The sequence below is a fragment of the Acipenser ruthenus genome, chromosome 1 (assembly GCF_902713425.1).
Source record: "Acipenser ruthenus chromosome 1, fAciRut3.2 maternal haplotype, whole genome shotgun sequence".
Taxonomy (NCBI): Eukaryota; Metazoa; Chordata; class Actinopteri; order Acipenseriformes; family Acipenseridae; genus Acipenser; species Acipenser ruthenus.
This window is the reverse complement of record NC_081189.1, coordinates 44,708,659-44,817,396: the sequence shown is the minus strand read 5'-3', so window position 1 is coordinate 44,817,396 and position 108,738 is coordinate 44,708,659. Positions and strand designations below refer to the sequence as shown.

Below are 108,738 nucleotides of genomic sequence, written 5' to 3'. Positions count from 1 at the left end.
TCAGTAATTAAACTCACCCTGTAGTCTCTGTTATTCCCTCTTAAACAGTATATCTATTTTGTTATTTGCAAATGAGGATATGTGCATGTTTGAATCTTCCTCCAAGTTTTTGTTAAGCCTGCCTTTGAAGGTCTGAGATATTGTAGTTACAAAAGTTTTCAGCACACCCAGGCAACTGCCAAACAATAACATTTAAATATCTAGTCAAAAGAAAAGTCAAACAAATTCCTTCACAAACAAAATGTATTTAGTTGTACATGATTAAACGGCATGTAAAATAAAATAACAATTATTCAGTTAGAGATGTAGTTTCATTATTGAACCTTAACCTTAATTACCAGCCCAAAATGTGTGAAATGCATCAACGTTTGTGTTAAATTGAAACATTTTCTTGGCCCTGTGCTCTAGCAGGAAAGCAAATAAATATTACAGATTGCTATGACAGGCTAGCTGCAGGGATGACTTCAGGCCAGAGAGAATCACACAGACAGACAGTTGTTGCAATGAATCTGAGATGTTGCGGTGCTCAGCGTTTTATTAACACACAGAAAATAAAAAGGTTGAACAAAACAGAAGACAGGACATGGCACTTAAGGCCAAATAAAACAGACAAACAAAACGGACTAACACTTAACAAACGGTGGACGGACAGACACACAAACACGGTGAGTAAAAATAAACAAAAAAGTATCGTGCTGGTCCTACCAGCACGCGATAGCAATTGTTTTTTACTTTACTTTACTTTACTTTCTCTCCATACCCGTTCTCCACTCACCGAACACACAACCCCGAGTGAGTAAAACGTGCATCTATATATACTGTTGTGCCGGGATTCAATTATCAATTAATTATTCACTTGAATCCCAGCACGTGAATTAATTATGTGCAACCTCGTGCTCACATATACTTTAAATGCACGTGAAGTGAAGTGCAATCCCCGTGTCTAAATACAATTAACATTTTAAATAACTTGTGCTGCACACACCCATTTATATCCTGTGCAGCCATATCTATACACCAACATTAACACACCACACGCAACATACAACACAGAAATGCACACAGGGGCGGGGCACATTGCCACAATTGCACATTTAGGTCTCAACCAGTGCTTTCAATCTTGCCCCCTCTCCCCTAAATGTTTTCCCTGCAGATGACCTGCACAACTCCCTTTTTTTTTGTATGACCATTAGATAAAAATTGCCAGTGTTTAAGACCACAAACATTACAGAAATGCAGTACAGTCCTAAAACCCCATTGGTATTGTTTTAAAGTATTTCTGCTGTTCTATATGGGGTTTCTTCAGCAGAAGGGCCTCAAATAAAAATTCACATTTATTGTACTACTGAAATGACCAAAAAAAGCCACTGGTGTGATATATTTGCATGCTTTATTGTCTTCTTGGAAAAGTCTGTAACTTAGGAATTCTTCTGAGGGATTTTGATTGTAACAGTCTTTATCTCTGTGTATTCTTGCAGGCCATATTCACCCCTGAGGAAAAAAAGCTTTAGTAATTAATAATCTTGGAGGTATAAATAAGTATCAGCTATCTCCTGTAATGGTGATATCATATGTCAACACAAAATATATTAACATGCTTATACAGTGTCTGCAGGGCAACTGCAATAGGGCTAATTAAGAATTGTGATTGAAATAATTAAAATACTTTTTTTTAACTTTACCTATCAGGTTGGAGCAATTATAATACCCTATTCACTCACCTAAATAATGCATTGAAAATACCAGAATCCTATAGACTTCATTCACAATCACGTTTTCAACTGGGTGAAGTAAAAAAAACAAAAAAAAAATTCTGTCTTTGCCTTTCTCCACACAAGCAAGTATATTAATTAGGTTACTCACATTTCCCTTCCATTCCCAGACATTTTAAACCCTCCAAAAGGACACTGGGAACTCATTGCATTGTAGCAGTTAACCCTATGGACAGAAAAAAAGTATCTATTACTGTTACAAAAAAAAGCATGGTATTAAAAGGTCAAGTCAAGGTATGTCTACTCATTGTAGCTGGTTAATACATTATAGTAAGCCATATAATACTTAATAATAAGATGCTCTGTAAAACCCATTAAAGAGCAACTCATTATGGGTGTGAAATAACTAATGACACAATTATTGTAGTTTAGATTAACTTTTTTATTATTTTCTATTTAAGTCGTCATATTTTTTGGTTCGTTGCATCACATCAGAATCATGCTCTCAGTGCTCTCAGCATCGTCTTACCCCCAAGTACATATGGTACCCAGAGTGTAATCATTAACCTAATTAATGTAAGAAATACATTAATAAGAATGCTGCATACTGTAGAACAAATGTAGTATTCCTTACATCTTGTAGGGGCAGAGTGAAATGCTAATGGTTACACCTTGGTGTACTTTTGAGGTTAGACATGAGTATGAGAGTTAGAATGATGCTAGATGGTTTTAAAATGCTACCAGGGTTTGATGACTGAAACAGAAATTTATACAAAGTGAATCTAAACAAGAGGGATACATTAGCTAAGATTACTCTGGTGTTGGTTAACTCTCAGGGCTCCACACTAACTTTTTTTCTTAGGTGCACATGTGTGTCCAAGCTAAGAAATGTAGCCACACATTTAACAACAACAACATATATATATATATATATATATATATATATATATATATATATATATATATATATTGTAACACAGCAGGGAGGGGGTTAATAAAACATGCATAAAACAAGTGCGTATGCACATTTTGCTCAATTGTTTAATTATTTTGTTAATTGTTTTATTGGTAATTATCCCCTGCACCTGGTGATCATTATAAATTAGAGCCAGGTGCAGGGTATATAAAGGAAGCAGCCAGTCTGTTCAGGGCTGCTGGGGTGTATAGAAGCGTAAAAAGAAAAGGTAGTGTAAAAACCTTTTTGTTTTTGTGTTAAACCTGTGTGGTTTGGTGTGTTTGTTTGGCAGTTAAACGGCTTAGCCGTCCTGCGAGCTAGTCAGGGACCTGCCTGTATAGTCAGTGCTCCAACAAGGAGTTAGGTGTTTATTTCTGTTTGTGTTTTATTTGTTTATTAAAAATAGCGCAACCGCGCTTAAAACTCCATTTCCTGTGTCCTGGGTCTGCTTTCAAAGGGGCAAACGAATGACTGTGAGTGCCGGCCGGTTACATATGGTGGCAGCATGTTTGGGTGCCCCTAAAGACCCAGAAATTGAAATGGAAAGCCAGGATCAACAAAAACACAGCGGAGCAAGAAGAAAACAACCGCCAACTACAGGAGGAGATTGAGAGGCAAAGAGGGGAGGTGTGGTTGGCCCTGTTAGAAATAAAAGAACGGGAGCCAACAGAGCTGGAGCTGCTGCTCCAAAAGTGGAAGCCGGCGAGAGAAGTCCAGCAGTCTCCTGCACCATAGGAGCCGCCGCTTCGAGAGCCCAGAGGGGAGGAGCTGCCGCTTCCAGAGCCCAGAGGGGAGGAGCTGTCGCTTCCAGAGCCCAGAGGGGAGGAGCCGGAGCCCACAGAGCTGGACCTGCTGCTCCAGAAGTGGGAGGTGGAGCTGCCGTCCCGAGAGCCAGAGAGGGTGGAGCTGCCATCCCGAGAGCCAGAGGAGGTGAAGAGCACACCTCCACCACAGCTCCAGCCCCCAACCCTGCAAACTTGTCCGGCGCTGGTCAGTGCAGTCCCTTGCCCCTTGCTCCTGGACACACTGCCGGTCTGCCTAGACCTCCCTGCGTTTGACCTGGAGCCCAGGAGTCTGCACCATCGGCCACAGCTCTGCCCCCGGTTCCCTACTCCGCTCTCCCCGAGCACCCAGACGTCGCTGGGCTGCTGCCAGACGTCGCTGGTGCTCCCCCTATTCGCTGCTTCGCTTCCCCTGGGTAATCGCACATCGCTGTGCCGGTCCCCAGGTGAAGATCTCTGCCCGCTGCTGCATCCTCCTGTTCCCCGGCCGTTGCTTCAGTCGCCCCTGTCATCCCGGTGGGGTCCCGTGTTGCCAGTTCATGGTCCCTAACTGGAAGCGCCGGAGGGACCGACCCACTCTCAAGCCCGCCCGTGGAAGAGGGCGAAGATTAAAGATATCGGACTTGAGGGTGGGTGGTCTTTTAAGGGTGGAGGGAAGTGGCCTTGGAATGGCCGATCAGTGTTGCACACTTGAGGGGGAGGATGTGTAATATCCTCCCTGCATAAAACATGTGCATAAGCACATTTTGGTCAATTGTTTAATTATTTTGTTAATTGTTTTATTGGTAATTATCCACTGCACCTGGTGATCATTATAAATTAGAGCCAGGGCTTCTATACACACCAGCAGCCAGTCTGTTCAGGGCTGCTGGTGTGTATAGAAGCCCGTTTGACTGTGTGCTCAAGCGTATAAAGAAAAGGTAGTGTAAAAACCTTTTTGTTTTTGTTTTAAACCTGTGTGGTTTGGTGTGCTTGTTTGGTAAACGGCTTAGCCATCCTGCGAGCTAGTCAGGGACCTGCCTGTATAGTCAGTGCTCCAACAAGGAGTTAGGTGTTTATTTCTGCTTGTGTTTTATTTGTTTATTAAAAATAGCGCAACCACGCTGAAAACTCAATTTCCTGTGTCCTGGGTCTGCTTTCAAAGGGGCAAACGAACGACCGTGAGTGCCGGCCGGTTACAATATATATATATATACATACACACATACACAGTAGTCTCTGGTTAAGAGAACACCCCTCGGGAAACAAGCAAAGTGTTCTCTGTTCTCTAAGACAGAGTTGACCACCAAACACAATATGCCAAGGTGTGGCAAAGGGGTTTGCAGTGCGCAGGTGTATAGGTGATGTGATTACGATATAGAAGACAACAAAGTTCACGATCCAAGCACATTTTATTTTTCTAATCCCGATCTGGCGACCGCAAAGAATAATCCCAGGCAATACACAGCACTGTGTATTGCACTGTTCCAAACGAAGGGTTTATAATAAACACAGTATAACACACACAAAGACACACACGATCACAAGTCTAGAGTGAGTGCTAACATGCAAGTGGTGAAATACAATTTATTAGTCTACAGTTGTGAAGTGTTGTCCTGGTCTTAAGCGACAGCTCCCAGTACCTGTTAGCCGTCTAATAAACAAACACGCCTAAACACAAATTAAACTATATAGTGATTACAATTTAAATACGCAGAAGTATTGAAAAGCTTTGTGTGAATAGGTGAAGAAAAACTAATCGTGTATTATATATAAACCTGTGACGTGTTTAATCAAGTTTACACAATATAGCCACTTTTTGTGCTCTATAATACAATATACAGGCTTTCTAGCTATAAATATATTCTCAAAAAGGAAGGAAATTCTTTGCAAAAAACTTTGTTAATACATCAGTTAGGGTTGATATTAAACCAACAAAAGTAGGGAAATGCAATGCTAGGGTTTTTAACCCTAACTCTGAATTCCCTCCCACCCCTTACAAGCAGTGGAAGGGGCAAGGCAACACTGGCAACAACATACAACTCTCTTCAGATAACACAAGAGACATCCATCATCAAGGTCAACTAAGTGTATGAGGTCTACTGCCATGCCAGTGTGTTGGGGGGTTGTGCATATCTGGGCACTACTTATGCAGGTTTAGTAGTAGACAGATGCATAATAGTGGCACCAGCATCACATTGTACCTCTATGAATTCCACTGCCATGACCAATGTCTAGTGTAGTGAGGGGTGGGCAACTGCATACAGGGCAACACGAGGGGAAGTGTATAGGCATGGTCAATCGTGAGACACAGGTACATGACAGGACTATCAATACTGCTGTAATATGAATCTATGTCCTAGAATAACTTCCTGTTGTATGGAATTTCAGATGTTCAATGGCATAATACAGTCTTTTGCAAGGGAGGAAGGAGTGATGGGCTGACATTAGCATTCATACTAACATGGATAGGGGGAATGGGAGCACTTTAAGAACAGGACACCCATGCGACAGATGTATGACACAATGATATTGTCACCTGCAAAAATTGAAGTGTATGAGGTACACTGTTATGAAACTGTGTTTACATGGGTGAGTGCAATGTGCTGTGTCATGTCAGTTTGAGAGGGCAGCACCAACAACACGGATCAACCAAGAGTTTTTCAGTGTCATACTAGATGATTAACAGAATACAGTTTAATGGGAGGGATGGCCTCACTGTCACAAATGGGCTGTATACGTTGTGCTGTAATACCAGTATGTTCTGTATTTTTCAGTGTTTTAGGACTATGTTGGCAGATAGCATACACATGCGTTCTGTAAATATACACCCTTATGCAGTGTACCTCCCCAACAACCATGGCAGCCTCCCAGTAGGTCTCTATGGTACATTTAGAGGCCATACACCTAGTGGACCATGATGATGGATGTCTCTTGTGTTATCTGCAGAGAGTTGTATATATATGTTCATCTTAACAAAAAAATGCGGGCTGTGATGTATAAACAAGTACATTGTAACATTGAAGAGATGGGCTTTGTATCAGAAAACTGGTGACAAAGTCGGAAATCGCGTGGGATGGGTAAGTGCATTAATTTGTTACATATACATAATGGGGATTGATTTTATTCTTAATACAAGATTGGTAAAACGCGACTGACGTGTATCTGGATAACGGACATCCGAGTGCTGACTGCAATATATATAGTAATTCACAGGGTGGAAACCAGGGCCGTGAGAGGAGTGTTTTGCAACTTAGGATTCGAAGCTTGGCCTCTAGAGCAGGGGAGAGAGAAAAAAAGGACGGGCCAGACTCAAACCAAGAGAGCCTGGAAAGTCCAGTAAAATAGCTGTGTGAAGCCTGTTTCCAAAAATTTAACTTGACAGAAACAACAAATCTTAGTACTTGCCATTTCTTACTACTTGCAAACAGTCTAAATTAGAACTGTACTTGAAAATGTTCCCTTCCAGAAAAATAAAATTAAATGAGCTTGGAAAACAGCTCTGAGAATCTAACTGTAAATGTTGCCCAAATATCAAAAGTAGAAACCATATGTGGTGGCTGGACTTGATTTCTGACTACAGGCGCTTGCTGTGGACCACTGAGGGCAGCTGATACCCAATTGTAGGTCGGAACATCACCTGTGGGAACCGGAAGTGCTGAACCCGAAGAGACGGCAACCATGATTCGAGTGGCGAATACTGGGCTTGAAGTAATGGAGAAGCAACCCGTTTGTCCATATCGTTGAGCCGTGTATTAATTGAGGCAATTGAGACAGCGATGGGTTGAATGAAGGACTTCATGTCCTCGAAAATTACATGAAGGATGAGTTTGGGTGCATCTCCTGGTTGCTGTGCTGAGATGAGGCGATGACCATGACTGGAGAGGAGGGGCTGCTGCAGCCTGTCCTGGGACTCTGTTTGAGCGAGTTTGCAGAAGCACGCTTGTGAGAAGGAGGCAATGTGGATGTAGCAGTTATAAAGGTAAAATTATTACTGAGCAATGCCATACGCTCGCTTCCAGCCGGGATATTGTTGTCGTACAGGGTTTTTAAGAGTTTGGCGAGTGGCCGATCCTGCTGGCTGAGGCTGAGCCTGCCGGGGCAGCAGGTCTGGTTGTTGGGTAGAGGTCTGCATTAGAAGTAGACGGTACTGAAGGTTTCCTGCAACGTATGCAAATAAGAGCTGAGCTGTGACTGGGTTTAAATAGGGAGTCAATGATGATTAGACAGGTGAAATTAGGAAATAGCAAAGTCCTGGTTCACGCCCCCTGAATTTCACCAAAGTTAACATTAATAATAATAATGCAAGAAGGGATGCAGTGAAATTTAGAAAGATTATTCAAATAATACCAAAAAAAGCATAATCAACAAGTACAGAGAAACATCATCTGTAATTGACAAACCCAGGAGTGGAAGATGCAAAAAGCTGTCTAACAAGGATGAGCAATATTTGAAGATAATAACAGAGGTATTCTTACTGCAACACATCCTTTAAGTCCTGATTTCAAGAGTGACCTTCGTACTGCTGCAACTGTCCATATCAATATACTAACATTAAAAGTTCACATATATATATATATATATATATATATATATATATATATATATATATATATATATATATACTTTAAGTAACATAAGAACATAAGAAAGGTTACAAACGAGAGGAAGCCATTCGGCCCATCTTGTTCGTTTGGTTGTTAGTAGCTTATTTATCCCATAATCTCATCAAGCAGCTTCTTAAAGGATCCCAGGGTGTCAGCTTCAACAACATTACTGGGGAGTTGGTTCCAGACTCCCACTATTCTCTTCTTTGCACTCTTTCTAGAGCAGCAATATCCTTTTTGTAGCAAGGTGACCAGAACTGAACACAATATTCTAGATAAGGTCTTACTAATGCATTGTACAGTTTCAACATTACGTCCCTTGATTTAAATTCAACACTTTTCACTGAGTATTTTATCAGAGTATTTTGTTGGCCTTTTTTATAGCTTCCCCACATTGTCTAGATGAAGACATTTCTGAGTCAATATAAACTCCTAGGTCTTTTTCATAGATTCCTTCTTCAATTTCAGTATCTCCCATATGGTATTTATATTGCACATTTTTATTGCCTGCATGCAGTACCTTACACTTTTCTTTATTAAATGCCATTTGCCATGTGTCTGCCCAGTTCTGAATGCTGTCTAGATCATTTTGAATGACCTTTGCTGCTGCAACGGTGTTTGCCATGCCTCCTATTTTTGTGTCGTCTGCAAATTTAACAAATTTGCTTACTATACCAGAATCTAAGTCATTAATGTAGATTAGGAATAGCAGAGGACCTAATATTGATCCCTGTAGTACTCTACTGGTTGCCTCGCTCCATTTTGAGGTTTTTCCTCTAATCAGTACTTTCTTTTTTCTACATGTTAACCACTCCCTAATCCATGTGCATGCATTTCCTTGAATCCCTACTGCATTCAGCTTGAGAATTAATCTTTTATGCGGGACTTTGTCAAAAGCTTTCTGGAAATCTAAATAAACCATGTTGTATGCTTTGCAATTATCCATTGTCGATGTTGCATCCTCAAAAAAATCAAGCAGGTTAGTTAGACACAATCTCCTTTTCCTAAAACCATGCTGACTGTCTCCCAGGATACTGTTACCATATAGGTAATTTTCCATTTATTATAGTTTCCATAAGTTTCCATATAATAGAAGTCAGGCTTATTGGTCTGTAGTTACCTGGTTCGGTTTTGTTTCCCTTTTTGTGGATCGGTGTTACGTTTGCAATTCTCCAGTCTGCCAGTACAACCCCTGTCTCACGAGAATGTTGCATGATCTTGGTTAGTGGTTTGTAAATAACTTCTTTCATTTCTTTGAGTACTATTGGGAGGATCTCATTCGTCCTAGGGGGTTTGTTTATTTTAAGAGCTCCTAGTCCCTTTAACACTTCTGCCTCAGTTATGCTAAAATTATTTAAAACTGGATAGGAAAAGGTCGACATGTAGGGCATGTTGTCCGTATCTTCCTTTGTAAAAACTTGTGATAAGTAATCATTTAATATATTTGCAATTTGTTTTTTCTTCATCTATGATTTTGCCATTTGTATCTCTTGGACATTTTACTTCCTCCTTGAATGTTCTTTTGCTGTTATAATATTGGAAAACTTTGTTGTCGAAGAATATCATTAATTGGAAAAGCCACAGATCTGTGGATCAAAATATTTTTAGTTTAATGTATTTGGGATGGTGTTAAGTTTTCCAGATATGAATGAAACAGCTAATCATGGTACCAGTAATAAGAAAGCTATACTTCAAAGAAGGTAACTGAAGCGGGGATCAACAGTGTCAAATGCTGTGGATGAATCATGCTGCAGTCTAATATTACAGCACGCCTGTATTCAATTGCATGTAAAATATAATTATGAAGTGTCAGTAGGGCAGTCTCAGTACTATGATGTGTATTACATTGGTAGCAAGAAGTAATGTCTTTAGGATCCCTGAGGGATGAACCGAGCTGTGAGACAAGTGTTTCCTTCCAGCACTGCTAATACATTACAAATCAATTATCCATGGTGGTTAGCTGAGGATGTTTTTAACAGCATAGCAATGGTTGATCAGATCCCCCACTAACACTCTGTTACTTTCATTTTAATATCTACTATGTTTCTATTAGACGTACATATAAAAACTGTACAATAAGGAATTGTATTACAAATGAAAAAAAAAAATATGATTTTGAAATATGCAAGAGAACATGCAAGCTGTCAGCTACTTTCTCTCGAGCCATTTTCTTTTTTCAGACAAGTTTCAACTAATCAATAAGGTGCTTACAGTGAACTCACATTTAGTATTGCTTGGTTGGTTCACTAAATTAAACTGCAGCTGATAAGAAGTAGTAACCACATTATTGCAGTTCTTAGGTCCTGTAATTTACTACAGGTTAGGTTTTGACTGATTTTAAATTTACTCCTCATGTCGCTGGTCGCAGCAAAAGCTAATCTTTGTGGTTCCCAGGTTTTTAGCTGCTATGCTCCACGTATTTGGAGTTTTCTTCCCAGCATAATTAGGAGAACAGTCAATTGATACTGAAGGCTGAAGAGTTATGTTTTTGATAAGGCTTTTGTTTAAATGTAGTTCTGTAAAAGATATCTGGATTTGTAAAGCATGAGTCATGTTATATGGTATTGTTTACTCTTTCTTCGATCTCCTTTTAGTAGTTCTTTTACTGTGAAGAAGTTCACTTACCACACTGTACCAGCTTGGAGGGATGATGCAATGGTGAGTGCTTTATTGATGTTCTGAGTGAAAACTCCTGCTACCAAACCATAGTGTGTGCTGTTGGCTCTCTTAATGACTTCATCAAGAGTTTTAAACTTCATAATCTGTTGGACTGGTCCAAATATCTAAAAAAAGAAAAAAGATAAAGTTGGCGTAACACAAATAACCACACCAAAACTTGAAGAGCTTTTCACAATCTTTTTTTCATTTACATGAAATAACTTGATGGAAGACCTAATCTTCTTCTTCATTTGATGCACCCTCTAGTTATCAGAAAGCTCTAGGTTAGGCTTCCTGGCCCATAGGGCTGGGAAGCCTATTGTTATTGCTGGGATGATTCTTCTTCTTCTTCTTCTTCTTCTTCTTCTTCTTCTCCTTCTTCTTCTTCTTCTTTCCACCAAAATTTGCTCGTAAACTGACAAAATCTGGTACGATGGTAGATGCTTATGGGAAGTTGGTAAATGTTAATTGAACAGATGAGGCTGTGTGGTCCAGTGGTTAAATTAAAGGGCTTGTAACCAGGAGGTCCCCGGTTCAAATCCCACCTCAGCCACTGACTCATTGTGTGACCCTGAGCAAGTCACTTAACCTCCTTGTGCTCCGTCTTTCGGGTGAGACGTAATTGTAAGTGACTCTGCAGCTGATGCATAGTTCACACACCCTAGTCTCTGTAAGTCGCCTTGGATAAAGTCGTCTGCTAAATAAACAAATAATAATGTCGTAGGTCACATGGTTTGGCCGCCATACTGGATTGAAAAATTGTCTAAATGTAAAAATGTGTCTTTTGAAAACTACTTATTGCAGAGTGCTGAAAGCTGGTAAACTTGTTGAGGGATAGTCCAAGATTAACTGGTGTTCGTAAGACAGGTTGTGTGGTATGGCGGCCATGCTGCATGACGTCCAAATCGCACGGTACAGACGTCATAATCATAAACTACAAAGATCTTCTCCCAAACCGCTAGTCCGATTGAACCACAAATTGGCACACATGATCCGAGTATGGCTGTCTTTAAGATTTGGTCAAGGGAAGTTGCTACAATAAAAAACATGGCGGCCACGTTGGATGACATCATCAACATACAGAACTGGCTAATAACTCCTTATAGAGTTCAGATAGGGCCATGGTTACTATGGAACACATATAGTAACCCATGTAACCTCTATCAAAAAATGTCATTGCCTGTGACCTTTGACCTCTCCTAAAGGTAAAATGTAAAACTGGCTTATAACTCCTGAGAGAGTGCAGATAGGGTCATGGTTACTATGGAACACATATAGTAACCCATGTATGCATTATGCACAATGTGCTAAAGTGTTTGGTACTGGTACTGGTACTGTTACTGGTACTGGAAGCCATAACGTTGCCAGCAACTCCTAGTTATTTTTATTATTTGAACAAAGTGAAAGCCAGAAAATCTAGTTTATGAAATATTCACAAATAATAATAAAAATAAAAAAAACACTGAGAAATCTCAAACAACTCATTAGAATGCATACATTTTTAGTGAATTTACCTTTTTTGGATTTACAGGCTGAAAAATTCCAGCTTTGTAATGCTCCATTTATTTGCTTGATAAACTTGTGTTACAAATTTGGCACATCTTACCTCTTCTTTGGCAATACGCATTTCATCTGTAACATCTGAGAATACTGTAGGTTGAATGAAGAGGCCTTTGTCTCCCCATGGTGATCCTCCACATTCCAGCTTGGCTCCCTCCTTCCTCCCACTCTCAATCAATTCCAGGATTTTATCAAACTGCTTTTTGTCAATCTGTTAGCACAACAGTGAGATGATTACAATGTTATACTAAAATGTAGCTTGTTAGCACTTCACACACACACCACAAACTTATGTTTTCATTATACTTTTAACAGTCTTTGCAGCCCACGGCTTTTTTAAAACAACTACAGCACATTTCCATGCATACAACAGCACAAGAAAATGTTCTTATTATAAACTACGACTGTGCAAGGGCTATGGATAAAGTTACCTCTAAAAAAACCAAAGGCAGAATTGTTTATAGTGTGCTGCAGGGCACATACTGTTTTAATACATTTTCTTCTAGTTATTTTCCATTTTCAAATACTTCAATACAAAAATAAAAATAAGCTGCCCCTCTCTTACCATATACAGTACTACAATAGTACGAATAAACATCACGGTAATAATGCAATGATTCAGCTTGATTGAGATGTGTTTCAGATTATTGTTCAGGTCACTGGCAACAGTAACTGTTAGTGGTAATGTTCTGAAAATATGCACATTATTTCTTAGGGTACTAGGATGGAGACTTTTAACAGTAGACTGGACTGATGAGATTTTATGAGACACTTCTATATACATAACACAATTTTGTTTTTCCCAGCCCCTTTAGAGAAGGCATATCAAAATAAAACAATCCAGCAATACAGTACCTGTGGACCCTGATCCACTCCAGGGATGAAAGGGTTTCCTAAAACACGCCGCTTGGCTCGCTCCACACTCTTGCGTACAAACTCATCATAAATGGTCTCCTCCACAAATATCCTGGATCCTGCCAGGCAGCACTGGCCTTGATTGAAAAACAGACCGTGGTGTGCCTGTTCCACTGCATGGTCCACTGCATCAATGCAAAATAAAAAAATAAAAACCTACACATTGTAACTTAATTCGTAAATACCCTATCCTTTCATTGAAATTTGATTTAGGAATTCTAACCTGGCAAATATCGTTTTACTGTATATGAAATGACACATATATTAGTTTATTTACTTTATTATGTATTTCTTTATTTACGTATTTATTTTCTAGAAAAACAACAGGATAGTAACATTTAGATTTAGATTTTCATTCTTTCAAGATATAATATGCTGAAGAATAGCACCTTTCTTTGAGCATTTATGTTGTTGAGAACTTCAGGATTTTAGACCTAAGGATCTTGAAAACAGGTTGGGTTTGTACTGGGCCTTTTACATTTTCTTTTCTATGCAGATTCGAACCAGGGAGGGACACATGGGAAGATTCTAGTATGCTTGGGTTGTTTCTCTGTGGCTGGAGTTAATGGTATGCAAGGTTCATGGGTTGATACCGTTTGGGTCTTTTAGGTCCAGTGCTCAAAGAAATGCCAGTATTCAATGAAATTGCAGATCCACAGAATTATTGTCAACTCTTTAAAGCAAGCTGCTTATTAACTAAAATTGTATTGTCTGCTTTTGTTGCACAAGGCAGGAACCAAAAAAAATCCATGTAAGCTATTTCCATTATACTATAGTATATAAAAAAAAATAAAGTTTCTAAAATATCCTCGCAGCTTTATACCTTTTTTTTAAAAAGAGAATTAACCTACTTGTGGCAGAGCAGGGCTCTGCCCTTGGAAATACTGGCAGGGATGGAGTTAAATTCTCCTCCCTGCCCAGGTTGATTGTGTCAGGTGGGAGCGATCAATCAATTAATTATTCAATTTTCACTCAGCCACCTGGCATAAAAGGAGGCCTCAGCCTCCCAGTAGGGGGGAGAGTTCTAGAAGGAGAGGAAGCGTTGGAGTGTTTTTCTATGTGTGCTGTTTCGGTTCGTTTTTCCAAACCAGTGAAGGCAATGCCCAGCCTGGTAGCCGTATTTTTGTAAGTTTTGTTTTGTGTTTACTGTCTGTGTTTTGAAACCTTTTTATTTGGCCCTGTGCCGGTTTATTTTGTATTTTTGTATTAAAAGCTTTATTTTGAACTTCACACTGTCTCTGAGTCTCTACCTCTGTCACACTACTATTCAACCAAGAAATTGGTAACTAAAAATAAATATCTGCAGTCTACTTCCCCATGCACTGAGCAAACAGCTGTGCCAGCTATATCAAAGTAAATGTGCACGTTTGCTTATATTTTTCACTTTATTGTTTATTGAGTTTTGTAGTTGTACACAGTCACTTTGTAGGATTCTTTGATTAATTTGTTTGATTTATGGTTATATAAATTATTGCTGATCATGTTTTATTTGAGAATTAAATATTTGTTTACCTCTTTACATTGCCCTGGTAGCTGGGCTGTGAGGTATGACACAGGCCCGGTTTTTGGGATGGAACCGCATAAGTCTCGAATTTTAATTGGTCCTTGTCTGTCACACGAGTGAGAAAGCTTGCAGGCATTTTTAACATTGCGATCAGAGAGAGAGTGAGAGATCTGCTTTCCACACACTTTCTATTAAAATATAATGTGGTTGTAACAGGGTGAGGAGCCCTGTACATGATCATTTGTTTATTTTTAGAATGGGGTACCCCTCTGCCCCTGGGCAATTTATTATTTTGTATTTGTTTTGTATTATTCTTACTAATTTATTTATGTATGTATTTATTTATATGTATTTTTAAATGAAGGCGTAGCTGTGTTTTGTTTTGTTATTTTTTTTTAAATGTGCTCTGGCAGAGGCGAGGTTGGCAGCTCGTCCTCTGCCAATTGTAATTAAAAACCTTGTGCTTGTTTTTCCTGCATCTGGCCTGAGTCTAGGAGGCGCTGGTGATCCCACCTCTGACACCACGTGTGACAGGGATGGCTGAGTGGTGACGTCAGGCCAGTTGCAGGAAAAACAGGCACTGCAAGGATTTGGTGCAATGGCACTTGCGTTGTTTATTTAAACAAATAGCACAAATAAAATAAAAGGTTTTAACAAAAAAATCACTTTGCTCACAGAACGAAATGAAAGAGATAAACAAAAACAAATCTCGTACACTAAAACAAAAGGTCAGGCTTGGCAGATTGCTTTCACTGATGTTTTTACTTTTGAATTCTTACACTCCTCTCTCGTTCACTCCTCCGAACACCCACACAGATTGCAGAGAGCTGCAGGCTTTTATGCAGGTGACCAATTCAGGAGATGGCCACCTGCTACACAATGGTTTTAATTACTACTGGCAGAGGATGAGCTTCCGACCTCGCCTCTGCCAGAACACATTTAAATGAAATAACAAAACAAACGCACGGCTACGCCGTCATTTAAAAATACATATAAATAAATAATACAATAAAGCAAATACAAAATAATAAATTGCACAGGGGCGGCGGGGTACCCCGTTCTAAAAAATAAACAAATAATCATGTGCAGGGCTCCTCGCCCTTTTACAGTGGTATTTTGCTGTACTAATATAGGGGGGTTATTACTTTATATGAATTATCATGTTTTGCATGAATGTAAGAATTGGCTTTCTGTGGTGGTGTGCTTTTTTTCTTTCAAATAGTATATATCTATAATTGTTTGCACGAAATATTTTAATAGCAAATATATATTTTCCACACTATTACAGTTTTGTTACAGGACACATTCGTTTATTGCTAATGTAATCACGGTTTTACATATAGACTGCCCGTGTTTTCATTTATATCCCAAATTCTGGGCCGCTTTGGTTTTTAGATAACGTCCCAATTTCTGAGCCGCTCTGATTTTTATATAACGTCACAAATTCTGGGCTGCTTTGCATTTTCAAATTCAGACCAGTTTTTGGGATATTCTGCTCATCTGACAGCCGAGTTTCTAAGTCATGCATGCACAGTTTACCATAAACTGGTGTTTTTTACTCTCCCCAGAAAATATTATTTTTTATGAAGAAACAGAAATAAAATGTAAATGTTAAAACAATGTATTTCTTATTACAATGAAGAATCTACATTGTACTGAAATAGATACATGAAAATTAATTAAAGCAGTCGTTTTCCTTTATTAAAGGCTAATATTAAAACACATTTTTGAGAAGGAACATGGTATTCCAAAAAAAGGACATCTCATTTGCTTCCAGATTTTGTTTTGCTTTAAAATTGTGCAGAGGATACATTGCAATACTATAGAGATTTATTTGAAACGACTGAGAAGCTGACTGAGAAAAGGGAAGTATCGTACCGTAGTAATATAGCTACTGTTTGTTTTAACCTATTGTTTATCGGGTTGCAGTTTTAGAATCTAGCTGCAGGTGTGGTACAATTAAATGTTGAGTGAACAACCCAGTTATGTAGAGTGGATTTTCGCTGCTGTTTTCTTTGTTTTTTTTCTGTTCTTTAGAATTCCTGCCCTGGAACTGCGGTGCGACCAGGCCTCTATCATTGACCATCATTTCTTCCTCCCTCAGAAGAGGTCGTTGGTGCTGGTAGTACTGCAGTGGAATTTTATTATTATTATTATTATTATTATTTTTCTACTTTACACCCTAGTCATTCAGTGGGTGTTTTTCTGTTTTATTTGGATACTTTTGCACCCTAGTCATTCAGTGGGTGTTTTTCTGTTTTATTTTGATACTTTTGCACCCTAGTCATTCAGTGGGTGTTTGGGTTATTATTTTTTTTGGCATTTTTTTTCCATTGTCAAATTCCTACCAAACTTTTTAAAAATAAATATTTTATAACTAAAAATTTGTTTTAATTGTACCCAGTTTTGTCTGTCTCTCCTTGGTGTTGCTTCTGGTCCAAATCCCAACTATTACTAATGAACCTGAGTTTTTTTTATTGTAAGGTATTGTGTTTTAGTTGCATTTAGGAACTTAACTACAATTAATTCTAGTCCTGGTGCTTATCACCATGTGGTGTAGTTGATGACTATTTATTTATAGGGACCCTGAGTGTCATAGGCCTGCAGTGTGACACCTTTGTCTTCTTTGGTACATACTGGTTATTTTTTTGGTTTTAGATCACAACAAAAACTATAAACTCTTGACAGGGGTACAATTACTATGGACTAAGATTGCAACTAATAAACTGAGGAGATCAAATTAGTTTTTGTCTTTGCTCAAAATGGGATCCCAAAGATTTAGATAATAATAATGACTAAAACAGACAGTACAGTATATTCAAAAAATGTTATAAAATATAGCAGCAGCCATCTATTGAGCGCTTTGGGTCCATCAGTTTACAATACCATAGGAGATTAAAATAAATTTCTATTTGTTTTTAATAATTTACAGTGCTCAGTATTTTGCCAGCTACATTCTGATAGAACTGCAACATATATGGGCTTGCAAGCAGTCATTATGCCATAGAATACATTTGTTTAAACATTATTATACTTGATTATATTAATCAGCATGAAGTTTTAACATCTACTCTCATATAATGGAAATCATGAAGATCTAGACATGTCCAGTGACTGCTGTGAATAGTGCAGCTGGCAACAAGGGGAAGAGCTTGTGACAGCCTGGAGAGACAGCTGACAGTAGGAAAGATACCCCATTGGGCTGGCTGGGGTTAGCTACCCTTGTCGGCAGTATCCAGCTCTGTGTTTTCAAGGGGAACAGGATGCTGGAGACACCCGCCCAAGGCTTCGAAGAAATTAAAGAGAAAAATACCCCTAGAGTCTGCAAGAGCAAGGGCGGAAGATGGCTCAATGTTAGACAACACGGTTAACAACTTAGGAAAGGAAATGGATATGAGAATGGAGAGTACTTCACAAAGGACTAGCTCAAGATCTGCAGTTAGCAAATACATGGAACTCCAGGTTTGTGTCTGCGGCTGGAGTAAGGAGACAGTGGTCAGGGGTTTGAAGATTCATCAAGTGAGAATGAAATGCTTGAGGAAGCAGGGACAAGGGCCTCGCATTGATCAGTACTTCTTAGTCAGTGAAGTCAGTCGAATGAAATCCAGTGACAGGAAGCAAACCATAGTTTGCAGAATATCAGTACCCCTGCCATAGATGTGAGAAGGACTTGCATGGATACAACTGGTGATGAATCTAACGATCCTGGTGAACCCGGTCAGATGAACCAGCGTAAGAGAGAAAAGGACCTCAACGGGCACAAGCCTGGAGTTAAATGGCCAAGAGCTTGTGAGAAAACTGCATGGGACACAGTAAACATGGATCTCTGTTTTGCGTTGGAAAGGTTAAGAGGAACTGTTGAAAAGATGCTGGATAAATTTGAGGACATCATTTACGCATATGGAAGCGAGAGGTTTGGAGTTGAAAAAAATAAGGAAAAAGTACAAACTATTCCTGGAAAGTCTAGACAGCAGCAGGAGATTTAACTCTTAGTTAGAGAAAGGAGGCAGCTGATGAAGCAGTGGAGAAGAGCAGAACAAAGGTCAGAAGGAGGGACTCAAACTCGGAAACGCTGCAAAAAGGAGGAGCATGCGAGAATCAACTTTTATAAAGACCCATTCAAATTTGTAAAGAAGTTATTCACCAGTGAGAAAAATGGCACACTAAAAGCATCTAAGTTTGAGCTGGAGAGATATTTTCAAAAAAGCAGGAGCCTATGTTGATTCCTTCAAACATCCCACCTATCAATCCACCAGAATACAAAATGGAGGACTGTGCACCTAAGTGGAAAGAAGTAGAGCATGGCTTAATGGAGTTCTGTACAGAGTATACAAGAGTGCTTCAGGAGTTCTATGAATCCTGTGGAAATTGATGAAAGTGGCATGGGAAAAACAGGTTGTACCAAGAGCATGGCACTGAGCAGGTGGAGTCTTTATACCTAAAGAAAAAGATTCAACAAACATCAGTCAGTTTTGCCCTATTTCCCTGTTAAACGTGGAAGGCAAAATTTTCTTGAGCATTATTGCTCAGAGATTGTCAAATTACCTAATAAAGAACTTTTTCATTGACACTACAGTACAAAAGGCCAGCATTCCAGGTTTCCCGGGATGGTTAAAACACATCAGTGTGATCTGGCAACAAATTCAATCAGCTAATGCATATGAGTCAGTGCCACATGAACTTCTTTGGGCAGGATTTGATTTTTTCAGTGTTCCGATGACAATAACAGATTCAGTGAAAGCTTACTTTGGAGATTTGCAGTTTTGTTTTTGAAGCAGTGTCTGAGAAGCCAGTGAAAAGTCTTGGGAGATGGTATGACACAGCTTGTGTGGGAGAAGTGAGACAACAAGCAGTAGAAGGGTTGAAAAGCATATATAGTAGCGTTTTACCAGGTAAACTGAAACTCTGGTTCTTTCAGTTTGGTCTACTGCCAAGGCTGCTGTGGCCACTGACTGTGTACGAGGTTTCATTGACAACAGTAGAGAAGCTGGAAGCTTTAATCAGTTCATATGTCAGGAAATGGTCGACTTTATGGCAAAGGAATACTGCAGCTGCCAGTCTCCGCTCTAACAGAGGAGTTTAAGTGTACCAAGGTCCGACTGGAAATTACATTAGTAATGTGATAAATGCATAAGGGAGGCAGCACCTGTGTTGAAAACTGGAAGGAAATGGGCGGCAAAGGAAGCTGTGGAAGATGCAAAGGCTGCCCTTCGTATCAGTGATATCATGGGGCAAGTTCAGCATGGAAGAGGAGGTCTTGGTCTGAGTTCAGCTGCTCCTGCATGGCACAAGGCAGCCCCAGCTCGATGGAGGAAGCTGAGGTGCAAAAGCAGGAGGAAAGGATAAGGTGCATAAAGGCAGTTTCCCAGGCCAAGTGTGGAACAAAGCAAGATTGACTGGCAAGACCTATAGACAATGGAACACAGCAGGATCAGTTTCCTCATCAGGTCAACATATGAGGTTCTCCCATCACCACAGAACCTAAACCTCTGGGTAGGAGAGGGTCCCTCATGTCCTTTGTGTTCATCACCTGCAACATTAAGGCACATTTTGACAGGATGTAAGGTGTGTCTTAGCCAAGGACGGTTTACTTGGCGCAATGACCAGGTGCTGCAATGTTTGGCCAAGAAAAAGTGTTAAAACCAAGCTTCGCCCAGGACAACTGGAAGCTGCTAGAGACTGGAAAATGCTGGCAGATGTTGGTCAACGGCTTATTTTTCCACCTGAGATTGCCACCACTAACCTTCGACCAGATATTGTCTTGTGGTCAGCACGCCTTGTTCACCTGGTAGAGATAACAGTGCCATGGGAGGATACTGTGGATGAGGCGTATGAGAGAAAGAAACTTCGGTATGCTCAACTAGCTGCTGAAGCGGAACAGAGAGGATGGAGAGCGATGCACAGGTAAGTAAGCTGGGCTGAGCTGAGTGGTGGAGGGAGGGGGGTGATTCTGGGATGCCAGAGTCACCGTTGAGCCCTATTGAGGTGTCGTAGGCTAGTCGACGAAACACCAAGGATGGAGGGTGCCCGCTTGAAGACCCCAGAGATGTACCCTACTCAGCTCAATCCAGACGGTTGTCATGCTGAGGCACTGGGGAGACCGCACTGTGGTTGATCCCTGGAGCCAGCATTGCAGGCGTTGTGTGTGCTGATGCGCCAGGGAGGCAAAATAAGCTGATCCCTGGAGCCAGCATTACACTTTAGCCATCAACACCAGGCAGAAGGATATCTACATAATCGGTGGAAGGAAACGCAAATGGATGGAAACGCAGATGGATCACATTAGTTTACTGTAAGTGTACGTCTTAGTTGGTGCTTATCTTGGCGAGAGCCGAGTCTAAAATCAACATGAAGTTTTAACATCTAGTCTCATGTAATGGAAATCATGACAATGTTAACATTATATTTACATTTTTTACATTTTTCCAAAACGCATGTTGACAATATATTAATTGTCAGTTTTTTAACATTATGCTTATATACATAGTTAAATTATATATATTAAAAAATTGTTATGACAAACAGCACAGCTGCAATTTTAAATGAGCATGTGTTGCTCTTAATCGTAGCTAGTGTACAAGGTGTGAGTCACGCCCTCAGTTCTGAAGTCTGCTTCACCACCAATATTATCAGACCACAGGACTCATTATAGACAAGTTGTTCTCCAATTTTACGTCTCTTTCAGTAAATTCTTATTTGATAATTCTGCCTTCTTTTAAGTACTGAAAGACTGCTTTATCTGGGAGCACTACTTGTGTCATGTGTCTGCAGTAGTTTTATACACACATTTGCATGTGTTAATTAAAAGCGAAGGTGCTGGTTGGCTGCAGCATGCACAAGCTGAAAAGGCTTAAAATATAACAAAATTACCCTTTAAATGTTAATATTTATCTTCCCCTTTTTTTTGCTCCCTGTCCTAAAGATTGGGAAAGCTGAACAATGTATGAGTGTTTGTGACAGGACCAACAGAAGAACATATGTTAATTAAAAAGGGCCTTAGTTTTCAGATTGTTTGAGTGATAAATTGTTCCACTAGTTATTTATTTATTTATTTCTTAGCAGACGCCCTTATCCAGTGCAACTTACAATTGTTACAAGATATCACATTATTTTTACATACAATTACCCATTTATACAGTTGGGTTTTTACTGGAGCAATCTAGGTAAAGTAACTTGCTCAAGGGTACAGCAGCAGTGTCCCCACCTGGGATTGTACCCACGACCCTCCGGTCAAGAGTCCAGTGCCCTAACCACTACTCCACACTGCTGCCCTAGTTTATTATGTGAACTCATTATTCTCCTCCTAGCTAAGAAAAAGTGACTGCAATGTATTTCTGGACAAGACCAGGAATACACTAAACCAGGGGTAGGCAACCTTGGCAGTCCATTCCATTGCACTAAAAACAAACAAAGATAAGCAACAACTACATAGTGAATAACTTACAATCAGCATCAGCAAATATGATGTTGGGGTTCTTGCCTCCCAGCTCCAGTGTTACTCTTTTTAGGTTGCTTTTTCCTGCAGCTTCTTTTATCAGTTTGCCAACCTATAAGACAAGCATTCTATTTAGTCAAGATCTAACTTGCACATTGAGGTCTGCAATATGCATTTTGCTCAGCTTTAGAATGACTGCTGTTTTTCAAAATCTGAATTTAGTAGTGTAGATGCTGCATAAAGTAGGTTTGTATATGTTTTTGTTACATTGTCAGTTTAGAAATCTCTACTATTTGCAGTTAAATAACATTGGGTTTCAGTATAACTTGCTATGCTCTATTCATGACAAAGGTAGATTTGTTCAAAATCGGTGCTTAAGTAATGCTTTGCATCATTAATTAAATGATAATATTACTGGCTCAGTTTTGAATTCACTGCTCTTGTTTTAAAGTATTTATAAACTGTATTGCCTTTAGACCATAATACATCTAAATATGTCCTGAATTTAGAGACCATACATTTACTAAGTTCTTACAGTAAGTACAATGAAAGTGTCTGGTAAACTTGTAATATGCATGGTGAAAGATTGAATTTACAATACCTCAGTTGAGCCAGTGAAGGCCACTTTGTCTATGTACATGTGACTGGCAATCGCTGCCCCTGCTGTGGAACCATACCCTGGAACAACGTTGACCACACCAGGAGGAAAACCAGCCTGCATTAAAATGAGTAAAACACCAATGAAGAAATCAGGATGTCACTAATGTTACCCCCCCACCCCACTAACGAATTACAAAAAGGGACATGTTATATCATCCACATTTTACTAATGTTTCTTTTGTTTATTTTAGTATCCTGCATTGGGTATTCTGCATTGTTCCTGTTTTGTTGTTTCTGATTGGATCATTATTTTCCATGTTCACTGTTTCATCAAAATGGTTCTCAAAAGACTGATTGTGAGGAAGTAAAGTCTGGTCATATATATTTTTTTATGTTCTTGTATTTTGTGTATTTGTTGGAGAAGCCAGTACAACTTAACACTTTATATGCTTGTGAATAACTAGAGTCACCATTGAAACATGACTTCAGTAAAGAATTCTACTAAACATTTAGAAACTTCATAATGTCACCTGCTACTAAACCAATGCATTTATGGTATCATATCCTAATTATTTAATTTATTCCTAACAGGCATTTAAAAACTGGGACCTCTGTACTTGCTATGGTAATGAAAGTTGGCCTCTTAATAATTGCTTTGGTACATTCTTCAGATAATAAAGGCACCTTGATCCTTCCCCCTTACCTCTTTCATTAAAGCTGCCATGTGGAGTGCAGTGAGTGGAGTTTGCTCAGCAGGTTTGATAACCACTGTATTACCACAGCAGAGTGCAGGAGCAATTTTCCAGATAAACATCAACAATGGGAAGTTCCACTGCAACAAAGAACATACTTTTCAGGTGAAACTAATTTTACAGCCTTGTGAATAATAATAATAATAATAATAATAATAATAATAATAATAATAATATTATATTATAACTACAATTTCTATTTCTACACATTATACTGATACTGAGATTTTGGGAGCCAAATGCCAAATCACAATACGCACAAAGGGCAGTATGTATACAAGTTTTCAGCATGTGTGTTTCATGTAGGTTACGTAAATTTATCCATGAAATTTATAATTTCATATTGCCATTACAGTTGTGTTGCTCAATCAACATAATTTACAGTTTTGTGACCGTCAGCTCTTCATTTAATATTTATGGTTTGTAAATGTAATTTGAATACTAATTTACTTATGTTATGTACAAACTTTCATCTATTTATATCTTTGTCATGTGTAGCCTACTAATTTACGCTTGCTCCATTGTGGAGTAACTCCAGCGAGTTTTTTTTTTTTTGTATTAGTGGTGCTTTGCAGATAATTAAAAATAGCTGACATGATGTATGCTTTATTTAATTGTACATGTGCTCCTACAGGCACATACATGCAGGCGTATGCTACTGTAAGAGAAGGCTATTGTCTTCCAGCAACTACTGTAATAATGAGGGTGTTTTGGCCACAGAAATTGCTATAATTAATGGTTTTGTGGCCATGATTCCTGAGAGACAAAAGACAACTGAGACTATTTAAACCCTGAAATATGTTTGGAGAGTTATTATTATTTTATTAGCAGATACCCTTATCCAGGGCGACTTACAATTGTTACAACATATCACGTTATTTTTACATACAATTACAGTATTTTTTACACATTATTTTTACATATAATTACCCATTTATACAGTTGTGTTTTTCTGGAGCAATCTAGGTAAAGTACCTTGCTCAAGGGTACAGCAGCAGTGTCCCCCACCTGGAGCCCTAACCACTATTCCACACTGCTGCCACAAAAATACATTTCAGGTGTTTGGACAGATCTGGAGGTGTACTGCAATATTCAGCTGAAAATGTGTGCAAAATATTTGCGGCTTGCTGCATTTTGCACAATAAGCAATTCAACAGAGGACTACATCTATGGCTTAAGATGACTTCCAAGCTCCTATTGATGAAGTAGCACCCAATCCCTTACACCCCGACATTCCAACTTATGAAAATGGCAACCAACTTATTGTAATTACTGTATTATATAAACGTTCTAGACTAAAAAACATTTAGAAATATATGGCACTTAAAAAAAAAAAAGAAGCAAGAATACAAGAAGCTTGTACCTGAATACGAAAATAGTCATGTGTTGATCAAATACCTCAATTTTAACTCACATAATATATGCTAATAAAGGTGTTCGCTAGCAAAACAAGACAGCATACATCGCAGGCAAGTTAAAAACTAAATAACAGTATTGAGATTTCGTCCCCAAACCCCATGATCGAATGGCCTTTATACATACAGCCCAAAAACGGTAACAAAAAGACTTGATTTGTAATTGCTGCCAACATTTAAATATTAAAATATTAATATTATTAAATATTACCATTTTACTTTTAATGATAGAATATACAATAAATAATTTCCCTTATTTTAATCTTTTAAACAATGGTTGTAATTAGCTATCATTTAGATCAATTGAGTAGACCCTTTTTTGGGCAAATTTTTGTCACAGTTCCTTTCACTATTTGATACCTTTTATGCTACTTTGAAGATAGTGAAGGGGCCATAATTAACAATGGATCCTACTTTCTCATCAAGGAATAGAAGAATATCTTAACTCAATTAACTTGACACTTACTGGTATGATTTGTCCACATACACCAACTGGTTCATGTCTTGTGAATGTAAAATACTCTCCATCTATAAACAAACAAATCAAAGTGTGCTTGAAACTGTAGTTGAATAACATGTTCCAGAGTAAAAACTAAAAATATGTTTAATTATTTTCATGATTAAACAAAGGACTTGCTACTTATAAAATGCTAATATAAAAATGTATTCGTGCCGTTTAACAAACAAAACAAAAGGGATTAATAATACTCACCTACAGGGATTGTCCGGCCTTGGATTTTGTCAGACCAGCCACCGTAGTATCGCAAGGTTTTTATTGCAGCCATCAAATCGACAAAGTATGCAATGAGGAACAGTTTCCCAGAGTCAATAGTTTCCATAGTCTATGGACAAAAAAATACTGTTTCAATATTACCATCAGCACATTAACATTATGGTACCATATATGTTTCTGCACCTACTCCAGTCAATCTGACAATTTCCAGTGGTGCTGATGAAATAAGTCGCAAGTTACACTTCTGCAAGAAACAGATGTCACATGTTCTCCAACTAACAACCTAAATCCAGTATAGCGTTGTAACTATAAGAGACAAGTTACACATAATTCTAAAACTAAGAATGTAATGTTAGCATCGCCATACTTAATGTAAGTAGCGGGGTTCCGAAAAATATAGCGTTATACGTCCCCACGTGTTGTTACAACTTTACAACTTTAAACTCTGTTTCACAACTACTGCACTGGGGTTTAAGATCTGTCCTCTGTCTCTAAATCACTGCAGGAAGAGCTATTTAAAAAAAAAAAATTAACAAGTGATCTGGCTTTTCTGTTCCGTACCACATCATGGAATGTTATTGCTGTGTTACCTGTTTGACAATGTGAGCAATAATCCTTACACTATTAGTGCACTAGAGCAGATATTTTGAAAAGGGCTTTGAAACAGACTCTAAAGTTGTCAGGATGTTAACAATGAAAAGAAAATTACAGGTACATTATTTAAACAGTTGTAGCAACACATGGGGATGTTTTTCAGGACCCCACTGCTTACTCTTTAAATCCCAGCCTGTGGAATGGTGAGGAATTCACTGACATAGGAGACAGAAAATTGGAGTTTCTAAACACCACTCGGGTGCACGATTTATTGCGGCCACAATGTGGCACGGTTGCACTGTTGTTACCAGCAATGGTATAAGCGACTAACAGATCACCTTCAGTGCACACGCAGGTGCATAAAATAGTAATCGAAAACAGAAGGTACAAAGAAAAAGAGAAAATAAAACACTAGTAATCAAAACTACAAAATAAAGGTGCTGCATTTTGCAGCGTTACCCCCAACCGTCGCTATCCGCACGGCTCAGGTCTCCATCCTATGCTCACACGTTCCCTCAACCTGTTATACTTTCCAGGGGTCTGCCCAAGTTTTGCCCCGCTACTAAAAAAAATCCCTTTTCTTTCTTTTTATTTTGTTTTGTTCTCATTCCTCTCCGGCTGTGCTTTGTCCGACCGCAGCGTTTCCGCTGGCTCTTTTTATATCTTAAAGGGGCAGGGATGAGGGAATAACAGAGCATTATTTTATAGGCCCAGCAATCCTCCAAGGCCCGCCTCTCAGCCACTCAGAGAGAGGGAAAGCCAACACACCCTCTTCCCCACCTCTCTGTGTCATTGCCATGACTGACAGGCGAATCTTACGAGACTGCTGCCCTCTTCCTGCAGCACTATGCATACGTCAGACAGTCAGCACAGATATCCCCTGTTACACAGTCATTCTCAAATTTTCTAGTTAAGTGTAGCTTATTTTGGAATAGTATTTTCCTTAAAAAATACTCTTTGCTTACAGCTAGAATCAGTTGATCCCTTTCAACCAAGTCAGCCAGCTTGTTCAAGAGCCTTCCTCTGTCTGAAGCATCCATTCTGCGCCAAACTGACCCTAGCTGAAATGCCTCTTTAGCAGCTTTGACGGCCTTGTCAACATCTTCCTAGAATAGAAAAAAAATAGTATTTACACGTTTTTTTTCTGCTGTATTTACTCATATTTACTTGAAATCATTTCCTATACAAAATGCCAAAAAAAACCACTTTGAAAACAAACAGTTTTGAAAAGTAACATTTTTTTTTTTACTGAAGTACAGTAAGCATACAATTGTTCCTTGGTTCACAATATACTGTCTAAAACTCATTACTCATCACAGATTAGAGTGCTTCAATTGTTACCTAATATTAGAAAATGGAGCAGAGATTTCCTTTAACCTGATTGGTCTATATGAGGTCCCTAATCTCTAATAAAGGACCCGGAATGTTATTGCTTAACACTAGAACCACCCCGGTTATACTCATACCTAAAACCGCCACCGGCAGTCATTAAGACGGTTACATTTTAAACAACATTGTGGAAGGGTGGTGGGCAATTCACTGACAGAAGACAAAACTTTATTTGTAACGCCGCTCAGGCGCACTGATTTACTTTTACCCGCAGAGGTCGCTGTTGTCCGTGGCCTGAATACTGCCAACAGTAATCAGGTCCGCAGGGTTACCAGTACTGGTATACAGTCCAGTACACATACAAGTGCTCAAAAATAATAATGAAAACAAAAGGCACAAAGAAAAAGGGAAAATAAAACACTACTGACAAAGCTACAAAATAAAGGTGCTGCACTCTCTGTCCTACACTCCACCGTTCCCTCAGACTACGGTCTATACTTTTGGGTCTGCCCAAGGTTTCTCCGCTACCCCTATATTTTATTTTATTTTATTTTATTTTGTTTTCGTTCTCTGGTCGTTCTCGATCCGGCAATACAGCTTCCGCTCGTTCGTTTGTCCCCCAAGGCCAGCCTCCCAACCATTCAGAGAGAGGGAGAGACCACACACCCTCATCCCACCTCTCTGTGTCATTGCCATGACTGACAGGCGGATCTCACGGATTGCTGCCCTCTTCCTGTAGAACCATGCATGTGCCAAGCAGTCAACACAGATCTCCCCTGTTACAAACATCAATATTAAAATGAAAGACAAACTATGGGATACAACTCAAAAGTTTTATTCAAGCACATCATATCAAACATCTGCACAGCCGAAACGCCGTATTTAAATGAACAATTAAACATAAAAGGGTTTATTTTATTGCCACATATAAAGCACTACTTCAAAACATGAACAACTATAATAAAATAAACAGTTCAAAAGAAATTGGTGTGTAAACAGGTGTAAACAGGTATATGTACATACAAAACAGTAAAAACCAAAGTCGTTTTTAATTTAAAACAAAAGTAACATATGTTTTCTCTTGTGGGTATGTTACTCGGTGCAGCACAGAATCTAGGTTGAGCTGCTGCAGCCTGCTCGGATGCAGTTTTCTGATAGAAATGTTTCTGCTGAAGCGCTGTGGCTAGCTGTGTGCATTCCTTGTACAAAATGAAGGAATTGATGGCTTCCAGGTCCAGTAGAGATAACAACAAGCTTGTATATAAAAATAAAATAAATATTTTGGGTTATATTCAAAATAAAAACATGTATTGTAAAAGGCAGTCAAAATGATGGCTTTGGCGGTTCTAGGAGGGTGGGATTATAATTTCCTTATTTTTGTGATCCTGCCTTTCAGATGCCGCCAGGGTATTTAATATATGTATTTAGTAAAAGTCATAAACGGACAACTGCATATATTTTGTATGTGATTATTGTAATTTACTTGATATACCCTGTAATTGTTGAACCCTTCCTTTGTTGTATGAATGTCACCATGAGATAGCAGGTCTGTCTTGCCGCTCCAACCTCCCTAGAGCAGGCTTTGTCCCACATCGAAAGGATTGAGGCCGCGCTTGAGGAGGGCGAGCGAGACTGGACCCCAAAGTCCGCGTGGCCAGAGAAGAGAAGGATAGTGACAGAGACGCAGACGCTGCTGCTGTCAGGCAGACTATACCTGCAAGATGCTGCTGGAACTGAGGAAGCCCTGGGAACTGCACAATGCCGCCACCGCCGGCCAGTAGCGTCGGAACCAGACAATGCACAGCTGGCAGGAAACCAAAGTGGAGCAGCATAGGCGGGGGACTGCTGCTCTGCCACCTTCCTTCCCTCATCCTCGGAGACAATAAGAGTGATGCAGTGGTGATGGTGGGCCGTGTTAGCCAGGGTATCAGCTTGCACACACTCTGTCTCCTCAATGGGGTCCAGTGCAAAGCTCTGGTCAATACTAGCTCCACGATTTCTATTCTGCGGCCCGGGGTCCTCCAAGAAGAATGTGATGGACGGCTGGGAGGCTGGATGCCAACCAAAGTCCACCTCCAAACTGTCACCAGCCAGGTTGCTTCCATGCTGGGGCGATGGCGCCTAGAGGTCCAGTTTGGGGAATGCACAATCCAGCACGAGTTCTGGCTGGCGGAGATACAGGATCGCTACATCCTGGGCCTGGACTGCATCACAGGGTTTTGCTGGTTCAGCTCCCTCGACCTGCGCAGCGGACACTGGCAGGTTGAGATGCCCCCTGGGGCACAGCCGAAGACAGCATTCTCCATTGGCCAGGGTCTGTGGCAGTTTTCAGTGATGCTCTTTGGACTGTGCAATGCCCCAGCGACGTTTGCTGAAGTTCCATGGTCCCACTGTGTCGTATATCTGAACGACCTATTGGTGCACGCCGCTGCCTTCCCAGAGGCGCTGCAGAACTTGTGGACTGTGTTTGAGCGCATCCAGGGAGCAGGCTTGAAACTTGACCCCGGGGACCCTGCTAAAGTGGCTGCAATAAAGGACTAGCCGGTCCCCAGGACTTTGACGGAGGTGCGTAGCTTTCTGCACCATCTGACTGAAACAGGGGGCCGGTTCACCTGGGACACCGACTTCACAGCCGCTTTTGGGGAACTGCGGGAGGCCCTCGTGAAGGCCCTGGTCTTGGCGTTCCCTGAGGGCCAGGATGGCCCAGACAGGGAACAAGTAGTCGCATACTACAGCCAAGCTTTTAGTAAAACAGCAGAACTATTATGTGAATTGCCGGGAACTGTTGGCTGTAGTACGGGCTGTGCACCACTTCCGCCCCTACTTCTACGGGTGGAAATTCCATCTGCGCACGGACCATGCATCCCTGAGGTGGCTGCTCAACTGCTGCGAGCCCAAAGTAATCTGTGACTACTAAAGAAAAGCTCATATTAATGTTAGTTTACTTAGAGAGGGAATTCATCTTATGGGAAAATCTTCAGTGGGAATTTGAACTGTTAAAATAATTGTCCCACTGAAGTGAAGAAACCAAAACTACATTTTTCTACATGTTACTTTACTTGTTTTAAGTATTGGAGGACTGCACTTTGTAGAAAAAACCCACACGTTCTAGCAATATTGTTTTAAAACCACATAGATCTGAGATAATTTTAAAAAAAGCTACAAAAAGAAGATTTATCCTACTGAATAAAGCCAACCTAATTTCTTATTGGATAAATCAATCAATTAAAAGGAAAAGAAATAATCATTTGGGACTGATATTTTATTTTGGGGATCCCCACTTTATGCTTGAGATCGCTAGGAAAAGTGGTGCCAGTTTTTTCTAAAGTTTTCACTGAATTTCTGGACTAGCCTGGGCAAGTCTAGTTTCGTCCAATGCTTCAAAATCGATGCTGGGCGAATTATTTTGGCAAGTCTAGTTTTGCATTTCTACTCTCCTCTGCCAGCTTCTAAGCGTGTGCTGGGGTACCTGCCTCACCTCCACTTATGACAACAATGTAGCAATGGTGTGCTGGGTTTAGCAGCGGTGCTAAGAAGGCAGGACACCAGGGCTGGTTTTAATAGCGGTTAAAACTCTTTTTATTAGCTCTCTCTCCCAAAAAGTCCAGTCAAAAGGTATCACTTCTCCATACGTGCAGACAAACTCGCCACACACACACACACAAAAGAGAGAGAAATAATATGTTAACTGTGCATGTTCAAATCTTCTTTTGTTTCGTCTTCATTAAAAGATAGTTAAGATTGTATCATGTTCATGGTTTTGTTCGTGCAGTGGGAACACAATTTTAATGTTTGGAACAGAGAGTAACAGGGAAGTAAAACAAGCCTGTATGGACTTTCCTGATGAGGTATTCAGCTGACATAGAGTATGCCGATCAATCAACCAGCCCTGGTGTCCTGCCTTTTCAGCACCGTCGCTGGAAACCCAGCACACCGTCGCTACATTGTTTTCAGAAGTGGAGACGAGGCAAGTAACCCGGCACGCACTTGGAAGCTGGCAGGGGAGAGTGTAGAAATGCAAAACTAGACGATGTTGAAGCTTTGGATGAAACTAGACTCCAAATTAATGGCATGGGCGAACTAGTTTCGTCCAGCATCGATTTTGAAGTGTTGGACGAAACTAGACTTGCCTGGGCTAGTCCCGAAGTCAGTCATCTTTCTCAAGTTCTGGGCCAATCTAGATTCGCCCGATTGGACGCGGGCGATTGCCAAAAAAAACTAACTTCAGGATCTGCCCAGAAGCCCTTGACAAAACTAGATTGGCCCGGGCAAAACTAGACTCGCCAGTCCACCGGGTTTCACCCTTAACATATATAATTCCTAGTGAGCTATTTCACTGTACTCAGAGATTCACATTTTTTTATTTAGTCAGCATTCACACCTATTATAGTGTTATAATGAGTGGAGTCACAGTACATTCCATTGCAATTGCGTACAGTCCTTAAACACCACTATCTTTAATATATAATATTAAATGACAGCCATAAGAACCCAGGTCCCATATCTCTCCTTTGGTACCGTGGGGTGTCTAGAAGAAGTATTCAATGGGGAAGTGGGGTCACATTATTTACAGACAACACACGACACAGATATTAACACATTTAGAAAAACAGAGAAAATACAGAGGAACTCAATTTTAATATTGTAAAAGCCTCAAAATTAACTATTTCTACTGGGATATTGAAGCATGAAAGCTATCACACCACACATAGAATTCCGAGCAAAACGCATTACTCGTGGAATAAAAAGTTTGTATTCATCAGCAACAAAAACTAGTGGTGCATAAAATCATGAAAAAAAAAACAGAACAGCTTTAAATGTAATTTTTATTAACATAGCCATAACAGTGCTTTACAGTCTGGTAAAGACTGCTTTGTGCTGTTAAGTGCTCGATAAAGCCTTCAGCTAGGGCATTGAATGGCACAAGGAGGGCCTTACCAGACAGTAAAACTCTCTTCTGCAGGTGTTATTGCTTAATTAAAGATACTAAAGTAGGTTGTGTATTCAATCTAAATTATGCTATATTGCAGTAGCGATACACCTGAGACAAAGTGAAAATAAAGCCTGTGAAACAAAAACATCAACACTATGCTAGTAACCTAAATGTTAATCTTATTACTCTATTTGAAAAAGACCGGAGGGAGAGTACATGTGTACTTGTACATTACTGAAATATCGGGCAACATATGAGCATATGTTATGAGCAGACTGAAGTTTTTGAAAGGAATACTCTGTGGGTTTCAAATAGCATAAGTATTACAAATGTGTTTATGGAACTCTGTAACTAAAGCAACCTGAATAAAGTGGGATTACTCATTAATGCCATGGGTAGTTGACATACAGGAATGAACACGTGCATAACAGACCTTTAAGTTAGTTGAATTCTAAACAAATCTGAGTTAAAGGAAAGCTTTATAAGGAATATAAAATAAGCAATAAGCAATACGTACAAGAATTAAATATGGATATATTATATAAACACAGGGGGACACAAGAATTGGCTGCAATATTTGTTGCGTTGAGTTCATGATGTACAAGTATTTATTTAATTGTTTTACTTACCAGGATTAACCGCAAGACATATGTCTCATTTCAAAGGTGCTCTGGGAGCGCAACTGCAGATCATTTCAAATAGCATACACATTACATTAAATCACGCTTTCATATTCAGTGTACTGTGATTGAGTTACTAGCACTGTATTCTGAATACAATTTTTGGCTAGTATTGAGTTTGTTGCCATCGTAACGCCAGCAAAATAGAACAGTGTCCAAACTGAGCAATGCGTTGTTGCCAGGTTGTCAGCAGCATGCCGACCAGCGTGGTCCCACAAAGCAACACAAGCCTCCCTCGTGTTGCCGTCAACAAAAATCGCTTGTGTGACTAGGCCTTCAAAGATGTTAAGAGCAGAATTTATTCTGACATTTTTTTTTGCTTGTTTTAAAGATTTAACATGATGTGAGCTTGGATATAATGTGCCATAGTAAGAAAAAAGCACTCAAGCAGTTAAGGGGGTTCAAGCTAGGTGCAATGTCTAAATCCTGTTCATTGCAGTTGCTCAGAACATCGGCATTGAAGTGATTGAAACCCAGGACGGTTTTCGGGGTCATTTGTATCCTACCTCACAGTTATCATGGGCACTGGGAAGACGGTTTGTTCTTGTGCATTCACATATTGAGTTATTAACATTTTTCTCTGAGCTTTCTTTGAATATCTGGCACGGAACAGCCTTCCTAATTCCATTAAAAGAAATATTGACAATGTGACCTTTCAACTTTACTACATTGGTGGGGCAAACATTTAACATGGAAGTTAAATAAAGATGTCAAAATATAAACTGTATTTTCCTTCTTTATCCAAGGTAACTTGTTAAAGTTTGATCTATCTCCAATGCAAATAGAATTTTATTTTAAGGGGAATTATTTTTTGAGTAAAACGTGAAAGGAACTTACTTCATCTCCTTCTTCCACCTCACAGATCTTTTCTCCTGTTGCAGGGTTGTAGACAGGGATTTTCCTGCCACAGCTGGAGTCATGCCATTCATTGTTTATAAATATCTGTAATAAATTAAAACAAAAGGGAAAAAAGGATTGCCAATATATTAAAAGAATGTTTCAAGGACTTCAGCTTCCTTTAATGCCTCTTACAAATCCAAGAATAAAATACTTGTGTTATTCATACAATGTAATATATATATATATATATATATATATATATATATATATATATATATATATATACACAAAGACAGTCAGCACTCACATATCCAACCCTATAAAAGGAGTGTGACGTATATTTGATTATTTCATTTTGGCCCTTTCTTCAGGAAACACAATACATTGCTGAAAGGACTGTGTTTCAAAATAAATAGGCTTCCATTTAGATATACTGTAGTTGGTTACAGTACTATATTTTCAAAAGAAGTATTTTAATTCTGAATGATATGATTCTGAAAGTTTAATTTACTAAAAGAGACGACTGCAGACACATGGACTGTTCAGTACATTCTTTTAAATCCGGAACGTATTAATTTGTAGCAGCATGTAAAATTCCACATTACGACCCAATAGCAAAATGAAATCAAAATGTTACCCATGCACAGAATTATGTAAAACGTAAAAGGCAATGCAGTTTATCAAAATATTCAGAAAAAAACAACACATTACCCAGAATTGAGAACTTTAAGTACAAAAGTTATGTTCAATACCGGATTTGTGTCTTTTATTTAAAATAGAACCGCACACATTGGAGGGATATATTAAAATGGATGTGTGTCTGGGCGGATATAGGATTCGGATTCGGGTTCACCGAAACCGAATCCAGGATTCAGTGCATCCCTAATATATATATTTGCAAAAAAATCATTAATGCATCAGTTAGGGGTGATATTAAAACCACAAAAGATGGGAAATGCGATTTTAGAGTTTTTAACCATAACTCTGCATTCCCTCCCACCCCCTTACATGCAGTGGAAGGGACAAGGCAACACAAGCACCCACAGACAGCCATCATCAGTTAAGACGAATCACATACAACTCTCTGCAGATAACACAAGAGACATCCATCATCATGGTCCACTAGACGTATGACCTCTAAATGCTCCCTAGAGACTTACTGGGAGGCTGCCGAGGTTGTTGAGGAGGGTAAAAGAAGGGTGGGAAGATCAAAACAAAAGTTCTAAAAATATAATCAAATCCGTAGTAATGTTGGTTGGTCGTTTGGCCCACAAGAACTTAAAACTGGCTCAGCATCGTCAGGAGCAACAGTACAACAAACAAGCACAGATTCTGACTATTCGGCCAGGGGATAAGGTACTGTTGCTACTTCCCACTTCGGAATCCAAACTGTATGATAAGTGGCAGGGACAATATGTGGTGATATGGAGAATTGGTAATGTAAACTATGAGATTAGACAACCCGATCACTGTAACGAAACTCATATTTATAACATTAATTTGCTAAAACCCTGGAAAGAACGTGAGGCCCTGTTTATAGCTAATGACAGTTTAGAAGAGGATTTTGGTCCCACTGTCAATCCACCAGCTACAGTTAACATTCCGATGGGGGAACAGTTGCTTCCTGATCAGAAGTGTTTTTTTTTCTGACCTGCCCAGTAGAACTAATATGATTAAACAGTCTATTATTACTCCAGCAGGTGCTGCCGTCCGAGAAAGACTGTAGCGGATCCCGGAAAGCCGCAGGAGTCCTGTTGACAAGGAGGAGAAGGATATGCTCGAGCTTGAAGTCATTGTACCTTCCTGGAGCAAGTGGTGCAGTATGATAGTGATGGTGCCGAAAAAGGACGGCTCCACTCAGTTCTGTGTGGACTTTAGAAAGGTTAATGCCATCTCCAAGTTTGATGCATATCCCATGCCCCGGGTGGATGAGCTCCTCGACCGACTGGGTAAGGCGCGGTTAATCTTGACCTTGGATCTGACGAAGGGATACTGGGAAATTCCGTTAGCTCAGGGCTAGCAAGAGAAGACTGCTTTCTCTACTCCAGGTGGCTTGTTCCATTTCCTGATCATGTCCTTTGGGTTGCATGGAGCCCAGGCCACTTTCAGAGACTGATGTACCAGGTCCTGGCACCTCATCATCAGTATACTGCCACATACATTGATGATGTGGTGATTTTTTTAGCACTACAGTCTCTGAGGGAGGTGGGGCTGATGGCTAATCTGGGGTAGTGGGCATTTGGCAAACAAGAGACCCAATATCTTGGCTACATTATGGTTAATGGGCAGGTAAAGCCAATCGCCTCCAAAGTCCAGGCTTTGGTGGAGACGGCGATCCCGAAAACCAAGTCTTAGGTGAGATCACTACTGGGGTTAGCCGGCTATTATTGCCGTTTTATCCCAGAGTTAACCCCCTGACTGCTCCAAAATTAGTTAAGTGGACAGGGGAATGTGTGGGGGGCTTTGATACGATTAAGAGGCGATTATGCCAAGCCCCAGCTTGTCTCATTACACCATATTTCAGTGGGTTTTTACTGGAGCAATCTAGGTAAAGTACCTTGCTCAAGGGTACAACAGCAGTGTCCCCCACTGGGGATTGAACCCATGACCCTCCGGTCAAAAGTCCAGAGCCCTAACTACTACTCCACACTGCTTTATGGGTAATCATCAAGCATCCTATAGACTCCATTTTTGCTTCCTAGGGGGTAAAGCCAGGAGCTGCCGCCACGGAGCCAGCAGGAATCCTTGCGCACATGGAGGATTGTGGTTATTGCAGTGTTTATTTTGTACTTGGGACTGCAATACCCGCCATGGACCTAACCCTATATACATTGCTGGTATAGGGGTAGAGCTAGTCTTTTGTGTTTTGTAATAAACCACTGACATTTTGAATTATAAATACTGTTTTGGACATTACACACACCACTCACATGCTGACAATGTGCTTTTGACTAAAGTTATATACCAGATGCTGTTAACGAGTATTCTGTGTCATGTTTTACATCATGGTTAGGTACACAGTCTTGGCGGTATGAACGTAAAGTTGGCATTTTCCGTGTATGTTTCTCTCGATTTTTTCTTGGTTGATTTTAGCAGCTACAGCTAGAATAAATACTCTTGTGAGGTCTTTGTCATTGGACCTCGATCATGTGGTTCTTCTTTCTTTAGCTGTTTGAAGGGCTGCCTCTGTGTTTGGACTGCATTCTCTGTGTAGTTCTTCATTGTGTTGTAGGCTTCACTGCAGAAGTCTTTCCAGGCTTGTTTTATCTGATCTTGGTCCGGTCCTCTATCATATGACTCTCCTTTCTTCACTGGTACAAAGGTCAGCTTTGTTGTTGAGGTAACTGTTTTGGTCATGGGCATTTCTTCTTGACAAAACAGTTGTGATAGACTATAGTTTGTGATAGACCATGTTTGCACTCTGTTTTTGTACCAAATTCTGTTTTGGGCCAAGATAAATACATATGGATGACGTAGAGGGGTTCCCCTGTGTTTGTATTAACTTTGAAATGAGCAGCCCGAGGCGATTTATCCCCTGAAATACCCCAGTTACTTACTCAATTTTAGTTACATATGTGCATATTAGCGAATAAGAAGCGCAATCTACTCCTTCGCTTGGTTCGAGAGACAAGGAACTGGAAGGACCGGGAGAAACCCCTAAAGAAAACTAAGAGAAAGAAGTCATGAGTGTTTTGTTTGTTTTGTCGCTGTTAGTAATTGTCTTTTGCTTTTGTGAATCACTAGACGGCTAACACGTCTCCGGAGCTGTCGCCTTGGGCTAGCACTACTCGGAACAACACCACACCACAGTCACTGTTTAATTGTTATCACCCACCACGAGAACGACTGAACGCACCCAGGACTGGTGACCGTGTTTTGTATTATTGTGGGGCGGATAACATGTCTTTATCATTTGGACTGCAATCCATTTATTATTGTTTCTTCCGTGCTGTACACATTGGTGTGTATTGCCGGAGGTCTATTGTTTGGTCTCCAGACCGGGAGTATAAATAAAAGACCCCCTTTTCCAAGCAGATTACAGTTTCCTGGTGTGTGTTTATTTCTGCACTGCATCACCTCTGCACCTGTTTCCAATCAGAAGCCACTTTGCCACACCCCCATTCTGTTTTCCTAACATTATGATGGATTTCTTTTTTTTCTGTCACTTTTTAAAATCTCAGAAATTTTGTATGAGAAACCGAATGATGCAATTTCCATTATTCAACACTTCACACATAATCGAGCATATTCAGTACAGCAGTGCTTCAGCAGGTGGTGGGAAGGTGTGAGTGGCTCCTCCAATTAAAACCAGGGGTCAGACTATGTCATCTACCATTGCTAGAACTGTAGTTAATAGCAGATAGGAGTTTCCTCTGAGCACATCCAATACACACTAAAAAGGCTATCCCAAAGGGTCTAGGAATAAGAATACAAAGAATTTGCTCTAAAGAAAGTGACTATGTAAAACAAAGAAATGTATTAAACAAATCTTAAAAAAAGAGGATACAAAGAAAGAATTATAGAGATGGAGTTAAGAAAAGTGGATAAACAAAAAAGATATGATCTACTAGATCATAAAAATAGAGATAAAAAGGTCAAAAGAGTCCCATTAGTAGTGACTTACTCTAAACTTTTGCCTAATATTTCTAAGATAGTTTGGAAACACTTGCGGATTGTACTTAATTCAGAAAAATTAAGGCCCCAATTGTAGCATTCAAAAGAGAAGCTAATTTAGGTTAGATTTTAGTTCACAGTAAACATAAAAGAATAATTGACAGAATAGGTTCTACAAATACTTGCAATAGTACATGTAAAGTGTGTAAATACATGGTCAAAAGTAAAAATATAATGAAACATAAGAACAACACATATCCACTAAAAACTAATACCTAGTGTAAAATAGCAATGTTGTTTATGGAATAGCCTGTAAAAAATGCGATGAAATAAAATATGTTGGAGAGAATGGAACAACTTTATATAAAATAATTCAAGGACATGACTTAAATTATGTAAAGTCTGTAGTATTAGAACAGCTAAAATTAGACAATGTGACATATAGAAGAATAAAAGTAAATGGATAAATAGACTGAACTAATTAACTCCAATAAATATATAACATTTAAATAAATAAATAAACAAAATTCATTCGAAGTTGTGCATGCTGATGCGCTGGGGAGGCCAATTCAAGGCTGATCCTCAGAGACAGCATTGCATGATAATATAAATATAAGTTTATATAAACTAATGTTAATTATAATTAATACAGATTGAAAGACAGAAGAAAAAATGATGTCACAATATATAGAACACCATTACATCATGTAAGAATTAATCATGGATTTCAATATAAACAATAACAAGTAGTAGTCATGCTGTCAAAAACCTATAAGTACCTCCAATGTTTTGATTCAAGCACATGCTCCCTTGAGAAAGATGTGTACAACATATCGAAATGTTGGGCAGCTGGCTCTTTGAGTTAATATATATATATACCCATCAGGTTTTAAATTATCCAACCAGACCCAGGTCTCTTTTTACTACCCGGGTATCGATTATTAATTAGAGAATTTAAAGAAAATGTAGAAAATATGACAATGCGGATTTAAGTGCGGGTCTCTGGTCGGTGTAATAAAGACAACGTTAAAACAAGCTTTGCATTAAGCCTTTTCTTAACTGACAGGATATCAAGGTTTTACAGAAAACAGTAACACACAGCGAGCGGCAAGTACACCTCAATAATAATAACTGCGCCGACTGTTCTCAGGAACTAAATCGGAAAGACAAGAACATAACAACATTCTGTTGGGTTTATGAAATTGATAACTCTGTGATCCATTAATAATAATAACGTGTGGCTTCCAATACGGAATGCTTTATCTACAGTTATTGCGCAGATATAGTTTCCTACCAAAAATATCAAATAAGTAGCCTTTATTTAAAAAATAAATAAATAAAAAAATAAACTATTGTGAGTGGTGTGCACCAGAAAACAGACTGAAAATCATAAACCCTCTTTATTATAATTTTAAAATGCATACGCACTCCAAAATGCATAAGGTGCGAAATACGAAATGAAATCAGATTGAGAAAAACATTACTCACACACTAACGAAACGTTGACCTATTTTTTGGGGAGGTAAAATTAAAAATATTTGAGGAGCACGTTAAGTAAGTGTGCTAGTGCTTCCTCCTTTGAATGAAATATTTCCTTGGCAGAGTTTGCAAATTTCCATTTTCTCCTGATTGCACACAATGCTCAGATGCCATGTTTTAAAACAACAACGACAACAGCAGAATATGGCCAATAGATATTTGCAGTACTTAAAAAGGTTACACAAGTCTACAGATCTGAAGGGACTAAATGTATGTGTACTATATAGTATTTAAATAGGTATCATGCACTTAAAACATTAATATATGTGATTTTTTCTTTAAATCATTAACTGAAAAAGACCCGGGTATCTGGGTATTTTTCACAGCGTGTACCCAGTTCCGGATTTTCTAACAGTGGCGACCCCTCTCTCTCTTTCTCTCTCTCTCTCTCTCTCTCTCTCTCTCTCTCTCTCTCTCTCTCTCTCTCTCTCTCTCTCTCATACATGGATGAAGGCTATATTTGCATCCTGAGCCATTCTAAAAAAAGGCATAATTCCATAGTAGTGACGTCAAAAAGTGATAATTCCTCTGGCACTTTGACCCATTCGACTCCTCGAGACCATCACTTTCAATTCAAACACAAAATGTCTTGTTTTCAATCACTCGACAACACCCACAGTACAGAAATGTTCATTAATGATCAACAAAATGAGAATACATTAAAAAAAGAAAGATGTAAAGCTGGTACATTCGTATCTCAGATAATGACATAGAACGTCTGTACAGCACTGAAACACTACATTTAAAAAAAAACCAACTGTACTGCGGAACCTCGTCTTCTTTAATATTAGCATCACAAGGGTATCCATGTATTATAAAAAAAAATAATAGATGAGCCTCTTCAGTGAGTTACAGGAAAAAAATTCCATCTCGGGTTTCTGTGACTGTTTATAAATTACTCGACCTTCGTCAATTGAGGAATGGCTAAATCAAAACATCCCGGAAAATATGAGCACCTCTGAGATATCTACAGTCGCTGTCAGAAAAAAAGTACTGTCGGACAAACTGAACCGGTTTCTTCATCAAGCTCTTCCGAAGAGCACACTGCTTCTGCTGTCCAAGTACTAGGCAACTTTTTTTTTTTTTTTTTTTTTTTTTTTAATTTAGTCGTTGCCAATTAGTTTTTATTATTTTCTCCCCAATTTGAAATGCCCAATTATTTTTAGGCTCAGCTCACCGCTACCACCCCTGCGCTGACTCAGGAGGGGCGAAGATGAACACACGCTATCCTCCGAAGCGTGTGCCGTCAGCCGCCCGCTTCTTTTCACTCTGCAAGCCCGCCATGCAGCCAACCCAGAGCTACAGCGTCGGAGGACAACGCAGCTCTGGGCAGCTTACAGGCAAGCCCGCAGGCGCCCGGCCAGACTACAGGGGTCGCTGGTGCGCGGTGAGCCGAGGACACCCTGGCCGACCTAACCCTCCATCCCCCCGGACGACGCTCAGCCAATTGAGCGCCGCCCCCTGGGAGCTCCCGTCCACGGTCGGCTGTGGAATAGCCTGGACTCGAACCGGCGACGTCCAGGCTATAGAGCGCATCCTGCACTCTAGCGACTGCTTTTACTGGATGCGCCACTCGGGAGCCCCCAGGAAGGATTTTTAATAACTGCTCGATATCTGGAAATATTCAAATCAATTGCCAAGGAAAATACTTTATTATTATTATTATTATTATTATTATTATTATTAAATAAAAGTATACAGTTTTAAAAACACTGTTTTGTACACATTTTATAGAGAAGATCATTGTTATGGAGGACTATATTTATAGAACGTTCATTTTAGTGTTCTTATGTGTCAGGATACATGGAAAAAAATTGTGCTGTAACATTGAAGTATATAAGCAACTGTTTGGTTGTAGTAGCGCCTCGACTTCGTCTCGGGCCCCATTACCCAAACGGTCGTATAATGCCTGGTAATGCCCTCTGTGTCGGGTCTGATTGCTTGTATATATATATATATATATATATATATATATATATATATATATATATATATATATATATATTCTTGTCATTTTCAATTGATCGATTAATCATCTTCCCTACTTAATTAATTGATTAATCACACCTGTTTTTGATAAGTGATATGAAATTGTATTAACATAATGCTATTTACTGCAAATGTTTCATAATGCCAGCTAATGTTTAATATACATATATTTACTTACATGTAATTTGACAAGTTGAAATATTTGCTTACATGTAATTGGAAGTTTGCCAAAGTGAGTCATTTTAAACATTTACTTTTAACTGTTGTTTGTGGTGTTCTTAAGTTTTAACACTCCAAACAGCAAACATTAACTATATGCACTGTAGTTAAATCACTAAGCAAGACAGTTTTTCAGACAAACATTTTTTTTAATATACATTTTCTGATACAGTTTAAACCAATACATTGAATAAATAATAATAATAAAAAAAAAATCAACTGCAGTGAAATGAAAGCACCAATGATCAAATGTTGCAAGTTGCAATCATTATTTTTTTCATTCTGAGATATTGGGTATACCAGCCAATCTGATTAGAATCAGTTTCCAATGGGGTGTTAGGAAGTAAAATCATTCTATAGGAATGGGCCAGTAGATACCTACTAGCCTCCTAACCCCTAAATCTACACTCTACCCCTAAACCTAATATCTACCACTACCGCAATCTCTACCCCTTAACGTAATCTCTACCCCTAAACTGTGTTACTATTAAAGTAATTGTTATTATTATTTCAACACCACTTGTTTAGGACCCTCTAGTAGCTACTGCATCTGACATCCATTAAAGAGCTTGATCCGGACCTACTCTACCTGTTGGGAGGCTAGTAGTACCTACAGGCCCATTCCTATGGGATGATTTTCCTTGATAACGTCCCATTCAATCGACTGATTCTAATCAGATTGGGTGGGTATACATTCCAGTAAGTACCCTGCGCCATTTTACAGATTTATTTTTCATGCACTGGTGTGATAAATCCTGATATTAGTTACGTTCATACGGATGAACGTGACTACTATTTTTTATATTAGACTCCTTCCTACGTCATCACCGTCTTCAGTGTGCAGTGTCTGCCTGTGCCGAAGAGATTCACACCAATAACAGAAGAATTTAAACAAACTTTTTTGAAAGAACAAGAAAATGAAAATACAAGAAGAAAAACACTTACTGACATAAACCTCACAACATCGAATTTGCGTTCAGTGGGAGAAACGAGAGAATTTCACCTCATACCTGAAAAAGACCTGAACAAACACCTTTTGAATTTCATAGTTAAAAAAAAAGAAATGGGGACGACTTTGAACCAAGTTCTCTCTGAAGCATTTAGCAGCGTTGTCCGTTACCTGCACAGACATAACTATGAATGCAGCATTTTCCAGAGCAGCCGTTGTAGTTTAAACAAACATAAGAAACAATCTCATTCAAACAAAAACAGCTTAAGAAAAAGGTGAAGGTAAGAAACACAGAATATAAACAATAATAATATATGGTCAGAATATATTACCACTCAAAAAATATGTCTCGTTGGTGGCGCCACTTGTGCATTATGACTCAAAACCATCTTGAGACATATTATTGTGTGGCAATATATTCTGACCGTATATTACTCTATTTATATATAATTTAAAAAAGAGTGATAAGAATATACTGTCCTTGAATATTTATGACCTTTACTACTGGTACGTTTTTTTAAATAAATGTAGCTGTTGAACTTTAATAACACCTTCTGCTGGTGATTGCTCTATTTAAAAAAAAAAAAAAAAGATACTGATTTCTACTATACAGTCTTTCAAGTAGTGCAGTTATGACCACAACTTCAACAACTATATAATCAAGATAACCAGGAGCCATAATTAGTTTAACACAAGATATATCCACGATACACGCTTTATTATTAAGCTGTATTTAACTGGATTTTCTTTTCTTTTCTGGTTAACCATTTAACCAGGCATGCACAACAACACGGAGGTCCTGCTCACACACCTCGCTATGCTGGTGTGGTATCTTGTACAATCCCTGAACGAATCCCTGATTAGTAGACAAACCCTGACCCTGGTTACACAGACAGCGGTCGCGGTTTCGGCGTCTTCTTTACGTTCCGATCCCGGTTCACACTCGCAGGATCGGAGGAATGAAGCTTCAGTTGGTTTGACCCTACATGAACCAAACGATGCAAACGTTTCAGACATTATTCAGTGCGTTTACATGAACATAAGAATTCCGATATCTTTCGGAAAACTATTTTTCCGAAAACTAATTGCGATATAAAAAGTCATGTTTTCAGAAAATGTATCGGAACATTCCGAAAGTCAGTTTTCGGAAAACAGCACCTAAAAATTTCGAAAACTAACAAAATGTATATCATGTAAACACACTTTTCGGAACTTATTCCGATAGCGTACTGCACATGTGCAAACTTTGACCTTCATTCCTGCACGTGGTTTTAGAAAGCAGAGAAAATAATAATAATCTGTCGTCAGTCTGAATGCACCCATTTGCCTAGTTCTGGATAAAGTAATACATTTGTTAAAGTCTGTATGTATTTGTTAATAGCCCATACTGAAGCAGCAAATGTTTTCCAGCTTTAAAATGACGTGAGAATTTAAAATAATGTCTGCAAAAGAAACTGGTAATATAGAACAGGATGAGCTGTTGGAAAGGCTGATTGCACATTGTGGGGAATCTGAATAGAGGTATAGGATAGTAATCTTTGAATTTAAGACCTGACACTTCGATAAAGCACTTGAGTTGTTGGATTGGTCTCCGTTCGGTCGCAGAAATGTCCGGTCTGTTCAAATCGTACTTAGGCTACTACAGTACTTTGCATGCAAAAATATCCTGCGTTTTCCGAAAACTTCAATCCATGTGTACAGTTGAATTCTAATTAGATTTTCTATCGTTAATCATGTAAAGACAGAAAAGTGACGTTTTCGGAAAACGCTTTGTCATGTAAACGTACTGATTGATGGTAATGAAACGTAATGATTTTACCTACACTGTCCAATTTCTAGCACAATGCTCACAGTGCGCTGTTTCAGTCAAGTCGAAAAGAACAATTTTCTGCAATATTTTTATACACAAAATTATAGCACCAGTCTGAAATTGTCCCTTCGCAATTAATATTAACCTAATGTGTATTCCTACTAGGAAGCATTGCCTATCTCTCCAGTTAGTGGAGGGGTAAATTGTAACCTGCTTTAGAGATAGCACCGCTGTTAAGTGAACAAAAGGGTTCTATTCCCTGCTGGTCCGGAAAGATATTTGTGTAAGTTCGCACAGTATAATATTTAACTACTATATGTGGATTTAGGGCCATGGGTGTCTGTTCAGCATTAAATAATACTAAATAATACCAGTTCATCAGTTATAGAAATTGAAATGTCTCATAAAGAAAACTGCATTGAAGGACAGAAAATGACTATTTCAACAGTTTATTTAACTGCACAGTAGTGTATATATATCTTGTAATCTTGTTCCTTGTAATCTTGTAATCTTGTTCCTTTGATCATTTTAAATGGACTATACATACTTGCAAAATGTCCAGTACTATTATCACCCATGGTGTAATAGGCAGTTTTAAACTGGCAATCCAGCCTACACTGTTAAAACCAAAGGGAATGAACTTTGAAAATACAATTTTGTATTATCTTTTTTTTCTTTAGCTCTTCAAAATAGTGATATTTTAGGATTAATGAATGCATAAAACAACACAAATACCTTAAGATTTGATGGATATTGTGACTGACCTTGGTGTACTTGACTTCCAGATCACTGACAGGTATGGGTAACCCAGGAGGAGCTGCAGAAGGATTGGGATCATGGTTTTGGGTATCTCCAGGTGTCGTGGTCATGTTGTGCTTATTTCCTGAAACGCAGAGTAAGTTTAAAGTGTTAGACGTACTGGAACTGTAGCAGAGCAGCACTGGACATTACATTCAGGAAGGTGGACCAGCGATAAAGGTTAATTTGCATAAGAAAACCTCATTGGACAAGAGTGCAAACACACTAGAACTTTGCCCTTATTGTATCAGAAATCTTAATAACTACAGTGTGACACAAGACTTATTAGGAGTGGAAAGCTCATAAAAGTTTTTTTTTAAGATGGAATTGCTTATGCAGGATCTTTGTTGAGAAATACTGTAGTTAACTTATTTGATGCAGCTGGACTTTTCAAAATGTGAAGGCCAATTTGAAAAAAGGGTTAACTGCAGTACAATGTTTATATATATATATATATATATATATATATATATATATATATATATATATATATATATATATAGAAAGTCTACACCCCCTTTCAAAATTTTCACCTTTTGTTGCCTTATAGCCTGGAATTAAAATGCATTAAAACAGTTTTTCTTTTTTCATTTATCTACACATCCTACCCACAACTTCCAAGTGAAAAAAATATTCTAGAAATTTGTAGAAAATTAATTAAAAATAAAAACTGAAATAACTTGGTTGGATAAGTGTCCACCCCCCTTGTAATAGCAATCCTTAATTAGCTCAAGTGTAACCAATTGCCTTCAAAATCACACACCAAGTTAAGTGGCCTCCACCTGTGTTAAATTGTAGTGATTCACATGATTTCAGGATAAATTCAGCAGTTCCTGTAGGTTCCCTCTGCTGGGTAGTTGTGGCAATGTGCAACGCCCCTGTGTGCATTTCTGTGTTGTATGTTGCGTGTGGTGTGTTAATGTTGGTGTATAGATGTGGCTGCACGGGATATAAATGGGTGTGTGCAGCACAAGTATTTAAAATGTATAATTTTACGTGCATTTAAAGTATTTAATATGTGAGCACGAGGTTGCACATAATTAATTCACGTGCTGGGATTCAAGTGAATAATTAATTAGTAATTGAATCCTGGCACAATAGTATATATAGATGCACATTTCATTCACTCGGGGTTGTGTGTTCAGGGCAAAGGAACAGGAGAGAGTGAGGAGATAATTAAAGTTAAAAAGCAACTGCTACGTGGTACGTGTTTGTTTAGTGTTCGTCCCTGTTTGTTAGTGTCTGTTCGTTTTGTTTGTCTATTTATTTTGGCCACAAGTGCCGTGTCCTGTGTTTTGTTTTGTTTTGTTCAACCTTTTTATTTGCAATAAACTGGCGCAAGCAAGCGCATTTACCATTTCATCCACCGTCTGTCTGTGTACTCCTTTCTGGTCTGACGTAACCACTAGAGCCTGCTTGTCACACATGGTGTCAGAACCGGGACAACAGCGCCTCCAAGACTCAGGCCAAAAGGAGTACTGTTTGTTTAAAATAATAATAATAATAATAATAATAATAATAATAATAATAATTAAAACAATTAAAACAATTTAAAAAATGGGAAAACACGGCAGAAGACAGCAACAGCAGGTGTGGAGAGAGGTCCCGGAGCATCCACAGCCCAGGAGGGAGGAGACAGAGCCTTTCCCATCCTCTGAGGAGATGCTGGACTGGGTGTCGGACCCAGAGTGGAACTGGGAGGACCTCCCGAAGGTTGTTGACCTGCTGTGGGCCAGAGATGGGGAACATTGGGAACACTGGGAACAGCACTACTACCCAGTGCCCTTTGTGAACCCGGCAGCCGTGGTGATCAACTACTTGGCTGCCGATATGGGACTGCCCCAGCAGGTTGACTTCCAAGTAGGAGGAGCCACACCTACCTGCACCCTCACTGGGCTAGAGGGAAAATGCCTGCTGTCCCCATCACCACCAGCAGAGGGAACATGCCTGCTGTCCCCATCTCCACCAGCAGAGGGAAAATGTCTCCTGTCCCCATCTCCACCAGCAGAGGGAAAATGCTTGCTGTCCCCATCACCATCAGCAGAGGGAACATGCCTGCTGTCCCCATCACCACCAGCAGAGGGAGAATGCCTGCTGTCCCCATCTCCACCAGCAGAGGGAAAATGCCTGCTGTCCCCATCTCCACCAGCAGAGGGAAAATGCCTGCTGTCCCCATCACCACCAGCAGAGGGAGAATGCCTGCTGTCCCCATCTCCACCAGCAGAGGGAAAATGCCTGCTGTCCCCATCTCCACCAGCAGAGGGAGAATGCCTGCTGTCTCCACTTCCACCAGCAGAGGGTGAATGCCTGCTGGGTCCACTTCCACCAGCAGAGGGTGAATGCCTGCTAGTATCACTTCCCCCACCGTTACCATCACGAGGAGAGGAGCTGGAGCTGCCTCTGCCTCCACCATCACCACCAGCAGAGGGAGCATGCCTGCTGTCCCCATCACAACCAGCAGAGGAAGAATGCCTGCTGTCCCCATCACAACCAGCAGAGGAAGAATGCCTGCTGGTTTTCCCATCACAACCAGCAGAGGAAGAATGCCTGCTGGTTTCCCCATCACAACCAGCAGAGGAAGAATGCCTGGTTTCCCCATAACAACCAGCAGAGGAAGAATGCCTGCTGGTTTCCCCTTCCAAGACAGAGGGAGAACCGCACCTGTCCCCTGCAAGTGAGGTAGAGCTGCACCAGTCCCCTGCAAGTGATGTAGAGCCACTCCCACCTCCGTCGCCAGGAGACTACATGCTGCTCCCACCTCCGTCGCCAGGAGACTACACGCTGCTCCCACCTCCGTCGTCAGGAGACTACACGCTGCTCCCACCCCTGTCGCCAGGAGACTACACGCTGCTTCCACCTCCACCGCCAGGAGCAGAGCATCAGGAGCTGCCTCTGCCTCTGCCACCTCCGCCAGGAGCAGAGCAGCAGGAGCTGCCTCTGTTTCCATCACCTCCACCGGCAGGAGCAGAGCAGCAGGAGCTGCCTTTGCCTCCTCCGCCAGCAGAGAGTGAATACCTGCTGGTTCCGCCTCCACCATTGTGGGAGGACTGCTTACCCCTCTCACCTCCACCAGCAGAGGGTGAATACCTGCTGGTTCCGCCTTCACTGTCGTGGGAGGACTGCTTGCCCCTCCCACCTCCACCAGCAGAGGGTGAATACCTGCTGATTCTGCCTTCACCACTGTGGGAAGATTGCTTGCCGCTCCCACTTCCAACACCAGAGGAGCTACAGCTGAGTTTCGCACCGCCCAGGGATGCCTGCCTCGCACCGCCCAAGGATGCCTGCCTCGCACCGCCCAAGGATGCCTGCCTCACACCGCCCAAAGATTCCTGCCTCGCTTCGCCCAAGGATGCCTGCCTCGCTTTGCCCAAGGATGCCTGCCTCGCTTCGCCCAAGGATGCCTGCCTTGCATCGCCTGGGGTTGCCTGGTGCTCCGCATCGCCTGGGGTTGCCTGGTGCTCCGCATCGCCTGGGGCTGCCTGTTGCTCCGCATCGCCTGGGGCTGCCTGTTGCTCCACATCGCTTGGGGCTGCCTGTTGCTCCGCATCGCCTGGGGCTGCCTGTTGCTCCGCATCGCCTGGAGCTGCCTGTTGCTCCGCATCGCTTGGGGCTGCCTGTTGCGCCGCATCGCCTGGGGCTGCCTGTTGCTCCGCATGGGTTCAGTCCCAGGTGGGGGGACACTGCTGTTGTACCCTTGAGCAAGGTACTTTACCTAGATTGCTCCAGTAAAAACCCAACTGTATAAATGGGTAATTGTATGTAAAAAATAATGTATAAAAAATAATGTAATTGTATGTAAAAATAACGTGATATTGTAAGTCGCCCTGGATAAGGGCGTCTGCTAAGAAATAAATAATAATAATATGGCCAAGACTGGTCAAAGTGTGCATGTGACAACAATATCCCAAGCACTCCACAAATCTGGCCTGTATGGTAGGGTGGCAAGAAGGAAGCCATTACTCAAGAAAGCCCACCTTGAATCCCGTTTGAAGTATGCAAAAAAACACACAGGAGATTCTGTAGCTATGTGGCAAAAAGTTTTGTGGTCTGACGAAATGCAAAGCGTTATGTTTGGCGCAAACCCAACACAGCACATCACCCAAAGAACACCATCCCCACTGTGAAGCATGGTGGTGGCAGCATCATGTTATGGGGATGTTTCTAATTGGCAGGGACTGGGGCACTTGTCAGGGTAGAAGGGAAAATGAATGGAGCAAAGTACAGAGAAGTCCTTCAGGAAAACCTGCTGCCCTCTGCAAGAAAGCTGAAACTGGGACAGAAGTTCACCTTTCAGCATGACAACGACCCAAAGCACACAGCCAAAGCTACACTGGAGTGGCTAAGGAACAAAAATGAGTGGCCCAGTCAGAGCCCTGACCTAAATCCAATCGAAAATTTGTTTCATGACTTGAAGATTGCTGTCCATCAACGCTCCCCAAGGAACTTGACAGGGCTTGAACAGTTTCGTAAAGAAGAATGGTCAAATACTGCCAAATCTAGGTGTGCAAAGTTGGTAGAGACCTATCCCAACAGACTGTAATTGCTGCCAAAGGTGCTTCCACCAAGTACTAACTCGGGGGGTGGAGACTTATCCAATTATGATCTTTCAGTTTTGTATTTTTAATATACAATTTTTTTCTCAATAAAACCTTTTTTCCCCTTAACAGTGTGGAGTATGGTGTGTAGATAAGTAGAAAAAAAATCCTCATTTAAATGCATGAAACTCTGAGGCACTGACACAACAAAATGTGAAAAAAGTTCAAGGGGGTGTAGACTTTCTATAGGCACTGTATATATATATATATATATATATATATATATATATATATATATATATATATATAACTTTCCATTTCTACTGATAAAACACCTGTAACTGTTTATTTCAAGCCTCCCTCCTCAGCTGTTTGATACTGTGTAAGCAAATTGTGCCAAGGCTCAAGGGAAACCAGTTTCTAAAAGCTGTGAAAGCTTTTTACCCCAAAGTGTACATTACTTAAAAAAAAAACTTTTACAAAAAATAAATAAACACAATTCAATTAGTATGTAAGGTATTTCAGTACAGTAAGGTTGTTATTGTGGAATTAAGTAGGTACACCATGAAACAGAGATGTCATGTGCTGTCTATATAAGGCCTGGAACAGTTCTATATCAGTTAGTTTACCATAAAATGTCTATAGGCAAAATATATATTGGTGTTTAAAAGAGGTATGATATTTGGTTAATGACTTGTCTGGGTATCTGTATTACAAAACTAAAGGATAGGAATAGAATACATCAATAGCAACGGCAATAGCCAAAACACTGAATGCAGGCAGTGAGCAATATGTTGTACATTAGATCAGATCAAGACTACTTGTGATCACAAACCTGGAATTGCACTAACTAAACCATACATAAACCCAGATTTATTTTGAGCCTTCTGAAATACAGTAAATCCAAATGATTTAAACCTAATTCCACTATGGAAGCTTTTACTCCTGTAGAAATACCTTTGTAGGATTCAAAATCACTTTTCAGTGGTGCAGAGAATGGTTTGTTAATATGTGAAAAATAACAAATCTGAAAAAGAAAAAACAAAGTATCCTAAAGGTGCATTTATCTCCTATTCTGATGCATCACAAATTTATTTTCTAGAGTACTGTAGTTAAATATTTGATTTAAGTATTTGGGAAAAAAATAAATATCCCCTAATCTTTGAAACAAAGGGATATGCTTAGTGCATTGCACTATATTAGTAACAGATAATGTCAGCTTTCGTTGATGATATAAGCACATCATTTTAATCCCTTAATGTAGAAAGACAGCCAGGAGAAGATGTTTATCTGTCACCCACCAGTCTGAGAGTGTTTCTCTTGATGACTTAATTATCTCTTAATGTTCAATAAAAAAAAGGTTTAGATTTAACAGATATTACATTTACAGGGCACATTTTAGTTAAATCATGTCTCACAATGTTTGAAGCAACTTTGTAGGTAATATTTTAAAGCTATTGTCCCCAAATTGTTCAGTATGTTTTGCCTGTGTTGCTTAAACTTTGCTCAAGGGGACACTGATTGTCTTGTGTTTTAACAGAGATTATTAAAATCTCTCAAAACTCTTACAAATTCAGCCACAATATTTTACACATGAAACTCATTGAATGATTTCATTTATTTATGTTAAAAGTAAAAGTAAACCAACCCAACTGAGTTAATTTATCTCAATGCATGTCTGTCAGTCTGGAATAGTGTTTTTTTTTTACTACTATAATAAATAATAAACTTTCAGAACTAGAAGATAAAAACTAAGAATGTTAACACACCTAAATGGTTATTATTATGTTCTGAAACATTTACTTTCAACAGCTTTAGTTTTGTTTAGAAAATCAACAAGTGCCCTCTATACCAGTCTGGCTACACTTCAAACTGAGATCTTCAAAGTGTCCTGATAAGTCATAGGATCATCTCATAAGAGGCACTGAAATCTGAGGTAGGTTTCTATATCAGCTCTGCTAGCAGCTGACAGAAATGATGATCATCTTGAGGGGACTGGGGAACTACCGAGAATGTCACACGTTACTACTGGTTTTGTACACTACAAAGTGTTATAGATTATCAACATGCCAAATTATTTTACATTGGAGGTGTTACCCTATAGAATAATTAACTGGCTGCTGAAAGGGACAGCTGACTACTCCATGTTTTTAATTGACTTTAATTAACAAGGTGTGTTCTTTTTTTTTTTTTTTTTTTTTTTTTTCAATGTTAATGTGTACATACTGAGAAAAAAAAACAAGTAAAACACAATGGATTATATTACTTAGATATTTGGTTCTAGTAAAATTCTAGTTAAAGACTATTAAGAATTGTAGAACTGTAGTAATTGCTTTGGAAATACATATCCTTATTATTTTAAACACAAACACATTTTTACACATGGTCTCATGGATTGCAACTAAAATTCTTTGAATTTTAAATCGTACACTTTATACTGTAGGGTTTCCAATATTTAGGTTATAAATAGATGGGTTCTTGTCACTGTTCTTGGATTTTTAATCATTAAGCCCTGTAGTTGATGATTGTTGTTCCTATCAACATTTCTATTTGTATTGAATCAAAGCCAGCTTTTAATGTAATAGTAGAACTTGCCATGCCTTTGTAACACTAGCAAAACCTGAGAAAGATAATATTAGTATTATTACCGATAAGGAATTGACAGATAACAGCTTTAGAGAAGTACATTACTGTATTGAGTGAGATTTACAAAGAACCCTTACAGAGTGCTTGTTATTCATTGTTAATGTGCTACTTCATACCCTTGACCATTATCCAGTGTAACAGAACAACTTGTTGCTCACAGATCATCAGTTCAAATGCATGTTCAAAAAGCATAACTCCCCATTGTTTAGAACAGAGCTGGACGTCCTTCTTGGCTAAAAGAGCCATGCCAACCAGACAGAAAATCACAAACAAAAATAAAATGAAGCTAATTTCACACTGCAAACGTAAATAGATTTGGTTTACCACATCAGGTTTTAACAGATTTAGCTAAGCCTCTGCTTTAGTATTTTTGAGCTAAACGTGTTCGTTTTGTTGCATTTTGACTGTACCTTTTACCAAAGACAACCTTATGTCCTTGAGTTCTGTATTTATAGCCTTACAGTAGATGGTATACTTTACTTCTAAATAAAAAAGAGCCATCATTTGGAGTTTAACAAGTCATATATGGCTCAAGACTCATCAGTTGTTTCCCCCGACAGAAAGTAAAAATATGATTTTGTTTATGCATAGCTTTGTATTGCATCTTTTTTTAATTGTGTAAATAAATACATTATTAAGCCCTGTAGCTGATAAATGCTCATAGCAAAAACAATTATGTTTTTGTTGTATCAGTCAGGCTTGCCTTTGTAACACTGTAGCAAAACCTGAGAAAGATAATGTTAATATAATTAACGATAAAGACCTGAGAGATAAAAAGCTTGAGCAGTACATTACTGTACTGAGTGAGATTTACAAAGAACCCTTACAGAGTGCTTGTTATTCGTTGTTAATGTGCTACTTCGTACCCTTGACCATTAAACAGTGTGACAGCTCAACTTGCTGCTCACAGATCTGCAGTTCAAATGCATGTTCAAAAAGCATAATTCTAGTTGTTTCCCTTCACAGAAAGAAACATTGTGTTCCTGGTTAATGATTATAGTTTATCTCTTTAGGCAACACTATTCAAAGTCAGCTTGCCACATTTCTAACCATTTGTCACACTGAGCAAATCTGTAAGAGTTGCATGTAGCAACATGTGCAGACTATTTTGCTATCTCCAGAAAATCAGTACATATTTGGCTGTAGGTTAAAAAGTCTCAGATGTTTCAGTTTTTCACATTGTTCAAAACTTCACAAAGCCTAACAGCCTAACAAAGCCTTTATTATGAAGATTTTTATTTTTAACATTGATACTTTAACATGTATGATCATATCCTGACATGTTCTGAACTATGAAGGTCTGACCATACTTATTTTATTTTTAATACACTGAAAGCTCATTGTAGATTTAACTACAACTGTTTAAATAAAAAAGGTAAACTTGCAAGTACAAAAATATATGTTCATACCTGCATATGAAATGGCTTCAAGTGAAATTCAAATTGTAGAATAATACAAAATTTAAAATGTTACTTATAACTCTGGCATTAAATAAACATTTACAAGAACAACAGAAGGAAACTGGCCTTCTAATACACAAGAACAGATGTGTCTCTTACCTTTACAGGCAGAAGATGTTTCCCCGACTCTGTTTTTTTCAACTTCGATAGCTGACATCTCTCTGATGTCTGTGTGCCGACACTAAAAACATATGCCTGTGTAAAACCTCTATATATACACTTGCTGCGGCAACTTGTAGAGTCCACTTCTTACTTCAAGCCAACGTTATCAAGTGGTGTTACTCACAGGCGCAGATGCTTCAAGCAAACACTTAATCTGCATTGAATTGGAACCAATTCACATGATTCACTTGAAAAAGAAGCTTATTGTACATAGCTAATGAAAATACCCGCAGCTATTGCACGTACCATTTATTCCTCTGACCATGTAATGTGTATTGTCATTTTGACGTGTGGGCCACTTCTCTTCTTCCATCACCTCTACATCAATCCAATCCACTTATTTTTGCCAAAAGGGAAATTTATAAGGGAAGGTTTTTACACTAAACCAGAATATGCACGCCAGTTTGAAGACAGTGAAACGAATAATTGGGAAGATGTTAACTTTGATAAGGGAGCCCCACTGGCTTGCTGTCTCCCTAAAACAATAAGATCACATAGTTGTGTCTGGCACTTTCCTATTTTGGGTTCTTCTTTGTGAAACTTTGTGAGCTCTTTTCAAAACGATTCACAGGCTTGGGCAACATAACCTTCCTAATTAACCCTAGTTAAAATAATGAAATGCACCACTGTGTCATAATGTTTTGGAATTTGATGATCTTTAAACAAAACAAAGGCCAATTTGTTGGGATTGTTTTCCTTGAATTTTCTTTTGTTAGAGTATGAAGTACCGATTTATTTGAGGTAGCTTATTTGTTTTCAATTACTTGGTGCCTTTTATTTCTTTTTTTTAACTCAGGTAGCAGTCAAATATGTTTTTTGTTAAAGCTTAATATGGGACACTGAGGGAATACTCTGAAAATGAACATCTCACCACATGCGCTTCCCTTTTCTCTGTCTCATTAAATAAAAGTCTTACTCTATGTCTTTATTAACTTTACCACATTAAATTAACAATGAGTAGAAAAATGAATACAACTTGAATTCAGTATATTTCATGTTACATATTTGTTTGTTAAAATGACATTATTACTAATATGTATCGCACATGTATATTGTTAAAATGCAAAAAAAAAAAAAAAAAAAGATTTGATATGCAAGTGTGCAGTCTGCAGTGTAAATGGTTACACTGCTAATACATTTGATGCAATTAGAAAGCGTCAAACACAAAAGGTTCCCCCCAGGCAGTAACGTTCTCTGAATTCAGGCACGGACATCAATTATGCCTTCATTACTGTAATAAAAAGCAACACAAAAATCTCAAGTGAACATATTTCCTGATGTCTCTGCATCTCTTATGTTATCTCTAATGTGTTGAATCTTATGGCATCACTAATGACGTTGGGAAGCAATCTCTGTCTCCAGTCCTTATGGAAATCAAATGAAGCGATGGGCTGAAGCAGGTCAGAGGAGGCGCTGAGTCCTGACAGATGAAGGTGTTGGCTGATTGAATCTGAATCAAGCAGACATTTCTCTGGAAGGAAAAAGAGACAAATGGATCAGCTGGCTCTAAATTTACTGTAAAACCTAAAAAAAAATGCTTTTGGTCGAATACAGCACAAGATTTACTAGGTATAAATAACTCTCATGAGAGACACTAAGCACATAGAAAGAACATGTATTAAGGTGATGAACAACAGGGGTAAAGGCCAATTACACAAACATTAAAAACTGAAATTATATTTCAAAGCAAAACAGCCCCCAACAGAAGCAGCAGTACAGACTTACAACAGTACAACCTTCTCAATGTGTTTTGTTCTTAATCACCAAAACCTAAAACAAACAAACAAAAAATGCTTTTTTTATAAATGTGGTTTTCTGTGTTTTTACATGTGGAATTAGGGCATCCATTGTTAGGGTTAAACAGGGTGATAGGGGCATTTTGATACTCCCGTCCTGTTTAGCTCTAAAAGAGATTATGGGAGCTATATTGAGGTGCAATAGCAAAGGCATATTCTCCAAAAGGAAAGGTTTTTGATGGTATAAAACCAGAAAGAAAGCCATTCAGAGCAGTGAGTGTCTTGCCTGTATTTTGTCATTGGAAATGTTGCACTTACCGGGCATCCTGGTGTGGCTCACCCTCTGTCTCTTGTTCTCTTTCGATAGGTGTTCCCCAAGGCTCAGTCCTGGGACCCCTCCTGTTTTCTCTCTACACCCACTCCCTGGGTCCCCTCATCTCCTCCCATGGCTTCTCATATCATTTCTATGCCGATGGTGCCCAGATCTTCCTCTCCTTTCCCCCCTCTGACCCTGACGTTTCCTCCTGTATTTCTACCTGCCTCTCGGCCATCTCCTCCTGGATGCACTTGCATCATCTCAAACTGGACCTCTCCAAATCAGACTTTATAATTTCTCTTATCTGTAATGTGCTATTTTATAATGTGATATTTTGTCATGTGATACTTTGTACTGTGATATTTTGTAACAATTGTAAGTCGCTAAGGGCGTCTGTTAAAAAACAACAAAATAATAATAATAATAATAATAATAATAATAATAATAATAATAATAATAATTTACCTTTGCTTTTGCAGCTGCTTCAGATAGGATCCATGACAACTTTAAAGCCACAATGTAAAGCCTATTTGCACACTCTGCAATCTCAAACTTTTTATTAATTTAACAGACTGTTTTTTAGTGACACAAGGTAGAAAAAAACAACCAGAGAACAGGCCTGGCTCCCTACTCTTTCCTAGCAGGTCGCATGGCGGATCTTTCACAGCCCACTCCTCCAAAGCGAATGTTGCATAATAATGTGCACTACTGGTCAGAACATGTTTTTCTACAACTAGCCACTTTAGTCTTAAGTATTTACTAATGGATTTTACAATAAGTCATTTACAGAACTGCAATATTCATTCATACAGTATTTGTCTAAGTTTGCCCCCAAAAAATCTTTTTTCCCCAGAGGTTTCTTCCCACTAAAGGGATTTTCCTTAATTACCTGGGTCTATGTTATGCTTAAGGTCATTTGCTTTGAGTGGTTCTGCCATTTTACTTTTTTTTTAATAAATTGTGGTGAACCTGTGAGCTAAGACTCAGTTTTCAGCTGGTAACTGTATACAAAGCGCTATTGATAAAAAGCAATATTTTATCATATTTCCTTTCACAGAAGATATGTCTGGTTATGCTGAGATACACAATTAGGCAGAATGATTCTATGAAGGCCAAATCACTTTGATGTTGCAGCAACACATATAAAGGCACACAGCATGATCAAAGACACAATGTTTTGTGAAGGACAAGGTTTTCACATTGAAAAAAACACTGAGGAGTTTTTAATTTGGGTCCAGTATTGCAGTGGGACTAGATATCAAGAGAGTCCTAACAATATCTACCCAATGATTTCTATTTTGTTGGAATATAGATGTTAGGGAAACTGAATCATTGCAAAACCTTTTTTTGGCTAATTAGTGTGCTATTTGCACAAGAAGAAAATATCTGTGGACGGTAAGTGCTTTGTTTTTCAAAGCTTCAGTTTAAGTCACCATAATGGTTTTATGCTACAAATTCAATTTCTGAAAATGGATGAAAGTTATAATGTGCCTGACACCATTTTAAATATCGTAAGCATCTGTGTGCTCTGTTGTTTTACACTACATTGACAGATCTCATTCCTTCACATGAGTGGTATTCTTCCCAAAGCAACTCTCAAACCTTGCCAACAATCCTAGCCACTTGGTATTGAATCTGCTGTAAATGAGTACTAAAACACATTTGATTTCCTGAGCTGTAATCATTGATAACATTTGAAAAAATGATACATCAATAATGTGTTAAGCCGTCTCAGGCAATAGGTTAACATATAACCTGAAAGTACAACAATTTACATTTTTGAATAAATATTAAACTCCTGTAGAAATTGGAGGACACGTGAGTTAGGACAACGAGGTATCTAAGCAAGCTGAATGCTGTAGAGATTTTCTGGTCTGAGCAATGTAACTATTAAAGGACTGACAAGGGTCCAGAGACCAACATCTTATGTCCATGCCGAGGTGGGAGTGGTAAGAAAAATGCCACTCAAGTTACATTAACAATAAACCAGTGTATTTATGAGATTTAACCATATGCAAAAAATCCATTAAGAAGAATGTGTGTGCACATTTGAACCAAAATGATGTGCTAACAGTGAAAGGTGAGCGAGAAGGTTCTTAGATTCCTAGTGTCAAGCAACGGGTACTGCAAGAGATGCTCACATTCTTTACTTTTCTCCAATATGTAACAAGATGATGTGCACTCTGTATTTTGTTTTTATTTTTTTGCATAAATAACATTGTTGCTGAAATGTGTCATGCCATTGTTCCTTTGAAAGGATGCACTTCTGTAATAAGAAAGTTTACAAACGAGAGGAGGCCATTCAGCCCATCTTGCTCATTTGGTTGTTAGTAGCTTATTGATCCCAGAATCTCATCAAGCAGCTTCTTGAAGGATCCCAGGGTGTCAGCTTCAACAACATTACTGGGGAGTTGGTTCCAGACCCTCACAATTCTCTGTGTAAAAAAATGCCTCCTATTTTCTGTTCTGAATGCCCTTTTATCTAATCTCCATTTGTGACCCCTGGTCCTTGTTTCTTTTTTCAGGTCAAAAAAGTCCCCTGGGTCGACATTGTCTATACCTTTTAGGATTTTGAATGCTTGAATCAGATCACCGCGTAGTCTTCTTTGTTCAATAGATTCAATTCTTTTAGCCTGTCTGCATACGACATGCCTTTTAAACCCGGGATAATTCTGGTTTCTAGACTTTTGTGTGCACGAAATTAAGACATAATTACTTTTATCTCTGTATCAGATAACTTTATTTAGTTTTTTGCTGTTCACATTGCATTCTTCTGAAATCAGTTTAACATCTTTACAACACATTCCACACACCATTTATTATTATTATTATTATTATTATTATTATTATTATTATTATTATTATTATTATTATTATTATTATTATTTATTTATTTATTTCTTAGCAGATGCCCTTATCCAGGGTGACTTACAATTGTTACAAGATATCACATTATTTTTACATACAATTACCCAGTTTTACAATTGGGTTTTTACTGGAGCAATCTAGGTAAAGTACCTTGCTCAAGGGTACAGCAGCAGTGTTCTCACCTGGGATTGAACCCACGACTCTCCGGTCAAGAGTCCAGAGCCTTAACCACCACTCCACACTGTGGGTAATCATCAAGCATCCTATAGACTCCATTTTGCTGCCAGGTTTCTCTGTGGCCTAAGGTTGCAGTGATGCAGTATTTTTCACATCATGATACTAGCAAAACAGAAAAAATCATGATAAAAGATGATCTGGTCATAAGATTTTTTTTTTCTATTTGATTTTTTTTTTTTTTTTTGGAAAAAAAGGAACAGTTGTACTAATATCCACAATAGCAGTAATACAATGTCAAACAATGACCTACTAAATATATTTCATTGAAATGTATTCTATAAAAGTAGTAATTTAATGTTGAATTGAAAAGCAACAATAAATAAGGTCAAGAGTCACAACTAAAGCAGATCAAAATATATAAATATATAAATATACAGGTCACTCCTTGGATATTTGAAAAGAAAAGAACATGTTTGTCCATCACATAATGTATGTAACAGAAACAATTCATTTCATAATTGTATTTAAATACAAACTCACTAGTTACAAAGTTACTAATACTAAGACCAATGAACCAAGGAACACTGAACACTGAACACTCCTACACAGGATTACACATGCACACAAGATATTGTTCTATTACTGTTATACCAAAGGGGCATTGTTTTGTGTCATAATTTGTCTAGACTGTAGACTGTTTCAGTAGTATTACAAGATATGATTCGTTTTACAAATCGTTTTGCTTATTACAGGAAGGGGCCATTCATAATTTTCCCTTAGAGGGTAAAATGATTGGCATTATGCATTAAACAACAGAGCAAAGAAGTATACTGCGAAAAAAAACAACATGCATGGTGGCCGTTTGTGTGCTGACGCAATAACAAACAGCCACGCCTGCATGAAAGTTTCACTTCCACAAGGAACATTTCTGTTTATTCTGTTTGGACAGATTTTTGTTGATTGAGACACACCATGAGCCAGATTGTAGCAGGGGTGTAGAAACATTTGCCATAATCATCATTTGGGCCGACAGGTCAATCCAGAGAAGCTTGGATGGAAGCGTCAGTAACAAGCTGCTTCCGGGGCATTGATATGCTTATTGTGTACTTGCGTCTGTCACCCATGTCAACCGTGCTTTATCAAAAGCAGTGTGAAATCACGTACCCAACCTGCATGACACTGGGTCCTGACCCGGGTAGGTTCTGACCCAGGTAGAGCATGCTAATGTGAAAGGGACTGTAGATGCCTGACTGACCATACTCCTAAGGAGTTGTTAGCTACACTGGGGAAATGGTTAAGTTTGAGTTTTGTTTTCAATCTAATTCTTACCAAACTTTAGGAAAATATTATAGGAACTGCTTTTTCTAAAGACACAACTTACTTACAGTTTGCATTGGAACAGACAATGTCAGCCTTAGACTGAAAGTGTAGTGCAAACAGGAACTCCACAGCAAGTAATCAAGTTTGTAATATGAATATCTGGAAACATTTTGCTATATACAGTATCACATTTTATAAAAAATAAATGTTATGCTATGTTTCATTTTTTACAATTTGTAAAAAAAATGCCAGAGGGTGCTAAAGACTTCAGCATAACAAGACTCACACAGACACCTCCCAGCAAAAAAGGGGTAAAGATTTGTTGAATATACTAACTTGCGTGTGTATGTTAGAGGATTTGGAGGATTTGCAGAGTATACTTACCTGAATACCTTCTGATATTCATTTAAACACAAACAATGGATACATTTCACTGAAACTAAAGCGATGTGTGATGCTAAAAGTATAATCAGCCTGCGCTATGAAGCACAAAGGCAACATTTCTATTATACTGCAAGATAAAACAAAATGTATTTATTTGTTTTTTTCCTGATGTCTTTTTGTATTCAAATTGATGTGACAGATTTAATTTCTTTTTAAAGTCTTACTATAGCTTCAACACACAAAGAAATATGACAGCAGTACTCTGGGAGAGGTCTCATCAAAGGCTTTCTCCTCTTTATAAGCCCCTGTGCCACTGGGTTTGCCAGATTATTAATTCAATATTTTTTTTATAGCTATCCCTGCAGTAGAAGCTGGTGTTAAAATACAACTTAGTTTGTGCATTTTATAATTCCCGTGAGGCGTGTGAGTAATAATGGAATTTTACGTGTAACCAAATATTTTGTTTTATTAATATTATTAATTACACGATAAAATAAAAAATGAAAAAAAAGAATGGCGTGAGGGAGGGGGTGCTGGAATAGATAATAACAAAAAGAAGGGTTTGTAATCTCCTCTGTCCTCTTCGCAATATCCCCAAACATAAAAGGGATAAAAACAGAACAGAAAACGTTAGTGCATATTCCAACACCGTGCCAACAAGTATAAACAAACCAAGCCAATGCTTAGTGCCTCCCTCAGGCCCAGTAACCCCGCCTATTCTTTCTAGGACCAACCCCGAACACAGTAGTAAGTTCCCTTTTGTATGCAACGCCCCACCCCTGTAGTCAGTGGAACACCAATCCCCAACTGACAAGTGTCCTTATAACTCACTTGACTCCAGTGGCTGGAATTTACATACTCGTACTTCCACCCCTCACCAAGGTGCCGCCCCTCATAAAGATGACTTTCGTCATGGTCACGAGACCTTGGTAAGGAAAGTCCAGAGTTGGTTTGATGCCTTCTACTGTCGGGAGGCTGAATTACAGACCGAAACCCCTTTGACTCATCACATATCCCACCCCTCAGAGTGGAGCCGAAGGAACACTCGGAAACCTCTAACCCCTCCTTTTTCCCTCCCTCCCGGGAAAAAAAATCAGCATTTTGGTGTAACTTACCCGCACGATGCCTTATTTGAAAGGCGAGGTTGGAGCGCCAGGTACCACCGCATAATCCTAGTGTTTGAATCCTTCATCGTGTCTAAACACTTTAAAGAGGCGTGATCTGTGATGAGTACAAAGGGTCGTCCCAGAAGATAGTATTTTAAGGACTCTACAGCCCACTTTACTGCCAGACATTCTTTCTCCACTACTGAATACCTTTGTTCTCTGGGCAGTAACTTCCGACTGATATATAATATCGGGTGTTCTATACTGTCTTTCTCCTGGGACAGAACCGCCCCCAGACCAGTCTGCGATGCATCGGTCTGAAGGATGAACTCTCGGCTGAAATCTGGGCTTACTAATGCTGTGGCCTGACTCAAGTTAGTTTTAATAGATTCGAAAGCCGTCTGACACTCTGCACTCCACTTAATTTTATTTGGAGCGTTCTTTTTAGTGAGATCAGTGAGAGGGGCGGCTATAGTGGAAAAGTGTGGAATAAAGCGGCGGTAATAACCAGCCATCCCCAACAATGATCTCACCTGGCTTTTCGTGGTAGGTACCGGTGAATCCAACAAAGCCTAGACTTTTGAAACCAACGGTTTCACTCTACCTTTACCCATTATGAAACCTAAATATTTAGTTTCTTCTTTTCCAATAGCGCACTTTACCATGTTCGCTGTGAGCCCCGCCTTCCTCAGAGACTGTAAGACGTCTTATAATCTATTCAAATGCTCTCTCCATGAAGAACTGTAAATGACTACATCATCGATATATGCAGCTGCATACTCTCGATGAGGTTGTAATCCCCTGTCCATCAGTCTCTGGAAAGTAGCAGGAGCTCCATGAAGTCCGAACGGCATAGTACAAAATTGAAAAAGACCATCTGGGGTTGAAAATGCCGTTTTCTCACGAGAGGCTTTCGTTAATGGAATCTGCCAATATCCTTTCGTCAGATCCAAAGATGAAATAAACCAAGCTCACCCCAGCTTGTCTAAGAGTTCATCTACCCGGGGCATGGGATATGCATCAAACTTGGAGATAGCATTCACCCTCCTAAAGTCGATACATAACCGTAGTGACCCATCTGGCTTGTCTATTGGTACAATTGGTCTACACCACTCGCTTCGGGAAGGTTCAATTACCCCAAGTTTCAACACACTCCACTTCCCTCCAAACAGAATCTCTCCGACTCTCTGGAATGCGATACGGTCTCTGTCTAACTTTCAGACCTGGCAGAGTGATAATAGCATGTACAATCAAATGCATTCTTCCAGGCACGTTAGAAAACACATCACTGAACATATTGATTAAATTGCTTACTTCTTTGCGCTGATCAGGAGTTAATTGTTCCCCCATTGGGACCTCAATTGCTGACACTGGCTCAACTGAGGGTCCAAAGTCCTCTCTCTCCTGTGCGGGAGATATAAAATGGACCTCCCGCTCTTTCCACGGTTTGAGGAGATTAACGTGATAAATTTGATTTTCTTTCCGACGCCCAGGCTGTCGGATCTCATAATTAACTTTTCCAACCACTCGAATAACCTCAAAGGGACCCTGCCATTTAGCAAACTTAGATTCTGATGAGGGAAGCAACAACAACACTTTGTCTCCAGGTCGAAAGTTCCTAATTCTTGCATTTTTATTGTAGCTTTGCTGCTGCTTCTGCTATGCCGCTTTGAGATTGTCATGTGCCAATCGACCGACTAATTCTAAGCGATCGTGTAACTGTAACACATATTTTACTATATCTTTTGACTGTTCTTCCCAACCTTCTCTTATGAGATCCAAGATACCCCGCGGCTGCCGACCGTACAAGAGCTCAAATGGGGAAAATCCCGTTGAAGATTGTGGTACCTCACAAACTGCAAAGAGCAAGTAGGGAAGCAGTTTGGCCCAATTGCGTTTTTCTTGATCTACAAAGCGGCGCAACATACTTTTCAAAGTCTGATTAAATCGTTCAACAAGCCCATCCGTTTGAGGATGAAAAACTGAGGTTCGAATTGAATGAATTTTCAATAATTTGTATAGTTGCTGAATACAGCCAGACATTAAATTAGTGCCCTGATCAGTGAGAATTTCTTTCAGGATTCCCACCCTCGAGAATATTTTTACCAATTTATTTGCTACTACTTCTGCATTCATAGAGCGTAAGGGAACAGCTTCTGGATATCGTGTTGCGTAGTCCACTACTACCAAAATATATCGATATCCTGACTCTGCTCCCTCCAGAGGGCCTACTAAATCTACACCAATCCTCTCAAATGGTACTCCAATAATTGGCAGTGGGACCAGAGGTGCGGGGCGAACTAACTTAGGGGCAGCTAATTGACATTCTGGACACTCAGATACACACTTCCGCACAAGACCATAAACCCCTGGCCAAAAAAACCGGGCCAGAATTCGTTCCTGGGTCTTTTCAGTTCCTAAATGACCTGAAAATGGAATGTCATGCGCTAATCTCACGACCTCCGACTGAAAAGGCCCAGGAACCAATAACTGTTTTACGAGCTGTCCCGTCCCGGGAGCCCGGGTTATTCTATATAATAAGTGCCCAGATACAGAAAAATGCGGAAATACCACTGGTTGTCCTTCCTGCATATCCTTCCCCTCAAAATATCTAACCTGTTTCCAAGCATATTGTAACGTGGGATCATTTTGTTGTTCATATCCCAGGTCAATATCTCGGTCCCAATGGTTAGGTACACAGAGAGGAGTGTCTTTTATTATGTGACCTTCCACATCAGTAACCTTGCAGCCCCGGTCACACTGAACACCTACTCCCTTACCCTGCCGTTTCAGAGATTGGTTTACCTTTGAGTCAGACTCCTCCCCTTGTCGTCTCAGAGTTCCCTCATATTTTTCCACCCGGTGCTCTCTTTTTGTTTTTCTTGGGCGGATTTTAGGGTTAAACAGGTCGGATTGCAACGGGAAAATTTCGCCAATTGTTTTCTCCCGTCGCTTAGATTGTCCCTTGGTAGAAACTAAGACCATTTCCCGACCTAAAATACAATAAAAAAACAGCTCTTCCCAGGAGAACAGGGTATGGTAAACATTGCGCTACAGCCACTTTAACGTAAGCTGAATAATCACCTACAGTGAGTCTAACTTTAGTGGTGGGATAAACCCGAGTTTCCCCATGGATACAGGAGATAGCCACTTCACCCTGTGTATCCCAGGCTACCCCATCCAAGAGAGCTTGTTGAATCAATGTTTGTGCACACCCAGAGTCTGCAAATGCGTAAGTACTCTTATCTCCGACCTGTACTCTTAATTGATAAGGGCCCTCCCGACATTCCCCAGTGTTCTTACCTGTTACTGCTGACCAGGATCTTTTCGCCAGGTCCACCTCCATCATCGGACAACTCCTGGCAATATGTCCGGGCTCATTGCACCAATAATACACTGGGGTAGGAGGCACCAACGGAGTCTGTTTGTCCTGCGGGGATTTTTCTCTCACGCGAGATGGGGCTAACCTCGACCTCCATGGTCGGAAGGTCTGGTTACCCCCTCTGGGCTTCATTGACTGGTTGGTCCTAGTTAGTTGTGGGGCAGGAGTGGGGTCTGAGACGACACCTTCGTTCGCGTCTTCATATGCCTCCGCCAGGATGATGGCATCCTCGAGAGTGGTAGGTTGATTCCTTTTAATCCACTCTCGATTTCCTGGTGGTAGTATAGATGCGAACTGCTCTGTTACAATCTTCTGCACCAGTTCTTGGGGTGTGTGTTCTTCCGGCTGCAGCCACCGGGTGCACTGATCCATAAGATACTGTCCCGCAACCTGGGGCAGCATCCCCTTGGACAGCTGGTATTACCGGAAGTGGAGCCGGTATGTTTCCTCCGTGATCCCGAGGCGTGAGAGAATGGCTTCCTTCACTTTATCATAGTTTGTTGCCTCTGTGGCTATCAACGCTCTGTAAGCAGCCTGTGCCTCCCTGTGGCAAAGTGGCTAGTGAAGGGGAACAGGTGTAGCGGTGATGCGATGCAGGAGTGAACAGGCAGACAACGGTATACAGTGGAAAAATGGTGTTTTATTTATAATCCAGGTCTGGTGACCGTTAACTAATAAACCCCCGGCTATACACACCAATGTGTAAAGCACGGGGATAAAAAAACAGGGCACAGTCCCGAACAAAAAGAACACACGGTCACCAGTCCTGGGTGAGTGCAGTCGTGCTGGTGCTTAGTGCAAACACAAGTATTTCCGTGACGTTTAGTGCAGTGGTGCTCCGGATTGTGCTGACCCTCGGCGACAGCTCCGGAGATGTGCTCTAACTGTCTGGTGAAGTAAAACACAAACAATTACCACACAGACAAACACAACACCAAAAACACGTATCACGTCTCTTTTATTTTCGTTATTGAGAGCTCCTCTCTCAGTCCTTCTCTCTCTCACGTTTAACCCAAACGAAGGAAAAGAACAGCGTTACCCTGGCCCCTATATGTAATCCCGCATGATATCTAGGTAAACGGTTGCAGCTGCCTTTTTACTTGCAGCTGCCCCTTGTTTACCTGTCAAATCAATACGGTCTTACAACAGAGTCTCGCTTCCTTCCAGGCTGACCCACTTCCCGGTCCCGGAAACGAACTGTCAGGCCAGCCCTTCCAGATACTTCTCCTCCCGTTCTTTAGCGCCCTCACAGGTCGGGAGGAAGATTTATCACCAGAACTCATTGTATTTCTGTCACACTCCCCTATCAGACAAGGTGCTAATTTCATGGCCCAGTGTTCCTTAGGCCACCTGGCTGCTTCCGCCACTCTCTCAAAGGTGACTAAGAAAGCCTCAGGATCATCTTCCGGAGTCATCTTCTGCAGCTTAGGTTGGGCTGCAAACATCTGGGCAACCGCTGTCTCCGATGTTGATGGAAGTGTCGAAATCTTCTCCACCAGCTGTCCAAAGAACTGGGCGAGCTGTTTGTGGCGCCGTATTTATCTCTCCTCTCGCTTCTCCTCCTGCTCCCTAAACATTGCCAAGACTGTAGCTGGATCCATCTCCCACAATGACACCACATGTGAGGCGTGTGAGTAATAATGGAATGTCCAGACAGTAATTTACGCGTAACCAAATATTTTCTTTTATTAATATTATTAGTTACACGATAAAATAAGAAAAATGAAAAAAAGAATGGCGTGAGGGAGGGGGTGCTGGAATAGATAATAACAAAAAGAAGGGTTTGTAATCTCCTCTGTCCTCTTCGCAATATCCCCAAACATAAAAGGGATAAAAACAGAACAAAAAACGTTAGTGCATATTCCAACACCGTGCCAACAAGTATAAACAATCCAAGCCTATGCTTAATGCCTCCCTCAGGCCCAGTAACCCCGCCTATCCTTTCAAGGACCAACCCCGAACACAGTAGTACGTTCCCTTTTGTATGCAACGCCCCACCCCTGTAGTCAGTGGAACACTAATCCCCAACTGACAAGTGTCCTTATAACTCACTTGACTCCAGTGGCTGGAATTTACATACTCATACTTCCGCCCCTCACCAAGGTGCCGCCCCTCATAAAGATGACTTTCGTCATGGTCACGAGACCTTGGTAAGGAAAGTCCCGAGTTGGTTTGATGCCTTCTACTGTCGGGAGGCTGAATTACAGACCGAAACCCCTTTGACTCATCACATCCCCTTTGGTAGTTCCACTCTTAATAAAAGATAAGATTTGTGTTATATAAGATACAAAAGTCATATAGACCAACAACAATGACGGGTATCACAACACAATATTCTATTTACCAATACAGGATGATTCTGTATTATACCAAAGCTGCTCCCAGAGGTTGACGAGGGGTGGGGTCATTTTTCTGCTCCCACTCCAAGTCAATCTCCCGGTTCCAGAACTCTGGGATATTGAGCGAGGCTATAGTAGCCTCATCACTGGGAGCCTCGGTAACCCGGTCCCACCGGTCACACTGAATACCAACCCCCTTTCCCTTGCATTTAACAGAGAGGACTCTCCCACCAGACCCCAACTATGTTTCATTGAGATTCCCTCCAATTTATCTGCCCTTCGCTCCTTCTTTGTTTTTCTTGGGCAGAAACAAATGGGGAATAGATTGGCCTGAAGCGGGAAAATGTGACCAATTGCTTCCCCCGCTGCCCCAATGGTTTTACCTGAGACTGGTGACAATGCTAGTAAAGTGCAGCCAGTCTCGACCCAATACAACTGGATGTGGTAACCGTTTTGCTACCGCTACGGTTACGCAGCAGGTATGACGTCCCACGGTCAAATACATTTTTGTGGTCGGGTATGCCTTGGTATCCACATGGATACAGGAGATGGCGACAGTTCCCTGGGCCTTCCAAAACAAACCTTCCAACAGAGCAGCTTCAATCAAAGTGAGACCACATCCAGAGTCCACTAATGTGTGGGTTCTCCTATTACCAATCCACACATCAACAAAACAAGGTCTCTCCCATAATTTAATATCTACACAGTAAGTATTCGGGTAAGTAAACAGTATAGCTCAGTCCCACCAGAGGATTTCAAAATGTCCTACACTGTTTAGAAGGTACATTAATTGTATCCACAACACCAGTGTAGTGTCACCTGATCTTCAATGGCAGCAGAGTGTCTCGTTCCTCAAAAGGAAAAAAAGCAATCTTCTCCAAAGTGGTCTTCACTATAATGCAGGTACTTTAATTTGTCCTTGAAAGTCCAACTGGCTCCTTGCCAATACTTTGCATCCAGATCCCACGCCTCCAGGGGGTGCTTCCTCCCTCCCTCCGTGATGTTGATCCTGGAGAAACAATGAAAACAATCCGTCCTTAATACTTGCTCTCCCCTCCCCGTCTCACTCTCAGAGCGGGGCCAATTTACTCACCCTGCATTCAGCCCCTCCCTACAAGAGCATTAGTTTTCGGTCACTGATACTTAACTCTAGTAAGAGCCTTGCTTATCGGGGTGTCTGCAGGTAATACAGCAGTCCGTCTTCTCTGCAAGGGAGAGAGAAGGCAAGTCCTGGAGACAGACAAAATTACAATGTGTCAGCACTCATAATACAATAAAGATCTTCCAGTCCAATAGTATACTTATTCCATTCACAGTCGTCCCTGTGTACTGGAGTCATGTAACAGTTAACAATAACTAAAACACTAGCATCCATCAAATGGGACACTTACATAAATAACATGAGTTATACTCGCAGTCCGTTGTGAAACAGTATTCTCTTAATCTCAACAATGCAAAGAGTACTTAACTTTATTTTCTGTGCCATTGAGTCTTCGCTGCATTTAGTTGTACTGGTTTGTTTCCTTCTGCTTCTCTTCAATGTATTTGTTGTTTAGGCTTCAGTGCTGCTTATCTTCCTTCAGTGTCCAAAATAACCACGGCCCAGTTCCAGTGTGCACCCCGCCGTATTATCCCTTCCTGTTCTTTTGGTTCCAGTTATACAAGTGGTGCTGATGACTTGCAACTGACTACAATTAAGGTCCTTATTGGGGTGTCCCTTTGGGTACATAAATCATATAAATGTAACCCCTTATTGGGGTCTCCCTTTGGTTATAAAAATAAATAAAACACACAGTGTAAAAATACAATAAATAGTTAAACTAAAACAGTATACAATAAAGCCAGCAGTGAATAAAACAATTAAAACTTTGGTCATTTGTGACACATGTATATAATGTTATAATATGGCTTGTTAATTGATACATATATTGACAAATGTATGTCAACAGTAATATTCCTTGCTCAGCTTTGTTTTACATGTAGTGCTAGATGCTAGAGAATGCTTTTCATGTTTTGTCATCAGACATTGCTGAACTCAAGTATCACAGCGAAACCAGCTGCTACGAGACTTTCGGAAAGTAAACACTCGCTATAACAGGGCAATGCTTGGTGCTGATAGGTTGAAACAATAAGCATCCGTCCTCACGTGGCAATGCTTAGTGCTAATTGGTTGAAACACTAAATGCCAGCCCTCACATAGCAATGCTAATTGGTTGAAACAGTTGATTAATGACGACATTACAAGCAGTACAGATCAACCATAACTGCTCATACGTTAACAAGAAAACAGTTCGGCCGCACTGTCAGCACTCCCACTTCCCACATCCTTAGGCACCAAAATAAATAAATAAATAAAAACTGGTGCGCCAAGTATGTGAAATTTACCTGCTCCAGACCAATGGAATCGATGATATACTGAAATCTTAGAGATTTCAGTATATCACGAGCTACATTGGTAAATATTGAGTCGCCCTTTTTTATTTCTACATTTTTTACAGTCATTCAGGGACATAATATACCTAAATGTTTATTATTAAGCAAAGGTGAGTTTAGATTATTAGTAAGTATACACGTTTCAATATGAAAGCTGAACAACTAAGTTACAAGTTTTAATGAAAAAACAATTCTAGCCAACTTTTTCACTAAAGTAAAATCAGGCTTGTGTGATTTTGAAATGCCACGTTTTGATATATTTACTACTGCTTAATCCAAGTTAAAAATAAAAGATTTTGGTGGGAATTGAACTTGAACTTGTTCATGGCCGCGCGGCAAAATTACCCGATAATTCTAAAACCTAACATTATCAAATTTTTAATAACGGTCTTATAATCTCTCTTCCTTCAGATATTTTTGAGAGTAATAAATACAAAATATATGCCTATATTTAAGTATTAATATTTCGTGCAGTCGTCTCTCCTGACCGCCTGCCGAGTTCACATTCACTTAACAACGTTTTTTCTCACTGTTAGCTAATGTTAGCCATGGTGCAGACCTTGGGTCAAACCAACGTGTTCGTGAGTGTAGGGAAAATTTATTGTGATTGTTTATAAATGTGGCCCATCCTCTGAATACGTTTCCATTTTTATATTTTATTTTAAAGATTTTAAAGCAAATCAATGCCAAACACAACAAGGTATAATACATAAATAATGAATAAATAAATATACAGTTTGACCTCCCCCATATTCAAAGTGGGGGGGAGGGGGGGGGGGGGGGGGTGGGGCGCGTGCCCCTTATGCCCCTGGGTTAGACGCCTATGGGGTGTGAGGAATATTGGGCTGGCCGGACTGCCCAGTGCTGCTGTCAGCATTGCTGCTGCCAACATTGCCACTGCCAGCGTTGCCACTGCTCGTGGAGGAGATGAGGAGACCATCTCCACCACAGCCCCGACCACTACCCCTATGTCCTGACCCGGTGTTGATGGGTCAGAGCCCTCGATCCGAGCTCCCATACACCTGGCACTTGTGTCCAGACCTTTGGTGGCTGGGCCTAACTCCCAGGTCGCTGCATCACCAGGCACTGTTGGTCGCCTGGTCTCTTACTTTGCTCCCCCTGGTGGCCCAGACGTCGCTCCGCAGTCACCAGGGCTCGCACCTCTGCCGGCTGCTGCACCTGCCTGGTTGCCGGCCTGTGCTCCCGGTGCCCTTTCCACGTCGCCTGGGTCCCCTGCTGCAGGTGGAAAGGTTACTGATATGCTTGAGAGCTCTAGAAGCCACACGGTGCATGGAGTTTTAAAAAGTGACCAGGATGTGATGACTGAAATCCGATGATGTACAAAGTGATTCTAAACTAGAAGAAAAACACATTGGTTAAGATAACTGTGCTATTGTGTACCAAGCTGCAGCAACTATCAGTGCTCCTGTAGCAACCACACTGTCCACACTGTTTACAGGTCACAGGTGGCTGGCAGTGACAGGGCAAAGCAACCTAATACACAGACAGACGCTGGGTGAAAAACCACTTTACAAAAAAGACAGCCTTTTTTGCAAGAGCTGTTACACACTTGGGATATTTGGAGTACATTACCTCATTTGTATACATATTGCAAATTTTGCACTGGCTAAAATCTTTTTATATCAGATTTCATGGATGTATTACTTTAGTGCAAAATCAAAAAACAAATGTAAAAACAAATACAATAATAATAAAAAACCTGTAGACAGCAGACTCTAACCAAAACTGAAACAATACTTTGTACCTTATCCCAGTTCTGTAACGTCTTTCTACATCATTTATTATACAGATGCCATAAAACTGTGGGATCAAAAAAAACATACAGGCTTAATCTTGGGGCTATAAATTACATTGATAAGACTGAATTGCTTGTTACTAGAAACTGTGTGTGTGTGTGTGTGTGTGTGCTTGGCTGTGTATATGGGTGTGGCAAAGTGGTTAAGTGGGTACAGGTGCAGGAGTGATGCAGTGCGTGATAAAACAGACAAAGACAGTTATAATCCAGTTGGAAAGGAATTTTATTGTATCCAGGTCTGAAGACCAAATAATAAGACCCCGGCAATGCACAACAATGTGTATTGCGCAGCGTAAATAACAATGGGTTACAATCCCAAACAATAAACACAAATATCCGCCCCACAATAATACTAACACAGTCACCAGTCCTGGGTGCGTGCAGCAATGCTCGTGGGGGGTGATATAGTTTATTAGTGACAATCGTGCAGTGCTGTTCTGGCTTTGTGCTGGCCCTTGGCGACAGCTCCGGAATCGTGTCAGCTGTCTAGTAATTTACAAAACAAGACAATTACAGACAAACAAAGAAAACACTCACAAAACTTTATTTCTCACGGGGTCTCTCACAGTCCTTACAGGTTTAAAGCTCAAACCAAAACGAAGGAACAGATTACGATTCTCCGTCCCCTTTTATCCTGTCACACATGACCCCTTGGTAAACGAGTGCAACCGCCTCTCCAATCTGTGGCTGCCACATCGTTTCCCTTCCGGGTCAATGCATTATTGCAATGGAGTCTCACCCCCTTCCTGGCTGGCCGACTTCCCTTGAACCCTGCGACAGAACTGTCAGGCCAGCCCATCCAAGGAACTCTGTTCTTGCTGCTTAGCGCCCTCACAGGTCGGTAAGGTGATTTACAACCAAGAATCATTGTATTTCTGTCACAAGAGAGAAAAAGCATGAAAGGCTAATGAAATAACTTTTTTCAGTGGTTCTAGCAAATTAAATAATTCCATGAAAAAATGACCTGCCAAGCACTTTAACACACTGTGTAGATCATACTGTGAAAGAAGTGCAAGATATAGTAAACTGTCTAGATTAAATGATCTAGGAATTGCAAGTGTAGAGCTTTCTTTAACCCAGTATGTTTTCAGATATAGGAGCATTTAGTTATTTCTAAAAATAACTAAAACAATGTTTATATTCCAAAGCTTCAAATACTGTGAATACCAGTTCTGAAACAAATACTTTATTTTTCCGTTTTGAAAAAAATATGAAAACAATTAACTGATAGTGAACAGAAGTGCACAGCACGTAAGATTTAAGCTGTACACCCTTTAAAATGGGCCAGTTTAATAAAAGGCAGATCTCAGCTGTCTGTATCTAGGTTTTACATGTTAGAAATCGTTGACTGCTTCGTTCAGATCGACACTAGTACGGACTTTATATTTTTGTATTGAGAAAAGCTGTCCACATGTCTGCTTCCAGATCACAGGTGGCTGGCATTTAAATCCTGCTGTACTTATCACAGATACTTGCTATTTCTTTTCCGTTTCATTAATTATGCTACACTTTGTTCACTGAAGGTGCTGTTTGAATATGTGTTGTTTTATTAGATATCTATGTAGCTTGTGTTTTGTAATGTTGATAGGTGTTTGCAGGGTTAGAAACCAACGCTAGCCTGTTTGCCCAAGGCAAATTAAACTTGATGAGGACCAGTTGATGTATGTGTCTCAGTAGTCCTGTGGGTGTGCTTAAAAAAAGTGTACATATACTCTCACGTTCACAGGCTTTTGCATTTAAAAAATGCAAGAAAAGTACATTTTCTAACTGGGTGTAGCAGTGACTAACAAACATTTATAATGCTTACAAAACAGTCACTAGGAACTGAAATCTCCCCTTGTCATGCCAAATTTTGCATTATTTTGAGATATGTGAATGCCAAACACATACACACTGCTACAATGATCCCAGATCAGTACACACACACACACACACTGCTAGGCTGACCCCAGATCAGCACACACACACACACTGCTACACTGACCCCAGATCAGCACACACACACACACTGCTACACTGACCCCAGATCAGCACACACACACATACTGCTACACTGACCCCAGATCAGCACACACACACACACACTGCTACACTGACCCCAGATCAGCACACACACACACACTGCTACACTGACCCCAGATCAGTACACACACACACACTGCTACACTGACCCCAGATCAGCACACACACACACACACACTGCTACACTGACCCCAGATCAGCACACACACACACACACTGCTACACTGACCCCAGATCAGCACACACACACACACACTGCTACACTGGCCCCAGATCAGCACGCACACACACACTGCTACACTGACCCCAGATCAGCACACACACACACACTGCTACACTGACCCCAGATCAGCACACACACACACTGCTACACTGACCCCAGATCAGTACACACACACACACTGCTACACTGACCCCAGATCAGTACACACACACACACTGCTACACTGACCCCAGATCAGCATGCACACACACTGCTACACTGACCCTAGATCAGTACACACACACAAACACACACACACACACACACACACTGCTAGGCTGACCCCAGATCAGTACACACACACACTGCTAGGCTGACCACAGATCTGTGCATATGGCTCTTTCTCCCCCTTCATTACAGGGTGCATGCACACATGCATGTAAAGTTATCTTTGGCCATGTTATTTTATCTGCAATTTTTTCATAATTAATACAGCAATGCAATTATTATTCTTGTATAATCTGACTTCTGTCTTTACTGTTGTAAAAAAGAAATAACTTTGTTTATAAAAATGTCCTAGAAATAAAATGCACTTACATTTAAGCACCAACTAAAGCAGGGGTTCCCAAACTTTCCACAACCAAGACCCATCTATTAAGACAGACAGCTTTCTGTGACCCACCATCAATGAAACCGTGTGTGACGTACCCAAAAAGCAAAGCACTATAAACTAATCATGCTGTTTAAAATTAATTTGCCAAAAAAATGTACATAGTATTACATTTAAAAGCAAGTATCTCTATAAAAGTAACCATTTTAAACATAAAAAGTACAGTAACAAAATATTTAAAACCTGTCCCTCAGGAAACATGCATAGTAACCTTTAACCATAGACAACCAATTTTTGAAAACATAAATATTTAATAAAATAGTACATTTAAAGCACTTTCACTTTAGTTTTGAGACACGTGCTTTTTCACAATTATGCTTTGATTGTTATCAAACTATTTGCATTACAACTACGTTGCAGTTGTGTACTTAATAAGAATAAACATCAGAAAAGCATCACATACCTGTTTTAACCTTGCTGCTCAGTGTGAAGGGTGCTGCTGCTCACTGTGAAGGGTGCTGCTCAGTGTGAAGGGTGCTGCTGCTCACTGTGAAGGGTGCTGCTCAGTGTGAAGGGTGCTGCTGCTCAGTGTGAAGGGTGCTGCTCAGTGTGAAGGGTGCTGCTGCTCAGTGTGTGGGTGCTGCTGCTCACTGTGAAGGGTGCTGCTCACTGTGAAGGGTGCTGCTCACTGTGAAGGGTGCTGCTCAGTGTGAAGGGTGCTGCTGCTCACTGTGAAGGGTGCTGCTCAGTGTGAAGGGTGCTGCTGCTCACTGTGAAGGGTGCTGCTCATTGTGAAGGGTGCTGCTCAGTGTGAAGGGTGCTGCTCAGTGTGAAGGGTGCTGCTGCTCACTGTGAAGGGTGCTGCTCAGTGTGAAGGGTGCATTTGCTTTTTTCCCCACAGAGGTGATCCACTCATGGGGGAATGCGGGATAGGCTGACCCTCATATCATGGGAAGGTTGCATCCTGGCACGATATTTGTTCTTCATTGCAGTCAAAGTTGAAAAGGCTGATTCACATTAGTAGGTTGTAGAAAAGGGAACAAGCACTTTTACAGCCTCTAAAGCCAGAGCTGGGTATTCTGAATGATCGTATACCCAGAATGTGCCAAGAGCATTTGATTCTTGATGAAACTGAAGCTGAAGGGTCCTATCTGAAGGCAGCTTGACTAGTTTTTCTTCTGTTCTCCCAGTTAGTATGCACATTTATTGTGCTAAACTGTTAAATGGATTGCGAACCCAGTCCCATTCGTCATCTTTGACATCTGGAAAATAATCAATTATGCTGAATATATCGGACAAGTAAGCCAGCTTTGCAGTCCACTCGTTATCGCCAAGGCATTCCACCAGGGGGCATCCTTGCCTGCTCAGAAATGCCTTCAGCTCTTTTTTAAGTTCAAAGAGACAATTGAGTTTCCCCGGGACAACCATCTAACTTCGGCATGGAATAACAGATGCTGGTGCTCAGCTCCCATTTCCTCACACAAAGACATAAACAACTGAGAGCTTAGAGCCTTAATTGTGTTTACCATTTTGATTGCAATCATTAAAACTTCATGCAGTTCTGGTTGCATTTGCTTGCTTGCGAGTGCCTCACGATGCACAAGCAATGGGTCATTGTGGCATTGCGCACCTTCCTTCACTCTTGCCTTTAACCTGTTGTGTTTACCAGTCATCACTGCTGCACCGTCTGTGCACAATCCAACACACCTTTCCCATTGAAGGCCCACTGATTTTATGTAATTATCCAGATACTCAAAAATTGCGCTACCGGTGGTTCTTTCCTTAAGCTCTTCGCAAAATAAAAAATCTTCAGTGATCTGACCTTGCCACATGTACCTGTGACAGAGAGAGAAAGGATTCGAACTGTAACCAGAAAGGGCGCTGTGTAAGGTTGGTGATAAGCTTCCTCCTAGATGGACCGCTTTGACGGTAGGTCGAAACCGGAAGGTGACCATATTAGGGGGAGCTATGTAGTTGCACGTACCTGAAAGGACTATTGCAATCAGCTGTGGGGTGGCCCTCCAGTGGAGAAAACCATGGCGATGGGTTGATTGCAGGGAGGAGTTTCTGGGTACAAAGGGGAAGCAGCTACATCAGTACTCCGCCTTGCGCTGGATAAACACAGCCTACATGTGCATTTGTTATTGTCTGTCTTGTGTCTTTTGTAGAGGAGGAGTGAGAGACAGGAGCTGCAGCCACAGAATCAGCACAAACCCCAGAGCATGTCCCTCACAGCACAGCACCAAGCACTCACCACGATTCCCCTGACTCCATCATAAAGTCCCCCACTCATACCAGCTCCGTATCCAACACAGACATCCTCCAAGCCCTGAAATTGGTACTCTCTTGCCTGGAATGCCGCCCCGTACCTCTCGGTCCTTCGGCATCAACTCTCCTCGCTAATCCATCTCAGCTCCCTGCTGTGGCGCCCTGTTCGAGCTCACTCACTACCACCCCTTCTTTTAACCTTTCTACGGCAGTAGCCAGCTCCAATTCCAACAACCTGGCCTTCCTGTTGCCCAGACCAGCTTTAGTTTCCAGCAAACTCTGCACTCAAATTCAAGAAGGTAGGGACATAAATTTAGTTATTTTGCTTCTCAAGGTGCATGATAATAGAGTGTTGGACTGTGGAGAAGTATCCATGGTCCTAAAATCCAAAGATCCCCGGTTGTTCAAAAAACGAACCTTGGCAGAATTTGTTACAGCATTCAGTCTGTACAGAGACATTTCCCATGCGCCGTCAGGAGCTGGATGTTTACCTTAGCCTTGTGACCCATTTATCCATGAGATACAGAGGTACAGCTTTTTACAACTAACACAATTCAATATCTGGGGCATCCTAGACCAGTTGTGCGCAAACCTGGGGGCGCACCCCCCTGGGGGGGCTTGGAGTGCCACTAAGGGGGGTGCGACTGACTAAAGAGTAATTTCTGTTAAAAAAAAAAAAGATAGAACATTTTAAATAAATACATACATGACAGCTAATTAGGCCAAGTTCTTACGTTTCAAATGAGCCGTTGACGATTACTCTAGGACTTGTAGAACCGGAGAAATTATGTTTGAAGTGGCGAGTGTGTCAGTGAAACTGCAGTGAACAGTGCCGATAAGTGTAAAAAATAATGTTCCTGGATTAATGTAAATCGCGTATTTTTTCTGAGATTTAACAAAAAAAAGTCCAGATTTAGCTAAATACATAAATGTTAACAAACACAGTCTTAAAAGTCGGAGTGTAAGCGCAGCTCTGCAACATACAATGCCAAATCAAACACATCAGTGGGCATGGGCTTGCATGTTAAGAGCTATGCACACTGGACGCGAGCTTGTGAATCAAAAATAATTGAAACTATTGATTTAAATGGAGTAATGCACAACACAAGCAAAGCGAGTGGAGTGAATGAAGCGAGCAAATATAGAAATACAATGAGAATTGAATTATTAAGGTTGAAAAATATAATGTTCTTTACGATGCCAGTGTCTGTGGTTATAAAAACAATAAAAAGGACGCACATGTCAAGAAATAGCAGAACAATTGGAAATTAATGGTATGTCTATCTCTCTTTATTTCACCTTAATTTTAATTAAAGTGACACAGTGCACCACACACTGGTATTTCTGTAAAATTATGCTTCTTTGTTTTAATAATGTTGACCAATAATAATAATCACATTAGCTCATTTACAAGCCGGTGTTTCCTTTTTTTTAGTGTGTGGTGTTCCCATGCTCTTCTTTGTTTTATTTATTTTATTTCGTCTCCACAAAAGGAACAAAAGGAGACTAGCTACATTTTTTTGTACTCGTGCTGTATTCGTGTCGTTCGCTTCGCTCCCGATGTGCATACTGTATTTTGTGAAAACCTAAGATTTAATTGCTGAACGATAATGTTTTTCAGATGTATCTGTCAGGTTGAAACTGTTGAATCGCCAAGTTTAAACAAAACAAAAAAAGAGTTAAGTTACATGTATTTTTTCACAAATTTATTTGTTAGAAATGTTAGCTAAATGTTGACTTGCCAAGTGTAAACAAACTATTTAAATTAACTGATTTATTTGTTAGAAACCCAGGTTTAACATGTCAAAATGTTCACTCGAAGTGTAAAAAAAAAAAAAAAGATTTCTAGACTGAATTTAAATGTTGAATTTGTGATACGCGCATGTATTTAGCTAAATTGGGATTTTTTTGTGGTTAAGGAAAAAATACACAATTTACACGAAATCAGGGAAATAAACTGTTAAAATATAAAGTTGTGGTCTAAGGTTTTAAGATGGGGGTGTGTGACAGAAATACAATGAGTTCTGGTGATAAATGTTCCTCCCGACCTGTGAGGGCGCTAAAGAACGGGAGGAGAAGTATCTGGAAGGGCTGGCCTGACAGTTCGTTTCCGGGACCGGGAAGTGGGTCAGCCTGGAAGGAAGCGAGACTCTGTTGTAAGACCGTATTGATTTGACAGGTAAACGAGGGGCAGCTGCAAGTAATAAGGCAGCTGCAACCGTTTACCTAGATATCATGGGGGATTACATATAGGGGCCAGGGTAACGCTGTTCTTTTCCTTCGTTTGGGTTAAGCCAAGGACCGAGAAGGACGATATAGTAAAGTACTGTGTTACTCTGTAAAGAGTTGCGTGTGTGTGTGTTTGTGTTTGTTTATCGCTGTAAAATAACTGTCTGTGTTTTTGAAACCACCAGACAGCTAAAGCACATCCGGAGCTGTCGCCTTGGGCCAGCACAAGCCGGATCACCACCTCACGAACTGTCACCGAATAAAGTGTATCCACTCACCACCAGCACGACTGCACGCACCCGAGACGGGTGAACGTGTTTTTGTTTTCTTTATTCAGGACTGTAACCTTTCATCCCCGCGCTCTACACATCGTTGTGTATTGCCGGGGCTTATTATTTACGGTCACTAGACCAGGAATAAAAATAAATAAAAGCATTTTTCACTGGATTACCATTGTCTGCCTGTCACTCCTGCACCGCATCACCGCTACACCTGTTCCCCTTACTAACCACTTTGCCACAGGGGGGTGGCGTGACAAAATGTATGCTAAAAAAGGGGGGCGGCATTTAAAAACTTTGCGCAACACTGTCCTAGACAATGAACTATTTTGTCGCTGAAAGCTTATACCTGTCTGGTTTGTAGTTCCGGTTTCCACAAAACTAACCTTTGTCCCCTTGCAGCCCAGTCCGCTTTAAATCAGAAAATGCATTCCCACGGCTCGCTGGCAGTTCCAACCTGTAATCCTCTCCAACCACAGTTTTCAGTTAATTTACCTCGTCAGTCCCAGATACCACATAATCCTTCACTGCTCATTTACCCAACCCAATCTAACGATGAAAGAGGGAGGCAGGTTCTCTTTAATGAGAAAGTCTGTTTCTTATTTCCCATGTACTTTTCTCCACATCTGTAGTTTCTGTGGCGACAGCCACAGCAAATGCTTCTGTCCCAGACGTGCCCGCACTGTGTCGGCGCATAAATAACTAGGTCTCCCGTGTACCCCGATTAATCCAGCACTGCTGGCTGTTGCTCTTATTGACCACTCAGACAGAGTTTTTGTAAGTTATATTATTTCAGGACTCAATGATGGCTTCCTCACTGGTAACTCCTCCCTCTGTTCCCCACATTCGCAGTAATCTTAAATCTGCTCTATACGACCCTGTCACAAGGCTGGCTGAGTGGTGACACGTCAGACCCGGAAGAAACACACAGACAGACGGTGGTGATGAGTAATGCTGAGTGCAATGGTGGCACTCAGCGTTTATTAAACGAAATAAAAGGGTTTTAAACACAAAACAGGACATGGCACTGGAGCCAAAATAAACAGGTAAACAAAACGAACTAACACACAAAACAAGCGGACAAACGTTTAAACAAGTACCGTGCTGGCACTTCCAGCATGCTGTAGCAATTGTTATTCTTTACTTTCTTTTTAGTTCTCCTCCTCTCTCTCCCGTTCTCCACTCACCGAACACCCAACCCCGAGTGAATGAAAATGTGTCTATATATACTGTTGTGCTGGGATTCAATTACCAATTAATTATTCACTTGAATCCCAGCACGTGAATTCATTACATGCAACCCCGTGCTCACATATTACATTTAACCAGCACGTGAAGTGATTTGTGCCCTCCTCGTGCCTAAATACAAATCTACATTTTTAAATACATGTGAAACACAGACCCGTTTATATCCCGTGTACCAATGACTATACACCAACATTAACACACCACACGCAACATACAACACAGAAATGCACACAGGGGCGGAGCACATTGCCACAGACCCTGATGCAGTTGATCTTTTGCTCAAGAAAGAGACTTCCAAAGATTTCATGATCAGCCCATTTCCTGTACCCCTCTTCCTGTCATTCCACATTAGTCCACTGGGGGAATCCATGATCACCACCCTATGTTCAGGCTGCTTTTCTCCATACAAAGATGCCCTTTTGAAAGCTATGTTTGTTTCGGCCTTCTGCGGGTTTCTATGATATGGCGAAATCACCTGCCACAACCAGTCATTTGACCCATCTTCGGACCTCTGCATAGGAGATCTCCATCGTCAATCTCAGGTCATGTACTCTTTACATTTAAAACATTCAAAATCAGACCAGGAAAAGAAAGGTGTATATGTTAATTTATCAAAAACTCATCGTATTATTTGTCCTGTCTCTGCTCTTTTCAGCTATCTGTCAATGCACGTCCAGCAATCAGGATCCCCTGTTTCTCACCCCGGAAGGGAAAGTCGCGTCCAGGAATTGGTTCTGTGACCACCTTTGTCTGCGTCTCTTTCGTGCTGGCCTTCCTCCCGACAACTATTCCGGACATTCCTTCAGGATCGGCGCTGCAACTTCTGATGCTTTTAGGAACATTGCTCCACACATAATCAAGGCTATGGGGAGATGGAATTCAGGCGCATATGAACTCTACATTCGAAAGAATATCTTTGACTTATTATCAATGCAAAAAAAAACTCTATGTGACTAATTTTGAAGTATTGAAGTGTAATTTTAGAACCCGGAGGAGGGGTAACCCTCAGCCATGGATTCCATATAGGGCAACGTCATAGTTCCTCCACCCAGACTAGGGCCAAAAAGTAACCATCATGCACTATTACAAGCAAGATCGCTATCTCATCTTGCATTGCTGTCGTGCTGGACGATTGGTCAAGTGCATAGTTAATTTACAACGTACTATCGAGTGACTTTCCCCGTCACGTCTCCCTAATCGTGGGCCATGTGGTTAACTATGTAATCAAATGGTGGCAGCCTATCTTTGGGGGAAGGTGGCCCAAGTGCCACTTGTCCTGCCCAATGGCCGAGTCATTCTTAATCACTGTATTGCATTCATCTTAGTTCGGCCAGCATAGGGGTGGCTATCGAGCTCCAATGGATAAGGCCACAGGCCAAATTATAAACGTGAATGTATTATGTAACTGTTTCCTATATGGTTGTTTATATCAAGCATAAATTATTTTTTTTCAGTTATGTGTAGTTGGCCTCCCACCTAATTTCCCAAACCCACAGTTTGGGAACCCCTGAACTAAACCGTTCATTATTTTAAGGTCACTAGAATTGTAAAGTAACCCAGTAAGATAATTAATTTGTTTGTCGATGGATAGTTTGAAATAAAATTTTAATTGAGAAACTCTTGATCATAAATAGGGGTTTACTTAAATCGCTGAGAAATTAAAAAAAAAAAAAATTGCGTGTTGGTCACGGCATACATAGCAAATTCTGCAGATATTTCCAGCATGTGTTCATACACTGTATACAACAAAGTAGAATATTGCAGAGTAGTAAAAAAAGCTTAGAAATACGCATTTATGATTACATTAATAAAACAGTCAGTTTATTTGTTAAATGCCAGCATGCGGCACCACCTGCAGTCTCTGTGGTGTGAATACCTGTCCACACATTGAGAGTGCACGTTCTGCATCCACGCAATTGGTTGGAATTGTAAGGGAACGTTTTGCCAACTTGTGAGATTTGGAAACTTATCAGAAACAGTCCCAAGACTCAGTTACTTTTAACAGCATCTGGCATTCTTTGACAAAAGTCAGGTAAGCAGCACATTCGTTGCCATGATCTGTCTGCTATCCAGGGATTGCTTAGTTAAGGGTCAAAACACAGAAAAGGCACCTGATTTGGGTCAAAAATGTGAATAGCACTAAAAAAGTATGCAGCCGTTGTTTAAACTGAGATGGTAGTGACCGATTGTACCTGTAGTACTGATTTAACTTTGCTGCTATTGACTGGAACACTTCTTGTATATGGCGATTTTCAGTTTGGCTGTCTGACAGTTGTTGCGATGCCATATCTTTGACCTAACTTATCAGATCTATCAGTTTTTGTACGCTTTGTGAATCAAAACCTGTCAACTTTCAACCATGTCAGAAGTTGCATGAACCGTTTTACATTATCAGCCACAAACTTCACCTGGTCTTCAATGTCGCCCTGTTTTAACAGATAACAGAGTTTTGTGTCTGGTGTGATTTAAAGTTCATCCAACACAAATTGCTGGTAATATTTAATATTGTTTGCATAGTAACTAACTGCACAAATTCCACCTTTTGTTCGCTGGTTCTGGTGGAAGCACACTGCTAGGTTATCACTTTGATGGCAATGGACTCCTAGTATTGTAGTTTACGGCTTGGTCAATGCTTGAATATTTTTTGAAAAGAAAAAAACAACATATCCAAATCAGGGAAATGTGTGTGTCAGATATCACTATTTTATTTTTAATTTAATTTTTTTTTTTATTTAAAATATGTTCATAGAGCGCAACAGACCACACGTGGTTTCAGCGACCTAGACATGAATATACATTAAAGAAAAATTTAAATTAAAATTAAAAATAAAAAGGCACAGAACACATACATATACAAAAAACAGCACACAGCATAAAGTATCAGTCTCAAAACATTTGACAACACATTCTCCTGATTAAATTAGCATAACTTGTGAAATAAGAATGCTTTTAGTTTCTTCCTAAAAGGGAAGGCAGAGTTCTACAGGCAGAGCATTCCAAATTTGTGGACCAAGGACCGAAAAAGCACAAGCTCCAAAACATTTTTGTTTAAAACGTGGCTGACACAGGGACATGGTGTGCGAGGACCTCAGACTCCTATTAGGATTATAAACCTGCAATTTCTCAGTCAGGAAGTTGATGATAAAGTGCTTTGTGAATTAAGCACAGTAATTTGAATTGTGCACAAAGTTCAATTGGGAGCCAATGTAAATTTGGGAAGTTGGATCCTGACGGGATCGACCAATCCAGAGTCGAGCTGAGGCATTCTGAATGCCCTGGAACAGTCTGATTCGACTCCAAGGCGCCATGAACATCCTTACCTTCAATAGACCTGACCTGTCCCCAAGTGTGCACTAGTGAGGGGTCGTTGTTTTGGCTCCACACTATGTCCACGCTTGACGGTATATTGAGAGGGGCGGGAGTAGCATCTGCCCTAGATGGCCCAGTAACCTTACCCTCTCGATCACACTGTGTTCCGACCCCCTTTGACTGGCATTTATCACCGTTGTAGCAGGCTCCCACCAGCCCCCAGCCTTGTCTCATTAATGCTCTCTCCCATTTCCTCATCTGTCTCTCTCTTTATTTGTTTTTCTTGGACGGAAAAGGGGGGAAAACATTTTGGTTTGAAAGGGAAAAACATTACCAATTATTTCCCTTTCGTTCTTTTCTGCCACATTTACGTGTGCGGTTGGGACTGCCATTAATTTCACCAATTCTTTATAGTTTTGCCAGTCTCGACCCAGGATTACTGGGTGTGGTAGCCTTTCTGTCACCCCAACTACTATGTGACATTTTATCGGTCCTACCGATAAGTATTGTCACAAAATCTGCGTGGTCAGATTTTTTTTATGTACTCTTATGAACTGCTCAGCATACACTCTTATCTCAGGGGAGACGTTAGGAGGACAGAGATGTTATTACTCCTAGTGGGATATAGTTCGTGCTCTGGACCCGCAGTATATCCAGATGACTAATATAGAACTCAAGAAATTGACAGACTCATGTATTTAAAGTTTTTTACGAATCGGAGTATGATCAGTACTTGTTCGGTTTATTAACGGTTAAATTTTGGATAGAGTAGCTACAGGCTACGTCGTATCCCCAGCTGAAAGACACACTGGGCAGTCCAGTGTCTTAACAGATATCAACGTTAACACTTTAATACATGTATATATGTGTTAATCAAGGCCAACAAGCAGGCCAAGAACACGTCACCTAAAGTACCCAATGGTCTATTTCAGCACATTCAACAAAACTCTCTCTTATTTCTAAAACATAGCGTGAGTCCCTTATGGCAATACATGCAATACATGTGAGATAAAATAATAATAATAATAATTGCTTAATGCTTACCCTTTAATATAAATCGTAAAAGGATATGGCTGTCTTCACCAGGCAAATGAAACTGAATTCAATTAGCTCAACTGTGTCGGTTTGCAAAAGATGGACCACCTTGCCCTGTCTGGGATGAGTGTGGTACTCCATTGAAATTACTCTGGAGTTAAATAGGTTTTTTGTCTCATTGGAATACATGGGACACCTCAATTAAATCCAATCATTAATCAGGTGAGACAGCTCTTTATCCCTTTTACAAATAATAGTTTTCCGGACTAACTTTTCAGAATTAATAGGTGTCATGGACTTCAATAAATTCAAAACTTCACATTTGTTTCAACTCTTATGATCTCATTTCTTTGCTTTCCTCCGAGCCCCTCCTTTATCTGAAAAGTTAAGTGAACCAAGGTTCCCAGGATCTTGGTTTATAATATAATATAAAAACACTACTGCATGCAAAACACTAATTTTATATGTGTTATATATGAGAGATGTTCTTAATATGTGACATCATCTTCTAAGTGATTATATTATGCTAAATTAAAGGTATGTGTTTCTTTTAACTTCATATTGCTTCATCATTTTGTTAATGAGTCAGTTTTGATTCCATATACCATTGTCTGAGTATTTGACACAAGTTTGTCTCATACAATATTCAAGTCATTTAGTTTCACTAAGTTTAAGTGGTAATAGTTTTCATTACAATTATTTATCCATTAAGAGATGCACTGACCAGGCTCTGACCTGTACCTCTCTGGGAATATGTTACTGCTAGCAGTTTCCACAGTCTCTTGTTTTTTTCCAAGATCACAGTCTGTGCAAAGCACTTTATTAGATATATGACCTGTCCATTAAGCCATGAGTTGTGCATATTATTTCAAGACATTTACTTATCAGTACTAAACCACTAACTCCATAAACCTTAACACTCCATCTCTATGAGGCTTGCAGCTCTGCTGAAGTGGAACCCAAGGACATTCCTTCTTTCTAGATAAGAAGAGAGGCCCTGTTTTCACTGCAGCAGTTTCAAATCACCACATTATAAGGAATCCATCTACCATCATTAGACAATAGTATAGTGGATTAATAACAAGGTACATTATAGTATATTATTACAAACTTAACACAAAACATAACATAACACCTTTTAACTTCTATACTTCAATGGATATCATAATGTCTAGAAGTCTTATTGTTCAATAGAAAGAAGAATAAACTTGTACCATTTTCCCATTTAAGTAAATCGAATCCTGCTCCAGGTTTTAATCTTCTTATCACTACAGCAAAGTCGTGAACAAGCAATAATACTTGTCAGTTTTAAATAATATGATTTCTCATTATAGCAAATACTTAAAACATATTATTAATCTTATGAAATAACTGTTATGAACTATAAACAGTTTCAATTAGCACTGAACCTGTTTCATTATAAGATAATCTTTCAATTAATTTACCTCTGTTTATCAATTGCTATAATATTATTTTGGTGAATCCCTTTTAGGATTTAAATCCAAATATAGGCCAGTATAACTGCATTCAACTAGGCTTGACCCTTTGTTCATACAAAATCCAGCCGAGACAGGATTTTTTTTCTCAAGACCTCTGGCTTGTTAGTTAAGCTTTTGGTCATAAAGAGTCTCTTCTTATCTTGTGTTTTTCTTGACATAAATTTGTAGATTAACGTTCACTTTTAGCCGGAATGGTGCTTTTTATCAAGCGTCATGCTTTCTGAAGATAAGATATACTAGTGGTAAATCGTTCATTATATATATTTTCTTAGGGATTCTCAGACCACTAAGTATTTAATTGAATACATGTGTAATTCCAAACAAGAGAGGACTGACCTATTTCATGGAGCAAGAGAGCCACCTACTAGTGGTACAAGGATACTCTTTCTTTATCCTTCCTAATATCTTTGACACTTCATTTTATAATACATTCCATATTTGAAATTGCCTAGTCCATGTCCTGCATATCCCAGCGTTCCCAGCAGGATTCAACTTCTGTGCCGGGTTCAACTCTGGTTGGTTCCGCGAAAACGACAACAGGCCCCTTTATCCAAAGTTTAGCATCACAGGTGTGAGACGCCATCTTCCTCACTTCGTACCTACAAGATACTTGGACACGTTTAGCTGGGACACCTTCTACACATTCCAATTTACCTAGATGAGCCCATTTCACTAAATGACCTCCTTCACAATTTATGCATTCAATCCTCTTAATATCCTTTGGATCTACATTTAGATGAGAGAAAGAAATTCCTTCAGAATCATTACATTCAAACAAGATTCTACAGTGTTTAGCTAAATGACTACAGGCTGGACAAAGTTTGGGCCCAGTCACTGATGTCTTGCTTTGGCACATATTACATGCACACATAACAAGAGGATTATGTTTCAATTTGTGTGTCAGGGTTAATTCTGCACCATGTACAATAGTTCTGGATCTGTACACATTGTTACTATACATTCCCTTCTGTTCGCACAGAGTCACTTTGCGAGGTACGCCTTCCATCCAGAACACTGAAGGAGGCCAAAACTCACTGTTATTCATATTTTCTGGTATCCAATTACTGTTCTGCCTCACATCATCAGTTGGTAGACACAATACAACTGAATCTGAATCAATTGATGAACCATGAGCCTTAGCTACTGAGATCCTCCATGCAAAAGGTGTCAATGTTTTACTGACCAGCCTAGCTGATTCAGCGTCACTTGCGACAGTATACTTTGACTGTGGGGTATATTGCTGTTTAAGGTCGGACCACACCCTGTGTCCACTAATGCATGGATTATCACATTTCTCAAAATTACACTGACAATACAAGGCCCCTCCTGATCATTTTCCCTTCGCTTACCCGCTTCTGATGCCAGATTGCATGCTGCCACGTCACACTCCATCGCAGATGGGCATGACTTGGCCTGATGTCCCGGCTGGTGGCATCTAAAACAAGTAGGGGGAAGGAGGGAACAGTGTTTAGATATCTATCCCATTGCTGGTATGGCAACGGGGCAGGGGCAGCACCTCTACCCCAGTTGGGGGTCAACCTTGGTCTCCATGGAGGGGAGGCAAGGTTGCCCATTGTGGCCGGCGGTCTAGGAGGTCGTGGACCCCCTGTGATGGTGGAACGGAGAGAGGAGGTGGTACTCGGTTGCTCTGTTGAACTGGAGCGGTGAGTAGGCCAGTCTGGGCAGAAACCAGGGAGTCCTCGAAGTCCTCGGCAAGTTTCACTGCCTTTTCCAGGGTGTCGGGGTTGTGGTGCCGTATCCATGCTTGGGTATCGGCGCCGACCACATGGCGAAACTACTCAGTCACAATCACCTCTCCCATATCTGCAGGCTTGTCTTCTGGGTGGGGTTGAGCCAGTGTACCATGTGATCACACAGTTTTTGTGTGACCACCCTGGGGCATGTATGCAGGGACCTCTTGTACTCCCGGAGCCTCACATGGTTGGTTTCCTCTGTAATGTTGAGACTGCGCAGAATGGCCAGCTTCACCAGGTCGTACTTAGCAGCGGCGGCGTCAGCCATGGCCTGATAGGCTGTCTGTGCCTCCCCGATCTGGCAGGGTCGCAGTTGGCTTGCCCAGAACTGGGCCATGGCGCGGTGGTAGCCAGCCGCTCAAATGCAACTATGTAAGCTTCTGGGTCATCTTCCGCCATCATCTTGTGCGTCCTCACTTTTGGGGCCAACATTACTGGTCCTGTTGATGCCGTGGGTGGTATAGCCAGCCCAACCCTCTCGATCAGTGTAACGCTCTGACAATGCTGCGTCGTCCATTCCAGTTCTGACAATCACGTGTGGCAAAGTGGGTAAGTGTGTGCAGGTGAAGGTAATACAGCAGTGCAGAAGAAACAGACAGACAACGATATCCAGGTGCAATGGTGTTTATTGATTGTAATTTGTCCAGCGCCTGACGGCAAACAACAGTAAACAATAATGCTTTAAAGTGATATAGCAGCGTGTAATCCCATATTTGTAATCCCTGGGTTTGACCCGTAACCAAAAGTCCTGTCCTTTATACACCCACACGTAACATAAAACATATACACAGGTACTTTAGTGAGTGAATTAGTGCTCGTGGTGCAAATACAGTTCTCCGTGAAACAAGGGAAGTGCTAATGTCCGGTTTTGGTGCTGGCCTTCGGCTACAGCTCCGGATTGTGTTAGTAGTCTAAATAACAAACAAACAGTTTTTGCATAAGGCAATACAAACAAACACAACACTCATGTTTTCACAGGTTCTCCTTTTATGTTGTCTCTAAACATTTACAAAGGAACAGATCACTTTACTACGTCCCCTTTTTATACCCTCACTCATGACCCCTTGGTTAACGAGCGCATCGCTCCTCCAATCCACGGTGTTCCCTATATACAGTGCCCTCACAGGTCGAGAGGGAGATCTAACACCAAGAATCATTCGATCTCTGTCACAGTAACTCATCAAAAACACACAAGGTAGCTGTCTATGGGTTATGGAAGGGTCGGAATCCAGACTGATTAGTGTCAAGGAGTCCACAGGAGGACAAATGTTCTTGCATCTGCTGAGCAGCGTGTTTTTCAATGAGTTTGCCTAAAAACTGAAGATTTGATATTGGTTGATAATTATTAAATGCATTATGGTTCAGATTAGCTTTCTTTAACAATGGGGAAACTGATGCAAGTTTCAAGTTCTGAGGGAAGGAGCCCTGATAAAATGATTGATTAATGATTTTTTGCAGAATAGGCCCAAGAATTGAACAGCTCTGTTTGACCAGTACTGAAGGACATGGGTCGCTGTCACAGAAAGTAGGCTTCATCTTAGTAAGCTTTGCTGTAAGCTCAGACAAAGGGTGCTTGAACAGAGGTGTTGGAAATGGACATTCTAAGATCTTGTATTTTATTGTCAAAAAATGAAAGAAAGGCATGACAAGTTACCGCTGAATTAGTGAGAACCTGCTTGGTGGATTGACGGTTGGACAATTGACCAACAAACCTGAATAATTCCCCAGATCGATTCTTTTTTTTTTTTTTTTACCCCGGTTTTCTCCCCAATTTAGTATGCCCAATTATTATCTGTATCCTCGGCTCACCGCTCTCAACCCCCCCCCCCGCCGACTCGGGAAACGGCGGCTGGAACACGCGTCCTCCGAAACGTGCTCCTGCCAAGCCGTCATTTTTCGCACTGCAGATCCACAGCAATGCCACCAGACCTATAGTGCCGGAGGACAACACAGATCTGGCGGCTCCACTGCAGAACCACAGGCGCCCTATCGGCCACAGGGGTCGCTGATGCGCGGTGAGCCATGTATTCCCCTGACGACCTAAGCCCTCCCTACCCGGGCAGCGCTCAGCCAATTGTGCGCCGCCCCCTAGGAACTCCCAGTCACGGTTGGCTGTGACATAACCTGGATTCGAACCTGCGATCTCCAGACTATAGGGCACATCCTGTGCGGAGCGCCTTTACTGGATGCACCACTCGGGAGCCCCTCCCCAGATAGATTCTTAGCAGTTTCAATCCTAGTCGCTAGTTAGGATTTCTTAGCCTCATAGATTGCTTGGTGATATTGATTTCTGATCAATTTGAGAGCAATGTCATCAGCTAGCCAGGGAAAGAATGTGTGCATTGCAGGTAACATGAATTGTACTGGGCATTATTCTTTGTAGCACATCAGAGAAAGCTTTGCACATGTACATCGCATTGTCAGAGAGAAATGCTGAGACTTTGTTGAATTCTAAGCCACAGTTTACATCAGCCTTTATTAAGCTTGCGCATCAGTTGAGAAATTTACAGACTCAAGCTTGACAGGCTCTGTTAGGAAAATGGGCAGATTGCTGTCTTTCCAGCTGCCAGGTACAAATAAAATGTGGAGTATATACTTATCCTGTGCATCTGTTGCTTCGTCAGCTATAATTGAAATTGAATCGTATTCCGCCAGTGCAGATTTTGTAGACTGAGCATGTGGACCAATTACTTCTGGTAGATAGTCCTGGCAAAGTTTGTTTGCAGATGGGAAACTGCCAGCATTTGATATTTGCTTTTTGAAGTACTCTCTTAGTTTGGGATTATCCATTTTCTCCAAAGATATGTTAGCAGCAGTGAAGGCCTCCACTAGCTCCACTGTAGCTTCTCTTTTTTCTAAACGTTTTTCAGATGTTCTTTTAAACATTGAGGACACAGTCACTTATTTTTTTCTGCAGAAGCTTTTCATTTAATATGCGATTCAGACTCTAAATGGTTATGGATTGTGTTTTTTCTGAACACACCCACAGTCACTGTAGGTGTTTTACCTTCGTGTACGTCTTTTACTTTAATTGTGTTTCAGCAGAGTAGTTTTTATTCAAAAAGAAATCTCCATAGTATTACAACAGGTTAAGATAACACACTGGGTAAAAATCAGTGGCACTGAAGATTACAAAGCATTTCCTCTTTTTGTCCCTTGATATGCCCTTAAGCAAAACAAGCATACATATATGTCAGCAGCCAATCAGTGGCTACCAATACTGTAGATCAGGGGTCTCCAACCCTGATCCTGGAGATCTACAGGGTCTTCTGGTTTTTGTTTCAACCAATCTTTCAGTTACTTAATTGAACCGATTATTGGCTTAACCCTTTGCAGTCCATTTATTAAGTGTGTGTCAGGCGCGTCAGGTCCAATTTATTTTCACACGCGCAGTTAATTTTAGATGCGCTGTTTAAAAGTTTTTTTTTCCACAGTCAAACGGGTTTAAAAGGCCCTGCATATCAATAAAGCACTCACTAGGCATCTCCAGCCCCTCCCCACCAGGTTGATTGCGTCAGGTGGGAGCAATCAATCCATTAATTATTCAGTTAATACCCAGCCACCTGGCATAAAAGGAGGCCTCAGCCTCCCAGTGAGGGGAGAAGAGTTCTAGAAGGAGAGGAATCAAGAGTGGTTTTCTGTGTGTGCTGTTTTTGTTTGTTTTTGCAAACCAGTGAAGGCACTGCCCCGCCTGGAAGCCGTATTTTTGTAAGTTTTGTTTTGTGTTTATTGTTTGTGTTTTTGAAACTTTTTTGTTTGGCCCTCGTGCCGGTTTATTTTGTATTTTTGTGTATTAAAAGCTTTATTTTGAACTTTTCACACTGTCTCTGAGTCTCAACCTCTGTCATCCTGTCACAAATAATAATTTCAGAAGCAAGAAACCCTTCTCCACAGTTTCCAACTCTCCAGCTTTCCTCCAATACTCGGATTATGGCAGCCATTTACGCAGTCAGGCTAATGCTAATTCCCATCTAATATGTCCGCTCATCCTCTCAAATACTAAAAACATTAATACATGGTGACAGATGTTGTACTAGACTGGAAATCTGTCTTGATTGTGAGTTAAGGAGTTCCACTATTAGGAGAATAACTGGAGTTGTGAAATCCAAATCTCTGAATGTGAGTTCACTTTTCCATTCCAAGCAGACATGATAGTAGCAAACCGCTGATCGATCCTGTATTAACTAACACTTAGGATGGTCAGCATCTCATCTCTCTAGACATCAGAATGTGGTACACCTTGCTGCAACACTGGAGCAATCAACAAATTAAGTTCCAGCAGCTCATCTTTAACTGTTTGGATATCAGTTTCCCACAACTTCATCATCCAAGCTCACATCTTCCAAGCATCTATGCAGTTATCCTGGCATAAACCCAACCATCTCCAACCTTCTCCTATTAGCAAGAACCTATATGTTAGCAACCCTCTATCCATCCACCCGCTCCTCTTATGCAACAGGCTGGGCAACCTTCTCTACTTTCTGCACTCAGAACAGGATATCCCCCACACCCTTTAACGAAAACAGAATCGTAGCTTTCATCGTTCATGCTCAGGACACACTGCATTTATCTCCAACCTCTATAAAATCAGGAATTCGATTCCACTTCTGCAGCATGTTCATCCCCTCGCCCACCCTTCTCTCCATCCCAGCAGTATGCCTGACACTCCGAGGAATCACAGAGAGCCTCCCTCCTGCATCTCTTTCCAGACTTACTATAACCACGAGATCCTCAATGCCCTGATATCAATTCTCAGGTCAGGTTGTTTCAATCCATTCGACAACATCGTCGTGGAAGCAATGTGCCTAACCACCGCCTTTGGATTTTTAAGAAGTTCAGAATTCACAGTCCCCTCATCATCTAGTTTCCCAGCCATAGGCATCCGCTCCTGCAACCTCTCTCTAGTTCCAGATCTACATTACATCCTGTTCCTGAGAGTATCCAAGACAGACCAATTCCGCTAAGGTCAATTCATCCAAATTTCAAAGACAGATTCCCCTCTCTGCCCTTTCTCCTCTATTACTAAGTTCATATCTATTAAAATACCTTTCAGTTCATTCGACCATGTGACAAAGTGGCTGAGTGGATACAGGTAGAGGAGTGATGGAGTGTGTGAATGAAGCAGACAGATATAATTGTAATCCGGTTTGGAAAGCTTTTTATTTATAATTTCCAGGTCTGGCGACCAAACAATAATCCCCCAGCAATACACAACAATGTGTACTGCACGGGGTAAATAACAACGGGATTGCAGTCCCAAAAAATAAATAATAATACCCACCAAACAGGATTACATACACAGTCACCAGTCCTGTGTGTATGCAGTAGTGCTTGCGGTGGGTGATACAAGTTTATTTTGTGACAGTGGTGAAGTGTTGTTCCGGCTTTGTGCTGGCCCATGGCGACAGCTCTAGAAACGTGTTAGCTGTCTAGTAATTTACAAATTATGAGCAAACAACCAAAACACTCACAATACTGTTATTTTCACAGGCGTCTCTTACAGTCCTTCTAGGTTCAAACACAAACCAAAGCGAAGGAACAGATTGTGATTTTCCGTCCCCTTTTACGCCGTCACACATGACCCATTGGTAAACGAGTGCAACCGCCGCTCCAATCTGCGGCTGCCAGTGGAGTCCCACCCCCTTTCTAGCTGGCCGACTTCCCTTGAACCCTGGAAAATAACTCAGGCCAGCCCGTCCAGGGAACTCTGTTCTCACTGCTTAGCGCCCTCACAGTTCGGGAGGGAGATTTACAATCTAGAATCATTGTATTTCTGTCACAGACCCCCTCTTCATTAAATGCTCCAAAAGCATCATTACCAGACACTCGTTCTCTTCCCACCTCTCCACCCTCATCACCAGAGCAGGTCTTTCTCCCCTATTCTATACCACACACTCCTTCAGGATTGGCGCAGCCTCTTCAGCAGACAGAGCCCACATCAGCCATCACCTGATCAAGACCATGGGGCGTTGGTCCTCTTCATCAATCAATTCCTACATCAGATCACTGCCATTCGATATTACTGCAGCTCACCAGTCTATAGTTAGTATGCCCAGAGTAGGGGAGCCCTCTCTGCCAGGACTACGAGAGGTTTTCTGCGAATAGAAGGCAGCAGTGTGGAGTAGTGGTTAGGGCTCTGGACTCTTGACCGGAGGGTGGTGGGTTCAATCCCTGGTGGGGGACACTGCTGCTGTACCCTTGAGCAAGGTACTTTACCTAGATTGCACCAGTAAAAACCCAACTGTATAAATGGGTAATTGTATGTAAAAAAAATAATGTAATTGTATGTAAAAATAATATTTATAGGGATGGCAGGTAATTAATTAATATAGTACCATAGCTCGAAAAGCTACTGACTTTTATAGGGATGCCCTTTGCATGTGACAGTTTTCATAGGAGGCACCTTTTTCCAATGCTGGGTACAGATGACCTGAAGTTTAAAAGCCAAAAAGATCTTCGCACTGAAAAGTATCAAAGCTGTTTGTTTTCTCAGTTTCAACAATGGAGGTGACTAAGACGTATTTACACCACCAACAGCACAGCATCCCTTACACTGCTAATAAGACTTGTCCAGATAGGCAGTGCAGTGACTGGAGAAAGCTACCGCTATTGAAAACAACCTTGAATCAAAAAATCAATACCAATTTTAAGTCGCCCTAGATAAGGGTGTCTGCTAAGAAATTAATAACAATAATAATAATAATAATAGAAGGGTAATAGCTTGTTCCACTAACCATCTATTTTAGTTATTTTGTTTGTCATTGTTTGCCTTTGTTTGTCTCGTCTCGTCTTTTTATGTTATGCATTGGCATGTGGTCTTTGTTTGTCTTCACAGGTACAGGTTCAGCGGGGAGCCGGTGGTCCATCTTTTGGGGAGAGATTCTTTCTTCCTTATGTCAAGGCTTTGTATGAGCCATTCCATCCTCTGAGGGTCGACTAACTGGGACCCAGTCGTGAGGCCGAGCCTATAACGACTCTCCGAGAAGTCAGAGGACTGTCTTTTCATGGGCCTGGAGGCCATTAGGGCTAGCCTCGACTCCATAGGGAAGGCTCTTTCGGTTGGAGTCCGGCCCGTCCTGCTCTCTCTCTCTCCCCTGCTCTAGAGGCCGAGCCTCAAATCCCTAGTTGCAAAACACTCCCATCCTCTCGCAGCCCTGGGGCTAATGGTACAGCTGTGGCTATTCGGTCCTACAGACGTGCTCAAATTTGTTGGTACCCTTACAGCTCATTGAAATAATGCTTCATTCCTCCTGAAAAGTGATTAAATTAAAAGATATTTTATCATGTATACTTGCATGCCTTTGGTATGTCATAGAATAAAGCAAAGAAGGTGTGAAAAGAGATGAATTATTGCTTATTCTACAAATATATTCTAAAATGGCCTGGACACATTTGTTGGTACCCCTTAGAAAAGATAATAAATAATTGGATTATAGTGATATTTCAAACGAATTAGTTTCTTTAATTAGTATCACACATGTCTCCAATCTTGTAATCAGTCATTCAGCCTATTTAAATGGAGAAAAGTAGTCACTGTGCTGTTTGGTATCATTGTGTGCACCACACTGAACATGGACCAGAGAAAGCAAAGGAGAGAGTTGTCTGAGGAGATCAGAAAGAAAATAATAGACAAGCATGGTAAAGGTAAAGGCTACAAGACCATCTCCAAGCAGCTTGATGTTCCTGTGACAACAGTTGCAAATATTATTAAGAAGTTTAAGGTCCATGGAACTGTAGCCAACCTCCCTGGGCGCGGCTGCAAGAGGAAAATCGACCCCAGATTGAACAGAAGGGTACTGCGAATGGTAGAAAAAGAACCAAGGATAACTGCCAAAGAGATACAAGCTGAACTCCAAGGTGAAGGTACGTCAGTTTCTGATTGCACCATCCGTCGCTTTTTGAGGGAAAGTGAGCTCCATGGAAGAAGACCCAGGAGGACACCACTTTTGACAGAAAAACATAAAAAAGCCAGACTGGAATTTGCTAAAATGCATATTGACAAGCCACAATCCTTCTGGGAGAATGTCCTTTGGACAGATGAGTCAAAACTGGAGCTTTTGGCAAGCCACATCATCTCTATGTTCACAGACGAAAAAATGAAGCTTTCAAAGAAAAGAACACCATACCTACAGTGAAACATGGAGGAGGCTCGGTTATGTTTTGGGGCTGCTTTGCTGCGCCTGGCACAGGGTGTCTTGAATCTGTGCAGGGCACAATGAAATCTCAAGACTATCAAGGCATTCTGGAGCGAAACGTACTGCCCAGTGTCAGAAAGCTCTGTCTCAGTCGCAGGTCATGGGTCCTCCAACAGGATAATGACCCAAAACACACAGCTAAAAGCACCCAAGAATGGATAAGAACAAAACATTGGACTATTCTGAAGTGGCCTTCTATGAGTCCTGATCTGAATCCTATCGAACATCTATGGAAAGAGCTGAAACTTGCAGTCTGGAGAAGGCACCCATCAAACCTGAGACAGCTGGAGCAGTTTGCTCAGGAAGAGTGGGCCAAACTACCTGTTAACAGGTGCAGAAGTCTCATTGAGAGCTACAGAAAACGTTTGATTGCAGTGATTGTCTCTAAAGGTTGTGCAACAAAATATTAGGTTAGCTGTCCCATCATTTTTGTCCATGCCATTTTCATTTGTTTTATTATTTACAATATTATGTTGAATAAAAAATCAAAAGCAAAGTCTGATTTCTATTAAATATGGACAATGGTGGATGCCAATTACTTTTGTCAGTTTCAAGTTATTTCAGAGAAAATTGTGCATTCTTCGTTTTTTGTGGAGGGGTACCAACAAATTTGAGCACGTCTGTACGCATACGATTCACAGCGGAAGAGTAATTATTATTATTATTATTTGTTTATTTAGCAGACGCCTTTATCCAAGGCGACTTACAGAGACTAGGGTGTATGAACTATCCATCAGCTGCAGAGTCACTTACAATTACGTCTCACCTGAAAGATGGAGCACAAGGAGGTTAAGTGACTTGCTCAGGGTCACACAATGAGTCAGTGGCTGAGGTGGGATTTGAACCGGGGACCTCCTGGTTACAAGCCTGGTTACAAGCCCTTTTCTTTAATCACTGGATCACACAGCCTCCTATATATAATGTATATACATTTTATACTGTGTATACATTTTTCTAACTATATACAGTATATAGGGGGAGAGAGAGAGAGAGAGAGAGAGAGAGAGAGAGAGAGAGAGAGAGAGAGAGAGTTTGTTTTTGTTCACACAAAAATACAATTTAAAAAAAGATAAAACTTTTGTGTCTGTTTTGCTTTATTGAATATGACTATCTAATAATACACAGGAGCCTAAAGGGTTAATACAAATTACAATAATTTCAGAATCTGGTACCTGGAGTGCACATTCATTCTTGCATCTGGGCTGAGGAAAAACCCTGCACATATGTGTTGTATTGTGTTATGATTTGAATATGTATTGTGGTGTACTGTATTATTATTTTAAAAGGAGATGTATTGTTTGGGAACGGGTGTTGTTGTTGTTGTTGTATGATTTGAAGGTATTTTGTGTTTAGTTAAAAACACACCGTATTATTATTATTATTGTTAAAGACCCCACCTGCTCGGTGCCATGCTCTTGGTACAACCTGTTTTTCCCATGCCACGTTCATCAATTTCCATAGGATTCATAGAACTCCAGAAGCACCCTTGTATACTCTGCACGGAACTCCATTAGGCCCTGGAGATGATGAAGCCCTTGCTTTTTTCACAGCTTGCTCTACTTCTTTCCACTTAGCTGCACAGTCCTCCATTTGGTATTCTGGTGGATTGATAGGTGGGATGTCTGAAGGAATTGACATAGGCTCCTGCCTTTTTGAATCTATATGTGTTTCCTCCAAATATCTCTCCAGCTCAAACTTAGATGATTTTGGTGTGCCATTTTTCTCACTGGTGAATAACTTGTTTACAAATTTGAATGGATCTTTATAAAAGGTGGTTCTCGCATGCTCCTTCTTTCTGTAGCGTTTCTGTAGGCGTTTAGCTCTGTGCAATGTTGCAAGCTTATCTTTTATGACTCTTTGTAACAGATTGAGTCCCTCCTTCTGACTTTGTTCTGCTCTTCACCATTGCTTCCTCAGCTGCCTCCTTTCTCTAACTAAGCGTTCAATCTCCTGCTGCCATCTAGACTTTCCAGGAATAGTTTGTACTTTTTCCTTCCTTTTTTCAACTCCAAGCCTCTCGCTTCCATATGCATAGATGATGTCCCCAAATTTATCCAGCTTCTTTTCAACAGTAAAATGTCCTAGAAATAAAATGCACTTACATTTAACCACCAGCTAAAGTGTTCATTATTTTAAAGTCACTAGAATTGTAAAGTAACCCAGTAAGATAATGAATGTGTTAATCGATGGATAGTTTGAAATAACATTTTATTATTATTATTATTATTATAGTTTGTGAACCGCAATGATAATTATGGAAATTCCATAGTTTTATCATGATAGCCTTCTTGAATCAAAACAAGTCTTTTCTTAAATATCCAATAGGGTTTATATTAACCAATTCCATGTCTTTTGAAACAAAATGATGTATGAATTAGACCAGGGGTGTCAAACTCAGTTCATGGAGGACCGCAGTGTCTTCTGGTTTTCGTTCCACCCGAGCTCTCAATTACTTGATTGGTCTAATGATTTGATAATTGGACAAATGTAACACTTCTCTCCAGGTCTCAAAATGTTTCATAGGTCTTGTACCTTGAATCGAGTGCATTTTTTAAATCATCAACTGTAAAAGACCTTGAAAAATATTAAATATGTCCAAATGAACAAATAATTAGATCAATTGTGTTAATTGAAAGCTTAAGTTTGAATAAAAACCAGAAGACCCTGCGGCCCTCGAGGACTGGAGTTTGACACCCCTGAATTAGACAAACAATGAGTAATTAAGATTCAGGGTGTGTGAGAAAGTAAGTGAACCCCTGGTTTTATCAGCTCAATTAAGGGGATAATTAGAATCAGGTGTTTAAATAATTAGGTAGATCTTCAGGGGTGAGTTTGGGAGGCCCCACCCTATATAAAGATCAGAAACTTTGTGAGTTTGGTGAAAACACGTCATACCAATATCAAAAAAAAATCTCTGAGCACCTCAGAAAAACAGTTAGAAATGCTCATCAGTCTAGAAAGGGTTACGAAACCATTTCTAAGGATTTGGGGCTCCACCAATCCACTGTCAGACAGATAGTCTACAAATGGAGAAAGTTCAAGACCACAGTCACTCTACCCAGGAGCGGTCGTCCTACCAAAAATCTCTCCAAGAACAAACCGGAAAATCATCAAGGAAGTCACAAAGAAGCCCAGAGTAACATCCAAGGATCTGCAGGCAACTCTCACCTTGGCTTATTATTATTATTATTATTATTATTATTATTATTATTATTATTATTATTATTTATTTATTTATTTATTTATTTATTTATTTATTTCTTAGCAGACACCCTTATCCAGGGCGACTTACAGTCGTAAACAAAAATACATTTCAAGAATCACAGTACAATGTGAGTGTTCATGACTCAACTATCAGAAAAAGACTGAACAAGAATGGTGTTCATGGAAGGATAGCCAGGAGGAAACCACTGCTCTCTAAAAAGAACATTGCTGCCCGTCTGAAGTTCGCCAAAGAGCACATAGATGATCTTCTGGAACAATGTTCTCTGGACAGACGAGTCAAAGGTAGAACTTTTTGGCCTCAATGAGAAACGTTATGTTTGGCGAAAACCAAAAACTGCGTTCGAACAGAAGAACCGCATCCCAATCGTCAAGCATGGTGGTGGGAGTGTGATGGCTTGGGGCTGCTTTGCTGCCTCAGGACCTGGACAGCTTGCCATCATTGACACAACCATGAATTCTGCATTGTATCAGAAGAGTCTAGAGGAGAATGTCAGGCCATCCGTCCATGAGCTGAAGCTGAACCAAAAGTGAGTCATGCAGCAAGACAATGATCCTAAACATACAAGCAAATCTACAAAAGTATGGCTGCAGAAGAAGAAATTCTGCATTTTAGAATGGCCTAGTCAAAGTCCGGACCTAAACCCCATCGAAATGTTGTGGCAGGACCTGAAGCGAGCTGTCCATGCAAGGAAGCCTTCAAATGTCACCGAGTTGAAGCAGTTCTGTAAGGAGGAATGAGCCAGAATTCCTCAAAACCGAAGTGAGAGACTGACCAACAGTTACAGGAAACGCTTAATTGATGTCATTGTTGCTCAAGGGGGTGCCACCAGTTACTGAATCTAAAGGTTCACATACTTTTTCACACATGGATATTGAATGTTGAATCATTTGTGGATAAATAAATGTTGAAAAAGTATCATGTTTTGTGTCATTTGTTTAATCTTTATCTATTATTAGGACTTAGATTATGATCTAATAACATTTTAGGTTTGAAATATGTGAAATATGTGAAAATCCTAAGGGGTTCAAACTTTTTCTCAGCCCTGTACCTGTAAAGTTTTCTTCTCACACTCTATCCGTGCTAGCCGGTCTCCATTGGTTACTGTTCATCTTGAGTTACAAATATTCAGTGACGTCAGTTGTGTTCTGTGTTCTTCACTGTCATGAAGAGGCAGGGCTTGAATGAGAGAGAAACTGACCTGGCTCAGCGGTTGGGGGAACAATCTATCTGCAGCTGTTTACAGTGTTCCCAGATTGCTGCTCCGTGATCCAAAATTGGAGTTGGGTAGAGTCTGTTGGAGCTTTGGAGCAATTATGGAGCAGAGGAAGCAATTGGAGTACACCATGAACACGCTAGATTTCTTATATATATATATATATGTAAATAAAGCTGAAATACAGTAGTATATGAAGCAAGCGAAGTGTTCTTATAGCCGAAGTGATCCCTCAGACGGAGTTAGCCAGCATACACAATAGTGTAGCGAACAGGCAGAGCATCTCCCTATACCAGCCGAGAGCACGTCTGCTCTCCAGTGGCAGTACAAACTCCCATCTGAGAGCACGCTCACTCTCCGGCGGCAGACAGCACACCCAGCTGAGAGCAGGCTCGGTCTGCAGCGGCAGTCAGAGCTCCCACCCGAGAGCACGCTCGCTCTCCTGCGACTGTACACATTTTCAGCCAGGAGCATGCTCGCTCCCCACCAGTAGTTAGAGCTCCCATCTGAGATCACACCCGCTCTTCAGTTGCAGCTCTGATTCCTCAAGGTGGGCAAGTACAGTGGATCCTCTGAGTGGGAAACATACCTTACCAAGTTCACAGTGATTGCCAAGGTGAATGGGTGGTCTATGCTGGAGAAAGTGGCCCACCTAGTCACCATCCTGGAGGGCCCTGTCGAGCTTTATGCACCACCCTACAACCCGGACTCAAATTGAGGGATCGACTGTACGTCCAGAAATGAGAACCAGCGTAAAAACTGGGAGCCCTAGCTGCAGACATCAAGTACCTAGTATTCCAGGATGCCCCGCCAGCGATGACGGAATAACGGGCCCTGGACATTTTCATTCATGGGCTCATAAGAACATAAGAACATAAGAACATAAAAAAGTTTACAAACGAGAGGAGGCCATTCAGCCCATCTTGCTCGTTTGGTTGTTAGTAGCTTATTGATCCCAGAATCTCATCAAGCAGCTTCTTGAAGGATCCCAGGGTGTCAGCTTCAACAACATTACTGGGGAGTTGGTTCCAGACCCTCACAATTCTCTGTGTAAAAAAGTGCCTCCTATTTTCTGTTTTGAATGCCCCTTTATCTAATCTCCATTTATGACCCCTGGACCCCCGGGTTGACATTGTCTATACCTTTTAGGATTTTGAATGTTTGAATCAGATCGCCGCATAGTCTTCTTTGTTCAAGACTGAATAGATTCAATTCTTTTAGCCTGTCTGCATACTACATGCCTTTTAAACCCGGAATAATTCTGGTTGCTCTTCTTTGCACTCTTTCTAGAGCAGCAATATCCTTTTTGTAACGAGGTGACCAGAACTGAACACAATATTCTAGGTGAGGTCTTACTAATGCATTGTAGAGTTTTAACATTACTTCCCTTGATTTAAATTCAACACTTCTCACAATATATCCAAGCATCTTGTTAGCCTTTTTTATAGCTTCCCCACATTGTCTAGATGAAGGCATTTCTGAGTCAACATAAACTCCTAGGTCTTTTTCATCGTTCCCTTCTTCAATTTCACTATCTCCCATATGATATTTGTAATGCACATTTTTATTGCCCGCATGCAATACTTTACACTTTTCTCTATTAAATTTCATTTGCCATGTGTCTGCCCAATTTTGAATGCTGTCTAGATCATTTTGAATGACCTTTGCTGCTTCAACAGTGTTTGCCACTCCTCCTATTTTTGTGTCGTCTGCAAATTTAACGAGTTTGCTTACTATACCAGAATCATTAATGTAGATTAGGAATAGCAGAGGACCTAATACTGATCCCTGTGGTACACCACTGGTTACCTCGCTCCATTTTGAGGCTCGCACCCAGTGAGCTCCTCTGTCACATCTGCCTGGCATGACCCGCTAACCTGGCGCAGGTGCTTGAACAAGCGGAAGAGATGGAAGCCGTGATCATGGAAAAAGCCCGGTCACGCTGTCGCCAAGCCCTGCATATTGTCCACAGTGCAGAGCTTACTTCGGACCCCGACAGTGGTACTGAGACAGGAGTGTCACTTCCGGCATCGCCCCCTCAACCACAGGAACTTCGACAGAGACTTGCTTGCAGTAGTGGGGTGACTGGGACAACGGCGAAGCCTTTACGTGATGTGCTCCATCAACGGCTTGTCTTTACAGGCACTGGTAGATACTGGGTCCACCGTTAGCCCGGTGAGGCCTGGGATCCTATCAGCTGACCGCTGCGGCGACCTCAGTGACGGGAATCCCACAGCTACTGGATACAAACTGTGACCGGAGACATGGCCCTGATCCACGGCAAGCAGACCCTCTACGTCTTCTGGCTTGCAGAGATTAGGGATCTATGCATCATCCTTGGGCTGGAGCCTGCAATGGAAGTTGGAACCGCTTCGTCACCACCCTGTCACAGAGCCCCACTCATATTGTACTTCCTACTTCCCTTGGCCAGCCACAAACAGCATTGTACCGTCCCAACTCTTCACTGAGGCAGTCCATCAACCAATCCATTGCCTTGCCTCCGCCCGCTTCTTCTTCCTCACCTAGGGGCAACCACACTCCCATTTCAGACTTAGAAGATGCCATCAAAGAGGTTTGGCAGCGGAATTGAGAAGGGTTCACTGTCACAGAGAAACAGAGACTGCGGTCCCTCCTTGTTGAGTTCCGGGACATCTTCTCGGCGACACCCCAGGACTGTGGTCGGACCAACCTTGTGCAACACTCCATTGACACGGGCCAGGCTACCCTGATCCGAGAGAGACCAAGACGGCTCTGTCTAGCTAAGTGAGAGACCGTGGAGAGGATGGTGTCAGAGGTAGCTGCTGTCGGAGTTATTGAACCGTCCCACAGCCCCTGGGTGGCGCCCACACTGCTGGTGAAGAAGATGGATAGAACTCACCGGTTCTGCGTGGATTATCGACATCTCAACACAGCCACTTGCAAGAATTCCCACCTGCTTCTCCGGCTCGTCGTGGTTAAGCTCCCTCGACTTGAGAAGTGGCTATTGCATCCGAAGACTGCGTTCTCCATCAGACAAGGACTGTGACAATTCACGGTCATGCCCTATGGACTCTGCAATGCCCTGGCCACCTTCGAACACCAAATGTAGCGGCCGGACATTCCCCTGGTAATTTGTGTGGTCTGCCTTGATGACCCCATGGTGCAAACCCCCACCTTCCAGTGAGACATTGGCCACCTGAGGTCAGTCTTCCTCCACATTTAACACGCCTGGCTGAAGCTGCACCTTGGCAAATGTCATCTACTATGACAGGAGACAGCGTTTTTTGGCCACGTCATCGGGGTCCATGGGGTGTCCATCGACCTTGCTAAGGTCAACACGGTGCGGGAGTGGCTCACTCCCAGCTCCGTGCCTCAGGTCCGCAGTTTCCTCGGCTTGGCGTCCTACTATAGGAGGTTTGTGCAGGACTTTCCTCGTATTGCATGACCGCTGCATCAACTTACAGAAAAGGGCTTCGTTTCCACTGGAGTGAGGAGTGCCAGGAGGCATTCGACCATCTGCAGAGCGCGTTGACTCAGGCACCAGTGCTTGCCTTTCCAGATCCCCAGAAGGACTTCATCCTGAATACAGACGCTGGCAATGTCGGCCGGGGCATGTGTCGTCACTTTCTACAGTAAGGCCTTGGGAAAAGCTAAGCGCAACTATTGCATTACTCGCTGGGAGCTACTGGCCGTCATCTGGGGGGTCACTACACTGGCTGAGGAGGCTCCATTCGGGTAACCGTCTAAGCTCCGCTGGCGCCACTGGCCACGGGATTTGGGAAACCGGCGACGCTCCCGTTGCAGCTCCTGTTTTCTGGCCAGCGCCACTACGCTGTGACCCTCATACGCCACTAAGGAGAGTTCTGTTTCTCCACTCGCCGACTGCCAACGCAATTTGTGTTCCCTGGAGACCAGAGCAGGCAACGCTGCAGATGAGCAAAATACAAGACAGGCACATTATTTAAAAGAATGGTGAAGCAACTCACCAGAATGAGAAACACCAAATTGCTCGGCGACTTTTATCTGATTCAGGTTTTTTTTATAATTCCCAACTTTTTGTACCAAGAGAAACAGTGGCACAGTCGCCGTTTGTTTACATGACATTTTGTAGCGACGAGGTGCTGTGGCAAAGTGGTTAGCAGTGTGACAACAGACAGACAGTTATAATCCAGGTGCAATATTGTTTAATGTTTTTTTTTTTTTTTAAATCCAGTGGCCTGATGGCAAAACAACAGTAAATAATAACAATGATTGCTATGTATTGCTTATTTGTAATCTGCGGATTGGCCCCGTAATAATAACAGTCCCATTTTTAGTTCACCCACACGTAACACATACACAAACACAAACACCCGTCCACAATGCATGCTCTAGTGCTCGTGGTGAATACAGTTCTTTAGAGTTAAACAAAAGTGCAGTGTTGTTGATCCGGTTTTAATGCTGTTCTTTGGTGACAGCTCCGGATCGTGTTAGCTGTCCAAATAATTACAAACAGTATTATTAACAACAAACAAAAGCAAACAAAACACTCACATTTCACAATACAGGTTCTCCTTCTGGTTCTTTAATATAACCATTCACAAAGGAACAGATCACAAACGGCAGGTGCCTAGCCATTTCCAGTCCGGGTCATTGAGTTCATACACTGTAGCTTTGCCCCCTTTCTAGATGGCTGACTTCCACCTAACTCTGGGAATAAACTGTCATGCCATTTAGTCCAGGGTATTCTGTTCCCTTTCTGCAGCTGCCTCGCAGGTCGGGAGGGTGATCTAACACCAAGAATCATTTGATCTCTGTCACAGGTGCATTAGTGGAAATCAAAATACAAAACGAGTCAATGATATGATGGCGGTTCTGGAAAAATTTAATAAACACATCAGTGTGCCTCAAGACACTCTCACGATGACAAGTTGCTTTTGAAAAGACTGACTAAACTATTTTAATTTAAGTTTGATGATGATGAATTATCAGGTTACAAAACACTATTATCTGATGTGAACAATTTGCTATCAGTGCCAAGATGGTATTCTTTGAAGCTAAGTTCCTGTTCCTTTAGCTGGAGCATTTACAATGGGACAAATCAGTTTCACCACAAGGGTGTTCCCTTAGGCGAAGTGTTCTCTGAGGAGGTGTTCCTATAGGTGGAGACTACTGTAGTAGTTAGTTCACAAGAGGAAAGGATTTTTGTGTGTTGTGTGGCTTGTAGGACACACCCCAGGGAAAATGACCAGTGTGTGGTTTCAACTGAGGGACTGCTTGGATGAGAATTTTTTTTCCTTAACATGTTGTAGCCTATTGTACATGTACTATAAATTGTCATTGTGTCAAACTAACATGCTAAGCAATTATGGCTTGCCTTTGTTGCAATTTAAAGCTTTAAACAAATCATTAAAAACCCTTTCTGGCTTTAAAGGTGCAGGACACATTTCCTCTTTTGCGGGACTGGGCTCCCGTTCGCACCATTTAGTACCATGGGAACACACACATTAAACAACAACTGCAGCTTATCTAGTACGGCTGGATGCTGTAGAAGATTCGACAACTCTGTAACTGGCACGGCCTGACACGCAACAGAAACTACAGTTGTACTGGCAGGCATCAGGTATGTAGCTTGCTTTTGTCATGTATTCTATAAAATATACACAAATCATATTCACAATCACAAGGCTCTAAATTGGCAACAAGAAGGGCAAGCCCAAAATAGCCTTCAGTTTAATAAATTTGTAGAGGGTACCAAGGCCACTGAACGTCAAGTCAAGGCCAAAGTATAGTATGTTGTTTAATTTTGCTTAGGATTCATATATAAAGCTAATTATTGGTTACAGAAAGAAACAACACAGTTTAACTTATTATGTATTTAATCAGGAAATGCTTTTTTTTTTTTTTTTTTTTTGTCAACCAGCAGCCTAGACGGGTCTCCAGACTTTTTGCTTTAATAGCCAATGGCTCTTAGGCCAAAAGAAATTGGTCACCAGTTTTGATATAGTATATTACAGTACTGCTAAAAAGTAGGGGGAGGTATACTGGTAGTGTCTCAGGGTTAATATTAGGGGTGGGCAATGATATGAATATTGTATGACGATATTGTACGTATATTTCGATATCGATATCGATAATATCAAAGTCTTGCAAAACACAGAAAAATATAATAACACAATTGCAATATCAAACATATATACATATACAGATATTAACAGATATTTACATATGAAAAGCAATAACTTACTTGAACTTCGTGGTGCTTTGCTTCACAATATCCATGGAGAAAATCAAGGTCTAGTTATATTGTTTTACTATTCCATCATCAGCCACCTCAAAACTGAAATATTTCTATACTTCACTGTGCACAGACTTTCTAGACAATCTGGAAGTAATTGAATCTTCAGCTGCTCTGCGTGTAAATGCTGACTCACAACACCTCTAAAAGTATTAAGTACAGTGCCATGTTGAATTTTGCATTATTTTGAGATGTGTTTTGATGTTTTAAAAGTACATCTCATTTATAATACCAAAAGTTCACATTTTAAAAATACATAAATAATAGCGTAAGTAATGAACCGCTGATGCGCATATCTCAAAATAATACAAAACGGATGACCAATGGTGCTTCATGCAGCATGCAAATAGAGTTTGCTATCTAAATGCCAATCAATGGAATAAAATGGTTAAACAATACTTTAGTGTGTGGTGTTTGCCTACAAGGCTGATCACTATGTAACACAATTTTTGTTCCTGGGTAATAAGTGTTATTTCCTAATTGCTTATGCCTCAAAAGTATAGAAAATGGCTATTATTCCCCACAAACTTTGCTTTTGTGACCAGGACAGTGATATTTTGAAATTTACCTATTTCCAGTGAGAAAACGGGCGAATTTGTGTCATTTCGTTCACATAAAGTCAGAAAAAAACAACATATGAATCCTAATTAACATGTATTTATACTAAAGTAATACAAAAATGACTACAAAAGATTTAGAAGTGAGTAGTTTTTCGAGATTTACGATTATACTGTAAATCACTTTCACGAATCAGCCCCCAAATGTAGTCTCCCATCATGTTCTCGTTATACTGTCCTTGGTAGCGGCGTTCAA

The 108,738-nt window shown here is 40.7% G+C and overlaps 1 protein-coding gene across 2 annotated transcripts; it reads right to left on the bottom strand.

Moving 5' to 3' along the window:
- Positions 1 to 229: 229 nt before the first annotated feature.
- On the bottom strand, positions 230 to 54,792 carry LOC117421379 (aldehyde dehydrogenase 1A1-like). Of its 2 annotated transcripts, XM_059025621.1 has the most exons (14): positions 54,642 to 54,792; positions 45,868 to 45,986; positions 33,981 to 34,085; positions 27,167 to 27,307; positions 25,587 to 25,716; positions 25,341 to 25,402; positions 23,411 to 23,539; positions 22,709 to 22,822; positions 22,117 to 22,219; positions 13,109 to 13,293; positions 12,300 to 12,464; positions 10,661 to 10,818; positions 1,864 to 1,938; positions 230 to 1,491 (listed from the first exon to the last, which is right to left on the bottom strand). In XM_059025621.1, exons 1-14 carry the CDS (start codon positions 54,697 to 54,699, stop codon positions 1,419 to 1,421), a joined length of 1,617 nt encoding a protein of 538 aa, XP_058881604.1. In that variant the 5' UTR covers positions 54,700 to 54,792; the 3' UTR covers positions 230 to 1,418. The 2 variants fall into 2 exon arrangements, with proteins under 2 accessions (XP_058881604.1, XP_058881607.1); XM_059025624.1 differs by lacking the exons at positions 45,868 to 45,986; positions 54,642 to 54,792 and adding an exon at positions 43,290 to 43,426.
- Between the last annotated feature and the right edge of the window lie 53,946 nt (positions 54,793 to 108,738).

Excerpts from the sequence above, each read along its gene's own strand:
- LOC117421379 (XM_059025621.1), bottom strand. The coding sequence starts at position 54,699 with ATGTCAGCTATCGAAGTTGAAAAAAACAGAGTCGGGGAAACATCTTCT. Across the intron at positions 27,308-33,980 it reads AGGTGGAAGAAGGAGATGAA|GAAGATGTTGACAAGGCCGT; the intron begins GTAAGTTCCTTT and ends TTTCTATTCTAG. Across the intron at positions 25,403-25,586 it reads AGGCCGGACAATCCCTGTAG|ATGGAGAGTATTTTACATTC; the intron begins GTGAGTATTATT and ends GTTTGTTTATAG.